Source organism: Cucumis melo, chromosome 3, assembly GCF_025177605.1.
Source record: "Cucumis melo cultivar AY chromosome 3, USDA_Cmelo_AY_1.0, whole genome shotgun sequence".
Taxonomy (NCBI): domain Eukaryota; kingdom Viridiplantae; phylum Streptophyta; class Magnoliopsida; order Cucurbitales; family Cucurbitaceae; genus Cucumis; species Cucumis melo.
The window spans coordinates 11,996,026-12,140,204 of record NC_066859.1 but is presented as its reverse complement, the minus strand read 5'-3'; the positions used below and the strand labels follow the sequence as shown (position 1 = coordinate 12,140,204).

At 33.9% G+C, this 144,179-nt stretch overlaps 4 protein-coding genes across 6 annotated transcripts; 2 read left to right on the top strand and 2 right to left on the bottom strand.

The window, feature by feature from the left end:
* Positions 1-39,122: 39,122 nt before the first annotated feature.
* On the top strand, positions 39,123-43,361 carry LOC103488655 (40S ribosomal protein S15a-2-like). The gene is made up of 4 exons (XM_008447480.2): positions 39,123-39,372; positions 39,473-39,631; positions 41,987-42,147; positions 43,001-43,361. The coding sequence occupies exons 2-4, from the start codon at positions 39,502-39,504 to the stop codon at positions 43,097-43,099; spliced, it is 390 nt and encodes a 129-aa protein (XP_008445702.1). The 5' UTR covers positions 39,123-39,372; positions 39,473-39,501; the 3' UTR covers positions 43,100-43,361.
* Positions 43,362-66,068: 22,707 nt separating this feature from the next.
* On the top strand, positions 66,069-78,848 carry LOC103488656 (biotin synthase, mitochondrial). The gene is made up of 6 exons (XM_008447481.3): positions 66,069-66,757; positions 75,908-76,087; positions 76,633-76,739; positions 77,299-77,504; positions 77,910-78,049; positions 78,225-78,848. The coding sequence occupies exons 1-6, from the start codon at positions 66,539-66,541 to the stop codon at positions 78,522-78,524; spliced, it is 1,152 nt and encodes a 383-aa protein (XP_008445703.1). The 5' UTR covers positions 66,069-66,538; the 3' UTR covers positions 78,525-78,848.
* Positions 78,849-85,530: 6,682 nt separating this feature from the next.
* Positions 85,531-90,482, bottom strand: LOC103488657 (probable protein phosphatase 2C 33). The gene is made up of 7 exons (XM_008447482.3): positions 90,173-90,482; positions 89,396-89,902; positions 88,068-88,427; positions 87,877-87,994; positions 86,870-87,093; positions 86,118-86,315; positions 85,531-86,002 (listed from the first exon to the last, which is right to left on the bottom strand). The coding sequence occupies exons 2-7, from the start codon at positions 89,666-89,668 to the stop codon at positions 85,976-85,978; spliced, it is 1,200 nt and encodes a 399-aa protein (XP_008445704.2). The 5' UTR covers positions 89,669-89,902; positions 90,173-90,482; the 3' UTR covers positions 85,531-85,975.
* Positions 90,483-100,979: 10,497 nt separating this feature from the next.
* LOC103488659 (aspartic proteinase 39) lies at positions 100,980-118,349 on the bottom strand. 3 transcript variants are annotated; one of them, XR_007819579.1, is made up of 11 exons: positions 117,820-118,349; positions 117,603-117,732; positions 117,258-117,505; positions 107,453-107,680; positions 106,398-106,560; positions 106,242-106,315; positions 105,250-105,337; positions 104,439-104,514; positions 103,460-103,531; positions 101,239-101,993; positions 100,980-101,124 (listed from the first exon to the last, which is right to left on the bottom strand). XR_007819579.1 is itself a non-coding variant. In XM_017044642.2 (10 exons), exons 1-10 carry the CDS (start codon positions 118,071-118,073, stop codon positions 101,830-101,832), a joined length of 1,497 nt encoding a protein of 498 aa, XP_016900131.1. In that variant the 5' UTR covers positions 118,074-118,349; the 3' UTR covers positions 100,980-101,829. The 3 variants fall into 3 exon arrangements, 2 of the variants coding, with proteins under 2 accessions (XP_016900131.1, XP_008445707.1); XM_017044642.2 differs by having other exon boundaries at positions 100,980-101,993; XM_008447485.3 differs by lacking the exons at positions 100,980-101,124; positions 101,239-101,993; positions 103,460-103,531 and having other exon boundaries at positions 104,439-104,550.
* Between the last annotated feature and the right edge of the window lie 25,830 nt (positions 118,350-144,179).

Sequence of the window (144,179 nt, the reverse complement as noted above, 5' to 3'; positions counted from 1 at the left end):
ATGGCTTTCCGGCGTCCGACGACCGTGGCGAACGGCAGCTGGGAGGCGTTCGACGACCGGCCTTGCTCCCACGCGGCGAACGACTAACGGTCGAAACGGACTGACTGGCGTTGTGAACCCGAGAGGAGATCGATCGAAACGGACGGTCGCGGCGGCTGTTCCATTTCGGAGACGGAGACGACGACGGAGGAAGAGAGATGAAGGCGGCGTCGCTGTCGGATGTTGAAGAGAATGAGGAAGAAAGAGATGACCTTCGGAAAAATGAAGAAGAAAAAAAAACTCGAGGGGGTGCGGCGGCGGCTTCGCGGAAGATGAAGAAGAAGAAGAGATAAGGGCGGCGCGCGTAGGGTTCTTCCCTTTTTTTCTCAAAATAATAATATATATATATATATATATATATATATATATATATATAAATTAAATAATAATTATTATTATTAATAATAAAATATTAATATTAAATAATTATAATAATAATAAATATTAATATATATATTAAATAAAAATAATAATAATTTATAATAAATATTAGTATTAAATAATTAAAATAATATTAAATAATAATATTAGTATTAATATTAAATAAATAAGAAATAAAAAGTTATTAATATTAAAACTAAAATGATAAAATACCTAATAATAATAATATAATTACTATTATATTATTATTTTATCGTTTTACAAAAATCTTAAATTTCCGAAAATTCACATGATTTACTAAAATTTACCTCGATCTTCGGGGCGTTACAGATTTTCACTAAGAATATAAAACTTCAAACCATGTTTATTGCTTAACTCAAACGAAGGAGCTTCATTTTTCATTTTTATCTCATATATGCATTTTCTCTTTATGTCAAACTCTGTAGGGTCAACTTCTGCAAGGTCATATAATTCAGCTTGTAAATCTTTGTGTGTTATTTCTTTACTGACAACAATACCTTTTAACATGCATCTTTCGTATTTTCTTCACCCCTCATCCCGTGCACCACCATAACACTCCAAAATCTAGGGGTGAAAAAATTGAATCGAACCAAACCAATTTGATTTGGTTTGAGTTGGACCAGTTTGCAACAACAATATTATCAAACCGAACCAAAACGATTCAATTCGATTCGGTTCGGGTCAGGTCAAAATTAACCAACTAGGTTAAAAATTGAAATTAACTTTTGTTTGATTTTGTTCATCTGCTTATTTGTTTGCCGCTCATTCTGCATATTTTGTCTTTAACTCTTTCATTATCTGTTTGTCTTCCATTCTTCAACTCTTCCATGATCCTCCGGCGACGATTCGAGGTTTAAATACAAAACATACCGATTAATCGAATGGCACAGAGTTTCAAGCATCCTTTTCAACATGTTTCCCTCTCCTATTGAACTCGAAATTAGGTACGCAAATCACAGCGGCGGAGGGAGCGATGGAATTGAAATCGGATGAAGGCTTGATTCAACAAAGAATGAACTCGAAACAAGCCACATATTTGTAAAACGAAAACAAAAGGGTCCCTTCCGGGGAGGCCACCATTGAAAGAAAGAGAAGGAACAAAGAAACCATTGAGCCTATTGCTAACGGGAAGATCCATCGCCTTCAAATGCATATAGTAAGTCCTTAATTTGTTCATTTTGCCTTCAAAATCAAATGACCCACAAAGTAATTGCTTCAAAAATGGGGGTTTTGAATTTGTAAAAGGATAAATAAGTTGAAAATTGAGTTGGGTGTTCACCGATTTTTGCTAAAATTGGATTGGAATCAACACGATTTGGGTTCAAAAAAGAAAAACAATGGATTTTAAGTGTTCAATTGAGAAACGAACTGGAACACATTTTTTTATATATAAGAAAAACATACGTTCTATTTCAGTTTCTCTCTCTCTTTCTCTCTTTCTCTCTTTCAGGCTGTCATTTGTCTTTCACTCTTCTCTCTAATCTACCTTCAATGGAAATGTAAGCAAAGATTTGGTCTATTAAAAAATCGTGGAATAGCGTTATATAGCTATCAAATTATTTCACCCTCACATCTTTCTCTTTGTATGTTACTTTCTCATTAAAAAGTACTTTGATTTACCTTTTTACGTTCTGGTTATTCTACATATTGTGACAGAGTTCTTAGATTAAACAATAGCAATAATTATTTTATGATTAGAAAAATTAAGTTTGATCAAGGACTTTTGGCTCAGGTTTGATGATATTCTAGGCATCTTATAAGCCTACTTTTTCAGATTGAGTTTGAACCACTAAAGGTTTTGTTAACAGAGTATACAAGTTATATAGATACCACATCAGTTCCAGGGCATTATGTTTTGTTTTGGAGATGAAGAAAAGACGAGGAAATAATTATGAGAATTTTGAAGAACTTGTTGAAGTAGATTTAATAGAAGAATGTTGCTCAAGAACTCTATGATCAAGGATTTTTAAAAATAATAAAGAAAAGAACCTAACCCGACCCACATTTGGGTCGGGTCGGATTCTCCTGCTTAATAAACCATACATTTCGGGTCAGATCGGTTTTGAAGGAAACATGACCCGACCCGGCCCAATTACACCCATACTAAAATCCGAACATGTGACATCCTTAAACCACCTTAAAATTTTTAGTTCCTACAAAAATTGATTTGAAGTTAATTGACATATCACATAAAAAAGTGTATGACTTATTTGCAAGATTAAAAAAGAATAGCAAAAAACTAAGTAAAACATGTATAGTCGCACCCTAAATAAGTATACGACTAATTCAGCCTTGGGCATTTAAAGTTTGTAAAGCTGCGAGATGTTAGGAGATTGCGAGATGAAAAAAACAATAGCTAGCCCCCTAAATCACATAAGCACACGTATATAATTCATTTGAGATTAAGCATTTAAACTTAAGAATCTGCGAGATGTTTGCAAGATGAAAAAAAAAACAAATAACTTGCTGCCATGCTTTGAAACAACTCTGAAACAACCCTAAATCAACTTGAAACAATTAAAAATTATATTAGGTTTATACATTTAAGATTCAAATGTTTCTCCAAGAGAAGAGGACAAAAAAAAAACTATATATAACACAACACAGTTTGGAGGAAAAAATAACAAAAAACTAAAAAACTAAAAACTTACCAAACATCACGAGAACTTGATTAAAATTAGCTAAATAATCTATGGAATTGGAAGGGAAATTGAGAGAAAGTGAGTTTGAAAGAGGTTAGAGAGATTGAGAGGCTAGAGATCGCAAAGTTAGTTTTGAACGATTTTTTTTCTTTACGTTTTGTTTTTACGTTGAAGAGAATGGAAGGAAAGTAAAATTAATGAAGTGTAATTTAGACAATTCACCCTCAATTTGTCCTAAAAATCAAATTTTCCAAAATCAATCCTAAAATTCTTTTGTCTCTCCAATTTTGGTCTATTTTTGGCAATTTTCCAATATGTTTGTATGTATTTCTTCATAGGATGTCTAAATCATGTAATTATTGAAATTTATTTTTCCTTGCAACAATTTGTTTTCTTTTCTTTTATAGTGCTTAATGTTTGTCATGAACGGCGTCTCTTAGGATCAACTAATTGTAATTTGTGAATTCAAAACTTCAATCACGTAATTTAACAAATACTATCGTGTGTGAGTAATTGTGTAAAGATGTATCAATTCTTTGTATGCTTTTGTATGTTTTAAAATTGCTAAGAAACCCACATAATTTATACATGCTTTCTAAATTTTAAAATACTCTTGATAAGATGAGAAATGAGAGAATGGAGTGAAAAAACGTATTGTAGAATTTAAAAACTTATATTATGATGAAACAATAAATTGTGAAATGAAAAAATATTTTGAATATAACGTACGTTTTCTTTTTCTTTTAACACAAAAACTACTGAAATTTTAAGACAAGTTTGCACCAGCTGCTACAACATCAAGATCTCTCGACCCAACAAACTTCAAAGCCAAAACCAAAAGGGGTAGTCCACAAAACCATATTATATATCAATTCTACCTCTATTTACTAGAGCATTAAGGATATAGTTACACTCCTTAGAAAGAAAACTAAACGTCACACTAGGAAAATCAGAACTAGAGGACATGATATTCTTAACAACTAAATCCACTTTAAAGAAAACATCTAGTTCGTCACATAGCATATTATGCATCATAAGCGGCACGTAAAATAAAACATGACAATCTTCGATCTTCATTCTCCTTATACTTATAAAGTAAAGACACAAGTACAAATGCGACATATTGATAAGGTAGGATACAACGATACATCAATTTTTTTAAAAAAATACTAACACATTTGAATAGACTTTTTTTCTTAGAAAAAAATCTACAATATGGATAAATTTAGCGTAAAGATACTAAGTGCAATTTACTGAATCCACGAAATATCAGTGTCAAATTAATGATAATGAAACAAAATACAATACAAACACGAAAGTGCAATACAAAAATTATTGAAGTATAATAATCAATAGAATGCAATATAAAAGGGACAAAATGATCATAGAAAGAAAAGAAGATTAGAGGAAAGTATGAAGATAAATGAAGATGGTTATATTTTACAAAGACTTTGTGGTCATATTTTTCGTTAAATTATTAAATATATTCAAGAGAGGTTATATTTTATAAGACTTCGGGTTGTCTCAAATATGAGATAACGATCAGATAATTCCTAAGATTTGATTATTTATTTATTTTTCCTTCTTATTTTGGACTAGGGAATGAATTTTAAATAGGTTGTTTCGTTTTTAGTTGGGAATATTGGATAATCAAGTTGCTTATTTTTTTCTTAAAAAAATATTGGTATAAAGATAGATACATCAAATCACGTGTCAAATACGTTGGTATAAAAAGAGATATGTTAAATCACGTGTAAAATACGTCAACATAAAAATAAATATGTTAAATCGTGTGTCTGATATGTATCTGGATCAAAAGTACCAATATTTGATATAAATCGTACAACATAGTCCATTTTAAGGGGTTGTGAGATTTTAGGATTGATCGAGAGAAAATAGACTTTTATGAGTGAAAAGTCCAATTTACCCTTGAATGAAATTTTCCTGTCTTTCACGCAACATACTCAATCTCTTCTTCCACTTGTTATCTTCTTCCTCTAACTTCTCTGTAACATCTTTCAAATTCTCTTTCTCTTGAAAAATTGTTTATTTTAATTATTAAAAAAAAATTCTAAAATAATTTTATATTAATTTTTTAGTCTTACAACATTTTTTTTAAGTTTCCATCAACTTTTTTCCCTTTAATTTCGATTCTTTTCTTAAATATGTCATAAATTTAAACAAGTAATAAGTTAGATTGTTTTTTACTTTTTATAGTTAGATAAGATATATTTTTTTAACTGTATTACATTAATTTATCTAGTTGAATTTGAGAATGATTTGTTGTACAATTCAATTCAGTATAGCTATATTGCCCGTACCTTATATGGTATATGAAAACAAAGACATACAAATATGTCAGTCTCTTAGATTCTGATAGATGATATTAATTTAATTTAATGACATATCTATTAGATTTAGAAATGAATCAATAAAATATATTTTATTTTATTTTATCTATTTAAGTGAAATTAGATAGGTGTGTACACGAACCTTGATTTACTTGCATATTTATTTAAAGATTTGTTAAACTTATTCTTTCAGGGTTTTATGGTTAATTTTCATAAATATAATAAAACACTAAACTATTTAAGGTCTATATAACAAAATCAAAAAATCCATGAAGTCTGCTATTTCTTTTAAATATTCTAGGTTTGTTCTTCCTTTCAATATTCTTTCTTCTCTTCTTCTGCAATTTTCTTTTTCTTTCCATCTTCTTTTCTTCTGCAATTTTTTATTTATATTTTTTAAAAATCGTGATCTTTGTTTTCAATCAATCATAAATCTTGTATTGTTTTTTTTCAAAGTGTTTGGTTCAAGATTGTGTACCAAATAAAAAAGATTTTGGTACACGTTCTTCAACAAAAACTAAATTTCTATCTCTCTTAAGTTCTTTGGAGTGCTACGCGTGTTTAGGAAGCCTTTTAGGTACATATGTATTATCTCGCACGCATCTCGCACATTTCAAACTTTTATTAAGTGTTCCAAAATCGAATTTCTACCTCAAGTCCTATGAAATGCTTTGCATATTTAGGAAGCCTTTTAGATACATATTTATTATCTCGCATTCATGTTGCACATATCTCGCACATTCCAAACTTTTACTACGTGTTTCAAAATTGAATTTCTACCTCTCTTAAGTCTTATAGGGTGCTTTTATGCATGTTTAGGAAGCCTTTTAGGTACATATGTATTATCTTGCACACATCTCTTGTACATATATCGTATAGATCTTGCACATATCTCGCACACATCTCGTACATTTCAAACTTGTGAATCCCAAAGGAAACATATAACTAGTAAATCCTGAAAGAAACACAATAACTGATGAATCCCAAAGGAGACACAACTGTGGAAGGACACATCGCTACAAGTATGAAGCAACTACTAGTAATCCATAACGACATCCACACATCTTAGTCATATCATAAATATTAGTCACATATTTAATCAATGTGTAGAAACACCCTAAATCACATAAAACAAGAATATAATTGATCATTGGGTTAGATATTTGAAGTTTAGAAGTTGCGAGGTGTTTGCAAAATGTTTATGAGATGTTTGTAAGATACAAATAGTGACTAAAAGCTCCTTAAACCATGTGCAAAATCTTCCTAAATCACCAATAATTGGTTTAGGATTAATCATTTGAAGTTTGGAAGTTGCGAGATATTTGTGAGATGTTTGCAAGATAGAAAATAGCACCTAAAAACTCTATAAAACATGTATAAAATCACCTAAAATAAGTATAGAATTGGTTTGAAATAGAGTATTTTCAAGTTTAAAACTCGTGAGATGTTTGCAAGGTAAAAAAAATAATAGCTCCCCTGATGTGTAAAATCACGCTAATTTTTTCATATTAGTTAAGAAATCATAAGCTCAAGTAAAAAAAATCGACTTTAAAGAATTTCTCCATAGAAAAATTCAGTAGCATATAATAGTAAAAAAAAACGAACTAAATTAACATTTACCAAATAACATGACAACTTAATCAAAAGTGGCAAGAAAGGTTAAGAGTAAGTTTAATAAATCATTAAATAAATGAGTAAGTAAATCAAGGTTTGGGTATACACCTATCTAATTTCACATAAACGGATAAAATAAAATAATCATAAATCTAAATGTTTTGTTCTAAAATTTAAACCATAGAGATGAAGCAATATATATATGTGTGTGTATATATATATATAAATGCTGGCATATACAACAAATCATATCCAAAATTCAACTAAATAAGTTAATATAATACAGTTAAAAAAATACATTATCTAACTATAAAAAGTAAACAAACAATCTAACTTATAACTTGTTTAAATTTATGACATGTTTTAAAAAAGAATCGAAAATTAGAGGAAAAAAGTTGATGAAAACTTAAAACAAAAGCGTTGTAAGAGTAGAAAATTAATATAAAATTATTTCAAAAATGTTTTATAATAATTAAAACAAGCAATTTTTCAAGAGAAAGAGTTTAAAAGAGATTAGAGAAAAGTTAGAGGAAGAAGATAAGTAAGTGAGAAAATTTCATTTAATGATAAATTAGACTTTTCATTCTAAAAATGTATTCTCTCTCCATAATCTATTTGCTTAAGAAAAAAGGGAGCAGGGAGCATATTTGGCAATTTGTCAATAAAATTGAATAGCATGCCACGGGAGAAAGAATAAGGACAAAAATAAAAACAAAATGTGTGATTGTAGTAATATAGTTATAGGTGTGAGGCCGTGAGATAGGGGTGGATGACAGTTGGGTGATTTGAAGAATACTCCAACTCATCCATTTTTTTTGAAATTTCGGGTCGGCTGTTTCTTTCCCAACCAATGAATGCCTTTCCCTTCCGTTTTTATTTATCAATACATTTGTTTCAATCTTTCTATCTTCTCTTGTTTTTTTTTTTTTTTTTTTTTTTTTTTTATTTAACACGTTTTTTAATATACATTTTACAAAGTAAATTTGGTATAGATATGAGCTGGGAGAAGGGGGCAATAACATGTTTTTGTTTAATTAAATTGTTTCACTACTAATTAATATAATTAAGTTTAAGTGGAATTAAACTCAAGCCCTTTGGCTTTTAACAAAATTCGTCTAATCAATACCCCATCTTATATTTGTCAATGAAAACCAGGTTTTATTCTTTTAGTATATAAATTACATTAAAATATTCTAATATTCTAATTAAGCTATAGTGGACATAATTGTATGACATTAATTTCCATATCTCATTTGATGTGGATATTTGAACATCCAACCTCACACAAAATATGTCGATTACTATTTATGTTTGCTTTTTTGTTTGATTATTTGCAATATTTGGAACAACAGAAATCAATTTTTTCTTTTCGGAATTGATAATATAAACCTATGTCAGGTACTAATTAAGATTGTGTAGGAAGTTTGGCCATAAGGCATAAACATTAATTATTGGGTTGTTCAAATAATTCATTTAAGAGATTTGTAAGAACAAACAATGGGGCTTGAGTGTTTCTCACAGCAGCTATTTGATGTTCTTTTTTTTCGAGGCTTAAGACATAATTTGGTGGAAAGTGAACAAATACAAATCAATATGTTTCTTTTTACATATTATGGAAAATTTGAGCTATTTTGACTTTGTTCACCCATTTGAGCTGTATTTAAGTTTGGCACATGCTTCGTTCTTATCTTATTTATTGATCATTTCCTTTCTTTTTACTTTAAATTTATTTTCTCTCCTTTTTAAATTCTTAAATAAATTTTAAAAATAAAAATATAAAAATAGTTTTTTAGAAACTATTTTTAGCTTTCAAAATTTTGCCTAGTTTTGAATATATGAGTAAGAAGTAAATAAAAAATTAATAAATTTAAAAGTAGAAGAAGTGTTGCAAGTTTAATTTTCAAAATCTAAGAACCAAAAACTAAGAAATCAAACAATTATCAATCGAGTCTATTAAATCTAATAACTAAACTCAATCACATGTTTGTGAGTGATTTTGAAATAGTTTAACGTAACTTAAAATATATACCTTTTATTTTTTAAATACAGTCAATTTAATTTAAATTTAAGTGGTATACCTAAGTAATTAGGCAAAGAAAAGAGTATAAAGTTTGAAAATATAATTTCAAGAATATTGAATTTAATAAAAATAATTTTGTATTCGTGTTTTTATATATGTATTTAGAAGTAGATTAAAAAATAAGATTCCATCATTTAAGAAAAACTAGTTGAACTTTTCCTTTAATTATTAGGTTGATAATATATTATTATTGTATAACAATGTATGATTATGTTTTATGTTTAAGATTTTGTATTAAGTATTAGCTTATGATATTATATAAGTTTAATAATGTATATATTTTAATTTTAATATAGTTCTTCGATTTTAAAATTTCAAATTCAAAATTTGGATACATAAGAAATAAAATATATATTCGTACTTTTTGAATATGCATTGTCCATTAAACCAATTGGAGCTTAAGTGTGGTAATGAAATTTAATTTTAGAGTATGGACTTTGTTTTGTATAGTCTCACTATCTTCTTTTATTTGCTTAGTGGTTCATGTGTATATAAATTTCACTCTTAGAGGTTATATCTTAGTTTTGAAATTTTCATGTTTTTCCTTTGAGTTTGTCATAAAATTTTAGATGGACAAGTTTAGGTGTTGTTGATTATGGTTCCTAGTGCTTTTGAGTGTTTGAAATAAAATTAATTTAAGAATATGGGCTTATTCTTTAAAAAGAAAAAGAAAAAAAAAAAACAGGTTGCTTTTTATGGATTGGATCCATGCATAGTACTACTACATTCTAAGGTAGGAACAAAATTATTCGATCGAGAGTTACCAACAAACTCTTGTCGATCCGACTTTCATCATGAAATTTCTATGTCGTGGGAGTGATTTACTTACTTTCTGCATTCTCTAATTTTGAACAAGTAGTCTACCTTCACTTTCTCATAGCCTTGTCTATCCTTGACTCTAAAGTCAAACTCCTTCCACAAAAGAATCTATCTAGTTACGATGGATGGTCTTGCCTATCTTTGGGTTTTACATTTTTTTTCTCAAATACATAAATACTTTAAAGCAACATCATTGGTATGAACTACTATCTTGGAACCACACCAATAGAGTCTAAAGTTATCAAATGTGTGAAACAATTAACTAACTCCTTTTCAATAGTACGCAAACAAAACAACAATTCTTTTTAGTAGTAGTATAATTTAAGTGTGCTGGAATTTATGTCCTAAAACTCGTAGTTTATAGATTAAAATTATATTATGTTCAATAAAGTTGTAATTGAGGACTTATTAGTAAAAATTGAATCCAATAAACTAAGGTTCTGAGGCTATTTACTGTAGACTTAAACTTTATGTAGAAACATAAATGTAATGTGGATCAAGTTCAAGTCTATAGCCCAAACGGCCTATAGTAGATAAATAAGGTTGGGCGCCTTATTTTGGGAACACTATAAATGTGGCCCACTTTGTAGTTAATACAAACGGTGTGATCCTGAATTGTTCATGTAGAGACATGAAAATGGTGGTATCCTATCTAAAGAGTTTACATAAGACTAAAACCATGAAATAGTCACTTTTACGTTATTATTAACTGTATTAAACTAACTAGTTATTTTGATTATTTATGACCTAGGTAACTTAATCTTAATCTTAAGTTAACTATGAACTTCTGCTTACACGAAAATATCCTTATTTGTGAGAGCAGCTCAACAACGCAAACCCAATAAGCCTTCCTTTTCTGGAGTAAGACCGAGTGAATAGTTCGAGACATAGGGTGAAAAGATGGAATCCATTCATACCCGCTTTAGGGTTAGTAGATAGGTTGTTTCCTTAAGGACCGAATCTAGGTCTTGAATAAGAGGCCTCAACCTTTCATTGAAACGAGAAGGGTTCAATTTATAGGTTGAACCTAAAATTAATTGTTCAATAGTGGATCAATAAGACATAAGGAGCAAGATGAAATCTCGAGGATAAAATAGTATTTTGAACCAAGGTTACGAACAACCTGTGAAGGATTAACTTACTAATCATGGTTATATCAAATGGACACAAGTATATCTATAGTGAAAGGAGTGCAACTACGGGACTTTAGTGGAATGGCCTTTTAACAAGGTTTATTAGCTCGGCCTAAAAGTGTGAGGCCCTAATCACGTTCTACCTTATGCAATAAGAACACACATGCCAAAGATCTGACTATGCGATAAGACATCTATGCAATGAAGGCTACGCGTGAAACTATTAAGTGTTTAGAGATTACTACACCAGGAAGTACTGGCGACACATTTGTGTAAGAAAGTTGGCAATTGATTTGACTTTGCCATCCTATCAAAATTTAAGATAAGAATGTGGCAATGACACGTGGCATTTTGACATTTGACCCTTTCACCTCCGAGCAAAAGTAATCATTCCAACATGGGAGACTTCACCATAGAAACTTATAAATAGGTAAAGTCCAATCCATTTTGAAGCGGCTTTTACCCTAAGCTACTTAAGAAATATTGGAGAGAATTATCAAGATTTTCAAAAGAATTTCAGAGAGCTTGAATCTAGCAAGGAGTTGCAAGGAAGAGTAAGGAAGTTCTCGGTTAAAGATTTAGGGGAGGAAGCACATTAATTGTGAGTGATTTTTCTTTAAAATTTTTTAAAAATAAAAAAAGATTTCCAATATGTTTACATCCTTAAATATATTTTCATTGAAACCTCGAGATATATGATTTTTATTATGTTTTCCAAATGCATGTGATTTATAAATGCATAAAATTTTGATATGACATTACAAGAAGAAGGGAGTATGTTGACACAGATATGTGTCAACATAATCCATAAATGCGTTAGGAAAGGCTAAGCCAATGCATAAACCGACGTCGACAAGGAAGTCGTGAGAAATCCGTCAGTGTCGCCTCTCCCAATTTGAGAAAGGGACGGTATCGACAAAGCTTACTGCCGACGCACTCTTCACTGACATAGTCAACACGTCAGTAGTATGGAACTACCGACGCAAGTTAATAGCATCACAAATACCTCACTGTCGACATCGCTATGTGCGTCGTCGTCCTCTATTACTCGACGCCGACAGTGCTACAAGATTTAATTTTTTATTAATTAACGTAAAATTATTAAAAAATTAACATAATTCTAACTTTTATTAATTAATTTAAACTTAATAAAAAGTTATTTATATTCTAAATTGAATTAGAATTAAAATAAAATAAAATAAAAATTACTAAAATACCAAATCAAATTTATTACAAATTGAAATGTTAAAAAAGTACATGTTCGTAGTTAATTAATTCAAATATAAATTACACGAATAATACAAAGTAAAAATAAAAACTTAAACATAAGTCAAAGCGACGACGTCAGTTTCTCAACTTCTACACATTATCTCAACATCATTGTAGCTACACATCATAAGGACGTGGGCAGAATATGCAAAGAGGAAAGTCAAACATTATTACGAGTTGTATCGAGAGAAACACAAGGTTGCTTCAAATAGAAAGAACTCTTACGCTGGTGGTTCTAGAAAATTGATTAGGAATAGAGGAGTAGAAAATGACAAGATCGAGAACCAAACAGGTAAGCCATAGAAAGTTTCTCACTTGCATATTACCTAATATTTCTATTTTTGATGCCATGCATGAAGCATCGGGAATATTGCTCTAACACATAATAAATGTTTCAGTTTATCCTGACGTCTCGTGCAAGACATCAAGAACTATGTTTTTATTTCCGACGTCGGTTGAGAACTGTCAAGATTGGCTTGTTTGTTCCTGACATGTCATGAACAACATCAAGAAAAGATGATATTAAAATAATGTTTTTATCGTTTCTCGACGTATGTAACATGGTTTCGGAACTAGAAATTTTTTTCGACGTTGCATCTTTCGACATCGATTTGTGCGTCGAGAACCCTCCGATTTCTTGTAGTGTAAGTTGAAATAATGAAATGATGATCTCTTGTACCCTATGCGATGAGAGATTGTCTCATACTTGCTGTGTGATCTGGAATAGAATATCTCGTACTTGTTATGAGATGCCCTTTGTTTGGTGAGTGATCAGCATTGGAAGACGCGTTATGCTTAATGGAATTAATCAAACTTATTAAATGCGTTGAGACTACTTCACATAGTTGCAACTTGGCAAAAGAGTTTGGTAAATGCTTGAGCTGAGGAAAGAGTACAAAGATATAATTAAATAAGCAGAATGACTTCGCATTGTACTTATAAGATGAATGGTGATTAATGCGTTTCTAGGCGATATGGGCCTTGTGTTTGATATAAAAAGAAAATGACTTTCTATGCGATTTGTAAATGTTTGATGCTAAAATTAGAATTGTGTTAATTGTCTAAGACATTGAAATGAATTGCTTTAAACTCCATATTCTATAATTGAAACACAAAGTTTTTGTATTGCATGGTTTGGCGAAATGATTGTAACATGTCAAGGCAAAAATTGGTTTACTAAAGGTGTTGATAAAAGATCACACTCAGTAGACATTTTCGTCTAACCTTCCCAAATGTTTTTTATTTATCCCCCTCCCCCCTCCCCCTCGTGAGGTAGCAAAGGACATCTAGTGTTGAACTTGTAGCCTTGATTGCCTACTATGTCATTCGGGAACACATCATTTTGGTAGTGGCAACCGTAAACTCGCGTAGCATGTAGACCCTAGGCGAGAAAAGTCTAAATGTTGTATAAGTTTATGTATAGTCCTTTTGAAGGGAACTTTGTAATAAGTGATTGAATGTACTATGTTATCTAAATATCAGTGAAGACTTCTTATTTTATTTTAGTTCATATTCTGCATTTAAGCTTGTTGGTTGAATTTGATCCGCTTACTAGGCGTTCTGTGTGTTATCTCGCGATGACACTTGCGTAGAATGTCTAGGCAGTCACGCCTCCACTTGGGCACATAGAGTAACTTTGGTGCGAGGTGTGACAAAAAAAGTTTAGCTAGTTAATCTCAAATGGTTAGAGTCATTGATCTATAGGTCCATTAGGCTCCCCTACTAACTCATATAGAATAAACTTAAAACAATATAATAGAATAATTCAAATTGTTCGAATTAGGTAAATAGAAAGAAATTGACAAATATCTGTGAGATAACCTCAGTTAGAGATAGGGCTTTACATTTAAATATAATTTAAATATCAATAATATGAGTTTTGATTCATATTCGAAAGCTCGAAATGGATGGAAATGGTCAAATTTGTAAAAGTCAAAATGTTGACTTTTGACTTTGAAAAGTCAAACTTTTATCATCTGTAGATTCAAATTTGATTTGAATTTCAAAAAAATAAATGCAGATTCATGCTCAGGAGGTTGGAATTAGTCTTGATGGACAAAAAGTCAAAAAGTTGACTTTTGACTTTGACTTTAATGATAAAATAACCATTTTGCCATTTAACTAAAGTTAGTGGGAAAATCCAACATTTTGTTAGAAAGTCAGTGATTTTGTTGGATAGTCTCACTAACACTTTGTGGGATAAGTGGCTACATATGATATAAAACCTAACCTACTAAATTCCATTAATGGTTAGTGGAATGTTAGGTGTGAGATTTGATGAACTAATTATATGCAATTTAGTTATTTACACCACAAGAAATCGGGTTTTTCCGATGCATCAACGACGTCGGCATAAAAAACGTTAGGAATAAGGGGCTATCCCGATGCACAAATTAAGACGTCGGGAAATATAGATTTTTCCGACGCCATGTATAGTGCGTCGGGAATACCCCTTATCCCCAACACATCAATTGCGCGTTGAGAAGGTAACATCGGGAAATGTGGGTTTTTTTTGACGTGTTATCCATGGCACCGAGAAAGGCATCGGGAATAAGAGGTATTTCCGATGCTCATTAAACGCGTCAGGAAAAGTGGTGTTTTCTTGACGCCATTTTGAAGATTTCCTGACTTTTTTAGGCTGCGTCGAGAAATCCCCTATATATTTCATTTTGCTGCTATTTTAAACAGAACGAAAACGAAGAAGAAAGAAAAAGTTGAAGAGTTGTCGGCGTTCGTCCGTCCTCGCCGTAGCTGCCCTTCCTCATCGCCGTCCGTCGTCGTCTGCCACCATATAGGTAAGTTTAAAATAAGTTTGCTTTAGGTTTAGGACTTAGTTTAGGGTTTTTTTTAAAAAAAATGTTTTAAAATTTTGTTTTGAATTAGATTTTTGAATTGAAATGTTGTTAGTGTGTAATATTGTTAGTGTAATATTGTTAGTATAATTGAAATTTGAATGGGGGGGGGTTATTGTTGAATTCAAATCAAGGGGGAGTTATGGTTGAATTCAAATGAAGGGTGATTATGGTTGAATTCAAATGAAATTGGGGGGAAGGGGGAGGGGGTTATGGTTGAATTCAAATTTGAAGGATGGTTTATGGTATCCTGTTTGTGTTAAATAACATGGTTGTTGATTTCACTTGACTATCCTGCAGTTATGGTAGCCTTGTTTGTTTTGAATTTGTTTCATGTTTGGATGGTTTGTAAGGCAGCGTTGTTAATAATTAGGTTGTGTTGGCTATCCTGCAGTTATGGTAGCCTTAGTAGTTGAAGGGGTGAGTAGGATGCGAAGATTTTTGAAGTATTTTGAAGTTAATTTTAGTGAAAATTTAAGGGAGTAAGTTATGAATGTGAGAGAGAGACACTAGAAGAAATTCGACCTTTAATGTCGGGTGAAAAAAATGAAAAATGAGCTTTAATGTCGGTTTTCACAAGGCAGATGTTTAATGTCGGTTTTAGACCGACATTAAAGATAGAGCTTTAATGTCGATTTAAAACCGACATTAAACATCATGCTTTTTGAGAACCGGCATTAAAGCTCTTTTTCATTATTTCATTATTTTATTATTTTTTTGTAAAAAATTGGTTATTTTATTATTTTTTTTGTAAAAAATTGAAGCTTTCTCTCTCTTACTTTACACTTTTCTCAAACGCACGATGTAAATACAACGCCTCTTACAATTCCTTCGCAATTCTTCGCAATCTTCTGTCTCTCGACCTCTCCAAATTCCCTTACAAGTCTCTCGTTTTCACCGTTTTTGAATCATTTCTTCAAGAATGTTATGAACAACGCCCTAAAAACCAGGATGCCTCTACTGCTACGAAGAAAGGGTACGACGACGATGGCGATCTCATTATTTGTTAGGTTTGTGTGTTTGTTCCCCGCCTCTTCTCGTTTCCAGTAGCTTGCGATTGCATTTTCTTTTTGCTATTATGTTTTTTTATGAAATTTGAAACTTTGGTGTTATTGGCTCAATTATCAAGCAAGAGGAAGGTGACGATTCAAGATTTTAAAGGGAAGACTTTGGTTTCGATTATGGAGTTATATAGAAATTAGGATGGGAAAGACCTAGCTCTCAATGGCTAAAGGAGATTATGATCCAAATGTTATTTTGCTTGTGTTTATGGGTTTTTGTGTGTTAATATATTACTTACAAAGACTGTAAATTAGGCAAAACTCCTGTCAATTTTTTATGGTGGTTCATGTCTTGACCATTCTCTCTTTTATTGCATTATAGGTCAAAGTTGGTGAGCTTGAGGCAGAACTGGTTTAGATAAATGCAAATAATGAGAAGTTACAGTTTTCCTACAATGAACTTGTGGAGTATAAGCTTATTCTGCAGAAGGTAACCCTTTGTTGTAATGTAGTTCTTATGGATGATCCATGCTACTTTAATAGTTCAGGATTTTAAAAGAAATCAATATGATGCAAAGAGGTTACCTATGATCACCTTTGGGTACTCAATTTGCTCATCCATGGTTTTGCTGCAAGAGGTAAGTTTAATACCAAAAATCCCTTCGAATTTGCACCAATCTATCTATCAGCATTTTGAGCCTCTAAGTCCACTGATATTAATACCAAAAATCCATAAATACCCGTGCATTTGAATCTCTTAGTTTTGGAATTTTTCTCCACCACTTTCGTTCCCCCTTCACATGGTGTTTAGCGTACTTCTTCTTTTGCACTTGAATCTCTTAGTTTTGAGAATTTTTGTTTTCAGGTAGTAAGTAAGCAAACATGGTGTATGCAGCATTGAAGCATTTATGGTATTGATTTGGTTGTACATTTGGCTGTATGTTAAATCAAGAAAATCACAAGCACCAAATAATGTGTAGGAAATTGAAGTTTCAAGTTCAACCTTCAGTCAACTTCTTGGAATTGAAGGTATTACACAAAAAAATTTATCTTACCATGTTTCTCAATTTCTCAATTTGAAAATTTTTAGGCCAAACACCATTATGCGAAGCTAAGGGATCGTGTAGATAGTCAGACGATCGAGTAGAAAGCTAAATGATCTTTGAAGGTTGAAGACTTTGAAGATTCATGAGTGAATGAGAAAGTAAGTTTCTGCAGGTGTCCTTGGTTTGAAATTATTTATATTTTCTTCTGTTACTGATATTTTCCTTAATGGAATTCATGAGTGAATTAGAGCCATCTGAAGTAAACTTTGAAATTAGTTATCAATCCAATTTGGTAATTCTCTCTTTTGTCGTACATGTAGCAGAGTCTTTGATGAATAGGAAATGTTGAAGTTGGATATTCAGCCATTGCTTTGCTCTTGAGTGATTGGTCGTTTATTTTGAACATTTTTTCTTTTTTGGTCCCTTCTCACCTAGAATTTTGAATAATGTGTGATGTGAAAGGACATTTAGTTGGACAAACTGTAAATGAATGATTAATTATTATTAGGTTTGCACTAGACTTGGGGTGGTCGATGGCATAGGTTATTGGATTTGTGGTTGAGTATGGTGGTTTAAAATTAGGAAAATAGTGTAATTGTTCTTTTATGTTCATTTATCAAAATTTGTTATCTATTCAATCACGACACCTCATTCCAATTTTATGAAGTTGCGTGCCAAGTCAACATTCCATCAAAATTGCAAGAACTGGAATCAGTATAGATCGAAGTTTAGGAGCAATGGAACATAGATGAAAATTTGCTCTGTAGATACATAGATACAATTATAAAAGGCACATGAATATGTAACTTAACTTTTTGAATAGTAGTGTCTAAGTTAGTTTTCTCTTCACTGCTTGGTATTCAAACACTATAATTAGATTTTAAAGCATTCTAATTAAAAAGCATTCTCAATATTTACATTTGATTTTTGCCTTAAATATCAGGCTGTACTTTTTCCCTTCAACATATGATATAGTTTTGCATTCCAATGTTGGAGAAACAAGATATGCAATTTATTAAACTATTTACAATAAGCTGTATAAGATCTTTTTTAAACTGTGGGTCTTGATTCTTGATCTGTTCTTAACTTGTATATATTGTTTTATTGATGATTAACTTTGGTGTCCATTCATTATGGCTCTTTGGTGTAAATTTTTCTAACTTTTAACTTGACAAGGCAGATGTGTGTTTTTAAGTGGAACTTTGCTTATTTGTATAAAATGAGGTTTGTGCTATTATAATGTAGGAAGAAAGTTGTATTACGTCAGAGAGAGGTATTTACAACATCAAATGTGTAAGATTTATGATCGTAAACATAAAGAAGGTTAGCTCTAACCATTGAAATATTTAGTGTATTGAAGTTGCTAAGATGCCACATTTATTTTTTCAAAGCTGCCTTGTTAGAATTCTAAAGATTAAATGGTCTATTTTGATATTGTTTGTAGAATGATTGAAGTCATATCGAGTTAAAAGCCAAGCGATTGTGAAGATAGCTAGATGACCATCAAAGATTAAAGACGGAGAAGACGTTGTAGAATGTATAGATTTCTTATTTAAGTCTTGTATTAGCATTTTGTTTTTATGTAATGTTGTAGAATGTATATATAAACACAATGTTAAGGTTTTATTTTTTGTATACAAATGTAAAAGACAAATGTTATAGTTTCTAAAATAATACTAATTTTATTGATTTGTTGGCGTGAGAAAAAAAATTTTATCTACATGGACCTAATGTCAGTCTACAGGAAATGGACAATAATGCAACAATTAAAAAAAAACTTGTAAACATGGACCCAAAAACATGGTTTTAATGTCGGTTTTAAACTGACATTATTGGGGATCTATAATGTCGGTTATAAACCGACATTGTTGGCCTCTTTAATGTCGGTTTTAAACTGACATCAAAGTCCAACTGATATTAAAGGACTTCAATAACACTATCAAAGATGTCGGTTCAAAACCGACATTAAAGAGACCTTTAATGTCGACATTAAAGTCCAACCGACATTAAAGGCCTTTAATAACACTAGCAAAGGCCTTTAATGTCAATTTTAAACCGACATTAAAGGTCAGATTTCTTCTAGTGAGAGAGATATGTATCTCTTTTTAATCAAACCTATTTATGTTTTAAGGACTTAAACGATGGACAAGTGTTGGATGAAACTTAGAAATAAGTTCTTCCTTGAGTATAGACAAGGAGTGACCCCATTTTTAGAATTTGCCAAGTTTCACGTTAATGCCTACGAACAATTAAGGTGTCCATGCAAGAGATGTTTGAATTTAAGTTGGAGCTCATTAGAGGGTGTGGAATGACATCTACTGACTATTGGAATATCCCCCTCTTACACAGAACGGGTGTATCATGGAGAGTCATTAAACTTTAAAGATACATAAAATTTTGAGGAAGGAACTAGTAGTAATCCTTTTAATGAAGGAACTAGTAGTAAGCAATTTAATGAAGAAGATGAAATGTTTGGTATGCTAAATGACTTATAAGCCCCCATTGAACATGAAGAGGAAACAAAGTTATGTCATTTGGAAAATGAAATGCCGATGAATGTTGGGATAAATATAGATGAAGATAGAACAAACAATATATTTCAGGACTTATTGAATGAACCACGTAATGAGTTGTACCTTGGTTGTCCTGAATTTTCGTCGTTAAATTTTTTGGTTAAGTTGATGCATGTGAAGGTTCTAAATGGTTGGAGTAACAAGTCGTTCGACATGTTATTAGAACTCTTAAGAGCAGCGTTTCCAATTTGTAGTAGTACTATCCCTAGTTCATTTTATGAAGCAAAACGAAAACTTCATGACTTGGGCTTGGGATACGAGACTATTCATGCGTGTAAGTATGATTATGTATTGTATTGGAAAGAGTTTATTGATTTGCAACATTGTCCTACATGTGGCGAGGCTAGGTATAAGGTTAATCATAATAGAGGAAAAAAAATTCTGCATAAGGTATTGAGCCACTTTCCATTGGTACCGAGATTACAACGCTTGTTTGTATCACAGGAAGGGTGTGCTGACATGAGATGGCATAGGGATAAACGTGTTGAAATGGATGATGTGTTGAGACATCCAACTGATGTAAAGGGGTGGAAGCACTTTAATTCTGAATATCCTGATTTTTCTTCTGATCCACAGAACGTGCGTTTAGGCTTGGCTTTAGATTAGTTTAACCCATTTGGTCAAATGAGTATGTCGTACAGTATGTGGCCTATTGTGTTACTTCCTTACAATTTTCCACCATGGAAATGCATGAAAGAGACAAATTTCTTTATGTCACTGCTCATACCCAGTCCTAGATCTCCTAATAGGGAAATTGATGTATATCTCCAACCATTGATTGAGGAATTAAAAGAGTTATGGACTTTTGGGGTGCGTACTCTTACAGGTCAGTTCTTTCAGCTATATGCAGCGTTGTTGTGGACAATTAATGATTTTCCGGCGTATGGTGACCTATCAGCGTGGAGAACAAAGGGGTATCAGGCATGTCCTTTATGCATGGGTAATAGATCGTCCTTCGTGATACGAGGTAGAATATCTTTCATGGGACATAAACGCTATCTTCCAGATAACCACGTGTCGTATAGATCTAGGCTACACGATGGAAAGATAGAGTGTAGGGCTCCTCCAGTGGTGATGAGTGGGCATGAAATATTAAAACAACTAGATTAGTTGGAGTTTCCAATTATGAGTAAACATCCTTCAATACAGGATAAGAAAAGAAAGAAAGCTTTTAATTGGCCGAAGAGAAGTATTTTTTCGAACTAGTCGAGACTACTGTTACATCACAAACTTGACGTAATGTACATTGAGAAGAATGTTTGTGACAATTTGGTTGGTACGTTGTTGAACATCGAAGGAAAAACCAAGGATACCATGAATGCTCGGTTGGACCTACAAGATCTGAAGATAAAAAAGAACTTACATCTTGTAAAAGTGGGTAACCGGTTGGTGAAGCCACATGCGAACTACACGTTGACTAGCAGTGAACGAGTAGAGTTTTGCAAGTTTCTGAAATCAGTTAAGTTTCCCGATGGATTTGTTTCCAGTATATCGAGATGTGTGCATGAAAGAGAGGGGAAAATATCAGAACTCAAAACGCATGATTGTCATGTTTTATTACATCGACTGCTACCTATTGGTATTCGAACATTCTTACCAAAAAACGTCTACACTGCTATTACTAAATTATGTAATTTTTTTGTGACTTGTGTGCCAGAACGATAAGAGTAAGTGATTTGGACATATTACAAGCAGATATCATAATTATACTATGTAAGTTGGAAAGAATATTTCCACATGCTTTCTTCAGCGTTATGGTACACCTTGCCGTTCACTTACCATATAAAACGAAGATTACTGGTCCAGTTTCTTACAGTTGGATGTATCAATTGAAAAAAGTCTACGCACGTTAAAACAGTCTGTTAGAAATAAAGCACGTCTTGAGGGGTTAATTGCAAAAATATATGTCATGAATGAATCAAGCATGTTTTGTTCGTGTAACCTAAGTGGTACAGAGACTCGATTCACAAGAGATGAGCGAAATGATGATTCCATTGTAGAGGACGAGATAATTGGTGACTTTGAAATTTTCAAGCAGAAAGTACAACTCTTAGATACGTCGAGTGTTCGTGCTATATCACAGGAAAAGAAACGACTCTTCCATTGGTACATACTAACAATGTAGACGAAATATCAGAGTATCGCAAGTAAGCGTTCCTCATCTTCATAATTCTTAAATATTTATTATACATTGTTTTTACATAAATTAAACTCATCCTCATCCTCATTAGGAAACATTTGAGGCTCCAACATCGACATGCTCAAAATGCTATAAATTTGTATAAAAGACATAAACGGGCATTTCCTGAATGGTTTCGAGCACAGGTATATAACAAGTTTTAGTGTGACATGTAAGCACTAATGTATTTAAGCACGTGGGATGTCTATAATCCTTGTCACATTTATTTTAGATGTTAGAACTGCGTGAGTCTGCAAATCTATTTGATGATTTCTTCTCACTTGCGATGGAACCATCATTTGATGTTTGTTGTTACAATGGATGCATTGTGGGTGGTCTAAGATTTCATACTGTTGAACTTGATTCCCGACGTACTACTCAAAATAGTGGAGGAATGATAATTGATCAAAGCAATGCAAGTGGAAGTGGCGACAATAATTTCTACGGTGTTCTGGACGAAGTGTTGTAAGTACAATATCCGTTGGGAAGAAATGTATGGCTATTTAAGTGTCGGTGGTATGACACCGACGTAAACAAAAGTCAAAGAACACACGTCGCAGTAGGGTACAAATCTCTCAACACGTCCCATTTTTTGTACGCGGAGGAACTTGTTATTCTTGCGACTCAACACATCAAGTTTTTTACATCGATGACCAAAAAAATGGTAGCAATTGGGAAGTTGTGCAAGTCATCCAAAATAAGCGTATATGGGACGTGCCAAAAGTGGAGGATGTTGAGAATGAGCACATTAACATACTATAAATTGTTGTAAGCCATCAAGTGGATGACCACATCGAGGATGACACTCTGTGTAGAATTGAAGTGGATCCCACGATCGTTGAAAGATCGGTTGTTCGTCATGTCACTGACGACTTCATCAACGATGTGGATGAACACTTGTCACATGCAAGCGATGACGATGAATTATAGTGACAAACCACGTACCTACTTTATGTAGTTTATATATTTTGATTCTATGTGTTCGTATTTGCTTATTCAATGTTTGTTTTCTATGTCTATAGACATTATGTCATCGTCATATCCACATCATAATTTTCTGGAGATGGACGCTATATTCATCGAGTTTGAGGACGAGTTAGATAACTTTGCGGGAGGGTCGTCATCGGTGAGCGACAATGTGGGTGAGTACAAGAATTTCTTTCATTTTAACTTACGATTATTTCATGTTTTTTTTCTCTAACATTATATTGAGCAGGTCATCTTCTCAACAACCTGGGACTCTGACTCTTAGGAGACGTATGTAGTCTCGACTCTTAAAGTTGGAGCGCCACGTTGGAGTACATGGGCGCATTTCGATGACGATCACCCCTTGTGTGGAGAAACCTATTTTTCCACACGCCATTTGTTTCAGCCAGACGATAGGCATGTACACGCAAGAGACATTTCCCGTCCACTGCCTTAAGTGGGCAGACGTTGGCAGAGAATACATTAAGGTTGTCAAGGGCGACCTCCAGGTAATTAAGTCCACTACACATTTATGATTTCATTTGAAACATATCTAGTTAACCAATCTACTGTGTTATTTTTGTAATGTGTAGCGGTCTTTTGTGCTTGATTTTAATAATCAAGCAATGAATAGGTTTGTTGAGCATCAAATGCTCACCACCTTTAAAGAGTTTCGGGCCAACTGTCATAGACACTTCAAAAAGTACAGCAACCCCGAAGAGGCTCGTGCCAACCCACCATACATATTGGTTGGACGTCATAAGGATTGACACTTCTTCTACAATAACTACATGAGTCGTGCATTCCAGGTATTTATCATGCTTAATTATGATTTCAATTTTTAATATGTATAAGAAAGAAACAATATAATTGATTTCATGTAGGAGCAATCACGGACGAACAAGGCTGCTAAACAAAAGCAACCTTACAATCATAGCAGTGGGTCAAAGTCGTTTCTACAACGACAGCACGAGCTCGCTGAGAAGAAAGGAGAGTTGATCGATAGTGTAGAGTTATTTCAGGAAACACACGTTCGAGTCGGGATGTTCGTGTCGCAAGCCGTAAAGGATGCGCATGTAAGTTATTGAACCAACACTTATGCCCTTATTAATTATATCCTCTTTTTTTATATATTTTTGCGTTACCTAACTTAGTTTTTAAAAGTGTTGCAAAATCAAATGCTGGAACTCCAGTCCTAACCTACTCCAGAGGGTAGTCAGCCACTCTATAAGGATGAGATATGCGATCAGGTGTTGGGTAAACGACCAGGCTACTCAAAAGGCCTTGGTTGGGGACCTAAGCCCAAGGCCCGTAAGTCAACGAGTGCAAACAGTTCCACGACATCTTGTTCATCGTCCACACAAAAAGAGATTGAATTACAATCTAAACTTAATAAAGCTTTGGAACGGATTGAAGTGCAAGATAGAAATCACGCAACATTAGCTTCACAAGTGGAAAGAATGCAAAAGTTTATAGAAGACTTGACACGGGCACAGCAAGGACCACCCCATGATCCCTAGCTTTGCGATACGTATATATGTCTCCATTATTCTAAAGCTTTTGCAATGATAGTATAGAGTGAACATATAGATATATGTACTAAACTTACTTACTTTTGTATCATTGTAGGACCCAAGGTGTAGAATGATGCGTACGAGCCTCGTTAGGAGACATACGACTTTGTTTGCAATTTTTTGTATTATGACAACATTTTTTGTATTATGAACACTATTAATTATGTTTTTTAAACTTATTAATTATCTTTTTTAAAAAAATTTGTGTTTTTATTTCTTAATTTAATAAATTATATTGAATTTGTTTTAATTTAATCCAAAACATCGGAAAAATATTTGAGCAATCCGAATATTATTATTTTACAAAAATATTTAAGAGGAAAAAAATTTAAAATTACATATTTTAAAAAATATATATAAAAAGGAATTCCCAACGCAACAAAACGTCGGGAATAGGATGCACAAAAACGTCGAGAGAAATCATTCCCGAATTCTCGATGTCGGTGGTTTTGTCGCCAAAACGGCGTCAGGATAAGTATTCTCAACATCGTCAACGACGGGTCGGGAAACACGACATTGGGAGAGGCATTCCCGACACCGTGTTGGTCACGTATCAGGAATGTCTCTCCCGACTCACTTTTTCAGACGTGTGGCCCGACACCGCGAAAAACATCGGCATATCCTTTCTCGACGATTTTTTCACTTTCTCCGACGTTTTTGTGCGTCGGGAGTACCCTCATCTCTTATAGTGTTAAAGGCTATTTTTCAAATGTTTAATGACTTTTAGTAATTTTTTGTGTTGTTGATTTACAAAGACAAACCAATTTTTCCAACTCTTAACCCTAAGTCACACCTCCAATTTCCATCTCTCTCTCTCTCAATTCCTTCATTTATCAAGTTCCACAACCCTGTTCTAAGACTGGAGAATAGTGGGTCAACATTATTGGTGGTCATGGGTTTGTGTTCATGAGGAGATTAGGAGGAATGGAAAGCTTCGAAGGTATGATTCTCTATTACCCTAATTTCACATAATAAGGGTAGATGTTGCATGTTAATTTCTAAATAGTTTAGATGCAATTAAGGTAAAATTGATCTTATTTTTCGCAGAGCATGTCTACCATTTTCCACTGATGTGAGTGTTGGTTTTTTATTGTTCTCTATAATAATTTTATGGATAATTGGTCTATTGTTTAATTATTTAATAAATGTTACTATTCTCATTATTATTCAATTGCATGTTATTGTATAATAATATTCATAAATATGTTATTATATTCTAAATGTCTCTAATTGATTATTATTGTGGGAACAATAGTAAATTAAGATTAGTATGAGTTAAAATTGATAATCATAGAATAATTATATATGTAGAGACATAAATTATAATCACATTTTCTTATTAGAGAATAAGAATTGGACTAACTCTTTTTTACATTATTACATGGACATGTGTCATAAATAATCTCAAATAATTTATTGTTTTGATCCTTAAACCTGAGATTATCATAATGTCAAACATAAAAATTAATCTATTCTAATACAATCGAACGTTATCTCTCACTAAATAATTATAAAGGTTGTACTCGAATATGTTATGAATTATGTAGTGGACAATGATTAATCAAGATGGAATTTATCACTCTTATTATGGAGAGATATCTTTGGGCCTCTCAATTAAGCGTGATTGTAGAATTGCATATCCTTTTTGTAGATATGCCGCGAAAAACGTCGGCATATCCTTTCTCGACGATTTTTTCACTTTCTCCGACGTTTTTGTGCGTCGGGAGTACCCCCATCTCTTATAGTGTTAAAGGCTATTTTTCAAATGTTTAATGACTTTTGGTAATTTTTGTGTTGTTGATTTACAAAGACAAACCAATTTTTCCAACTCTTAACCCTAAGTCATACCTCCAATTTCCATCTCTCTCTCTCTTAATTCCTTCATTTATCGAGTTCCACAACCCTGTTCTAAGACTGGAGAATAGTGCCGTCAACATTATTGGGTCCAATTGCATGCCTATGCTATAAATGAATTAATAAGGGTTGTAACAACCCAACTCTTTATACTAAGTAGAGGTCATTGCTATTAAAAAAAATAAAAACTTTCTTGACAAAATGAGAAAATAACACTAACTTTAACTAAACACCTCAAATACTCATTAAAATTATAAATAAATAAAAGTATCTAAAAAATAAATCTCTAAAAATAAAATTCTAGCTCGGGCCCTATCTAATTTTAAAAGAGAAATAATCAAAGAATACAAAAAAAAAACTGAAATCAAAACTGTAAAGTAAAAGCGGAAGCAAAACATTTCCCTATGGCAAGTCGATGTCACTTCTTGTCATTCGTCAGCTTCTCTCTACCTCTACCTCTACCTTTTCCTAAAAAAATTAAACATAGAAAGAATGAGTATAAACATATACTCAGTAAGGGACCTACTACTAGTCTCGCTAAATGTCTGGTAACTTCCTATTAGGATCCTGTAAAAAAAGTACCCCTAAACTGGTGTGTTTCCATACACACGCAATCTAATAATCCTGTAGGAATATCTCTGGTCTTCGATGAACCCAAAGGAACACCTAGGACAAAACTGGTCTTCAGTGAACCCGAAAGAACACTTAAGACAATCGGGTTGTAAGTGACTGGTGATCATATACATAACATCTCATGATAGACTGGTGATCCCGTCGAACCACACAATCATAAAAAGGTGGTGATCCTGAGGGACACTCATATGGGTACAACCGTAACAGATAAAGTTAACAAAACACCCAATCCGTAGCATGTAGTACATCATAACATCATAAACATGTCATGAATATTAATCATAACACTCTCAATCATGAGATTAATATTTAATGCATCATCATTAACATAAATTAGTCATCATCATCGACATAACTCAGTCATAACTATCAGTCTCAATGTACGTCATCAATACATTATGCATTTTAGCTATATTAATGCATAATAGAGAAATCACATGCAAACTCTTAACTTCAGTACGAGAGTCTAGTAGAAAAATTTCTTACATTGCGATTGGTTTAACTAAAAATATTCCTAACAACAACAGTCAAACTTTCCAAACAAACAAGTACTAAACATAAATGAAACTAAATTAATAAATTTCTCGACTGATTAAAAGCCCAAAATCAAATTAATTCAACTTACCCAAAGTTGAGGTTGAATTCCAATTTAACCGTAATTGAGGAAAAATCAAAGCTCTCAGTTATTCCAATTAGATCTAACCAAGCCTTCATGAAAAAAATATAATCCAACTTAAAGAAAATTCCAACTTAAATCCAAAAATTTAATTATCTAAAGTCAAAAATTAACATCTCATGAGTATTATCCAAAACCTTTTAAAACTTACCAAAACATACTAAAATAGGTGGAAAAGGGATAAAACATTTAGGTTGGCAGCTCGGTTAACGGGAATCAGCTCGAGTGGCTTAGCTTACAACTCGAAATGGGGCACGGCAAGTGGAGAAAGCACATGGCTTGCTCTCAGTTTGGTGGCTGGCATGCGCGGCTTGAACTTGAGGAGATTGACTTGACAAAGACAGATTGACGTGGAGATGACAGAGGAGATGCAACTGATGGTGTGCAGCGGCATTGACGGAGGAAGATGGGGACACACAACAACCGCTTGCGATGACTTTCGTGTTCGCTAATGAAGGGAAAATGATGGGGATGGGCGACAATGGACTAATTGGCTCGGTGGAGAGGTGACTGTGACGACAACGATCGAACAGAGGGGGAGACGATCGGAGCACAACGACGAACAACAGACCTTGATTTATGAAGGTGAAGAAGATGATGAATGGTTGGACACACTTCTCGAAGAATGTATTTAAATAAAAATAAAAATATTATTATTATTATTATTATTTATTTTTGCTTTTTCATTTTTCCTCGATCTTTTCCAAAATAATCTAATCGCACTCTCTCTCTCTTCATTAATACTAATCAATCACATCATTCTTTTCTTTCTTTTTTTTTTCCAAAATAAAAATTAAATATTCTCTCTCTTCAATCACATCATCTAACAATTTAAATCAAAACTTTACAACACAAAAATTCCAAATTTCCAAACTAATTAAATATTCTCCCAAAATATTTAATTAATCCTAATTTCCACAAAATCAAACAAATTCTTAAATTATTTCAAATTAACACCCCAATAAATTCAACATAATTAAAATTTAGACCAAGAAGATTAAATTAAAATTACCTTATTTTGGAGCGTTACAAGGGTATTAATGTCTTTTATAATTTCAATATGCTTATTAATTGAGAAAGCAATTGAATTAGATAAGATGACTTTATTCATGCCTTATATTCAATTATAGATATCATGTGATAAAAGGATTAAAAAAATAATTATATTAGGTTATGTTGGATCACCGACTTAATTTAATATGGGTAGCCATAATGTCTTGCTAAAGATCAATTATAACTTATGGGCCATAAAATGAGTTATGGGCCCATTGCCATATTAAATTAACCTAGCGAGTCGCACACGAAAGAACTGGGTCGAATTGGGCTTTGAACTAGGTAATTAATAAGCCTAATTAGAGAATCAGAAGCTTATTAGGAAACCTATAAATAAGACCTTAAACGTTTTATTTTAGATAAACAGAAAAAGATGAAATTTGTTTGGCACGGAGGGAGCAAAAAGAGGGTCGAAATTCTCACTCTGTAAGGTTCTAACAAACACAAATTCAAGAAGTTGAATTCCCAATTCATGTGTGGATATTATCAAAGAACTCTGTTGATTTCATAGCGTCTTGGTGATATGAATTTGGAGGATCATTCTTATCAGAATAGAGGTCATTCAAATTTGGAGAGTTACCCATATCAACACAGAGGTATGTTTACTCGTGATTTAATTGTTTATGCACCAATTAAATCTAGGGTTAGAGATAAAAAAAAATTTAGGGTTTAGGGTTTAGGGTTTAGGTAATTCATCTGTTTACGTTCTAGGGTTAGAGAAAAAATATTTATGTTAATTTCGCTGGTGTCTAGCCCTAGTTCGTTTTCCTACAGTGAATAGTATCAAGAGTTCTACTTGGATAATAAATGACTCCAAATTATTTTTCTCTACGATGTCCTAAGATTGCTTCTAGGGCAAAGTCACAAGTGTCACACATTACTTCAAATGATTAACTCAATTAGGTGTAGTAGTGTGGTATGTGCAAAGATCAGATTTTCTTTTAACATATTGAATAATAGCAAACATGTTTCATCAAACACAAATTCATATTCTTTTTCTAACAAATTACATATGTGACACCCCTCCCCCCAAAAGACCTACTAGCTTTTCTTACAAGATGCGACGCGACTTGAGCATCCTTGATAGGTCATCCTTAGGATTCTTAAGCTATGCTTAATCGTCTCATGACCTTCCTAAAACTTAACTTAAACTTAACAAAGATCTTTATGTGATAAGAATATATAACACAGAGAAAATAATTAAACCAAACTTTATTAAACTAGAATGCTCATTTTACAACAGCTTTACAACATAAACATAACTACAAGTCTTAAATCTTAATATTAAAGTGTCTTGACAGCCTTCTCACTTATCAACCCCTTCATTCTTCCTTACTTGGCCTTCACGCCTATTTCCTGGAAGATGGAAATTAAAACGTAAGTCTAAAAGACTTAGTGAGGTTTATGAAATCCTTTTCGCAAAATACCTTTTTGTAAACATCATTTCGCCAAACATATCACTTTGCATAAATATATCTTGTCATAACAACATAACATTTTGCATAACGAAATCACATAAAGTCAACATTTCACATATCACACGTTAGTCAAGTCATTCCTTTCGTCAAAAATCTCGAATCATTCTCTACGCAAGGTTTCATCCTCTTGCGTTTAGACTATTGAGATGACTTTTTCATCATCAGAATCTGAGAATATCTTGATTCATTCTTGTTGCTCAGGCTGCTAAACACTTGTCCTTTTCTACATTGGCTAGCTTCACTCCACTATATAGTCCTTTTCTACATGGTTGTCTTTACTCCTTATATGCACATAACAATCAACTCATTTATAAGAAGTAGACTAATGGTTTAAACACCATTTCATAATCATTGAACATGCTTTTAACATAACATAAACTTTTCATGAAAATCTCTTTGAAAACATGCATATTGAAATCATTATTTCAAATCAATAAATACTTTATAAAGAAAGTTGGAAATCATTTAAATACTATAGAGAAAATACTACACTACTTATATATTCAAACTTCAAAGGCTTCTCTTCTTTTTCTTCTTCTCGCGTAGTCTTCACATGGAGGCATTTTGGCACCACTTCAACAGTTAAACTTTTCTCCCAAATTCTTATAATAACCATGACTAATAATTTGTCTGAAGACCCCTATTTATACTAATTTTTAAACAAGCTTAGTATCACGTGGTTAGATCTGAAGCTAACCCAACATGCGGCACTTAGCTAAATAATACGTCTGCGTTAGCCAAGAAAGCCTTTCTAGGAGGTTAGTGCACCAAGCACTAAGGACGAATGTGCAGCGGAAGTATTTGAGATGCTTGATGGGCAAGAGAGAGTTTAGGAGAATAAGGGAGCTAGGCTTAGCACTTCCTTGGAATCATTCACTTTGTTCCAAGAATGTTCAAATACAAATGGGTTACAATGGGTTTAGTCCTTTGCCAAGGTATTGCCATTTGCAAAGGATGAGAAAAGGTTGCGTTGGTTGACTAGGACATGCTAAGTATCAAGGTTGATTACAAATGAGCCCTTTACTCCTATTTATAACCTCTACAACCGACCTAGAGGCTTAAAAGGTCGGTTGAGGACCTATCTAGAACATCCAAGGTGGTTTTTTCCCTTACAATTGACTCTAGAACATTCTGGATCCACCATGACACTTTTGACTGTCATCGCATCCTTCTAAACTGTCATGGAAGCTTTCTGGACTTGTTTGGATGGCGCTAGGCTGGGCGCGTACCGACACGTACCATCTAGGCCTCTTATGTACATTCCAATCCCATCTCGGGTGTTTGTGGGCCTTCTGTTGTCTTCTCGAGCCTGTCCCTCATCATCAAAAGTTCTAAAAGCATCTAGGATCGTCTAGGCTTTGGGGGGACATAGGCGTGCGCACCTATCACGTGTGTGGGTTACGTGTAGTGTGGCCGTAGGTCGAGCGCATAGGTCGTGCACCGTGCGTCAGGGGCACGCATGCTTAGTGGCACGCGTGTTGTGCATCTGCAACCTGTTTAGGTCGTGCAGGCATGGTGCCACGTACGCCTTGCCTGGCGAGCATGGGCGGCATCAGATGGGGGTGTATACATGTCTGCGTGCATACAGAGTGTCATGGACATACTTGTCCAAGGTGTTGTTTGCCTATGGTCGTATGCCCGAATACCCCTAATTCGCTTTATCTTTATGTCTTAAAAGTAGTTTAGTCTATTTCTTTCATTTTCGTGTCACCGAGCCACAGTATGACATTTCAGCTTTTTCATATGCAAGTCTGCCAAGGCCAAAAATCTCAATATGTACTATAAGGGGTACCTGAGTAGTCCAACCCCCCCCCCCCCCGAGCCTTGTCGCACTCTTTGCAAACTAAGTCTTTTCTTTGCAACTGACAGTCTTCAATGCTCTCTTTTATGATGTTTTCAACAATTTATTTTCTCTCTCACATTTTATAAAATCATTTTCCCAAGAATGTGAAGGGAGGCTACATCATATCGCGAGTCTGTCCGCGGATTTCGAGTTTTGAACGATTGACTTGTTGACCGAGCAGAACAAGTGCCGCACAATCGTGTTTAAAGGGTTATGATTGTGACACAGAGCTCGCCTGGCCATGCGCATGTACCCATGTGCATGGGCTATGCTGGACACTGGTGCTAGGCATCAATGGTCATGCCAATAGGCATCTGGGCATTCCATGGAGCCGTGTGTCTTGGGCATGCTTGTCCAAGGTGTTGTTTACCTATGGTCGTATGCCCGAATACCCATAAATCACTTTGTCTTTACGTCTTATAAGTAGTCTAGGCTATTTCTTTTGTTTTCGTGTCGCCGAGCCACAATGTGACATTTCGGCTTTTTCATATACAAGCTTACCAAGGCCAAAAATCTCAATATATACTATAGGGGGTACATGAGTAGTCCGACCCCCGCCCAAGCCTTGTCACACTCTTTGCAAACTAAGCTATTTCCTTGCACTTGATAGTCTTCAATGCTTTCTTTTATGATGTTTTCAATAATTTACTTTCTCTATCCAATTTTATAAAAATATTTTTCCGAGAACGTGGAGGGAGGCTACATCATACCACGAGTTTGTCCATAGATTTCGAATATTAAACGGTTGACTTGTTCACTAAGTAGAACAAGTGCCGCCCAATCGTGTTTGAAAGGTTACGATTGTGACACCGTGCACGTGGGATTGTGCACCTGGGCTGTCCTAGGCATTCGACGTGGCACGCATATGGGGCCTATGAGCTATTCTCGAGAGGCACGCGTCAGTGTCATGGGCGTGTGGTGTGGCCACCTGTGGGCAGTCTTGGGGTCACATTGGGGCTTCTCTGTGCCCATCTTAAGGAGCCATGTGCACATAGCGGTGCAAATTTAAGGATGATTTTGGTGTCGTTTCATGGGATGTGACATTAGTCACCCTTAAGCTCTTGATAAGTCACGAACTCCTACTTCTTAGTGGTACACGTGTAAGCTTAAAAGGTTTAGCTTAACCATACTTAACTTAATATTTATACATGGTCCATTTAGGAAATTCAAGAAATTTCTGAGAAGTTTCTTTGTTTCTTCTCCTAAAGTTCCATCTTGTGAAGAACTCTAATCACCTAACCTTTAAAAAATCTTATCGCATAACCTTTCTCGTGGACTAACCAACCTCTTCTTGTGTAACCACCTAAAACATCTATTTTAGGACACTTAGTCAAATTTTTACTTCTTCTCTTAACCTACGAGTCTTACAACTCTTCCTCTTTTTAGAATTTTCGTCCTCGAAATTTAAACCACAAAACTAACTCAATCTTTAAAAAAAATCCTATTTCCATTACTTTAACTTCTTAGTTACAACTTTATAACTACATGACAAACTCAAACTTAAACTATTACATCATTTTTCTTTTCTTACCTTCTTTTAAATTCTATATCTACGACTCTTTTACCTTTGTCTAAAACTGAACCTCCTCTTGCGGGTGTCTGGACTAAGTGGAACGCCACTCTTGTCTGCATAGGTCTTTTGCTGCCTTTTTTTTATTCACTATGGCATTCACTCATATAATGTCTTATCTCGTCGCACTGGAAACATGTTATGTTCTTTGGCCTACACATTTCTGAATGCCTTTTTCCACATTCATAACATTTTGGTCTTTGATCGTTACTCCAACGCAATCCTTAGCTCGTAGCAGTTTTGATCTTTTTATTCCTCATATTTTCTTTTTCTTCTTCATTGCCTAACTCAGAACTCGGTCTCTTCATTCTTAAACTCTTTTCTACCTGCAAAGTTGCGTCCAGCTGTGTATAGTCACTTCTTATCAAAATGGGTACTACCAGAGTTTAGATATAAATTGCCTACATCGTTCAACCTCGAAGTCAATTAGCGTCATAGCGTACTTAGCTCACTCTGTGAACTTCTTCTCATACTCAGTGACAGAGAGCTTGCCTTGCTTCAGATGGAGAAATTCATCTCTTTTCTCATCTCTGTAAGTTTCACATAAAAACACACAAAAAAAATGAAATGGAATGAAACGAAGGAAAAATAAGAAGAAAAAATAAAAAGAATCTTAGGAAAAATACAAAAAGAGAGAGAGAGAAGGAGATGCATTTGAAGTTAAAGTGATAATTTGAAGGCAACTAAAAGAATAACAATCTACAAGTTATCATTAGCAAAACTTTTTTTTTTTCCAAAAATGGCAAAACAAATAAAAAATACAATAAACATAAATTTGCAAAAACTCAATATACGTAGAATGCCAGCTACTTTCTAACTCTAAATAGACCCTAATTACACTTTAATAATAACTTTATAAAAAAATTACACATACACATCTGTCTAATCAACACATACACATTTGTCTAATCAAAATTCAACAAACCCTTCTTCTTCACTTTCCTTTTCTGATTCTCTATCTTCCACCATCTTTTTTCTAAGTACAGATTCGGGTTACGTTCTATTTTTTTCAATCGAACAAATCTAAAATTACATCTGAAGTAGTACACCCTAATCTCCACCCTCCTTTTTCTACCTTCATCTTGCATTTTGAAGTATCAATCTCATCTTCAACTTCATTATGCATTTTCAAGAATAAGAATAGAAACAAAATATGGTCCCATTTAAGCATGCAAACACTATCTTCATTTTCCATCTTCCATTTTTGATTTTCGAGTCTACAACCTGCAATCTCAAACACTTGGCGTTAGAAGAACAAAAACCTTTACTCGGAAGAACAGAGGTACAAAAGTTGCATCTTCTTTGTCTCTTAAGGAAAATTTTAGTCGATTTTTTTCAAAATCATTTATATTATTTAATTAATAAAATGTAGACAATATTTTTTAGAGATTTTATCTAAAAACACAATATATTAACCTATTTTATTGAGAAAAAAACATAATAGTAAATCCTCTTAAAACCATTTTTCATATAATTAAAAAGGAAGAAAGAGAAGAAAACCGTGACGAATGCAAGAGACAATGATCAATTAAGAGTTACATGAGTGACTGAAAAGGGACTAAAAATCTGAAATAAACAAAACTTTAAGTAGTGAAGAAGAGGTATTCCCTATAAAAAGGGTAATTGTTTCAAATGATCATAGTAACCAGGAACCAAAGTTTGGAGATGATATAGAAGAGAATGAGGAAAAACAAGCCAACGAAGAGATTGACTATGAGTTAAAAATTCAAAGTTCAAAAATAAATTAAGATCTAAAAAGAAAATTAATTTTAATTTCCAAATGATTCAGGGTTGAGATTCAACCAATTGATATTATTTTGAAATAAAAACAAGGGCTGAGATTTAGCCAATAAAAATTTATATTGGTATTTAGAAATTGAAAAAATGAATAAAGTTGTTAAGATCTTCAACCAAATTGTTAAATCCCAAAATATTAGGAAGTTGTTATGATAGGAGTTAGATACATTATTAACACATCAAAATTAATTACAAACTCATAAGCGTATAACACAAATTTAAAGGAATGAAATTCCCAAAGCGGAAGCATATGAATGTCGTGCAAATTGAATTCAATTTGTAAAACCAAAAAATTTAGAGAAAAATTAAACTAAACATGCTAAGGAGGAAAAATGAAACAAAAACTAACATTTGTAGAACCTCCCAAAAACTTCTTGAATCTTCCAAGAACACCACGAAATTTTTCTCATTATTCTCAAGATGAGAATCGACAAAGAGTTGTGGGCTTCTGTGATTCTGGTAAGGGAAAAAAAATAGAGAGATTTCTTCTTCTTTTTTGAAAAGAGAGATCGTCTAAAAAACAGAGAGAGCATAGAGATTCAAGAATCAATTCCGTATATATCTCAACCATTAAGAGAGATGGAGGGAAGTTATCAAATAACTACCTTCCTCTCCGTGCATGTAGAATAACTCCCTTGGGAGTTAATTTACTAATTAAAAATATATTAATTAAAATAAAACAAAATAAATATAAATTTAATCTATATTATATCTCATATAATATAAACTTTATATTATATCATATATAATATAACCAATGGTTTACATCTCTCATACGATCTATAATTTTAATATGAATTGAATTCATATTAATTTTAACTTATAGTATATTTATGAATCTCATTCATATTATTATTATTATTTGAATCATATTCAAATATTAACTTTTCTCATAAAAACTTTCTATGGTAATGTATTAAATACATTATATTAATTGTATCATATACAATTTATTTCCTTTAATCAATTTGAACAATTCAAATTAAATCAAAATAAATTTGATTCTCATTTATTCTTATTGAGCTAACAAGAGGACCTTATGGACCTACAAATTGAAGCTTAAATGACATGGGATTAATTAATTAAACCCTTTAATTAAATTAATTTATAATTAAATTAATCTATATTCATTAATTATTAGTCATTCAACTAAAGACTAATAGTTACACTCTTCTTACTGTAGATATATTTTTGTGTCCATTAGATATAACCAATCAACATTACAATGACCCTTCATAAATTGCTCGTAAGTACAGCTAGGTCAAAAATTACCGTTTTGCCCCTGTAGTTACATCTAACTCCTTAAGTACCACCAATTCCTCTAATAAACAATAATTACAGTCTTACTATAACTAAACTCTTCTCAGGCCAAGAGAGGGTGTGGCGCCACATTGTTCAAGCTTTGGAATCAGCCCTTAAGAGAGCAATTTCTCTACTTACTCTATCTTTAAAGAAGGAGGGAATTCTTTCTTGTGTAGTTGTGTTTCTAGCTCCCCACAAATGAATCCCCAAAATGGTAGGCATATTGAGTCAGCGACATAGGCCACTCTCACCCATGCAAATCAAGGATCGACTTCTAGGCAGGAGTTTACAACTCAATTAAGATTCAGGTCAAGTCACCTATGGTCATCCTGGTAAAATGTAGTCTCAACTAGTAACAGTGTTAATAAGAGAGACTATTTATTTCATGGTTCAGTCTTATATAAACTCTTTGCATAGAGTACCCCCTCTCTAATATCTAGACACGAATGATTAGGATCAAATCATTGTAGCACTTTAGAACAATTGTAACAACTACAAAGCAATTCATATTCATAGTATCACTAGGATAAGGTATCCAGCCTTATCCATCTACTACAGACCATTTAGGTTATCACTTAAGCATGATCCACTTGTTTGTCTCCACATACATGTTTAAGTTACATAAGATAACCTTGTTTGTCTCCATATACATGTTTAGGTTACATGTTGGTATTGTGGGTTAATGCAATTAAATGTCAAATAAAATAAAGCACTTTATTTTATTAGATAACCTTGGATGTTAGTCTGACGACCCAACTTTTTATATTAAGCTAAGGTTATTAAAATATTAAAAGAAAATAAAAACCTTCTTAACCAAAATGGAAAATAACACTAATTTTAAATGAAAACCTCAAATACTCATTAAAATCATAAATAAATAAATAATGTAGAAATAAATCTAAAATAAACTACTAATTCGGGCCCTATCTACTTTTAAAGAAAAATAGTCAAAGAATACCAAAGAACACTAAGATCATAATTGCAAAGTAAAAGCGGAAGCAAAAATTTTCCCTATGACACGTCACGGTCACTTCTTGTCATTCCCGACTTTCATCTACCCTTACCTCTACCTCTACCTCTACCTGAAAGATTAAACATAGAAAGAGTGAGTATAAACATATACTTAGTAAAAGACCTACTACTAGTCTCGTTAGGTGTCTATTAACTTCCCATTAGATTCCTATAAAGAAGTATCACTAAACTAGCATTCCTGAACACACGCAATCTAATGATCCCGTAAGAACATCTCTGGCCTTCGATGAACCCAAAAGAACACCTAGGACAAAACTGGTCTTTGGTGAACTAAAAAAAACACCTAGGACACTCAAGCTATAAGTGACCTTGTTGGAGCACTCATATACATAACATCTCATGAGACAGGTGATCCCGTCGGATCACACAGTCATAAAAAGATGGTGATCCCGAGGGACACTCATGTGGGTACGACTCTAATAGATAAAGTTAACAAAAGACTCTATCCATAGCATGTAGCACATCATAACATCATAAACATGACATGAAAATTAATCATAACGCTCTCAATTATGTGATTAATATTTCATGCATTAACATTAATATAAATCAGTCATCATCCTCAACATAACTCAGTCATAACTATCAGACATCAACATATATCATCAATACATTATGCATTTTAGCTACATTAATGCATAATAGGAAAATGACATGCAAACTCTTAACTTCATTACGAGGGTCTTGTAGGAGAATCTCTTACCTGAAGATTAGCTTAACCAAAAAAGTCCTAACAGCAAGACTCTTAAAAGTTATGGTTCGTGACAGAAAATTAGTTCAGTCGACAAGATAAAGACATATTGATTATTTCATTAAAATTCAAATTTCAAAAATAAAATAATATCTAATTTGAAAACTAATTTTAGTTTACTAATTATTAAGGGTTGAAATTAACCAATTAAGGTTATTTTGAAATAAAATCAAGGGTTGAAATTCAGTCAATAAAAAATAATAATTTAATTATTTTAAAGTTAGTAAAATTTAATAAAATTGTTAAAATCTTCAAACAAGTTTATTAAATTTTACTAATTTAATCCCGAGATATTAGATATTAGGAGGAGGTTTAGGATAGGGGTTGTTATATCTCTAAGAGGTTGAAAATAATTATACACTCATAAATGCATAACACATTAATCACATCGGAGGGACAAAATAAGTACACTATGCAAATGTATTTTATAAAATACAATGCACGTATCATAAGCCATTTGCTAAAAAAAAAAAAAATGATTTTGTTATATTTCAAAATTACCCCTGAAACATTGCTATATCCCAAATTTTATTTGATGCATGAGGTAAATAGAAGTCCAAAGATCCGTCGATAGGTTGGTGTTATATTTGATTTGGGCCAAATAAAGAGCACTCCGTACAATTCTTCCCTCCCTCACAAAACATTGCAACAAAATTATATTCTGGGATTTTTGAAAACTAGCCCTTCAAAAAAAAAGAAAAAAAACCATAATCCCCATAGTACTGAAGTGAACGCTCGAAACTGACTCTTCTGCCGCTTCCTCTCTTCCGCCGATCACTAACTTCTCGAATCGTCCTAGGGCTGACCCAACTATTGCTCCCCCGGTGTTCAAACAGGCCGCAGGTTAAATTACAATCAACTTCCATTCCCAATTTTCCTTTTCCACTTGTCTTGCGTTAGAATTTTCTCGGTAATGTAGATGATAGATGAAATTTGATCTCAGGTTTTGTATATTTTCGTGTACCGTAAGATATGGGAAGGAGGATTTTGAACGACGCATTAAGAGCTATTGTCAATGCTGAGAGGAGGGGAAAATCTATGGTGGAACTGAAACCCATTTCCACTGTCATGGCTTCTTTTCTGAAAGTCATGAAAGATCATGGTAAGACCTGCGTTTCTCTAGCTTTTTGGTTGCTGAACTGACATGGGTTTTTATCTTTCCTTTACGCCGTATTTATTGCTTAGAATTTCTGCTCCGGTGTTTTACTTCATGCCGTCAAGTGATAGATTCATATTGGCATTTCCTTCATGTTGAGATATCCGTGATTACTTTGTATATTTTTCTACGCCTTTGATCTTGTTTTTTTTCCCTGGATTTGGTTGTTTTGTGAATATTCTGTTAATGAATAAACATTTCAATTGCAAAATGATTTCCATATCTCCTTTTGGTAAAAAGCTTAGTTGGTCAACTTGCCTCCACTGCATTTTACTGTGATTGTATTGCTACTTGTTGATATGTAGTTGTTATTGACATGTGATGTAAACCAAATGAGAGAGTTTTATTAATGTTTAGAAGTTGTCAATACGAGATGACAAGCAAAGGCAAACTAATGCTAATCCTAATCCTAATTAATAAAAGAAACTTAATCTTAATCCTAAATAATAAAAGAAACTAATCCTAATCCTAATCCTCATCCTAACCCTAATAAATTAAGCATTTGACCATAATACCCTATTCCTGCTACTTCATTTCTATTCCTCCCAAAGAAAAAAAAAACCTGTCCTCGAGTTTTAAAATGGAAATGAAGGTAAAAATAAAAAAGTAAGTTGGTCGAATGGAGGCTTCTTGGCACATCCAACATCAATAATATCCATTTAGGAGAGTTTTGGACATTTAAAGTTAATTCAAAAAAGGAAAATTGGTGAAAGAATCATGAAAACATCCACTTCACGTTGCTACTTCTTTTTCCTTCATTGGTTCTTGCGTAAATTGCGATCCATCCAGGACTAGTGTAGCCAAATTTCATCTTCATTTCTGTAGAGAATTGTTCTTCATTTTTGCGTTCAAGTAAACAAAAGATACCATCAATAGAGCTTTCGATTGACCTCAAGTGTCGGGTCAATGTCTTTGATGATAGGGCGGTTGTTTGCTCCGCCTCTTTGAAGGGTGTCAAGGGGTCACTGCCGCCTGCCGGTAGGCCTTCTTCCCACCATCAGGTCCAAGTTTCTTGGAGCTTTGATACGAATTTGAAAACCAAATTAGAGAATTTTATTAATGTTTTAAGAGTTGTCAATACAAGAAGACAAGTCTGCTATTTTTAGCAAAAACAAACTAATCCTAATCCTAATTAATAAAAGAAACTTAATCCTAATCCTAAATAATAAAAGAAACTAATCCTAATCCTAATAAACCAAAGAAACTAATTCTAATCCTAATAAATTAAGGATTTGACCATAATACCTTCTTCCTACTACATCAACTAGCCTAGAATGACTGGAAGTTAAAATTTTTGAAAAGCTTTCATTGTGGAGATATAAACCTTTTATACTCCATTCGCTATTTTTTTCATAGCAGAGAAGTTGGTAACTACTATCATCAAATCCAATACGATGAACCTTCCATCAACTTCTGCTCCTAAGGATTCTGAATTGTTTTTTTCTTTTAAAATACCATTACTTTTTACTTGATCAGATGTGTTTCTCCCTGGGCCTAATTGTAGATTTGTTGCTGCTGTGGAATTTGACTTTTAAACCTCTTGTGTGATGTACAATATTCAGAAAATTGAAACAACCTTGGGCCTTACACTCTAGATTATAACTTCATCCAGCTCCTTATTGATTAGAATGCAATCTGGATGGTTTTACTTCTATGTTTACCATGTCGGAGGCTATAATTGAAATGACCTTGCCTATATCTTCAACGCTTCATTGAAGATTTTCCAGTGTGTATAGCTGGAGGCTATAATTGAAATGACCTTGGCTATATTTTCAACGCTTCATTGAAGATTTTACTAGGATCTAACGCAGGGGGCAGGAAGTTTGCTGAATACATCTTCAATTTAACTGATCATCTCATTTTGAATTGAACTTTATCATTAAAAATTATGATTGAATTGCAAGTCATTTGTAGTCCAAAAGTTTGATATCTGCCTATCCTAGGGTACTATTACCGACGTTGGAAACCATTGTAACTCTAATGGAACAGGGAGGGGAAAAATCCAAATATTAGCAATATTGGAAGTTATATAATGTGAACACATTAGTTTGCTGGTTAGTATGTATCCTTTCCATCTGAAATGTTATGAAAATAGGTATACCACTTTCTTTTCCAGACTTTGCTTATTTGTTATTTTGATGTCATTGAGTTGTTCACCATTAATATTGACGGTTGTAATGCTACCGACATTTTCTTAAAAATCAACTGTAAATGTATACGTTATTACTATAAAGTGTTTCATATTAATGATATACTCCGTAAGTTCATTTCATTTATGGAGTCTTCAAATTTTATGTAAAGGATATATCAAGGACTATCAAGTTCACAATCCACAAAGAGTTGGAAGGATAACAGTTGACCTGCAAGGTAGGATCAAGGATTGCAAGGCACTCACCTACAGGCAGGACATCAAGGCAAAGGATATTGAAGCTTACAGATTACGAACACTTCCAACACTTCAGGTGTTTTAACCATAATATTTTGCTTTCAAATCTGAATGGATTCAACAGTCAATCTTTATTATATCTAGTTGTCCTCTTTGGTCATTTGTCTACCCATGTTGAATCAGCTCAACCAATATGGTCAATATGCATACCATTAAGTTAAGATTATAGTCTGGCAAAGACAATGTAGGATCATAATTCAAAATTTAGAGACAAATGATTAAGGCCGCGTTTTTTTTATCCAAAAAAAAAGGTTAATGCCCCGTATTCTTTATTCCAAAAAAAATAAAGGTTAAGGCCCCGTTTGGTGGCCATTTTGTTTTTGTTTTCGTTTGGTAGCCATTTTGTTTTTGTTTTTGTTTTTTAAAGTTAAGCCTATAAAGGGTACTTTCACCCAACTTTTTTCCTTTGTTATCTATGTTTACCAATGGTTTAAAAAACCAAGCCAAATTTTGAAGACAAAAATAAAATTAGCTTTCAAATATTGTTTTTGTTTTTAGAATTTGGCTAAGAATTCAACCATTGTACTTTAGAAATATGCAAATCATTATAAGAAATGGAGAGGAACTAGACTTAATTTTCACAAACAAAAAACAAAATAGTTACCAAACGAGGCCTAATTTTTACTTTTTGAAGTTGAAAGGCTAAATAAACATAACCGTCAAAATTTTATGTCCGCATTCTTAGTTGCTAAGAAACATGGCCCGAGTAGGTCTTGTTTATTTAACCAAATTTCTCACTCTCCAACCTCTCCACTTTGTCTGCAGTGGGGCAATTTTGTGATTTCTATATAGCCTATTCTGACTGGATGAATACTTGGAACTGGTTATTTTGTTTATATTAACCAAATATTTTACTTTCGTCCCTACAGTGGGGTTATGTTGTGATTACTACTCCAGAAGGCATCTTGGATCATGAAGAGGCAATGAAAAGGAATGTTGGGGGTCAGGTTCTTGGATTCTTTCATTAGAGAGCCTCCTTGTTTGGCTGTTCCTTGATTTATGAGTTTTTCTTTTCAAATGTTTCCCATATTGCATTGTGATCTTCTTATGGCTTAGTTTTCTTATTTGTGGCCTTTTGATTTTGTATTATCTAATCAAAATGGTGTATGCATTAGTGTCATAGAAGGCAGGTACTGCTGTCCTCTCTTTGAGTGTTGTTGCTCCCTCCAGGAATATAAGCATAATATCAGTTTTGAACTTTCAGAAAATGAAAAGAAAAACTTTATACAATATCTTGCTAACTTCTTGCAATCCTGATGCCTGTGAATGAGATAGTTGAAAATGAGGCTATTGCTATTCATTAGTAACGAGTCCAATATAACCTATACGGGGCCTTACTTTGCCAATAACTAACATTGGAATAGAGAAGAAAAAAGAGGCAGATATTTCTCAGCTGAAAAGTGGTAATAATATGATTAACATTTAGCAATACCTGGGCTATTTTGTTAGGACTAAAGCAAGCTGCGGATTTATTGCAAGATGATGTTGGTCGAGGGCATGTTTTGTTTACTCTGAAGGTTTGAGTTTGATTTATGTCCCTTTTATAGTTCAGTTGATGAGGTAAAAGTTTCTGTTTACATGGAAAATTTCTAGTAGGGTAACATATTCCAATTATTTACACCATAAATTTGCTTCTAAATATTAGTAAATCCTGTATTATGCATATTCTCTTATTCTCTTATTTTCAAAAGCATGTTGACGCAACACACAATAAATAGTACCGAAAGCAATAAACACGAAACCAAGGCTTACGTGGGAACCTGAGAATCGAGAGAGAAAACCATGATGTTTTTAGTTTTATTATTTTCTGATAATCATACTATAGGTACAAGAGGAAATAAATAGAAAAGTATGAAGAGATAAAAAAAAAGGAAAGAATATTTAGGGTAAATTTTCCCACTGGACTAAGCCCACTAATTCTAACACTCCCCCTCAAGTTGAGGTAAATATCAATGAGACCCAATTTGTTAACACAAAATTCTAAGTTTGGTTTGAGAAGTCCTTCGGTGAGGACATCAGCAACCTATCGGCTCGAAGGGATGTATGGAATGCATATGTTTCCATTGTCAAGTCTTTCTTTGATGAAATGCTGATTAATCTCAAAATGTTTAGTTCTATCATGCTGAATTGGGTTGTTAGCAATACTAATAGCGACTTTATTATCACAAAAGAGCTTCAACGGAGTCTCACATTCCTAATGAAGATCAGACAGGACTTTCTGGAGCCAAATTTTCTCACATATTCTCAAACTCATAGCTCTATATTTGGCCTCAGCACTGCTCTTGGGCACAACACTTTGCTTCTTACTCTTCCAAGTCTCTTCCAAGTTACAAGATTGCCCCAAACAAAGGTACAATAACCAGAGGTAAACTTTCTGTCAACAACAGATTTTGCTCAGTCCGAATCAGTATATGCCTTAATAGTCTTTCTGTTTGTCTTTCTAAACATTAACCTTTACCAGGTATCATTTTTAAGTATCTTAGAATTCTTTTGACAACTTCTATGTGTTCCTCATAGGGAGCCTGCATCAACTGGTTGACAACACTCACAGCAAAAGAAATATCAGGACGAGTATGGAAGTAAATTAATTTACCACAAGGCGCTGATATTGTTCTTTATCAACTGGAACTTGATCATCAGAGTTTCCTAGTTTACAGTTGAATTCAATAGGAGTGTTAGCAGGACGACGTTCCAACATACCTGTCTCGGTTAACAAATCAAGGGTGTATTTTCTCTAAGACACAGAGATGTCTTCTTTAGATCTGGCCACCTCCATTCCTAAATCCTTGATTTCAAATTAATTACCCATTCTCTGCTTAAGTTAATTGATTCCTGCCTGATCATCTCCAGACAAAACGATGTCATCTACCTAAACTATTAGAACTGCAATCTTTCTTGTTTTGAAAACTTTTGTAAATAAAGTATGATTAGAGTGTCCTTGACCCTTAGGACTTGACAAAGGTAGTGAATCTGTCAAACAATGCTTTGGGTGACTGTTTAGACCATATAAGGATTTCTGGAGTTTACAAACCTGTGGCTCATGTAAACCTCCTCTACTAGATCTCCATTCAGAAAATCATTTTTTTAACATCCAGCTGATATAAAGGTCAATCTTTGTTTACAGTAACAGAAAGGACTTTAACAGTATTCAACTTAGCAACAGGAGAAAAAGTTTCTGAATAATCAACACTATAGGTCTAAGTAAATTTTTTTGCAATTAACCTTGCCTTGTGTCTGTTAAGTGTTCCATCTGCTTCATATTTGAGAGTGAACACTCATTTGCATCCCACCGGCTTGTGTCCCTTAGGTAGAGCAAAAATCTCCCAAGTGTTAATTCTTTTCAAGAGCTTTCATCTCTTCCATGACAGCATTCTTCCATTTAGAGCACTCTAAAGCAATGTAAATATTTTTCAGTATTGTGGTAGAGTCAAGGCTAGCAGCAAATGCTCTGAACAGTGGTGAGATATTCTTGTATGACACATAATTAGATATGAAGTGTTTTGTACAGGACTTAGTATCTTTTCTTAGTGCAATAGGAAGATCTAGAGAAGGATCATGCTTGTCAAGTTTCCCTATATGACCCTGTTCAGCTTCATTGTTACGGGTTTCTGTTCTGACCTCAGTCTCATCACCACTGTTCTTTTCTTCCACATTTTCAAGAACCGCAACATCAGACATGTCATTCTCATTCATTGTATTATTAGTACAAGGTTCAATAGGGTTCTCCATACCTTGATCTCGAGGAGGTTTGAAGTCTTGGATTGGAACCGGTGGCTGATTGTAGGGGATTTGACTTCCTTTCTGAGATTCCTCCTGTAATACGCTTTCCAAAGAACTTGGTTTGTGGGTAGGATTATAGGATGAGGATCAATGTCAGACATAGTACTAGAAGTAGTTCGATAAATTCAAAGGTGTTGTTAGACTCTTCACTCACACTCTCCCTCTGAAGATTGCTAATGGAAAAATAGGGTCGGTCCTCACAGAAAGTAACATCCATAGCGACAAAGTATTTCCTGGACGGTGGGTGAAAACATTTATAACCACGTTGGTGAAGGGGATACCCAACAAGCACACAAGCTTGAGCTCGAGGGGTAAATTTGGTCTGATTAGGGTCAAAATTATAGACATAAGCAGTACACCCAAACACACAAAGAGAAACCTCAGAAACAAGACAAGTAGAGGGGTAGAACTCCTTAAGACATTCTAAGGGAGTTTGAAGGTGTAGGATACGAGAAGACATTTTATTGATTAAATGAGCTGTTGTAAGAATAGCATCTCCCCACAGGTATAAAGGAAGGGAAGTGGAAATCATAAGGGAATGGGCTACTTCCAAAAATTGACGGTTTTCGCTCGGCCACTCCATTTTGTTGAAAAGTGTAGGCGCACGAGTTTTGGTGAACAAATCCCCTTGGAGGCTAGAAATTCACTAAGGTTATAGTTTTGGAATTCTCGACCATTATCACTCCAAAGAATAACAATCTTTTATGGAATTATGTTTCAATGGTGTGATAAAAGTTTTGGAAAATAGAGGAAACCTTAGATTTATCGGTGATAAGGTAGACCTAGGTAAGACGGGTATGATCATCAATGAAAGTTATAAACCACCGTTTCCCAGATGAGGTGGTGAGCTTGGAGGGACCTCAACGTCACTATGGATAAGGGTAAACGGTTGTGTGGGTTTATATGGTTATGAAGGAAAAGAAACCTGATGTTTTGCCCGAATGCATACATCACAAGATAACAAGGAGACATCTATTTTAGGAAAGAGATGGGGAAACAAATATTTCATATAAGTAAAGTTCGGGTAACTCAATCGAAAATGCCACAACATAAAGTCATGTTCAGAAGTGTTAAAATAAGAAGACAGTAAACTAGTCATAGAGATACTACTACTGGAGGTATCATCATCAAGGATGTAAAGTCCCCTGCTATTTTGGGTAGTGCTAATTGTCCTCCTCGAACTTAAGTCTTGAAAACAAACAGATTCAGGTAAGAAAGTAGCTTTATAGTGTAGCTCACGGGTGATTTTACTAATAGATAACAAATGGTAAGAAAGTTTAGGCACATGCAAAACATTCTGAAGGGAGAAACCATCAAAGAGAACTATTTGTCCTTTCTCAGCAATTTGGGCTAAAGAGCCATCGACTATCCGGATTTTCTCATTACTGCCACAAGGATATAAGAGACAAAGTGCTCCGAAAAACCTATCAAGTGATCTATGGCCCCTGAGTCCAAAATCCAAGGATTCTTCCCATCAACACTAATAAGACCGAGGGACTGAGACATACCTAACTGAGCAATGGCGCTTAGAGTATGAGAGTTGGTTTTGCCGGTTGGCTAAGAGGTGTTGGCAGTCTCCCTAACATCGATACGCTCTAAGTTTTGTTGCTTGTGGGAGGAACATTTGTTACCTCTTGGGGGCCAACCGTGAAGTTTCCAACTCTGATCCTTGGTATGTCGTTGTTTCTTACAGTGCTCACAAACGAGAATTGGTTTTCCATTATTCTTTTCATTATCATGGGTAAAAGATCAAGCACTAAAGACAGCAGAGTTAGTTATATAATTTGAAGGCACGTTAGGAAGCGAAGTATTGGGTTCTTGGAATACTTCGGTAGATCAATCGATTTAGACTATGCCAAAAGATGCACCAACTTCAAAAGCAGCTCTCCCGTAGGTTTGGTTAATCCTGAGACCACAAACATATGGTTGTCCATAATCGGAGGGTGTTGATGACTCGCTCGCTTCAATCCCCGATCTGTTATGGTGTTGGTCAACAGATCCTATAGAAGAAAGGTTGTTGTAAAGGGTCAACGGACAGATTTGCATTACTGTACAGATTTGATAGTTTTGAAGTTTGTTGTTCGGCGGCGATGGGCGGCGGATGACCGAAAGGGTAAGACAGTTGAACAGGCGATGGCGCGTAGAAGCGAAGGGGATGGGCGGTGAGATTAACGGACAGCGGCGCGTGGGCCCATACGCCTGACAGAGGCGACGCGAGAGGTGGTTTTTGGCCGGATGGTTTTACGGACGACGGCGAGGGTTGGCCCATTGGATAGATCGGCGGCGTCTGAATCCGTTGGAGTAGTTTTTCTAGGGTGGTGTCCACGGCAACAGCGGCAGTAACTTTTGTTTTGGTTTAGGTGTTTCCTAAATTTTTTTTCTAGGGTTTCGTTGTTACTTCTCTTATACGATACCATATTGAAAGCAATAAACATGAAACCAAGACTTGCATGGAAACTCGAGAACTAAAAAAAAAACCACGATGCTTTTAGTTTTATTATTTTCTGATAATCGGGACAAGAGGGAAATAAATTAAAAATATATATATATATATATAAAAAGATAAAAAAAAGGAAAAAATATTTAAAATAAATCTCTTCAATGGGCTGGGCCCTAATTCTAACAAATAGAATAGAAGAGTGGGAATAGGAAAATCTTGCCATTTTCTCTCTATTTTTTTCTTCTTTTATTTTCTTCAATTTGTGTGTGGTTATTGTGCCTTTTACCACTTTGTTTAAGTGATTACATCTTCTTTGTGTCGAATTAGTAAACAGATTGATTGTGTTTACATTTCTATGTTATGCGAATCAAATTTGAATGATTATTATAATACTCTTTTATATTTCTAATTAATTTTATGATGCTCTATCTATTTTTCTGTTTAATATAGCGATTGTAAAGGAAATTGATAAAATCCCACCTTTAAAATTTAAAATTGGTGAGGCCCATTGAAGCAAACGAACATAATTTGGTGGGTTGGTTTACAGAGATGAAAGGTAGAGAAGATTCAAACTTCTCATCTTTTCATTGTTGAATGTGTTGAATTTCTACGATCAATGTTTGTAAGTAGGCTGTTTTTCTTTGTTCATATAAGCATTTGAGATTTTATTTTATATTATTCCACGATGTTGATAATAGTTTGCAAGTGCTGTATCGTTTGTAGGTGTTCGAGGGGAGGAACTTATTGGGATGAAGCGTAGTTATTAATTTTACTCTTTGTTTGACCTAAAAAAATCCATAAATCTACTGATTCTCACGACTTATTAACATCAATCTCATGACTTAGCAACTTTATTATATTGTGGGCTTCATGACTAACTTTACCCCAAGTGTCTTTAAAGAAATGATACAATGATTTTAATAGATAAATAAGATGCGAAATAGTTTTTAATGAAAAAGTGAATACACAGCTATGACCAAATTGAACGACTTGAACTACCTCAATTGATTAAACATATATTATTATACTAGGGGTTAAAAGTCTTGGTTTCCTACCCCTCGTGTTAAACTAAGATAAAGCCTAGACATACTATATTATGATTTTAAAAGAAAAAATGACAATATTTAATATGTTAGTATCAAATCAGTTTGAAATACTGGATGGTTTTGGTTTGTGTAGAGTTCAATAATGTAAGTTACATTAATGGGCGAGAGGTGTGAGCAGTGTGTGTTAAAAAGTTGGGTAAGATATGAAAGTCATTAGTAGCAGTGAGTCTCAATAGCACGAGAGAAAGTTTAACAAGAAACGAAGATATTGTTAACTTATTCTTGTTGACTTTTTTGTATTAAACCTAAATTCTTTTTAACCTCTACTTTAGGTGAATAAGAAATGTTTGTTCATTTGAGATTATACACGAAATGAAAATGAACAGTGATTGAAAAGGGAGGGTTAATGTGTCATCATTGAAGTGGGGGTGATCATTGATCAAGCAGGGATGATTTTGAACAAAAACCACCATCGAAAACCAATCTAGAAACCAACCACCAATCGACCAAATATTGAACTGATCGACCGATCGATTTAGTTTTCTGGCCGGAGGGAAGGAAGTTGATGTACAACGGTGGACGGAGGGAAGTGACAACCGACGACGACAATTAGGTTGTCTGTGGATGAAGACGATGGAAGAAAGGCCAAAGGGCGTGGGGCGGGAGCTACCGAAAGTCTGTTATTTTTTATTTTTCATTTTTTATTCCATTCATTAGCGGCCAAAAAAAAGAAAAAAAACAAAAGTAATGTGGGCGGCGGCCCTGGTCTAGTGGGCTTATGAATTATGTATTTGTAAAAACTTGGTTTGCCAGAATTCATAATTATTAAAGAATATCTATATTACATTTATATATAATATACATGTATATAATATTTTTTAATTTCTGGTCGGTTATGGTTGATTTTTCAAAACTTCTTTCTTAAACCAACTACCGACCATATTTTGCATAAAACCAACCATCGGGTGTCGGTTCGTTCAGTTTCGATTGTTTGGATCGATTTTTTGGGTGTTGATGCTCACTTTTATCATTGAGGTACAATGAATTTTAATTAGGTTGTATATATGAAATTACATAAATTAGCTTTACAACCTTTGGTATTATGATGACTTCACTTTACAATATGAACGATGGCAATGTTTAATTTCTTCTTCTTCAAGATCTTTCAAAATTTCTATAATGATCGAACAAAAGTAGCAGAAGCATCATCTGTTTAAGCATGTGTGAGTGGATATGCAAAATGCATAATCATTCTAATGAACTACGAGAAGGATTATGTTTTAAATCATGATTAACTTGCTATCAGTTATCTCGATGGACAATGACAACACCGACCCATGGAATCATATATTGCCTAATACGATATTGAACAAACCTGAATACAGATAAACTAGGTGTGTTACCTAATATTATAACGAACCCAAATGTGGTAGGAAATATGCCCGGGAGAGTTCCTAATAAATACAGATAAAAGACAATTAGGTTAAGACCCAATTGGACCACTTTGATCCCGAAGGCTAAGGTCGAGGTCGAGCACAGTAATCTCACATGAGTAGTCAATCTGGATTGACCTTCTATTTCCAAACATCCCTAGTGGCTCAAATACAATTCTATGTAAAATTTCTAAATTGAAAAACGAGTAGAATTTTGAGAGGGATAAGGAAGGCCCTTGAACCTCATAAATTGAGCATGAAAAGTTATGTAAACAATGCGGGCGCGTGTCCCGTTCTTTAACCAACCTTTGGCTTATTTAAGCCTAATATTGCCTTGTAAGCAAAAGAGAACCGCTCATATTTTTCATTTTTTTACCCAAATCAATCTCATTTCCACTGTAAATCCTTTTTACAAATTAATAAAATTAATTTCTCAAATTTCGGCCAAGAATGACCGCCTTTCTTTTTCAATGATCTATAAAATACTTGATTGAAAATCTATGCATTAAATTTGTAATTTAGATTTTTTTCACTCATTTTGATATTCTCGTGAAGCTTTAAATTAAGTCTCTAAAGCCAAAGTGAATTTGCGTCTGTATACATTTATATATATTATTGTTGCATATGCATGCATACGTATTTGCACAATAAAAAAAACAGAGTGAGAGAAAAAGAAAAAGAAATTGTAAAATATAATATTTGTTTTAGTTAGATACAAATAGCTACAAGATATCTTTTTCATAAATGACTTGACTATTGTGACAAGTGCACTCAACAATTCTTCACGACGATCTATATCTTTAATGGAACAATTGAAATGAACTAACCATCGTAGAAATTAATTTATATATCCAGAGGCGACCAATACACGAAAAAACTTTTTGAGCAACCAAATGAAAAAGGGAAATATAATGCAACAAAGAACTACCAACCCATACCAAACATGAAGCAAATCCAATAAGTAACTTTGAGCAGTTTTATTCTTACAAACTATTGTCATTCCATCTATATATGCAAATGTTAAGAATACAACGACGATAGTCATGACTACTGTCAACAACCAACAAAAAATCTTGTTTTCCAAAGGAAACCCACTCACGATCAATAAAATCACACCGACTAATGCAAAGAATGATATTGAATTTGATATGAAATAACTTGTGTAGATTTGGAGAGCTTGCATGTCATTATTGTAGTTCCTACATCTTGAATTTCCATATGAGCTGGTCCTTATTTCCATCTACAACTAGTCAATTCTTGGTCTTGTTGCCAAGTCCCTCCGGGAGGATTGATCGCGCCTTGAAACGTCAAGGTTGCCACCAACATCAATGTGCCTTGCACTTCTTGGAGCCAATCCCCTTTGTATTTTAGATTCTTCTTCCAAATTTTCCATTGCCCTTTTCTCTTCTTCTTGGACGTCCATTCTTTTACTTAGTTGAATGTTCACATTTGGAACTGCCAGTACATCTTTCAAGCTCATTTTTTGAATTGTGAGTAAATATTCCAACATTTACGCACACAAATTTTAACTTTTTACGATATCAATCCATATAGTTTGAAGGATTTTAAGATCTTAAACGTTAGAATTTAATTCTCGTAATGGTTTGTACATCTCATAAAATCTTCATAAATAGTCATAATAAATTATTATATAAACTATTTATGAGAAATCTATCAAACCGTCAAATTAGATTTCAACTTTTTCTTAATATCAGTAATCAAATTTGCAATTTAATTAATATTTTGTTTAAATTTTGGTAGGACTTTAATTTTTCATTAAATTAAATAAATTAAGATATTTTATGTTTAATTACCACTATTTTCAAAGAACCATAAACATATGTATGTACGTTTAAATTTTATTTTAATTGAGCTAAATTAATTGTAGGTCATCACTAACAATTTAATTTAATTGGCATCTAAGTGTATACTAGTAACTAGAAATTCATGACTTCGCCGGTTGTTGTAAAAAAACACATAGCTAAAGGTGGCTTTCAATTACGTACCTCGAATCTTTTCAATCTCAGAGACATATCCAAAATGGTATGTCCATTGTAATCAGTTATGTCAAGAAAATCTTCATCATGGTACAAATAAAATATTTCAATCAACAACTTCATGACTTTCAAATGATTATCTTCAACACATAAATGCAAAACAGTTTGACCATTTTTTAGCTTTGTCCACATAGATCTTGGTCTTACAAGAATCAATTCCTTCACCATCTCAACATGCCCACCAATCACTGCATGGTGGAGAGGAATCAAGCCATTAAAATCACGAACCAAGCAAGTACTCATATTTTTTGTGAGCAAAACTCAAACCATCTCCATGTCGCCATTTTGAGAAGCTAAGTGAAGAGGAGTTTGTTGGAGGGCATTGACCATGGGAGCTAGCTAGCTCATCAGGACTATTGTAATTTAAATGTAAAGGATTCTCAATATCATCAGAACAAAAGATCACAACACTTTGAACCATATCTTTGTCCTCTTCAATGAGTTTCCTCAATGTTTGGATGGAGCCAACCTTTGAAGCTTCATAGTGTTTTCGTGTATTTTCTTCGACAACCGGTGAGATCATTATCCTAATTTCATCGCCCTCTTCAGAATTGGAAGACTGTACCATGATTTCTTTATGATTTTCTTCCATATTGGATTTTCTTTAATTAAATAACTGATACCTCAGATCTCTAGCCTAGCTAGGTATCTTTCTCTAAGAAAATCTATGACCAAATCACCCATTTATAGGTCCAGTCCATAAAAACGATGAAACATTCAACAACGTTCAACTCTAAATTTTTAATAATTTTAGGTCATCAGTTCTAGAAGAATAAAGAACTAATCTCTCATTAATTATTCATTTCAAAGTTGAATAATAGGATATTATTATAAGGAGAGTGTCTCCTTCTTATGAACGCGTTGACTTTATAATTATAAATCATTTTTCATAAAGAAGTTGGAGTAAAGACACAAGCCATTTGCAAGAAGCTAATTAGGATGATTTTTTTATAACCCATATAGACCATAGAAATTCATCTAAATTTAGAGTTATGTGGTACGAAACATAACTATGATTCTACCATAAAAGAAAAATGGCCTTTGATCTTCTTCTTCCTCCTTCTTCTCTTTCTTCATTGGAGAAATGGAATAACTGTATAATTTAAATTTTATTACCTAAAGTTTGATTCAAAGATATTCTCATCACATTTGATCTCAAACTTATTAGAATTATATAAAGTGAGACTTCACTTTGTGTTTCACAGTCTTTGCATTGCAAATTCAAGTGATCTACATCTCACATTATATATTCTTTGTCATAACTCCTTTGAAACAAAGAAATTAACAAGAGGGAAGGCAAGAGTGTTAGACCTCAACCTCAAAATTTATTTATCAACGGGGGAAGGATTTGAGAGCTCCTCAATCTCTCCACACTTCTTTATCGAGAATTTTACACCAAAATCATTAAGGAAAAAGATACCCTCCTCTACCATACTAGATACCTAAATAGGCAAATACTAAAGAGAATTTACAAAATATATACTTGGCCCCACTCTAACAAACACATTCCTAAGGGTTCACACAGTTGAAAAATTACTAACTCTCAATCATTCTTTCTTCTTCCCACTTTTTATCTCTACGTGAATACACCTTTATTATGGGAGGTCTATCAATACTCTTCCCCCCCAGTGCCACCTTGTCCTCAAGGTGAAATTCAGAAAATTGTTCTTGAGTAAGAGTGGCTTGTACCCAAGTTGCACTTTCTGGTGTACCATTGCCCCAACGGATCAAGACTTCTAAGATGTCATCCTTTTCTCTCGTTTTGCGAACCCCTAACACTTCTACAGGAGACAATTGTATAGATAAATCAGCAACCAAATCTTATGGAATTGGGAAGAGTGGTCTGTTTGAACCCACTGCCTTGCGAAGAACAAAAACATGAAAAACTGGGTAGATATAAGCGATTCCTTTGGAAGTGCTAAGCGATATGCAACCGAACCAATCTGGTCATAATCATAAAAGAACCAATGAATTTAGAGCCTAATTTGGGGTGCTTAAAACGACTTAGAGAGGACTGTCTGTATGGGCGCAACTTCACATAAACTCAATCATGTACCTTAAACTGCACCTCCCATCGCTTGGCATTGGGTTATTTTTTACCATTCACTATTGTGCTTTCAACAAATTGGCCTTTAATACTTCTAGAATTTTATCTCTTTCCTTCATCAAATGGTCCACTTCCTTTACTAGACTCGATGCCTTCATAATAAGGTAATATAGAGGGGGTTGCGACCATAGAGAGCTTCGAAAGGGGTCATCAATGTGGTTGTATTGACAGTTGCATTATAGCTCAATTCAGCCCATGCTAGCCATTTAGCCAACTATTTGGGTGTGTTCATAGCAAAGCATCGCAAATACGTTTCTATCCCTCGTTAACACCTTTGGTTTGGCCATTTGTTTGGGGATGGTAAGTGGTGCTTCGTCTCAACTGAGTTTCCAATAAATGCAACAACTATTCCCAAAATAAGCTTGTGAAAATACGATGATCACGATTCGATACTATACTTTGGGGGAATCCATGGAAACGAATAATCTCAGGTATAAAAATAGCAGCCCCAACTTTTGCACTAAATGGATGCTTTAGAGGAATGAGATATGCATACTTGGAAAGACGGTCCACAACCACCAATATGACTTTATAACCCTTGAATTAAGGGAGGCCTTCTATAAAGTCCATACTAATATCCTTCCATACACGCCCTAAAATGGGTAACGCTTAAAGGAGACCGGTTGGAGTCAATGACAAATGTTTGGCCTGCTGACAAATCGAGCATTCATTAACATATGTACAAATATGTGCATTCATATCTCACCAATAAACCTCCCTTACTAGGTTCTGATATGTTTTCAATGCGTCATGATGTCCCTTGACTGAACTATTATGAAATTCCACCAATAATAAAGGAATAGTAGGTGAATCCTCCAAAAGAACCAAATGATCGTGATAGCATATAACCACCTCTTGTAGCGGATATCCTCGTCGGGGCATGCTGGCCATTGACTAAAGATAATCGAATACCGTTAAGAGATTCATTCTAAGCCACTTGATCAATTAACCATAGCTTTTATTTTAGTTGGATCCACCCCCATCCCCTCTAAAAAGATAGTTGGATCCACCCCCATCGGGGCATGCTGGCCATTGACTAAAGATCGAATACCGTTAAGAGATTCATTCTAAGCCACTTGATCAATTAACCATAACTTATATTTTAGTTGGATTCACCCTCATTCCCTTTAAAAGATAATGTGGCCAAAGTATTAAATTCTACTTTCCATGAATTTGCATTTTTTAAAAATTCGCCACCAATTTATGAGTTACTAGAGTTTCCAATACCACTACTTGGTACAAATGTTCCTCCAACAACTTGCTGTATATTAAGATGTCATCGAAGAAAACCAAAATGAATTTGGGTAAATACGAATGGAGAATATCATTCATGACTCTTGGAATGTTGCTAAGGCATTCTTCAACCAAACGACATCATGAGGGATTCATAGTGTCCTTCATGGGTTCAAAAAGTTGTCTTATGAACATTGGCAGCCCGCACTTGAAACTAATAATAACTGGACTTTAAATCAAATTTGAAAAATATGGTTGCCCAAAATAATTCATCTAACAATTCATCAACAACGGGAGTCAGATACTTATCTGATATAATGGCAAGGTTTAGTGTTCGGTAATCCACGTAAAATCGCCAACTACCATCCTTCTTCTTAACAAGGAGCACCACACTTGAAAAGGCACTTTTGCTTGACTAAATAATTATGGCTAACAACATTTCCTTAACTAGTTTCTCAATCTTTTCTTTTTAAAATTGGGAATAGCGACAAGGACATACGTTCACCATGCAAGCCCCTAGTTCTAATTCGATAGCATGATCATAATCACGAGACAAGAGAAATTGATTATTAGGTTCAAACACAATGCTAACAGATCGAAGAACTTTCTGAACTTCTGGTTGCAGACTTAGGCAGTCTGCTAAGATATCCCTTGATTCTTCCTCTCCCCATTGTTTGATTGTACTCAGCTCGATCAGTACTCCTTGATCTTCCTTCTCAAAAGGTTTCATCATTGATTTTAGTGACATTTGTGATTTTACTAAACTTATGTTCCCTCGTAGAGATCACCACCAGATCTCCTAATGAGAATTCCATCTTCGACAACTTGTAATCAAATATTACCTTCGCCATCTCCTTCCTTCCTCTCAATCTTCCTTCAAATCACCACAATCATTCCCCACTTTCCGATTTCTCCTCATGCACTTCTTTCCAACTCTTACTAAATCTTCGTCTTCTCCACCGATTGCATTAACGATACCCCTTCGGCCTCACAGGGTTTTTCATCGAAAAATCTTTCACCGCCTTCAAAAGTGCTTAATGAAGAAGATGGTGTTTCCTCATCTGCCATTGGAATTGGTTAGAAGCTTCAAAGCAAACTTCAATACACATAAGTGATTTATTAGAATTAGCAAAGACAGAGAGATGAAGGAAGCTTTTCTATGGAAATTTTGTACTATGGGAATTCTTTGAGGTTGAAAATTCTCAATAGAAACTGCTTACCAAATGTGAGGCAGAGATGGAGGATTTATGGTCAGAAATTTATTTTAGCTAATTATAAAAATAATGTTAAATTAAGAAATTTATTATTATTATTATTTTAATACTATATTTCAAAATAGAATTGTCCGATGAAATGAAGCTTGCCTACTGTAGGATCATTCTGCGCGATAACCCATGATTGTCTGTCTGCTTGAACTGCATGATTCGTTTTTGTTTTTGTTTTCATTGCTTTTTTTTTAATTATTATTTTGCATTATCCTGATGTACGATGTAATTGGCGTCATCATTTAACTAAATTAAAAAAAAAACATTTGTTTCCTATATTTCTTTCGTTTAAATCCTATTATGTTGGTCGTTTTTTTAAATCGATTGTTAAGGATACACAATTTCTCGATATTGCACTTACAACATCAATTTAAAGAAAGTATATGTAATTTCCTTCGCACGTAACGCATCAATTAATTTTTTGGCATGGAAAGCTTGCGTATAAAACGTTCAAAATTGACATCGTATTTATGAAAGCTAATGAAACCTGTTTTTTGATAAAAAAATTCCAAATTTTGGTAAATAAAATACAAATATTTATGTATGGATTTACAATACGAGTTAAAAAAAAATACTTTTGTACGAATTTAGAATTTAAAGAAATAATAATTTTTTTTTGTCATAATCTTTCCCCCAAACAAGGATTATCATAATCCCCTCATAATCCTTCCCACAAACAAAGATTATCATAATCCTCTTACTTATTTCTTCCTCCAAACAAGTATTGTCATAATCTTTTCCTTTTCATAATCCTCCCCCCCCCCCCCCCCCTCCCCATTCCTTTCCTCCACCCAAACGCCCCTAAGAGAGAAAATTTCAGGTTTCTTTCAACTTCATGCATTTAGTGGTGTTTTTTCAGACAAGCTTTTGGTTGGAGACCGATTAGATAGGGTATACTATACGTGCTATTACTTTGGTCCAAAACTAGTTTGGCAATTTTTTGCCCTTAATTATACTTAAGAATCGACTAATTCCATCGTTTTATTCACAATATTTTTTAAATTTATTTGATGTGAATTCTCCTCCACAATTAGATCACATGGCTTTGACTAATAGACTACTTTCTTTCTTTACCAAGGATTTTGAACTTCTTGAAATTCTAAAAAACTTATAATTTATGCTAATGCGATCAAAGTCCTACATCGGTTAGATAAGAAGATGATCTTCGGTATATAAGTGAGAACAATTATCTCTATTGGTATGAGACCTTTTGGTATGATACCAAAAGCAAAGCGATGAAGGCGTATACTCAAAGTGGACAATATCATACCACTGTGGAGATACTTGGGGGGATTTGTTGTTTTAACAATTTATGTTTTAAGAAATATATCCATGTTAAAAATCATCTATGAATAGAAGAAAATAATTACTCTTATCAAGTGAGCTTAGCTTGATTGATCCACACATATCTGTATGTATGTGTTCAAAACGCCTTTGGAGCTCTTTTGAGTTTAACTCATTTGGGAAGATTTTCTTGAACTGCATGCTTTTGAAATAGATATCCTTCGCACAATTGATTGGAGTGACTTATGGAAGTTAGTCCTCTCACCATGCTATTCTTGGAGAGTGACTCTAATCCTATAAAATTTAGATGTCCATATCAAAGATGCCAAAGTCAAGATGCATCTTTGAAGCACATCTTGAGGTATTTTGCAACGTCATTTTGAATGTTGAGCACAAAAATCTTATTTCTGGTCATTGGTACCTTAGCAATCAAATTATGCCATTGGAAGTGCGCTTGTGTTGTCGCATGCTCCAATGCACAACTAACCGCTTTTGGCTTAATTTGCACGTCCAGCTCACCTCATTCTCCTTGTCACTCGACCAAGTCTCCACTTCTTTCAGAAATTCTTTTTACATCTAGAACCTCCAAATTTTAGCTTAAAACTCCAAGTAATATGTTCTGTGTTCCTTAAGAACTAAACACTGCACAATAAAATAACCTTTGGTGCTTTAGCTTTGAAGTTGCACTCCTTCCCCAACTCCTTTTTGTCTAACAACCCTACCTCAACAAATAGACTCACTAATGGTTCTTTTGATCATCCACGAGTAGAAAGGAAGCTCTGATCGTCCAAAGTTAGCTATTTATGGTGAATCATGCATGCCTAAAATTTTACACCTTCTGCTTGCCAAAAATTTAAGCTCTTACATGCCTAGATATCTCGAAACCACTCTATTGAGCGTTACCAGAATGCCTAATGGTCACTTGTTCGCATGACACTCAATGTCAAAACACATGCCCTTCGACTTAGACCATATCGCTTAACCCTTGACAGACACACCACACCGATAACTCTTCAATGCATGGCATACCTCTTGGTTGTATGCTTTATGAGGCATACCTTCACACGTAGCCCTTGCCCGCGTGCCTTGCATTTGTCACATTGTATAACTCACCAAACACACTCTCCTAGCCTAGCCAGACTTGCCAACCTTTACGCCTAGCATGCCTTGTCTTTATAGGTTATTTAGATAATCTTGGCCGCCTAGTGTAACCTCAAAATGCCTAGGTAAAACACTTAAACCAAATTTTCACATTGCTAACCTCTTTTTAGCCACCTATTACCCACACTTAATAAAAAAAAATCCTTCTTCAAAGTTATCTTGACTTCAATAACACATAAACCATGTCACTTGATTAACAACCAACTCTTACTAATATGTTGTGATCACGAGGTATCAAATCAAGACTTATTAGAATGTGAAGCATGTTTACATGAAAAATTAAAACTATGATCAATATTAGACAAAAGAAAATAACAAGAATTTATCAATATTAATTTCTTAACTATGTGTTTAGCACACTTGCAACAAGGTTGAACTCCAATTTATTAGTTTGATCAAGATTAATTGAAAATAGTTCTTTAATAAAAGAAATTAAGGAAACATGCTTCAAGATCTTAATTAATACAATTAATGAAATAAAGACTCTCATGGAAGGAACAATATGCAACTAATTCCCTTAAACTGTTACCTTAGCCAAGCAACTCCATGAAGAATTGTGCCAACAATCGATAAAGAAATAGTAGAACCTTTGAGAAAAATAAAGTTTTTAATGACAATAGAGAGAATCTTGTATAAAGGATTTGATTCTTGAAGTCAAAAATGAAAAAATGAAGTGAATATGTCAAAATGCAAGTGAATATGTCAAATACCTTAACTAGGCTCAAATTCTGGGTTAAAGGTGGACATCTTACGTACAAAAATTCCATTGAACTTGTTTTGACCCATTTTCACTTGTTTTAGCTCCCATTTGAGTGATTTTTATTGCGTTGAACTCATATTGATGTCCATATACATATTCCCAATAAAAATACAAATTTAAAAAGTACATGGTGTATTGGGAAAAAGTTAAATACAAAAAAATTAGTCTATTATAGCCCTAACAACAACAGACTTTTGAAGAGTGCCTTGTGCGATATTCGAGTAGTTTTGTTGAAAGAGCTATAGATTTTTAAGGTAGTTGTTTCTACAAAGAGTTTAAGGTGCTTGTTAGCTCGGTTTTAAGTTAGGTTTTCTTTAATGGCTAAGGTTTTGAGAAGACAGCTAGAAGATAGTCTGCTCTAGAAAAGGCTTGGGAAGTCCAAGTAAGGCTAAGAGGCTGAGCTTTAGTTGAGGTTAGATGGAATCATAATTAAGTAAGACAAACTATGCATTCCGAGTGTCAGACGGTTGAAAGATGTTATCTTCGAGGAAGCTTATAGTTTAGCTTACACTATACATCCATGTAACACCAAGATGTATAAAACTTTTAAAAAGACTTATTGATAACCTAGAATGCAACTAGAGATAGCAGAGTATGTCGATAGATGCCTAATCTGTTAGCACGTTAAGTTGGTTCAACAGAGACCAAAAGGACTTTTTAATCCACTACTAGTGCCAAAGTGGACGTGGGAACATATAGCAATATTTTCTCTTTAAATTACCTTGTTCCTCTAGTGGACATGATAGTATTTAGGTGATTGTTGATATACTCACCAAGGCATCGTGGTTTATATCCATCAAAGTGACATTTAAGCTAAATCAGCTAGCTAAACTTTATGTCGATAGGATAGTGAATCAGTATGGAGTGCTAGTCTCTATAGTTTTAAATAGAGATCCAAGGTTTACTTTTCAGTTTTGGCCTAGTTTGTCGAAAGCTTTAGGGACTAAGTAAGTATTGAAAGGGCACCCTTTGAGGCCTTGTATGACAGACCCTGTAGTACTCAAGTGTGTTGGAACAAAGTGGGGGAACATCAATTTGTCGGTCGAGAGTTAGTTTAAGCTTCATCAGTTAATGTTAAGCTAATCAAAGAGGATCCTACAATAGCTCAAGATAGGCAGAAAAGCTATGCAGACAAGAGACGAAGAGACCTTGAGTTTGTAGTGGGAGATTACTTTTTCTTGAAGTTATCTCCTTGGAAGGGTGTTCTTCATTTTGGTAGAAAACGCTCTAAGCCCTAGATATATTAAACCCTATGTAATAGTGGAACAAGTTGGGCCAACGACTTATAGACTGAATTTACCTTCAAAACTTGCTCATATTCATGTCTTTTTCATGTATCTATGCTAAGGAAGTAAATTCTATATCATTCTCATGTGTTAAAAGTGTAACCAATTGAATTAGATTCATATTAAAATTATAGGTTAAAATTTAATGTGTATATGATACATATTAAAACTATAGGTTATGAGAGAAATTTATATTTGAATATGATTCAAATTTGGATTAAATTAAATATAATATATTAAAATTAAAATTAATTAATTGGAGAATTAATTAATAGTTTAGTTTAATTTGATTTAATTAAATTAATACTATAGGTTATGCGAGAGATATCATTTAAATATGATTTAAATGAAATATTAATTAAATATGATTTAATTAATTATTAACTTAGTTAATTATTTAATTTAATTAATTAATTAATTTAATTTTAAATTAATAGGGAATGTGGGTGGTTTTCCCACGTTCCCATTTTTTCTCTCAACTTCCTACTTCTTTCATCTGAAGAAGTGGGAAATTTCTGTGTAACAAAACAGCAGAATAGTTCTATGATTTGGAGTACGCTCTCATTCTCTCTAGAAGAAGAAAACTCTCTCGCTCTCTAAAAAAAATTCCTTTCTCTAATTTTTGGTTTCCACAAACCAAATCTCAACCCAGAGAATAGAAAAGTGGTGGTGTCCCAATTTGAAGTTTTGTAGATCCAAAGACATCAACATGAGTAAGTTTACTATTCTCTGTATTTCTCTGTAATTTATTTTTAGAAGCATGCTTAGCCTAATAAGTAAACTAGATTTTGACAATGTACTGATATTTTTAGGTTCCAATTAAGATTGGGTAATGATTCTGTAATTCTTCTGTTGTGCAAGGTTTTTCATCCCTTCAATACTTATAACGTGTTTTGAGTTAAAGTATTTAAATTATGCTTGAGTTATAAATGATTTATCAAGCATGAATCTTAAGTTTAAAAAAAGTTTGATGTGATTTATAAATAAGTATGCATGATCTAAGTTTTAAAGCATTCAAGTTGAATACATTCCTTTGAAAATGAGATTTCTTAGCAAAATATTTGAATGTTGAGTTTACGAAAATATCACGTTAAAGATATGTTTAAGTAAGCATGATGCAAGAGTGGCATCAAGTTAAAATGTTCTACTAGCTAAGTACAAGTTAAGCTAAGTTGAGATTTAAGCAACTATACTCAAAAGCAAATCATGATTAAATGCTTTGCTTTTAAATGTTCTGATATTTCTAAGATTGATACTAGATGCATGACTGAGATTTAAGACTAAAACTATGATGATATTAGTGCACCAAAGAGATTATTTCATTGTTGATGTTAAGTGTACTCTATAACAACAATGCTCTCATGAGTGCCGAGTGTACCCTACTATGACAAAGATGATAGGAGTACTAGGTGTGCCTTACTACATGGTAGAGTTATATTTAGAAAAGAAGTCATTGGGGTACTGGCCATACCCTACCACAACGTAGTAATGTCATCCTAGTTAATCCTAAGCCACGAGTTGCTTTGCTATAAATACTTGTCTAGAGAAAGTGTTACGTAAAGATTCCTTTCTAAATGTTTGCATACTTGTTTTAGGAATAAGCACGTTTTGTTTTCAAAAGTCGTCACTTATGGGGCTTTATAACTCACTCTTTAATGTTTTATTTTTCTTACAGGTATAGATGGTAGTTCCAACACCTGACAGAAATATGCTTGCGCTACTAAAAGTTCGATTTAAGATTTTTTAGTATGGCTTATTCCATTTTATGAATGATGGTCTGTAATTATGATTAGTATTGAACTTACATAGTTGTTGTGTCTGTAATAGACTAGTAAGAACTACTTGAGTTAAGGTTATAAAGCTATAGTTTTGTGTTGTTGAGACTCGAATTTCCTTTATGTCTATATAAGACTTGTTTAATTAGATTGTACATTGGTTGAATGCCTTAAAGATGTCATAAAGTTTTATATTTTGAGGTTTTAGATGTTTTCCGTAGTGCGTATGTTTAAGAAGTGATAGTTTTAAGTTCAAGTTAAGTAGGGACATGTATCGTTAGAAGGAGAACGATGTCAGTCAGCTTCATGCCACCATCTCAGATCGAGTGAGAAGGGGCTTTGAGATGAGGTGTGATAATAATGATCTAGTTCTTTCTCCTAAAGTCAAACGTCTTATTCAGAGGTCTAAGAAAAAAAGAATAATTACTTCTTATTTCAAAAAGAAAGCTAAATCATATGTGGTAGTAGGTGGGGTGTGAGGGGTTATAATTGTAGAGCTTGCAATGAACCTTTATGACGTTGAGTCCTTAGAGTAGTAGTTTATATCTTATGTTGCCCATTGTTGCTGATTTTTACTCGTCGGTTAAAGTATTTTAGGATTTTTCATTTTTCATAATTGAAGTTTCCTCCATTGTTTATTGTTATATATCATAATACTTTCCTTCTCAATTTAACTTATTCAAATTATTTAACTGTTAACCACATTTAACTACATTAGTGCCTCACCCCTCTCAAACTACTTGTCTTGTCTTGGCCTTTGTTAGAAAATACTAATTTGAGCGCCAATATCTGTGGCAAGTACCATGTCGATGATTGTTTTCTAGGTAATCTGTTTTTCAAATTACAAATTTACCATATATGATATGTGAAAGTCATATGAGTTTGCTTGGCTAAAATTTGACATCAATATAAATAATGCATTCGACTCGCAAAGCATATGATATCTATACATGCACAATTGAGTTTTGAATCACACCAGAAACAAACAAATGCTTTGACTCATAAAGTATGACTATTAATACTAGATCTTATATGCTTAATTAATGATTTTACAAGCATGGAGCATCTATGATGTAAAATTAACCACATTATGTGTCGTTCAGGGTTAATTTAGAGCAATAAGAGCTAAAGAGAGAAACCACACTTCAAAAGAGCAAAAGTAACTAATGGAGCACAACCGGATTTAGGACATCGTAAACCTAACTCTAGCCACTTTGAGTGAGGATTTATAATTCACTTAACTATACAACTACAACTACTAAAACATCGTAATAGCAGTAAGTTCACGGTCGAACTACAAGAATGCACAAAATTTAATTTTAATTAAGTTCAAATTTACTTAAAGTGATAAATGGGGGATTTGGAATGGAAGGACATATAGATGAAAACATGAAAATAAAATGCAAGAATAAGAAATGAACTTAATTAGGCACATTTTAGTGTAATGGAGGGGAGGAATTCATTGCGTAATGCTCATAGAAGTACTTAAATTGATTAGTGCTCATATGCCTAGCCCAATTGATCGAAGCCTCGACCAATGATTCTAATGGCCTAATTAGCTAAGTATGCTACGTCGAATCCATACCTAACATGCTTCTCTTATCACATTATTATTGAATAAACACCCCATGATGAATGTTTAATTTTCAATTCTAGTTAAGCATTCAATTTGGTTTTTCCCTAGGTCGATAGAAATAATACTCGACGTCGTCAACTATAATGTAACCAAACCATCGCTTCTTGAGAATTGATTGCCAATTTCATGACACATATTAATAATTAATTCTAAATTATCAATATCATTAATCAAATGATTTGTAGACAACTCAAACACATATTAATTAAGAGTATTGGATAAAAGTCATAAAAGAAACAATAATCATATTCTCCCATCAATTGATGTACCAATTCATTAAGTAGAATCCTAGACTTATTTCCCCATAAGCATGGAAGAGATCGATGCTAATTACATACATGAAATAATTAAGAAATAAAGGAATTTACAAAGGGAAGGAAGAAAGTGGAGAAGATGAAGCAGATGCATGGAGAGATCTTCATGTAAACCTGCGATTTTCCTTTCCTATTCTCTTTGTTAATTTCTAACAATTGAAGTAAAGTTTGTTAGGCTCTATTGTAGAAATTCATATTTGAAGTTTATTATAGAAAAGCAAGAGAAAGTGGAAAGGAAAAGAAATTAAGAGAGAAGAAAAAGAAAGAAAAAAAAAGATAAAAAGGGAGTTGGCGAATTTCTCCATTTAGTGCTTTCATTTGTGTGTTTTTAAAGCCCACCGCCTGGCTCAAAATCTAATCTTTTTCCATTCCAAGTTTCAAAGGAAAATCGAGGGGGAGGGGGAGAGAAAAGAAGAAGAAGAAACTTCGTGGATTTTAGGTCGAAGAAATAACACACTAATATTCATGATCTTTGTAGAAAATATAAATACATTACTGTGACGATGGATCTAATTACATTAATAATTTTGATGCGAGTTTAAGTTGGAGCATTATTAGTAGAAATCATTAGGAGGATGTGAGCAAATATCATTCCAACTTTAATTAGTTTTAATTCAAACTATAAATAACGAAAGAAACAAAAGAAGAAATCTAAGTTAGGCGGAGATCACACTGCTGCTGGATTTGGCCGCTGATCTGCCACACACCCACTCTCCTCTCTCCGATCACTCCATTTCGCCGGAAAATTCATCCTTCCACCTTTCCACCGGTCTAAATTCCCCCCTACAATCTCTTCTTCTTCCACCTTCCAACCATAATCAACCACCGAAATGTTATTTGCTCGATCCTTTTTCTGGTCCCACCTCAAACCCTCCGACATTTGCCGCCATTCTCCACGTTTTTCTTCCCTATTTTCCTCTCTTTCAGCTTCTTCCGCAGCGTCAATTGAAGCCGAGAGGCTTCTCAGAGATGGGCCGAGGAATGATTGGACTCGACAACAGATTCGGGACATTTACGACTCTCCCCTTCTTGATCTACTTTTTCATGGCGTTAGTACTCTCTATTTCTCTCTCTTTATGTTTAATGCAGAATTTCTTGTTACTTTTGGTGGGTCGTTGTGCATTTAGAAAGTGAAGCTCTATTCCTTTGAGGTTGCTCGTTATTGTATAGCTTTCATGTTATAGGAGGGAGAACAATGGTGGGTTTTAAAGGTTGAGCTTGGCTATGATAATTATAATTATTAGTGTAATAGCTTTCTAACATCTTAACTACTTCAGGTTTGTTGCTTTTTACTTGACGTTCTCTAAGACATTGGCAGAATCATCTTTGAAATATTTTGGAATATTTGTAATTCTTGAGTCCTTGATTATGTTTCGTTATTTTTTCTCGTTGAATCCAGCTTTAGTCTATCTAACTAGGATGCCTTAAAAAGAGGCTACACATCCAGAATATTGGATTATTATTTCATCCATCTTGCATTTGGAAAGTTGTTGCCTCTCGCGGTATTTCGCCGATATATTTTCATTACCATGGTAGACTCAGGAAATGGATATTTTTCTAAGCCATTTCCTGTAGTTGATGTGAAGGCTTGAAATTAGGTAGAGGGCTTTCTAATATCTCCCATTTACAATTTGTAGATGACACTCTGCTTTAAATTAAGAAAGAGACTAAGCCTTTATTTGCTTTTGACTTGTTGAGAACATTGAGTTGGCCGTTAGTCTGAGGTCATCATGGCTAAACTGTGTTTTTCATCTTTCTGATGTTAACAATAATTTTCCTAAGAGCATTGCAGATTAGAACTGTGGTGGAAATGCCCTTTAAAGGTTGAAGTCTTCTGTCTCTTCTCCTCAATTCTATTACCACTTCTGCTAGAATTAAAAGTAAAACCCTTGCCACATTTTTTTCCCTCAAAATTTTTGTTAGTCTGGTTAAGGGGAAATGTCCTTTAGAGGTTGATTCTAATGTGGTTCTCCATTGAGGCTTCAGCAGTACTGGCCTAAGCATATGCTGGCTCGTCACAGGAAGTGAGCAACGAGCTCCTAGGTTCCAAGCCACTGTACTTTGAGATTATGCTATCAACATGCTCGACCAAGCCAAAAGAATGCACTGATTGATGAATATATATAGAGCCACCCACCCACCCTGCCTCATATTGAAGCTCTTTGACTGGACTTTCTAACAACTGTTGTTCTAACTACCATAACTACCTACTGGGAAGCTTTTATGCTATTCAGGTTGCTTGGGGCTTGGAAACGAGTTATCTCCTCCCTCCTTTTGTATATTATTTTGTTCCTTACGATATTTAGGTTTCCAAATTATTTATGCTAGACCCTCTTACAAAATTCCAAGTGCCTCTTTGTGAAATGAAAAGATAAGGTGTCAGGAATAAAATCCATGAACTGTTAAAGAGTCCAACATATATATTACTCGCTAGGCTCTATTTTACCTAGCTGGAAACCCTTTCTTGGGTTTTTTATCGGCTTGTTTTATTTTATTTTATTTTTTTTACGCACTTGTATTCTTTCATTTTATCTAAATGAAAACAGTTGTTTCATTAAGAAAGGAAAAAAAGCAAAATCCAGCATATATATTAGGCCCTGGATGAGAAGATAAATTCATTTAAATGTCCGTTAGAAGTAACTTCCTTTTTTCTCTTGAACTACTATAGTTGCATCAAAGATAACCACTCCTAGTAAAACTTTTGTGAGAAAAAAAATCTTTTGGAACATAACTTTGAAGCCACCATGCATGTGTAAGACCTCCTATTGTTAATACTTACAAGAGAGGTTATTTCATTTCTATCTTGGGTTGTAAAGGCTGCTATAGCCTAAAGTTTTCCTAGCTCATCGTGAAGGGAGCTGGTATGTTCTTTTTATGGTTGTTTGTTATTTATTATCATCATCATCTTGTGACTTGTTATTATCGTTTTGGCTTATATATATATATATATATATATATATATAAAACAGCAGAGTAATCTCTCTCTTTTAGCCATTAGTTAGTATATTTGGTGTTTTCTTGTTAAGTGTCTTAACAAGTTGGTATCAGAGCCCGGAAACTAGGGGTTATTACGCGTGCCATGGCTCAATGTTTGATGGAAGAAAGAATGGAGGGAACGGAGAAGGAAGTACTGGGACCGAAGGAGATGATGTTAGAAATGAAAAAAATCCATGACCGATTGGCTGAGAAAATGAGAGAGCCATAGTTATAGAAAAAGAGAAGAATCTGGCACTTCCGATAAGTCTGTTATGAAACTCAAAGGAAAGATGGAAGAAATGGATGGTACCAGTGAGAGAAACAATGCAATAGTGGACCGAAGTAAATATAAAAAGCTGGAAATGCCAATGTTCTTAGGGGAAAATCCTGAATCATGGGTTTACCGAGCTGAGCATTTTTTTGAAATCAACAGCCTACTTGAGACAGAGAAAGTAAAGGTAGCTATGATTAGTTTAGGACAAGATGAAGTTGATTGGTATAGGTGGAGTCAAAATAGAAGGAAAATTGAATCTTGGGAGGATCTAAAGGTGAGAATGTTTGAGTTTTATCGAGATTTTAGGCAAAAGAGTTTGGGGGATAGGTTGATCCGCATACAGCAAGATGGAAGATAAAATGACTATGTGAAGAAGTTTGTAACCTATTCAGCCCCTCTGCCACACATGGCAGAAAGTGTCCTTATGGGGGCGTTTGTTATTGGTTTGGAACCTGCTCTTCAGGCTGAAGTTATCGGTCAACATCCTCAGACCTTGGAAGAATGCATGAAGGAAGCACAATTAGTTAATGATCGAAATTTGGCCTTAAAGCTGGCTAAGGCAGAGTTGGGGATTGGAACCGAAGAGTAGTGAGAACTCTGGCAACAAGAATAGAGTGGGAAATGAGAAAGAAGCGCAAAAGAAAATTGAATTTCAGATGAAACAAGTAACAATTCTAATTAAGGGAAGTTACCAAAAGAATGAACCATCCATTAAAAGACTCACGGATGCTGAATTTCGAGCAAGGCTTGACAAGTGTCTTTGCTTTAGATGCAATGAAAAATATTCACATGGTCCCCGTTGCAAAGTCAAAGAGAAAAGGGAATTAATCCTCTTCATCCTTAATGAAGAAGAAAGCACAGAGGAAGAAGGAACCTCCGAAGAAAACATAGAGGGAGTAGTGGAACTAAAAAATTTGGATAATGTAGAAGGATTTGAAATTGAGCTAAACAAATCACGGGATTCTCATCTAAGGGAACCATTAAGCTTAAAGGGGTGCTGAAAGACAAAGAAGTGGTGGTGTTGATTGATAGTGGAGCCACTCACAACTTTATACACCAGGATTTAATAGAGGAGAGAAATCCCAATGGAAAACACTCCTTTTGGAGTCACTATTGGCAATGACACGCGTTGCAAAGGGAAAGGTGTAAGAGAGTGGAGCTTAAGCAGAAGGAGTTGATCATTATGGCAGATTTTTTGGCTGTAGAGCTGGGCAGTGTTTATCTGGTGTTGGGAATGCAGTGGTTAGACTCTACAAGGACTATGTAGGGAGAAGCAAATCATTCTGAAGGGAGACCTTACACTCATCAAGGCTAAATGCTCATCAAAGACCTTGGAGAAAACTTGGGATGAGGAGGACCAAGGGTTTCTTTTGGAACTATAGCACTATGAAATAGAAATAGAAGATGATTATGACGAGGAGCTATGGACTAAGGGAGATGAAGAAGACTTGTCCATGATTAAATCACTATTGAAACAATATAGTGATATTTTTTAGGTACCAAGAGGGCTCCCATCCAAGAGAGTCATTGATCATCGCATATTAACCCTACTTGATTAAAAACCTATTAACGTGAGGCCTTACAAATATGGCCATGCCTAGAAAGAAGGGAGAGAAATTGGTCATGGGGATGCTTCAAGCAGGGGTGATTCGACCTAGTCACAACCCTTATTCCAGCTTGATCCTATTAGTGAAGAAAAATGATGGAGGATGGAGATTCTGTGTAGACTACAAGAAGCTTAACCAGGTGACTAATTTTTATAAGTTCCCTATCCCTGTCATTAAGGAGTTGTTAGACGAATTGCATGGAGCCAAGGTTTTTTTCGAAGCTGGACTAAATCAGGATATCAACAGCGCCGAATGAAGGAAGAGGACATAGAAAAGACTACCTTCAGAACTCATGAAGGCCGTACGAATTCCTTGTCATACCTTTTGGCCTTACCAATGCACCAGCTATCTTCCAATCCCTTATTAATCGAGTATTCAAACCCTTCTTAAGGCATTGTGTGTTAGTCTTTTTTTATGACATATTAGTCTACTGACATTACCGAACATGAAAAGCATTTGGGAATGATTTTTGCTGTCTTAAGAGATAATAGACTCTTTGCCAACAAAAAGAAATGTGTGATAGCACACTCCAAAATTCAGTACTTGGGGCACCAAATTTCCAATAAAGGATGGAAGCAGAGGGTTGAGAGGTTTTCTAGGCCTAACTGGTTACTATAGGAGGTTTGTTAAGGGATATGGAGAGATTGCTGCACCACTAACTAAACTCCTACAAAAGAACTCTTTTAAATGGAGTGAAGAAGCTACTGCAGCTCTTGAACAACTGAAGTTAGCCATGACCACAATCCCTATTTTGGCCTTGCTTGATTGGTCCTCTTACCCTTTATTGTTGAAACTGATGCTTCAGGATTTGGCTTAGGAGATGTCTTATCACAAAATGGCCATCCTTGCTTTCCTTAGTCAGAAACTTTCACCAAGAGCTCAAACTAAATCAACTTGTGAAAGGGAGTTGATGGTTGTGGTCCTTGCAATGCAAAAATGGAGACATTATCTATTGAGTAGGAAGTTTACTATTATTTCAAATCAAAAGGCCTTAAAATTCTTGCCGAAACAGAGAGGTGCAACCACAAATTCAGAAATGGTTGACTAAACTATTGGGCTACAACTTTGAGATACTTTACCAACCAGGGCTCCAAAACAAGGCCGCGGATGCTTTATCCAGAATAGAACAGCCACCTGAATTGAACTCTATGACAACTCAAGGAATTGTTGGTATGGAAGTGGTCTAGAAGAAAGTGGAGAAAGATGAGGAGCTCCCAGAAAATCATTGAGAATTTGAATAAGAATCCCGAGGAGAAGAGCAAGTTTTAGTGAGAAAATGGGAGATTATTATACTAAGGGTAGGGTGGTTCTTTCAAAAACATCTTCCCTCATACCTAATCTGCTCCACACTTTCCATGATTCGATTTTAGGGGGTCACTTAGGATTCCTAAGGACTTATAAAAGAATGAGCGGTGAACTAAACTGGTAGGGCATGAAAACTGATGTAAAAAGGTACATGGAGCAGTGTGATGCTTGCCAAAGAAACAAGTTTGAAGCCACCAAACCAGCAGGAGTTTTGCAGCCTCTTCCCATTCTAGACAAAATCTTAGAAGAATGGACCATGGATTTTATAGAAGGATTACCTTTGGCTGGGGGTGTTAATGTCATCACGATTGTGGTGGACCGGCTTAGTAAGTATGTGATGGAACACCACCTTTTGGTATGAATTTCCTCTTCTATTTAGATTTTGATAAGGAGTACATTCTGGAATTGAGTAACTCAATTCCTTTCTCTCTCTACTGCCTTTCTCTCTTTCAAGAAATTACAGTAAATCTTCTTACAAAATTCTCATATCCTTCCTCCTAAATTCTATTAGTATTTATACTAATCTTGCCAGCCTCTAACTAACTCACATGTGAGTGTTATTACAACTAACATAACAAACTAATGTAACAAACTCCAGCTGGTATAACTAACTTTTCCTTCTGCTGTAAACAAATCTAATTAGGGGTCTATCATTACTCCCCCCTTTCAGATTCACCTTGTCCTCAAGGTGTGTTTACAGCTTTCTTTCCTTTTTTTTTTTTGGTTTGTTATCGACAATTTTAGGGTTTAGTTTTCTTTCCTCTAACCTCCTTTTCTATCCCTTTCTGCCACGTCATCAGCATCACGGCAACATCTCCTTCTTTACGCAACTCTCCCGCTTTTCGTATCGCCTTCTCGGACAACCACTATTTGCCAGCATTTTCTTCCTCCTTCTCATCCACACGACTGCTGCCGTCTTCTTTTTCCATCGAAACCAGTCAACTTCCAGTCTCTTTTTTTTCCATCGAAACCAGTCACTTCCAGCGTCTCCGAACTGCAACTTTTTTTTCACTTGGATCTTCGTTTTGGGTCTCACCGGTAATTCTCGCCGATCTTCCACGATTTCCGATTTGTTTGCTAGAAATCGCCCGCGGCTAAGTTCTTCCCTCACTGATTGGAAAGGAAGTAACAACCTCTGTTTTAATCTCAACCAATCCTTGAATGCATCGTGTTCATCCTTCGACCGAGACCAATCTAATGTGGTTCCATCGGATTTGATTACAACAACGTTTACTCTCTCATAATTGATCAGTTCATATTTTTGGAAATTCCGTTCGATCCAAAAAATAAATGAATTGAACTTCTTGCCGCCAAACCTCTGTAACTCTACCTTCTTGAATTTGTTTTGATCACTTATATCTTCTTCAATTCCTATCTTCTTTGTTTGTTCTTCGCCCACCTCTTCAGTTTCGATTTCCTTCCTTTGTTCTTCGGTCTCGATTCTTTTCATAGGTGTACTTCCTCCTTCAACTATACTCTTCATCACTGGTAGATTCGTTGTGATTCTTTCACTCACTGTTTGTTCACTCACTATCGATTTTTCTTTCACCATGGTTTCAACGCATTGTAACAACAATTGTTGATTTTTTTCAGCTTGAATTCTTAACAGCCGGAGGCTCTTTGTTAAGGATCTCAGATTTTCTTCAATTGCCGGAATTTTGCTTAATTCTTTCTTCATCCCAATCACTTCTTGTTCACAGGCTTCCAGTTTTTCTTCAATTTGCGTTTGCTCCATTGTTGATTTCCTTCCCAAGATTCACCGCTCTGATACCAATTTGATGGAACACCACCTTTTGGTATGAATTTCCTCTTCTATTTAGATTTTGATAAGGGGTACATTCTGGAATTGAGTAACTCAATTCCTTTCTCTCTCTACTGCCTTTCTCTCTTTCAAGAAATTACAGTAAATCTTCTTACAAAATTCTCATATCCTTCCTCCTAAATTCTATTAGTATTTATACTAATCTTGCCAGCCTCTAACTAACTCACATGTGAGTGTTATTACAACTAACATAACAAACTAATGTAACAAACTCCAGCTGGTATAACTAACTTTTCCTTCTGCTGTAAACAAATCTAATTAGGGGTCTATCAGTATGCCTACTTCATTACTCTAAAACATCATTTTTCAGCTAAACATATGGCTGCTGTATTTATTGATAGAATAATTGGGAAGCCTGACATTCCTAAATCGATCATTTCAAACTAAGACAAGATTTTTCTTAGTAATTTCTGGAAAGAGTTGTTTGCAATGATGGAGACAATCCTAAAGAGAAGTACCGCTTTCCATCCTCAAACGGATGGGCAGACCGAAAGAGTGAATAGATGCTTTGAAACATACTTGAGATGTTTTTGCAATGAACAACTGCACAGATGAGATAAATTCATTCCTTGGGCCGAGTTGTGGTACAACACAACTTTCCAGGCTTCTGCAAAAACTACCCTATTCCAAACCGTTTATGGTAGCCCCTCTCCCTCCCCCAAGGAAAGAGACTTGGCTATTAATGCATTGAAGGAAAATTTGTGCCTAGCACATGACAAAATGAAAAAGATGGCTGACCTCAAAAGAAGGGAACTCAAATTCAAGGTGGGAGATGGTGTTAATTTGAAATTGAGGCCCTACAAACAATGCTCCTTGGCTAGAAAGAAATGTGGAAACTTGCACCTAAGTACTATGGTCCTTACAAGATCACAAAAGAGATAGGTAAGGTAGCTTATCACTTGGAATTACCACCTGAAGCTGCCATCCATTATGTGTTTCACATTTCTCAGACGAAGTTGAAGTTAGGAAAACAACAAGGAGTGCAGCATCAACATCCTCTTCTAATAGAAGAGTTCGAGTTGCAACTTTGGCCAGAAACAGTGCCTAATTCGTTGGAGCAAAGAGTTGGGAGCAAATGAGTGGCTTATTAAATGGAAGGGACTGTCCGAGACTGAAGCTACATGGAAATCGGTTTATCAAATGACCCAGCAATTCCCTACCTTTCACCTTGAGGACAAGATGAATTTAGAGCCAAGGGGTATTGTAAGACCTCCTATTGTCAATGTTAGAATTTGTATTTATGGAAAACTTACCATAAATAATTCTTTTCCTTTTTTCTTTGCCTTTGCATTTTATTTAAGTTTCCTCAATTGTATCTTTGAAATTACTAGAAAATAATAAAACAAAACATCATGGTTTTTCTCTCGGTTCTCGGGTTTCCACATAAACCGGTGTGTGTTCTTTGTCTCTACTTTCAATAGTTAATACTTACGAGAGGAGGGGTAAGAAGGTAATTGAATAATCAATTAATGAGGAAAGAATGTTCTGAAAAAGAGACTGCAAGAAGATTGTGCTGAGGAGCCCACTCAGAGGAATTTTAGAAGAGCTATATATAGAACCTTTTAGGTATTTGGTAGCTAGGTTATTTTATTTCTATCTTGAGTTGTAAAGGCTGCTGTAGCCTAAAGTTTTCCAGCTCATCGTGAAGGGAGCTGGTATGTTCTTTTTATGGTTGTTTGTTCTTTATTATCATCATCTTGTGACTTGTTATCGTCATTTTGGCTTATATATATATAAAACAGCAGAGTACTGTCTCTGTTTCAGCCACTAGGTATATTTGGTGTTTTCTTTTTAAGTGTCTTAACAGCATGTCAATGCATAGTTGCATCAATGATCCAAGGGCCTTATACTTTCTACTTAAGTCTTTGAGTATATCCTTGGCCGGTAACATGGTAGGAAATGGTGGTTGTTGCATTCTTGTTCTTTTTTAGTTAAATGCGTACTCATAGTCGTCGCGGGTAGAGGCACCAGGGTTTTCTAATGTTTACTTTGTTTTCCTATAAACTAGCATAATTCCAATTGCTTACTTTGTTTTCCTAACAAATAGTTTATATATTGAAACAGATTCTTTATTTATTTATTTATTTTTCCCATAGTGCAACTTGGCCTCCTTTTTAATCGTCAAGTTCTCAAATGGGTTTCTTTCACTCGAAGCAATAGCTTCATGTTTTTCAACCTATTAATTTTGTTTGCTGTCATATATATACTTCTTCAGGCACAAGTCCATAGGCATGCACACAATTTTCGGGAGGTGCAGCAGTGTACTCTCCTTTCAATCAAAACAGGTGGGTGTAGTGAGGATTGTTCCTATTGTCCTCAATCATCGAGATATGACACTGGCGTGAAAGCTCAAAAACTTATGACCAAGGATGTCGTCCTGGAGGCAGCCAAAAAGGTATCCCTTGTAATTGGGGCAAGTTGTTCTGTACATTCGCGCTGGGATTCATTCTAGAGAGTAACCAATAAATAACGTTATTTATGTCTAAGATAAGGTGGACTTCGTACTGTTGTATGATACAACATCTCTATTGGACCCTGCACCCCATTGTGGGAGGGGGGGGCGGTCACGATGAAGATTTGCATTTACATTTCACTGGAGCATAAAATCAAATGCGCTTCTGATCTATAAAATAGTTACCACTGTCTTCTTCTTATTTTTTTTATTTTTAAACTATTATGAATCTTACATTCTTCTGGGCAGTTAATTTTATTCTTCTCGAGTGAAATCATGGTAGACTTTTAGTAACTTTCGTTGAACTTGTATTGTAGCTTTTATATAAAAAATTATATAACATGTCTATTTCTCAACTTTTAGTCCTCTTTTGTTTATTCACTGCATGCTATCCTGTTTCTTAAAAAGAGGTAGAGAAAATGTTGAAAAGGAATAATTTTTCTGCTCCTTGACCATCATTTAAACCAGGTTTTCACATTTTCTGGCAGGCAAAAGAAGCTGGTAGCACAAGATTTTGTATGGGTGCTGCTTGGAGAGACACAATAGGAAGAAAAACTAATTTCAATCAGATCCTTGACTATGTAAAAGAAATAAGGTAACAAAATTTCACCTTAATAAGAAATAGCAACAACGATAAGAAAACTGAAATAACTAGTAGCTAACTGAATACAGGACAAAAATAATGTTGTATCTTAGTGTGAATGATAGCAGAGCAGAGCACTTAACAAGAATCTGCAACTATTTCAAAAACACTTCCTGTCAATGATTCTAAAGTGCCTAGTGTTGTACCTGTGTTCCCCCCACCCCCTTTCATTTTCTTTACATACTGAGTAAGACATTGCTAGAGTTCCTCCACAACACAGTCTTTTAAGCAAAACCTTTTTCTTTTCTCATTTTTCTCAATCTCTCTTCAAGGCTTGGAGTTCTGTTTTCCTCCCTTTTGGTAATTTATGTGTGTGTGTGTATAAAAGATTTCTGCAATTGTTAAGATTAGCAAGAGTTGACTCTTTAATATTGTCCAATCAAGCTTGTGGTATTCATGATTGAGAAACTGAAACTATGACGAGAATCTATCACACAATTGTAGTTCTTTTGACTTGAGTAATCACTTGTTTATCGATATTCATTCTCAACTCAAAATTGTGATGTATTAGAGAGATGGGGATGGAGGTCTGCTGTACCCTGGGCATGATAGAGAAGCAACAAGCTATTGACCTCAAAAAGGCAGGCCTAACAGCTTATAACCACAATCTAGACACATCAAGGGAATACTACCCAAACATTATTACGACAAGGAGTTATGATGAGCGTTTGAAAACCCTAGAATTTGTTCGTGATGCTGGAATTAATGTCTGCTCTGGTAATTTTGTACATCTTTGATTTTTACTCAGACATGACTTTTGAAAGAGGGGAAAACCGACATAGATTACGTGACTACAAAAGGGCTTCCTAGTTGGCATTTAGCAAATTATTTAGTATTCATAACACGAGAAAAAATAATTTATTCCTGGCTACTCAGCCTGGTCAGAAAGCCAAGAAGCCTACTAAAAGTTACAATTATGTCAGTTTGAGAGGATAATATGCATTTCAGTGTGAAATAGATATGGCATTTAACTTGGTTAGAGGTGTCAATGTCATTTATTAGTGTACCAACTATGGAGGTTTTTTCAACTCCTTTTGGGTACTATTAACAACTTCCTTTGAAAGCTAAGGTTTTATCTCTAATATCTTATAACTTGGTGAAATTCTTAATTTCTGACAATAGGAGGAATAATTGGGCTTGGAGAGGCAGAGGAGGACCGTGTCGGTTTGCTGCATACATTGGCGACACTGCCCACACACCCTGAGAGTGTTCCCATCAACGCGCTGGTTGCAGTGAAGGGAACGCCTCTTCAAGATCAAAAAGTAGCTTCAATTTACTTGAAAAAAATTAACCATTTTGTTTATTGCTCTTGAAGTCTAGCTTTACACACTTGTTCATAGCTGTTGCACATACGTGTTTTGGCATTCCATCTTTATTACTCATGAAAGCTACTGCTTTGGTTTCTACAGTGAATAATTTTCTTACCTTTTTGTTCAGCCTGTTGAAATATGGGAGATGATTCGAATGATCGCTACAGCACGGATTACCATGCCAAAAGCAATGGTAAGGTTGTCAGCAGGTAGAGTGAAGTTCTCTGTGCCGGAGCAGGCGTTGTGCTTCCTTGCAGGAGCAAATTCTATCTTCACTGGGGAGAAACTGCTAACGACGCCAAATAATGATTTCGATGCTGATCAACTCATGTTCAAGATGCTAGGTCTGATTCCAAAAGCTCCCAGTTTTACTGAAGATGCTGAGAAAGCCCCTGAAGAAGAGTCATTACAAGAAGCTGCTTCATAAGCCCAGTGATTCCACTGAAATGAAGACTAATCTGCTCAGTGGATTGTTTCAGAGCTCATGTATCTGTCAACTCTCTTTCAATTTTTATTTCGTTGTATCTCTCAATTTATTGTAGGAAAATTTGGTCAACGGTGTTTTTAATCTATAGATTTGCAGTTAGTATTTATGAGATGTTGCCTCGTTGAACTTGCAAGGAAATAACAGAGAGAGAAATGGAGGCAATGAACTGTTCTTGACATAAAAGTAGTAGAAGTAGAATAGAATCATCATTCTATTGATAAATGTTTGGTAAATCATTATTATATCCATAATACTTTGTTGCTACTTTTTTCCATATAAAATTATGCCCCAAATCAGGGCTAAAAACCAACAATATAAGTAAGAAAAGTAAAAGTGGTCACCTAAACTCAAATCAGAGCTCTCTTATAGGTTAAAATATCGTTAGATTTTTGGGGAATGTGACATAAGGTGTAGGTTTTTATATATTCTTTTTTACTTCACAACATTATGCAATGTGGGGACGAGAAAATTGCCCAAAATGACCCAAAATAATAACAACAAAAGATGTATGATGGATCTTGAAAACAAGTTTGTTTTTTACATCTTCACATGTGAAATACCACTTTTATTCTCAATATTAAATGCTTCTTTTCTTCCCTATTTTCTATCTCTCCTTTGCTCTTCGGACAACCAAAAAACAAAAGTTTGATGCAAATATTACATTTCATTCTTAGTTAACATTTATTCTCAACTATTATTTATTATTGTTGATTTCAAGCAAGTGGCAATAACACGTGACAAGTAATGAAAGATCACTTTCAATTCTTCAAAACATCACATAAAAAAAAAAAAAAAAAATCTAAAGCCTAAACTTTGTAAAGTAATTTTAAAATAAAGATACTCTCCATTTATAAGTATGGTCGGAAAGAACACAAAAAAAAAATGTATGAAAGTAAGTGGTTATTTAGTTAAAACAAAATTGTATCGACAAAAATATGACCAAGACACAATTATTGATAGTTTACACAAAAAAAGTGTGATTGTTGACCTCTGTGGGACTGTTGACCCTGGGTGCACAATCATTGAGTTCTTGCTTTACAACAATGTTGTTTTGTTCGTAACTCTCTCATTGCAATTTCATTTTAGCTAGCTGGTCACTCATTTTCATACGATTTTTTTTTCATTTATCTTTCTAAACATACAGTTTTCATACGATCACTGCAGTGTTTAAACTTATATATAATTTGTTTTTGTAGCATTAAAGTCAAAGGTTGTTTAGGTTTTTATTTCTTCTACAAGTATGGTTGAAAAGAATATAAAACCCATAAGAAAGTGAGTGGGCTTTTAACAGAAGTTGTATATTGATGGAGATATGATGGAAACAAAATTGGAAAGTGATGCACATGAGGTCAGAGGCTGCACACATGATGTCAATGATTGTGCACTTTTCCCATTAACAATAATTTTATTTTGGTCATATTTTTTTCGAAACAACTTCTTTTTAGTCTAATGACCACTTCTTCTTATACATTTGTATTCTTTCAAACTATGCATGTAATCTATAGTATATATAAAAACTTGGATGGGGAGAAATAGAAATTTTTTATGACATTTTTACTCTTTCACTATATCATTTTCTATTATTGCATTGATGGCAATGTTGTCTTTTCACTTTAGTAATTGAAGAATAAATGAGAGGATTTTATAAATACCTTATGTATTTATTAGATTAATTGTAACTAATGAACAACTTATCTCTCAAGAAAACCTAAAGCCCATCCAACTTTTAAAATAAAAATAATCAATAATTTATTTTCCTCTTATAAATTTGTAACTAATGAATAATTTTATAGTTTAAGGAAACTAGAAAGTTTATCCTAACTATTAAATGCAAAAAATTAATAACTAAATCGGTTAACTAATATAATTAATAAAACTTTAGAAATTCTTAAATTGCATAATTAGTTGAGGTTTGGATGGCTATAAGAGTCTCTTTTCTACCTCCCAAGTGTGTAAACAATTTGGATAGCATTAAACTAATCCTAAAGTTTCAAGATAAGCATTTTCTTTTATTTCTCTCTTTTTTTATTTGAGTTGTTTTAAGCTTTTCTAGATGTGTTTGTTTTAAAATTATATCTCTAGAAAATCGTTTACATTTCATCAAAGTTTCAAGTTGATAGTAATATATAAAAATTGCACTTTAGAACATCTTCATTATTTGTCGAGTGTTTAATCAATCTATCTGCCCAAGGCTAAGCTAATTAGATCGAGAGATTTGTGGATTTGATCTAATATGTAAATCCATAAGTATCGGTAAAAGGGAAGCATATTCGAAGGTCCATATAAACAACAATAGAAAATGACCCACTAATAGAAAAATACAACCTTAATTGATAGCTATTTGGTAGTGGTTTATGAAATCCCATCAATTTTCATGCATTTAAGAATACCTATATGTACATATATAAGAGAAAAACTTTGTATTTGCCATTTCCCTTGATTTACATTTGTATTCCATCATCAACTCTCTTTTCTAAAAGTTTATAGAATTTAGCATTGAAAACTAATGTAATATAATTAATTTATTTCTCTTTAATACTTCAAAAGTAAATTATATCAGCGTTGTAAGACCATTTATATTCAATATTATTTTAAATTGTGCTCTTTTTATAAACATTTTTGGACTCCTATGAAAATGAGTGCTGGGTTAGCCAAAAAGAAAGTGTATTGAAGAAGTTATAACCAAAACAAAATTGTGAAGTGAGGGCTCAACAATCATATACCCATGAGGCCAACGATCACACAATTTTTTTTCTAAACCAACGATATATAATTTTGTTTCGATCATATTTGTAAAAGAAATTCAATTTCATTCCAACAATCAAGGTGCCATTTCGGAAAGTTGATTTTATTCTTTTTAACATTACCATCGATACAACTTCATCATTTTTATTCAATTTCTTCATACTTTCTTTCAGATTTTATTCAAAAGAACTTCGTTTTAACTAAATAACCATTCATTTTCTAAATAACCATTCATTTTCTTACTTCTTTTGTGTTTTTTCAATCATACTTATAAATCGAGCAAAATGTTAAAACATCTTTAAATTAAATATTAAATTGACAAAAATTAAAGTAAGAGAAAATACAAAAGTGAGAGTGTTTGACTAAAAATAATATTCCATTACATGTCTCATCCTCGGTATCAATAACATTAAATGATGATTGCAGAATGTTAGTTTACAACAAAATGTTGACAGAGAATCGAATGAATATATGCATTGAATTGAGCTTTCGGGGTGTTTGGGAAAAGAAAGGAAATGACTAAAATAATCTTTTTTCACGTTTGGGGCAAGAAAATAAGGGAGGGGAAACGAATAAGTCTAATCTTTCTTTGTTACTTCTTAATCCTTCTTTCTTCCTAAAAAGTTACTATTATTATTGTTATTGTTTTTAATATTATTTTAAATTAAGAAATTTATTATTATCGTTGTTGTTGTTGTTATTATTATTATTATTTCAATATTATATTTCAAAATAGAGTTGCTCGATGAAATGAAACTCACTTACTGCAGGGTCATTCTGTGCAATAACCCATGATTATCTGTCTGATTGAAGCGCATAATCCGTTTTTGTTATGGTTTTCATTCTTTATTTCTATATATCTTTTTTTCTTTTTTGCATTATCTTGATGAACAATCTAATTAACATTTACTGTTTAACTGCATTTAGAAAAAAAACATTTGTTTCTCGTATTTCATTTTGTTTCAATGATATTATGTTGGTCATCGTTTTTTTAAATTGATTGTTAACAAAACGCAATTTCTTTTTTTCGCACGTAATACATCAATTAATTTTATGGTATGGAAAGCTAGCTTGCGTACAAAATGTTCAAAATTGATATTGTATTTATGAAAGCTAATAAAACATGTTTTCTGATAAAAATTCCAAATTTCGATAAATAAAACACGAATATTTGTGTATCGGAATACGAATTTTTAAAAAAAATACATTTGTACGAATTAAAAAATAACAATGATAATTTTTTTTTAAATCGATTGTTAATGATACGTAATTTTTCAATATTGCCCTTACAATATCAATTTAAAGAAAATAGATGAAATTTCTTTTGCACTTAACGCATCAATTAATTTTATGGCATGGAAAGCTTGCTTACAAAATGTTCAAAATTGACATCCTATTACGATAGCTAATGAAATATGTTTTTCGATAAAAATTCTAAATTTCGGTAAATAAGATACGAATATTTGTATATTAGATTACAATACGAATTTTTTTTTTTAAAAAAAAATACATTTGTATGAATATAAAATAATTATAATAAATTTATTTGCCATAATCCTTCCCACCTATTCCTTTCCCCAAACAAAGATTATCATAATTATTTCCTTTTCTTAATCCTTTCTTCTACTAAACATCCCATATTTTAGGTATGGAAAAGAAGTAAAAAGAGAGATAAGGGTATAGAGGTGGAGAGAAAGATTTAAGAAGGAGAGTAAAAGTGGTATTTGACATGTGATAACCCTAAAAAAGACATATTTTTAAATAATATGAAAAAACATATATATTTGAGTTAAATATATCACATTTCCTTATTTTGTGTTGTAGGTTTTAAAATTTTAAAATTTAGATTGTGAATCATTCATTTCCTGATTTCACGTTTGTTCTTTACCTTTCACTTTACTATCTAAACTTATATCAATGCCTATATTTCAACTACACTATCTATAGTGTTTTATAACTTTGTTTTATTGTACTATTTTATTTTATTTTTTTATAGTTTTTTTCAACGATATTCATCGATTTTCTATGTTGAAATTATTATTATTTTTTTTTTATAGCTTTCTCAAGGAATGACTTTGACTCATTAACACAATAAGCTTCCACCAATATACAACCACCTCTCCCCATAACATAAAAACTTCAATATTGTTTAAATAACTTGGAAGAAAAAATATTGTGTATATAAAAGTACTATTGCATTTTAAAAAAAGTCCAATGATTAATTTTTTTAGTCTAAAAAATATATTAGGAGGTGAGTTCGTTGGACCGACATGCATTACATTTTCTTTCGGAGAAAAATCAAAGTTCTTGAGACAAAGATATTCTATGATGAAATCGTTGAGACACTAGAATTGAAGCTAAGTTACAATACATCAATGTCAAATCTGACTATCTGGAGATGATCAAAGTACTGATATACAAGAGTGAGTAAGTTTGATATACTCAAAGTTAATTATCTGCTTGAATCAAACCCTTTTATTAAAATAATTTTTATTTGTGAATATTTGTGGTTTCTTCCCTTTGTCTGGCTGGATCTCTCTTCTCCCTCTTCACCCTCTCTCTTTCTAATCCCTAGAGGAGAAACTGAAATTGGATGTGGGTTTTGCAAAAATTTTACTTTCTTACTTACTTATATCTCATGATATGTTGTTTTGTAATGTTATTTTAATTTGTTGCTTTAGTTTAGGTTAATTTTCATAAATATAACAAAAACATCAAAATATTTACCGTCCGTATAACAAAATATAAAAATTCATAATTTTTTCATAAATTTCAAGTTGCCTTTGAATAATGCCGACCATTTTTCACTTCTTTTTCTTTTCTTTTTTGCAATTTATTTATCTCTTCTTTATATTATTAATTTATTCATACTATTACTTCTTCTTCATTTTATAATATTATGGATATTTATGTAAATATTTACCTTTTTTTCTTTTGCCAGAATTTCTTTCTTCTTCTTCATTTCTCATATTTTTTTTCTTATTGGTACAAGATCATATCGTTTAAACTAGGTATAGGAGTATAAGATCGTTTAGACTTGCCACGATATTGTTTAGACTGGGTAGAAGAGTACAAGATCGTTTAGACCAGGTAGAAGGGTATAAGATCGTTTAAACTTGCTACGAGATCGTTTAAACTTACTACGAGATCGTTGCTAAGAGATCGTTTAGACTGGATACAAACTCATTTTTTTTACGCGTGTGTAATTGATTAATCATGGAGGTATTTTTGTTATTTCACATTATGGGCTTGTGACATTTTTCCTTTCTTTAAAATTGTTTTATATAATATAAATATTTTCACGATTGCTTTCTCTTTTCTAAAAATCCAAAAAAATTGTGTTTAATTTGATTTATGTTTCCAGGATTTAAAAGGAGACTTACAAGTGGAGCATAATTTCAAATTAAGTAGAGGATAAGCCCCACACATCACACTTTTGGCCATAAATCATACTTTCAAAAAATGGTCATATATACAATTGCATATCTTTTTTTTTTCTTTGAAAGTGGTCTGTTTAAAAAAAAAAAAAAACTTATAATATTAAAAAAGAAAACTTGAAGATGAATTAAATTCAAACTCCAGATCCAAATGATAAAAAAAACATGCTATGGACATCAATATAAGATATTTGAATCATCCACCAATGCTTGAACTCCAAAGAAGAGAAAAGAAAACTCCAAAGATATAAATAAAAGTTAGAGAAAAGAAAAATAATAAAAAAGTGAGGATCACATTATTAAACCACATCTAACCACATACATAATGAATGGCGGATCCTAAACACATTATTGTTAATTACCTATAAACCTCATTAACACTAGTAATCGCAAATTCACACAAAACATTATCTGTATTTTGTCTTTTGCTTTCCCTGATTTTTATTTTTTTTTTTCTAAATCTTAAGCTTTTCAATAAACATATGAAGGAAAATCTAAATTTTAATTGGTTTGAAGTTTAAAAAAGTTCCCGTTCATTTCACCTTTGAACTCTCCTTTCAGTTCTTTTGTTTTTTCATAAAAATTTCCTCCAAACCTTTTCTTAAACCTTCTTCAATCTCCACTACTGAAAAAAAGAAAGTTGTAAGTCAAGGAGATTTCTTCAAAGCAATAACACCACAATGCACATTAAATGTGACCAAAGTTTGTCTCAAGACACAAAATTTTAAAGATATTAAAACAAAAATCCACCAAACTAAGAGAAATTTATAAAAATTTGTATACATTATTATTGAGAGAAGTGAACAATCCATCAAGGTTTCCAAAACATCAACAACTATGTATCGCATATACATCCTGGATCAAGAGGTAAAAAGGTTCAAACCTCCTACCCATAGAACAAAATGAAAAATAAAAATAAAAATCAAGGCTTCCAAATATCTCTTCTATAGAAAGGAGAGAGGACAAAAAGAAAAACCTACAAATGAGGCAAATGACCACCAACAGTATTCTTCCCCAACACTTTATAAACAGATCAAAAAAATATACATGTGTATATATATATATATCAATCAATGATTTAAAGAATGAAAGAGGAAAAATGACCAAAAATAATAAAAACAAACATATTTCTTTATTTCCAAAACTCGCTAGAAGCAGCAATCAGGTTTCGGGAGAGAGAATAGCAACAAAACCAGGTCGAGTGAACTACTAAGTTTCCATGTCATTGGCGAACTCCTGAAACAAGAGGCCGTAGTAAGAATACAGTTGCTCGAAAGGGAAACAAAATCTACAACTTTCATTCCTTAGACATCAGATTAGTTTGGACGTTTAGTTTAGGGAATGCTTCTACCTGCTCCTTAGCTGTTGTTGCAGAACTCTCGTTAGAGTCCAGGTACAGGCAGACTACAGCACAATCATCCACCTTGGCAGTGGGATACTTCAATCTCCATGCTCGAGTAGCTGAATCCACAAGGACACGAGCTGCAGAGGATCTCGGTGACGATGCAACAACTGCTACAACCTCTTCGTTTGAGAGAACATCCCAAACCTGTGAAAGGGAGCATGTAATGAAAAAGGAACCTCTTTGTTTTCAAATAAAACAATCAGCACAAATGAAACGTCTTAGAATGGCAAATCAGGTTCACAATTAGATCTCTTACAAACAGATATTATCACTCCCTGTTTCTTTTTCATTGTACAGTGGAAGTTCCTACTGATCCCCATGGTCAAAAGGAGGAGAGTGCTTCACAGGTCAGTAAAAAGAAATGCAAACTTCCACATTATCGTGTATGTGGTTTCTATTCTTAACGCAAATAGGAGATAAGCAGATATGGCATTTGCTTTGGTGCCTCATTTGGGTTTCTTGCAGTAACATGTTAAGCGATTTTCCTCTTTTTTAAATATCAAACAATAGCTTCTTCTAGTTCCTTAATTCCTCTTGATGAAAATTATTCTCTATTTAAAATATTAAAAGAATGATTAGGATGGAAAAAAGAATTTTATTGTTAGGAAAAAACTAAAACGTGATAATTATGCCAATGATCAATAGAAATTAGTGGATGATCAAACTATGATACTACTTTTAATGGTTAGACATCTTACCCCATCAGTAGCAAGTACCACAAACTCATCTTTCTCAGTAAGATGACGATAAGAAACATCAGGAACTGCTATCACGCCAAAATCTTTCAAACAGAAATCTCCGAAGGCTCTGGCCATAGCAAGCCCAGGAGAATCATTGTTAGGAAGCCAAACCCGAAAAATCTCAGGCTCATTTTGAAGTGCAAAGATTCTTCCTTTGCAAAGTCTGATCCTTTCAGCTTCCCCTTTCAAAGGAAGAGAAAACAAATTTATACACACAAAACCAAATATTACTCTCGCACAAACTCTCTACCTCAGATCCTGAACTATTTTTGCAAACAGACTTTATGATTGCGACACCATTACACCAAAAAGAAAATAATAATAATAATAATAGAAACAATAACATCATAATAAAGAAAAGGAAAGAAATCTACAGGGCAAAAGTTAGTTAGTAAATCATACATCTGCTTTATGATAGTCAACATTTTGCAAACAGGAAGGCTCAAAACATCTCAATGCAGAAGAAGGAAAGAAGTGAGCAAGGAATACGGACATCTATCACACAGCAAAGAAAATCTAAAAGGTTTTCTTGTCGCGGGAGGATTCCATCTTTTCATGAAAATCTAAAAGGTTTTCTTGTCGCGGGAGGATTCCATCTTTTCATGAAAAGGAAATGTTCAAATTCATACCAATTATTAGGCAACAAATCGAACATACTATCTTGCACTTTTATTTAATCACTCAAGAATTAGAGACGGGAATGATTGAAAATTTATTCCATTCAAGCCAACGAGTATCATATATTAACTAAAAAAGAGAAGTGATTTCCTAAAAGATGCTAACAAGTAGCTAACATGAAGCATCAGAAGAAATGTCCGGAGAAAAACTTCTGTATCTTGAAATGTACAAACAAAGCCTAATTATATTTAGGTAAGGAATGCAACATCGTATATACACAGAAATGAGAAGATATAGGGAAAGAAAAACTGATAGTTACTAGGAGAGTGAAGAGAGTAAAGGCATACTAGGATGATTTGGCTTGAGGTCCACAGTCAACTGAACTGCAACAAGAGAATTAGATTTATCTCTGGTCCCTAAAACAGCCCTCGAGTCCCCAACATTTCCAATGATAAGATCCCTACCCTGTTTATCGCAGGAAGTTATTAACTGCAGTTTCAAACAGTAGCAAAAGATGATAATAGTTGCAAATTAGCACCTGTTTCACCAAAGCAACTGATGTCGTACCACTGGTATAGCAATCGATATATGGATGTAGTTTAAGCTCCTTGTCCATCACCTTAAAAGCCTTCAGAAAAGACTCTTTCAGCATGACATAAATGTTGCCCCGATGATCAGGATCACAATGAGAGGTTCCAGAGCCCTTGTTAACCAACGTTGGTGGAGAGACTTGACATCTGGCATCATTTTGCCCTTCCTTTCTGGTAGCATCCAACTCCAACTGAGCATTCAGTTTTAGAGGAAGAGAATCTCTGACTTTTTTTGCAACCATATGGCCAAAGGGACCATGTCCATCAAAGACTCCACAAAATATTGTGTCTTCTTTTGTGACAAAATTCTGAAAAGGAGAAGCTATTATTCAGAGGTAAAATATAAACATATTAAAACAAAATGCAGAAAAGTAAAATTTTACTGAACAGAAGTTCACTTCAAAATTAATCAAAAGGAGCAGATTTGAGAAATATTAAGAGCATTGAAGAATAAAATCTAAAGAGGCAAACATTCACTTTTAAACTGGATCCATTTATTATTTCTTAACCATAATTTATATTTAAAATAATAGCATCAATGTAAAACTTAATATTCGATAATGAAATTAAGTTAATAAAAATATACACTTATACCAACAAGTGCTTAGCTCAACCGAGAACGAAAAGGTTCTAGGTTCAAATGCCCCCACGCTCAACTTGTACGTTAAAAAAATATATACTTGTACACTTATAGATTTAAAGGAAAAGAAATAACATCAACTCCTTCACAGAAAAAAAAATAAATAAAAAAAATAAATAAATAAATAAAAGAAAAGAAAAAGAAAAATAAAAAGAAAAGAAAAGGCGAATACAGCAGTACCACAAATTCAATAACAGTTAAAAGGGGTGGGGCGGAGAAAGAAGAACAAAACATATTCTTCTTCTTCATTCCAAAACCCAAAGTGCATGTCAAAATTAACCATTTTTTAGGACATTCAGAATTAACCATTTAATCATACTCATAAATAAAGAACTTAGAAAGATGATATCTTAATATTAACCTTGACTTTACCTGCTATCATCGTTCAGTGGAAGATATTCAATCAAATAGTACTCTAAGCCACATCTCTAAAGACGAGCCTAAGATAAAATGAGATCAAAGGCCACCTAAAACTAGACACCAGGAAATGATATAAATACTCTATACAAGAGATGGATATTTTAATATGCAAGGAGAAATGATATACTAAACCATCAAAGTTGACAAGCAAAGCAATGGCACCATAATTAAAGTTCACATACTACCAAAATAATTTGAGGGTAAGAAGAATCAAACCTCCCAAACAATCATAGCGTCCTGATTGATGCCTTTCTTGCCTTGCCTAGTAAAGAGCGAAGCATGATCAGTTGTTCCATTCAAAAACATCCGGCCAGGAATTCGATGAAGCGACATCTCTCTTGAAGAATCATTGGAGGGAGAAGAACCCTTTCTCGTAATCTTCCTCTTGGAGTTCCTTCGAGTAATAACGCCATCATCACGAGAAGTAGAAGCAATCTCAGAGTAAGGGATCGTACGCTTGTGGCGGTCCCCAGAGAGGCATGAACCCATTCCGAGGGCCCTAACAACGTTAAGAAAGCACTCCAGACCTACCAAGCACTCAGAACCACGCAACTCCACAGCTGACGCCGTTGTGAACCTTTCAATTCTATGATTGCAATAAATTTCTATTACCAAACCGATAGAAATCCACCACAAACACTTCCGAGATCCTCAAAACAAATCAACGGAACATTTCTCAAGAAAAGAACGCCAGAATGAAAAATCAAGGTCGCCACACGAAACCTGCAGATGAAGCGAATAAGCAATAATTCATCGACGCAATACTTGGATTAAGGAAACTAGAAAAACACAGAGATAATTATTAAATTTCATCCAACGAGCAAAAATGGATCAAAATGGATGGAAGGCGTTGAAATAACAACAGCGATGAAGAGAAACGACAAACCGACCAAAAGCAATGATTAATCACTGAAAATTTCAAAGACGACAGAACGGAATAAAGCGGAAAAAAGAAACCGATTCTACGCTAAGATCATCGAAAGGAGAGTTTACCTGAATGCACATAATGGATTTACTGAAAAGGAGTTGGGGTTTTGAGAAGTAAAAAGGTTGGGATTTCAGGAATTGTTGTTCTTCGTGGAGAAGAACTTCATCGATATTCTTAACCAAATTCTTGTGATTCGATCATTTTCCCCAATCGGATTTGATTTAATAATAATAATAATAATTATTATTATTATTATTATCTCCTCTTTCTCAATTTACCTTATCCAAATTGAATAAAAATAAATTTGGAATTTTCTGTCTTTTTAAAAAAGAAAAAAGGGAAAGGAAATTCCTGTTTTTGAATATTAAAAAGGCTGTGAAACCGATGATGATAAAGGTCACGTGTAATCAGGGATCATTTTAGGGAATGCCAAAAATTCCAATTTTCCTAAAAGGAAATTTCAAATTTAATTAAATCAAAGTATTTTATTTCCAAAATGAGGTGGAGCTTCCTTCCGATGGAAATCCATAATACATTATTATTATTATTATTATTTATCCTCCTCCTATGCTACACCCTACTTCCCAACTTTATTATGTACTTCTTTACTTTCATATCACCTCCAACTTTAAAACCCAGACTTAAATATAAAAACTTCTAGTAATATAATTCTAAGTGAATTTTTTTTTAATTAATTTAAGAATGATTATAAAAAAAAAAATCTAATATTTTAAAATTTTAAATTTAAGTACGAATGAGAAATTTTAGTTATTTAAGTCGTGTCACGTCATCACAGCAAAATTGTGATAATTATAATTTGATTGAGTTTAATTAGGCAGTTAAGTTTTCTCATATTTAACCCAATCAAGCCCCTGATGAAAAATTGGACCATAGAAATAATGATCTCGAGCCCATCAAACAAGTGGGCCCGAGTCCACCAAGCCCAACAGGCCCAAGTAGCGCAAGTAAATGGGCCAAAGCCCAAGCTCAATAGGCAAATTAGTCCAAGCTTAAGCCCAACAAGCAGATGGGCCCAAGCCCACCTAAAGCCCATTAAAATTCTCTATTAATAGAGACTTGGAGATCTTTGGTTGAATGAAGAATTGAAGCTCTAAAGAACTAAAGCTTTGAAGAATTGAAGATTCAAACTTCAAAAAGCTCTTAAGACGTGCAAGTTCTTATCAACATCAAGACCATCATCTTCTGAATGATTGAAGACCATCATCTTCTGAAAGATTGAAGACTTGGAATATCAAACTTTTCTTAAATTCCAGAAGATTGAAGCTCAAATAAACTTACAACCACAACTTCTTAAAGATCGAAAATCAAAAAGTTCTAAATCTTAATTTGTATTTGAAAGAAAACATTAAAGGAGTAAATATTAGAGATTGTATCCACAACACCATATAAATCAATATACAAAACTCAATTCCACGAATCATATTTCTCCAAAAATCTCTTGTGAATAGTTTGGCATGCCCGGTGGGACCGTCTCTACCTTTCATCTCTTTCTCTTTTTAAAGAGCATCTGAAGAATTCATGACATGTAAAGGCAACATTATCAAAGCTCTAATCGACATCAGCACGCGGCTAAATACTCACAGTCGCTTAAGGGAGACTCAATCATATGAGGAAATGCCACTCTTTAACATCGCAAAGAATATTTTGGAACAATTGTCAAAGCCACCAAAAGGTGGAATTATAATCAAAGAAAATCATGTGATTGACGAATATAATTCATCCTCTGGACACTCAAGTGAGGAGACGCCTCACCCAAATATAACGTTAGTTATGGTAATTGATGTCGATACAAGTGAAAATAGAATGGTAGAGTTGAAAAGAAGGTGAACATGCTCATGAAGACAGTTGAAGAAAGGGATTATGAGATTGCATCTCTGAAGAACCACATCGAGAGTCGTGATGCTGCTGAATCGAGTCACACACATATTGCCAAGAATGCTAACAAAGGGAAGTCAGTTATGCAAGAAAGTTCGTCACAAAAATCGACTTCAATTTCATCGTTGTCTGTTAAACAGTTGCAGGAGATGATTGCAAGCTTTATTAAAACTCAATATGGTAGGCCTGCTCAAACTTTCTATTTGTACTCCAAGCCATATACGAAGAGGATCGACAATCTTAAAATGTCAAATGGATATCGGCCTCCCAAGTTCCAATAGTTTGATGGAAATGTAACCCAAAATAACATGTTGCTCACTTCATCGAAACATGTGAAACTGCTGGTACGTGAGGAGATTTATTGGTCGAACAGTTCGTCCGAACCTTAAAAGGAAATGCCTTCGATTGATACACCGATCTTGAACCCGAATCCATTGATAGTTGGAAGCAGGTTGAGAGGGACTTTCTCAACCGCTTCTATAGTACTTGACGTATCGTCAGCATGATGGAACTTACAAACACAAGACAAAAAAAGGGAGAGCCAGTCATTGACTACATCAACCGATGGAGAGCTCTAAGTCTTAACTGTAAGGATCGACTCACCAAATTATCTGCAGTTGAGATGTGCACCCAAAGCATGCATTGGAAAATTCTTTATATTTTGCAGGGAATAAAATCCCACACATTTGAAAAGTTGGCGACTCATGCCCATGATATGGAATTGAGTATCACCAACAGAGAAGCAAAAGATTTCTTGGTTCAAAAAATGAGGAGTAACAAGAATGAAATTGATGACGCTAAAAAGATTGCAAATAGTGTCATAAACGAGTCTATGGTTGTTCATGCAACTCATTTGAAATCCTTCTCTAAAAGAAAATAAACAAAAATAAAAAAAAAAACTTCATGGCGATGAAAAGCGACACCCAACTCTTAGAGAAAGACAAGAAAAAGTTTTATCCATTTTCTGACTCTAATGTTGCATACATGTTAGATAGCTGCTACAGAATCAACTTCTTCAGTTGCCATAATGCAAACAACCATAACAAGCAGAAAAAGTATAAGATCCTAACTACTGCAAGTACTATCGGGTCATTAGTCACCCTATTGAAAAGGTTTCATGTTGAAGAAGGTGAAGTTGGCTCGTGAAAAGAAGATCGAGCTGGATATTGATGATGTAACTCAAACGAATCATGTTGTGGTCGAGATGACTTCAAGTGTTCTACATCAACACAACTTTATGATCAAAGAAAAAGCTTGATTCAATTTAGGACTTTTAAACCTATATTTGTTCGATTCCAATAAAAGATCATGTCGACGCGAACTCCCGAAACAAAGAAGAGCATGATAAAGATGATGGCGAAGGATGGATAGTCGTGACTCGTCGAAAAGGAAGACAACCAAATTCCATCCAAAAAGAGTCTTCATTCCATCAAAAGCATGCAAAAATAAGCATCTCCCATAAAAAGAAGGGAAGAAAGAACAAGAAGATGTGGAAGCCTAAGCCTACCAAAGGAAAAGGCGAGGACTTCCTCCAACCTTGACGATCGATAACTTTGATAGAATTCCTCCCAAGAAGCTTCCCTGAGATCATCTAGAAGAAATATTAGAAGTCACTGCATGTCATGCTGTCAGCGTAGTAGAAGTCGACAATTCGAATGAAATTAAGCAAAGGACTTCTGTCTTTAATCGTATCAAGCCTTCAACTACTCGATTTTCAGTCTTTCAAAGATTGAGTATGACCACAAAAGAAGAAGAAAATCAATGTCCAACGTCTACTTCCACTCGAATTTCAGCTTTCAAAAGGCTAAGTATCTCCACATCAAAGAAAGATCAACCTTTAGCATCTACTTTTGATCGTCTAAAAATGAAAAACGATCAACATCAAAGAGAGATGAAAACTTTGAAGGCAAAACCATTTCATGAAGAAAATGATGATGATAAGATTCACAATTGTGTCCCATCACACATGAAGAGGAAGTCGTTTATTGACATAAATATAGAAAGTTCCTTGACTGTGAAGCCAAGGTTTATTATCTTCACCAATCCTATAAACGAAGGAGATAAACAAATCATCGATCAAAATAAAAGTTGCTAAATATGCAACGCTCCTTATCGCAAGAGCCTAAACTGCATGGTGCTCTTAGTCTACAAGAGATTAAAAGGTGCATGGCAAAAAAAAAAAAATTGAACTATGTTATGACTTGATTCCTATGTTATAAAAAGGGTACGTAGGTAGCTTAAATTTTACTTTAATTTCAGTCGCACGCAAAAAAAAAAAAAAATCTTCATTGTGATCTCATGGTAAAGAATATGTAAACAATAAAAAATGAGATTCAAGAGCAATCACACCAGAATAAAAAAATTTCATCATCGTTCAACAAAAAATCTTGCGTTTACAAAAATTGCAATGAAAAAAGAAAAAAGAATGGGGGCAAAGTGGACAAAGTCAAAGCTTCCTCTTGAAGTTCTTAAATTCTTCACATGTATCTGCCATACTCTTATGAACTGTAATTAGGGTCTCGATGGGTTCTTCGGTGTTAGCAGGATGTTTAATTGTCTACCCTCTTAAGGTAGCTAGCTTCGTCTTCCTCAAGAAACTTCATCGTTGCTTCTTTAAGTTCAAGTTCAAAGGCTTTAAACTTCATCGGTGCAAATGCGGCTTCGTCGCCTTTCCAAAATGTCTATCAGCAACCTCTACTCCTCCCCGATATGTTGCAGGAAAAGATCTTCATCATCTCCCATGTGTTGTAGTTTAGAGGATCATCATCTTCGTCTTCAATACGACCGCAGCCAGAAGAATCATCTGCATCTTCGTCTTCAATTCAATCGCAGCTAAGAGGACCATATTCATCTTCATCTTCAATGCGACCACAACTGAGAGGATCATCTTCATCTTCGCCTTCAATACAATCGTATCGAAAGGATTATCTTTATCTTCATCTTCAATGCGGTTGCAATCGAGAGGATCATCTTCATCTTCGTCTTCAATGCGGCCACAACTAAAAGGATCTTCATCTTCATCTTTAATGTGTTGCAGCTAAGAAGATAATCATCTTCATCTTCATTTTCTCTTATGTGTTGCAGCCGAGAGGATCTTCATTTTCATCTTCTCCCATGTGTTGTAGGCGAGAGGACCATCATCTTCATCTTCAAAGTGTTGCTGCCAAGAGCATCTTCATTTTCTGCCATATGTTGTAGCCAAGAGGATTATCATCATCATTTTCATCTTTAATGTGTTGCAACTAAGATAATCATCATCTTCATCTTTAATGTTTTGCAGCCAAGAAGTTCATCATATTCGTCTTCAATGCGGCTCAGTCGAGACGATCATTATCTTCATCTTCAATGTAGCGTAGTAGAGATGATCATCATCTTCATCTTTAATGCGACGCAGTAGAGGCGGTCGTCATTTTCATCTTCAATGCAGCACAGTAAAGACGGTTATCATCTTTTCATCTTCAATGCAGATTATCATCTTCATCTTAAATGCAGTCGTCATCTTCATCTTCAATGCGACGTAGTAGAGATGATCATCATCTTCATCTTCAATGTTGTAAACCCGAGATTTTCCTAGGATCATTTTCTCTTGTCATCATAGTTGGGATCACTAAGCTAAAAGAAGAAAAAAATGAGAAAAAAAAGGAATTGGAATTGGACAACAAGCCCACCACCGCAAGCCCATTTGTTTTTCCAGCCCAATTTCATTTTTTCCTCCATCATTTTCCATCCAAACTTTCAGAGCATTTTGAGGAGAGAGTGAAGAAAGAAGAAGAAGAAGAATTTCGTGGTTTGAGGTTGAAGAAGATAGGAAAAAGTTCATGCAAAGCTAGCCATTGCAGAAACTGGGTGCAACTGTCAACCTCTAGTTGTTTTGTTCGGTTTGAGCTATCTAGAAGGAACTAAGAGGTGAGGTTTGATTTTCTTGAAAGTTAGTTCATTTTTAAACAAATTTCATGAAGGAAACTTGAGCTGAATAGTATGAGAAGTTAATGGTTTTTGAAATGGAAAACAGAGCACAGGATTTTCGAGCAAACCAAGTGATGTCGGGCTGCATCTTATATATGTTGGGAAGGTTTTCGTGGTTTCCTCTGTGTGGTGTTCCATGTTGAATATTCTATATCTAAGATTGGTATGTTTATCGGGCTTAACGTCCAGTAAGGTCATCAGGAATCGTTCGAGGAGACGATGTCTGTTGGCTTCATGCCGTCTATTGGGCTAAAACAGCAGGTGGTCCGGAAGGGGGTGTGACAAATGTAGTGCAATAGAGGCGATCATCATCTTCATCTTCAATGCGCCGCAACCGAGACGATCATCATCTTCATCTTTAATGCAGTGCAACAGAGGCGGTCATCATTTTCATCTTCAATGTAGCACAGTAAAGGCGGTTATCATCTTCATCTTAAATGTAGATTATCATCTTCATCTTAAATGCGGTCGTCATCTTCACTTCAATGCGACGTAGCAAAGATGATCATCATCTTCATCTTTAATGTAGTGCAGTAGAGGCAATCATCATCTTCATCTTCAATGTAGTGCAGTAGAGGCGATCATCATCTTTATCTTTAATGTAGTGTAGTATAGACGATCATCGTCTTCATCTTCAATGTAGTGCAGTAAAGGCGATCATCATCTTCATCTTCAATGTAGTGCAGTAGAGGCGATCATCATCTTCATCTTCAATGAAGCACGACCGAGACAATCATCATCTTCATCTTCAATGTGGTGCAATCAAGACGATCATCATCTTCATCTTCAATATGGCGCAGTCGAGACGATCATCATCTTCATGGATTATCATTTCCATCTTTAATGGCACAGTCGAGACGATCATCTCCATTTTCAATACGGTTGAAGTCAATAGAATCATCATCTTCATCTTTAATGCATTTTCCATGTGTTGCAACTGATACATTGGTGTAGTCTCACTTCTCCATCTTCAGTTAAGCTTGGTGTGCTCCATCTTCTAATTCGGACATTGGTGTGACATATTTCTTTAATGCTCATTAAAATTATAAATGAATAAATGTATGTAAAAATAAATCTAAAATAAACTTCTAATTCGGACCTTATCTACTTTTAAAGAAAAATAGTCAAAGAATACAAACATGCTAAAATCAAAATGATAACATAAAGGCGGAAGCAAAACGTTTCCCTATGGCAAGTCACGGTCACTTCTTGTCATTCGCCAGCTTCTCTTTACCTCTACCTCTACCTTTGTCTGAAAAATTAAAAATAGAAAAAGTGAGTATAAACATATACTCAGTAAGGGACCTACTACTAGTCCTGCTAGATGTCTGTTAACTTTCTATTAGAGTTCTGTAAAGAAGTACCCCTAAACTAATTCGTTCCGAACACACGCAATCTAATTATCCCGTAGGAACATCTTTGATCTTTGGTGAACCCAAAGAAATACCTAGGATAAAACTAGTCTTCAGTAAACTCGAAAGAACACCTAAGACAAACTGGTCTTTAGTGAACCCGAAGGAACACTTAAGACAATCGAGCTGTAAGTGACCCTATTAGACCACTCATATACATAACATCTCATGAGACTGGTGATCCCGTCGAACCACACAGTCATAAAAAAAAGGTGGTGATCCCAAGGGATACCCATATGGGTACGACTCTAATAGATAAAGTTAACAAAACACCATATCCATAGCATGTAGCACATCATAACATCATAGACATGTCATGAATATTAATCATAACGTTCTTAATCATGAGATTAATATTTCATGCATCAACATTAACATAAATCAGTCATCAACATCAAAATAACTCAATCATACTATCAGTCATCAACATATGTCATCAATACATTATGCATTTTAGCTACATCAATACATAATAGATAAATCACATGCAAATTCTTAACTTCAGTACGAGGGTCTAGTAGGAGAATCTCTTACCTCGAGATTAGCTTAACCAAAAATATTCCTAACAGCAATAATCAAGGTTTCTCACACAATCAAGTTCTAAATATAGACAAAATTAATTTAATAATTTTGTTAAATCGATATCTACCAAAAATTTAATTAGGGTTTCCAACTTACCAGCAAATAGGGTTGAAACCAACTCAATCTTTAAGGCAGAATTTCTCAGGTAACTACTTTCAAGATTCAACTAAAAATCCGTCAAGAAAAAATATTCCAAAATTCAACTTAAATCTCAAAATTAATCTATTTAGTGTCCAAAATTTACCTTTCATGGGTATTATCTAAAACCCATTAAAAACTTACAAAAAATATTCCAAAATAGTTGAAAAGAGGGAAAAAAATGGCTCGGTGGCTTAGAGAAAACGGCTAGGCGGCTCGAAATGGGGCACGATTCGAGAAAGGGTGGCAGCTCGCGTGCTGCTCGAACGTAGAGAACGGCTTGCGTGTGCGCGTGGCTCGAATGGAGGTAACAGCTCGGGCGTCTCGTTCTTTCTATGACTTGGCTCGATGTTTGGTTGTGTGACGAAGAATCGGCTCAGGTTCACGCAGACGATCGGGGACTAGAGTGAACGGCTCGTCGACGGAGCGACGTTGACTTGAACTAAGGGGCAGACGGAGACGTTTCGGTTGAAGAAACTCGACTTGACGGTTGACGATGGAGGAGACGAAAAACAAAGGCTTGGTTGGAAATCTTCGTGAGACGATCGGCTTGCGAAAGGAGAACGGCTCGGGGCTATGGTTGGCTCGCGATTGGCTTCGATGGCAAGAATGGATGGCAGACTAAGCGACGGACATCGGAGAGGGATGATGACGGTGGCTAGGGTTTTTTTGTTGAAGAACAAGATGAAGAAGCTAGGGTTTCTTTGATGAAGGAGATGAATGGTGAACATGTTTTCCAAGGTCTATTTAAGGAAAATAATAATAATAAAATTATTATTATTTTTTCTTTACTCTTTTTACTTATTCTTTTAAAAATAACCAAAACAAACTCTCTCTTCGTTTAATGACCAATCACATCATTCATTTCTTTTTTCTTTTATTTTTTTCCAAAATAAAAATCAAATATTTCTTTTTTCTCAATCACATCCACTTTTATCTTCCCAAAATAATATATTTTCTTAAATAATTATATTATCTTCATAATATAATTAATATAATTATCCTTAACTTTCATAACTTAATTTACTATATAGTCATATATATATATATATATAAATATAATTACATGTAATCTTACCAATTTAAATCAACCAATAACATTCTAACTTAAATCAAATCTTTCAACACCAAAAGTTCCAAATTTCAAATAATTAATTAAATTTTTTTTTTCAAAAATATCTAATTAGTTCTAGTTTTTACAAAATCAAACAATTCCAAACAATATCTCAAATTATCTCCAATTAATACTTCAATAATTCCAACATAACTAAAATTATTTCAAGATAATTAAAATTAAATCTACCTTATATTTTGACGCGTTACATATACATACCCTTTAGGGGAATTGTCAAAAATAGAAAATTTGACAAAATATTTACAACATATAACAAAATTTCAGATTATATCAATATTAAGCATGGATAGACACTGATATGTTTCTATATGTGTCATTGATAGACATTGATAAAAGTCTATCAGTTTCTATCATTAATAGAATCCAAAATTTTACTATACGTACACATATATACATGATCTATAGAAGAGTTTGGGAATTAAGTATAAGCCTAAAAAAAGGATAATTGTAAGCTTTATAGTTTTTGGTAACTAAATTCGAAGTTTACACGACGTTTTGAAGTATAATTCATATGAATATTATCCACAGCATATTGCATATGTACTCAAGCTTCATTTACGACGAATTCAAGTTAAAAACTTTAGTTGTATTAAAGTTGAAGCTAACACAAATTAATTAATTCTAATTAAAGTGTCAATTAATGTAACTATACTTCAAACTAATTTACTTGAAGTTTTAATTGAATGATTTTTCAAAACATTATGAAAGATTGACAATATACACACATATATGTGATTCATTAACAGTGTGTTAGCTACATCCATAAACAAATTAGGGAAAACAAAGATTATTAAATAGAATGTTTTCAGAATATAATACGACGTCATTAGGTTAGCAAGTTTATATATATATATGCACTTTTCTAGACTCTATGATCAAAATCGTAAATAATTACAAATGCACATAATCCAACTGCAAGACTTCGACCATATTGAGTATAGGTTGTTTGTAAAGCCACATGATGAATTTAAAACATTCTAACATTTACCGAGATGAGATGTGAATTATTCTTTGAGCTATGGTACTTCACAATGTAGTTTTTCAAAATTTTATCTTATATTTCGAAGGTGAAAACAAAAAAAGGAGGTTGGTTTTTTACGCTATTTTAAGAAAAATGAAGTCTTTTAAATACTTAAAAGCTACAAGTAATGTTGTGTGTATATATATGTGTTACGTTTAAATTTTAGCTAGAATTATTGATCAAGTAGCATATTAATCAAACTACTTACTAGAGTAATCAAATCTTAGAAACGAGTTATCTTTACTCTTGATCTTAATTTTCATATAGAACAAAAAACTGATGAGTGAAGGTGTTGCTGTTAAAATAGTTTTCAAAACAAATCGAAATATACATTTATAGTTTCTAAAATGAACTACACTATCAATCTTGTATCATATCTAAAGTAAGTGTTTTCTCAAAATTTTTAAGATTTCAAGTGACGCAAACATGGCATATGTACATAAACAAAAGCAAAATCTAGATAATGCTCATACCTGTAGAGCCCACTGATGGCCCTGGAAAGGAAGTGTAGAAGGTAGAAGGATAAATTAGAGAGAAGGAATGCCAAACTATAAGAGACATTTTCTGCAAAATGGATTTAAATTTACGTCTACAAGAGTTTGAGAGTTTAATTTTACCTTTATCATAGTGTTAGGATTTGATACTTACAAGTGAGAGTACAAGCACAATTTTGATATCTTTTAGTTTAAGAATGCAATTGTGGATAAAAAAAAAATTCAAAATATCATAAACAAAGGCTTGACCTTCATTACTAAAATAGACTTCACCATCAAGTAAGTTTTAGAAAATCATTAACAATAAATCTCAACTTTCTTATCTTCAATAATCCTAGTGACGAGAGAAGCATCTTCCACAAGCCTCAACAAACTGTATAAAATAATAATGATGAGAAGAAAGATGGAGAGGGCTATCCCAATACAAAGCTTTTTTCTGTCTTTTGTTTCCTTTTTTTTTTCCCCATAACAAACACAAGAAACTTACTTAGAAGTAAAAGAGCTTTCTATCATCATCAGCAAGGTAAGAGATCCAGTGAGAAAAATCCACGCAGCCGAACGAGCTAAGCCGTCGATCAGCATAAGGGCCAGTCTGTTATATTATATATAGGCAATAGTTTTTCTCTACAAATGAGTATGGCCCAAAAAAAGGGCCAAAACTTGAGAAGTATCAATACCTCAAGAAGTAGAATAAACACTGGCATTTAAGCTTTTTGGGTGCACGAAACTACCTGCCTCTTTTTTTCTACTGTCATAACCTATACTGCTGAGGGTTTGCATATCTTTTTGCAGATATAACCTCCTCAATTTTGCTAAAAGAGGCTTCACTTTACAAATCTAAACACAAACCAATCAGAGAGATGATATGTTTTACGTTTCAGAATCCCCTGGGGAAAGAAACTTCCCAGCAGAAGAAACTCTCTCTCTCTCTCTCTCTCTCTCTCTCTCTCTCTCTCTCTCTCTCCAATTATACACAACTGCTATCAGTTGAACATCTACAGTTAAATTTCAAGAATTTCTTCTGTACTTGATCCTATGAATCTAAAAATATTACCTCCTGGTTTGTTGGTATTCTTTGTTAGCTAAAGCATCTAGAATGAGCTGACCAATGCATCAGCAATATTAGGAATAGAAAAATCACACCCCATTTGGTATTCAATCTTTTGGCTGAAGAAAGGTAATGTGAACCAACTAAATGAACTGTTCCAGTCTGTTCATCTTGCACTTTGATGCTTGAAGAACCTGAATATCAATTTACAACAAATGTGAGATATTGATTGACACAACTGAATTATCGAACATCTCAGAATTGTTTGTTCACTAGAGAACAAAACAACAAATATTATTAAGGTTTAAAATCTTATTTGTATTTGGTTTTTTTGTTTTTAAAAGTTATTTAGGAAAAATACTTTTTTGCCCCCTGGGCTTTCAGTGTACTTTCTTTAGCCTCTAAATTTCAAAATATTATACTTTTACCTCAAAGTTTAGAGTTTGAGTTCTATTTAGTCCTTATATTTCAAAATATGACATTTTTACCCTTGAATTTTGAGTTTGGTCTCCAATTGATCCCTAGGCTTTAATATTTTCCACTTTTACCCTTCAGATTTTGCTAATGCTCACTTTGATCTAATTCAAAATAATTATGAAGCGAAAATTTAAAACAGATGAAAAAGATAGTGAAAACTAACTAATTATAACTTTTTAAATTAATTAATCAGCATTAACACTAAGGACTAAAAATGAGAATTTAGTAAAAAATCAAAGTTAGTGTAAATCATGAAATCAATGGAACAAATTGAAACAAAGGTAAACATGTAACATTTTGAAATCGAAGGACTAAATGGAAATTAAACTCAAAACTAAGCGTAAAAGTGTAACATTTTGAACCTAGAGATCAAATGGAAACTACACTTAAAACCTAGGGACCAAAATAGTAAAATTTTCCAATTATTTACTATATTTTTCATCTATGAATTCTTAGCCAAATTCCAAAAAATCAAAATTAAGTTTTAACAACTATTTTCTTTTTAATTTTTCAAAATGTACTTGGATTTTCAAACTCTCTTAAAAGGAAAACAATAAAACAAAGGAATTATTAGGTGGAACTATAAGCTTAATTTTTTATTTTCCCAAATTGCACTAGCTTCTCACGATTTTTATACCATGGATCCATCTTTCATAAGGTAACAATTGAATTAAATTTTCAAAGTATATATATTTAGTTTTCAAAACCAATCTTGGATTTTCAAAGCAAAGTAAATAACAAAGCAAAGAAACTCGTAGGCCAGAACAGTATTTAGACAAAATCAAAAACCAAATAGTTATCAAATGTCTACGAGGACAAATTTGCCAAGCCACTTCCATTTGAACAAGTATTAGGTTCCAACTTAAAATGGCTATTATGCAAAGTAGAACAAGTATTAAGTTCCAACATAGAGTTTTGAATCTAATGTTGATAAATAATCCTAGAGATATGAGTCCTATGTATAGTAAAATATGCATTGACGTATAGATATTTCTATGTATGCCTGTGCGAATTTTGCAACTGAATTTATCAGAATCTTCCATCATGAGATTATGGTTAAGAAAAGAGGGTGAAAAACCAACACTGAAGTCAAGACAAATTACAGCAAATACTGGAAAAGTAGGGCAGCTAGTGTTGTTCAGAAATAACTTCAAAAACAACGAAATGAAAACTTTGTACTTACAGTTGTATTCGGTCCACCCGATTGTCTGATTTTCAAGATCATATAAAACTAGCTTATTTGAAAGCACTAAATCTGCAAGTAAAAGAGATACAAATGAAGGCCTAGAAGATAGGAAAACAAAAAGAAATTTAAAAAAAGAAAAAAGAGAGAGAACTCGTCCTCCTTTGCTCAATTTAACATTTACGCAAACAAATAAGCAAAGAAAACCATCCACTGTTGAGACGAAGAATTGAAAAACGATTCTCTTGTATGCAAGATATAATACAAAGAATTAAAGATAACTCATAGATGATCACATACTAAATTAACAGCAGCGAAAAGAACGTAAAAAATGAGAATAAAGATCATTAGTTTCTCCTCTTATAGGCCTTTAAGGATGCACCTCTTTTATCTCATATAAAACTGATGGTAGTTGCACTTAATATTATTTCTCGCTGCCATTTTAGTTCCAAGTTCAAATTCATTAGAATTTATTATTTTACTTCTTCCCATTACATGTAACATCTGAGAGGGGCTATCATGCTTTCACGTTTCTCCTGCTGAGAGATTCGGGTAAAACCCAAAAGAACTATAAACTTGGCCGACCTGTGTATAAACTAGTAAGATTTCTTTTTCCTTATATATATAGGCCATGGATCTTCTCCCTTCATTTTAGTAATATTCTTTTTTGAAAAAAAAAAAATGAATTACCCACTCGTTATTCGTAAGTGCAGGAAGGGAAAGAAAAGACTAAGTAATGTCTCCACAATGAGCATGGTATTGAACCAGCACCTAATTTTTTCTTATGGTATGATTTATATCCCATAAAACTTTGAGTGATCGAGCACTCTACATAGCACATTGCCTGCAAATACAGCTCATACAATCGATGGGAAGATAAGGGATTATGGATGCTCTAAAAGTTTGCAACCTTCCTGCCAACAGTAGGCGAGCTAGAATTTTAAGACACTAATATTCACGTGACAATTTTGGAGTTTACCTCCAAAGAGTGTAACGTTCTTCCTATCTCTAGATTGCATCCCACTGTTTTGCCAACCAATACACCACAAGTTCTCCTGTAGAAGTCTATATCAGTAAACCAACTCATCCATCTACTCCAAGCAAAAAAAATAACCCGATTAGAAAATAAAATTTTAGTACATGGGATAAACTCTACAGAGTAGCCATTTGGGTGCAAAAGCATCAAACTCGTCTTTAGCGAACGACATAGCCAAATTGAATGTAAGAAATACATTAGATGTAACAACAATAGCAAACTACAAAACAACAATACTGAAAAATAAAAATGTCTATCTGGTCTAGAAAGCTAGATTGTAAGGAACTGGTCCATCAAGGTTTTTCTTACAAAGACATTCATTTGATTTCAATACCTTTTTTAGTTTAACATGTAGGGTGGGACGCTCAAATCTCTAACCTCTTGGTTGAGGGCACATGTCTTAACCAGTTTACATTGACCATTTGATTATCAATGGTAGAATGTACTCAATTATCAAACATACAAATGATGATTGATAGGGAAATAGCGAAAGCTCACTAGGTAACATGCTCAAAAGTTTCATTTAAATCTCATGAGAGATGTGAACAAGACCACAGATCAATTAATATCAGTGTCAAAAGTCGTAACTGAATTTAAAACGTTAATATGCATTATGAATCTAGGAGTACACTGCACCTATGCAATTGACAAAGGCAGCCATACCAGGATTGTTAGACATTGAAATTTTAAACACCCATCCTTGCATCATATTCAAGGGTTAGTGCACACAGAATCGCAAGTCCAGCGTACTTACATATTGGAATAGATACTCATGAGGATAAACCTTCAACAAGAGTGAGTTCTCGAAATGGAAAATAACTGGAGGAAATCCATCATCGACCCTGTGAACAAAGCAAAAATATAATAAATAAAGCTATTCTAGACCTGAATATACAAGCCAAAAATAATGGATAACATCTGAATCTTTCAGTATCTATCTTAATGAAAGAAAGTGGATATAACATTTTTTCTGACACTAAATAACAGAGTAAAAAATCTTGTAAGGCAAACTTTTCCGGGCAAAATAATCAGAGATATCAGGAGAACAGTGTCAATCCCTCAATTCTTTATACTTGTAAATGAAGGGGCAAGAAGTGTATTTCACAGAGGGAAACATCTGGGGAGCTTATTGGAAGGGAAGGAAACGGTTGAGGGGCCCACTGTGATGCTGGTATAAAGGGAATGTTTTTGATATTGCTGAAGGTAGGTTTTATTTGGTAAAAGCTGCTGAGAGCTTTGGGAGGGGAAGCTGCAAGCCTTCTTGAAGGAGTTGGGTCAAGAGTTCATTACCATCATTGTACCTTTTGTTTCTTCTTTCCATTTGTGAGGTTCTTTGTTTGAATATTAGCTTGTAAGACTCTCGGTTTTCAATCTATTATTTCAGAGTCCTGCCTCTGTTTCTTCCCATTGTTGGGATTTTTTGGGTTTTGGGTTGAAGAGTCTTAACAAACAGTTGCATATGACAAGATTTCCTATTTGATTTATCACTTCAATATGTCAAATAAACAAGTGAACAACAATAGACGATCCATCATTAGACACTGAAATTACAAGTAGAGACCTACCTCGCTGGTTTAGTTTTTAGGTCAAATGGTAACATCACTCTAGGTTTTATTTGAACTTTCTATAAAAAGAATACATGAATTAAGCAAATCCTTTGGTTTGACCTGATTAACACAAGGCAGAATTGCAAAGAAAGAACTTCATATAAATTATAAGAAATAATAAAATTCAGAATGCTCCTACCTCTCTGAGTACTGAAAACATTTATATTCTCCATGAATGGTTTGAACTTCCAAATTGTGTTGCTGAGAGAGTATCTACAAGAACAAAATCAAATGAGATCATTTCACATTTGTAATGAAGTTCTAAAATGGATAGAGCTCTGGCATTCTTTAGTACCTTGGCCACTAATGGCTCGTAAATCAGTTCAGGAAGATATGCCAAGGTTGTACCACTATCAATGATTGTCCCTTTTCTGTCTCCTGCCTCGAATACATCGGCAGAAATATTTAACATGACGTGACCAACTTGTACTCCCGTCATATTGACATTGTAATGCGGCCTAAATTTAATTAATGAATATAAATAAAAGTTAAAATCACGCACATAATAAAGATAAAATAATCATCGTATGATATCAATAGAAGAAGTCACAAGTAGTGCAAAAAGTTCCAGTTTTGAATCATTAATAGTCAATATTCATGTTTTTTAAAATTTAGTTGAAAGCAAAGAAGCACGGGCATGGAACACACTATGGTATGGACATAGCGACAGCATCAAATTCTTAAAAAGTAAGACATGGATACATTGGTAAAACATTTTTTCATAAAATATATGTATTTATATTGTTTTATATAAATAAATTATGTAACTTTTATATAAGAATAAAATATACTTCAGTAAAACTTTAACATACAAACATAAGTCAATTAACAACATTTGAAATCTTTAAAGATAAAAAACGTTTTAGTTGGCTATGACTAAAGGATGAAGATGATCCTTGCTTTAGGATATTGATAAATATATAAGGATTTTCAATCCACCGGGGGGGGGGGGGGGGGGGGGGGGGGAGGAGGAGGAGGAATATATTTTATAGAGATGTTTTATAGCATATCAAACACATGTCCATGTCCAAACGCATCTGTTTGTGTGCTTTGTGAGTTGAAAGCACTCCAAAACCAAAAGTTAATAACAATAAAATACATCTAATCATCAACGATCAACAGTACAAAATAGTTTGGGTTTGCCATAATTAGTTTTTCATAGCTAATATATTTGATCAGAACAAAATATATATCATTTTGCAAAAATTTTGATTTATAAAACTCACTGAGCAAACCAATAAGTTAACGCAAGGACCATAGAAACCAACAAAATTCTACAGATGGGAAAATGATAGAAACCAAATGATTAACAAAAGCAACAATTGAGAGCTAAGAAAGCAAATTACATACTGATTTGGTACCAACGGAGTCATGTTAACTTTTGGCTGCACAACATGTCCCATTGCAAATATACCACCTCCATTTGTTCCATCTAGGCAATGAGCAAACATCTTTTTCACTTTTCTTGAGGAGGCTAGTTGTGAAATAATAGATGAATTTGATTTTCCAAAACCAAGTATGCCATCAAGTGCTTCTTCACCAGATGAGCCTAGATCCCCAGATTGTCTGGCACCACATCTATCAACAGAAATAAATAAACAAGCAAATAAATTTTAGAACAATATGACCAAATAAATTAAATTAAAATTCTCCAAGTGAGATGATTATGAAATTAACAAAACAGGAGAATTAACTAATAGGACCAATGTTGACAAAAACTAAAATATGGTGGCAATTGGCTTCTCTCAGACATTGATTATTTCATGCTCTCACAGACCAATATACGAAAACAACACTTATTCCTTGCTAAAAAAACCAATGACCTTGTACAAGTAGCCAAACTGCTCTGTAAGGAAACTGTCAACTTGCATGGATCAGTGTTTTAAAGAAGCCCTATCTGGTGTGCACCTAGGCTCAAGGCACAGGTCTAACACCTTACCTTGGAAAGGCGAGGCTCACAAAATAAGGCACGCCTCAGGCACGCCCCTTCTGTGAAGCCTTCAAGGCTTAAAGCCCTGGGCCTTGGCGCTTTTTCATTACTTTTAAAAAGTCGTAATATTTATGTGTTTTCCTTCTTTATTAACTAAAAGAATCAATTTACTAAGCCAAAATGCAAAATTTCTTGTGTTTGGGGTCTTTTTTCCATATTTCCATTTCAACTGTCCTTTCTCTTTCTAACGTAATATTTTCATATATAGTGTGCCTAGGCTCCAGAGGACCATTGTGCCTTATTGTGCCCTGAGCATTTAGAAACACCGGCATGGATACAGAATTTGATTACATGGTTGGGATTTGAATTCTCATGCCAGTTTAGGAAAACCTTGTGAGAGAAGTTTTGACACACCGTTGAGATATAGAAAATGTCGTCCTAATCTGATGGTCAAATAGAGGTGATTAAGGAGACATTACGAAATTTAACATGATGGCTTAACATGACGAGCCTAAGAAGTAGGTCTTGTGTCTCCCACAAGTAGAGTTGCAGAGTTAATATTTAATGATATGAACAGATCAAAGAGCAAAACACCTTTCAATGTAGTATCATAAATTCGTTCATTTAACTATACAGCTAATAAATTTCCCTAGCTCTACAAATGGTTTTTTAGATAAGAAACATTTCATTGATAAAATGAAATAGGGGAAGACCCCGAGCACCTAAATGTGAGTACAAAAAGATTTACAACTGTAAACTAAATAAGATGACTAAAGTTCTTAAAAGGGAACCCAATTTTGCACCAGTAAAAAGCAGTAAACAGCACAAGATCAAAAAGAGTCAAAAGAGGAAACTGTATTTTGAAAGAGACGCTTATTACCGTCACCCCAGAAGTCCAGAAGAAAAGGCAACGAATTGCCACCAAACTGTCTTCTAATGCCAATAAAGGGGTGCCCCACCAGAAGAGAGAGTCAAGGATGTCAAAAATATTATTAGAGTAGGCAATCGACCATCCAAAAGTATCCAAAATATTATTTCAGAAATGTGAAGCAAAAGGACAATACATAAACAGATGAACAGGGGACTCTGCATGAGCTTTACACATAATACACCACGATGGAGAGAGAGACATACAATGTTGAAGATGATCGGCAGTATTAATGCCACAATGACTAAGCTCCCAAAACTTAGGACAACAGGAGGGATAAAGAAGCCCATTCATGAATTTCAAAATCATTAAGATTATAACGAAGGCATGAATCCCAAGACTCAGAATCATCAAGGCATGCCATAGCCACCTTAATATGAGGAAAACGAGTTAGTCAAAACAAACGGGGAAAAGCGGCAGAGAGAACACCACAACTAAGACAATGGTCCTAGAAAGAAATAACGGAACCCCATGCCAAGGCAACACTGGGTATGGGAAGCAACAAAATCAATGGTATGACAAATAAACCTCCACAAGGATTTAGCCGACCGACGAACAATAGACGGCCATAAACAAGGAGAGTAATATTTAACCACAATAAGCTTCCTCCAAAACGCATCAGGCTCATGTAAAAATCACCAAATCCATTTGGCCATAAGAGCATAATGTTAGACCCCCAATTGTCCATCAATACCAAAGGAGGAAGAAAGATGGAAATAAAAAGTAATAAGGAAAATAGAAAATACATGGGAGTCATTTGTTAGGAGGACCACCTTGTTTGTTAGAGTTGGTTACTGTAAGGGGGGACCACGAGAAGACTATAAGTAGTTAGAAGAGAGAGAAAGAGGGGCGAATTCATTTTTAGGAAGTAGCAGACGCTGGGATCTAGAGAGAGTTTCGGTGAGGGAGATGAATTACATACTGTAATTCATTTGGTTTCTTTTGTTATTGTAATCAGTAAACGTTTTTCATTCAATAAAGTGATACATACCCTTTGAGGATTTTGTATTGGATTTGAGATCCAATATATTGGTATCAGAACAAAACCTGGGAAAACCAAAGAAAATGGCAAAGAAACATGAAGAACGGTTTGAAGCATTGGAGCAGGAGGTTTCGGAGATGAAGAAGGACTTACAGAAGTTACCGGCGGTAGAAGAAAAGCTATCAACGATCATGAAAATGATAGAACGCTTGAATGTGCAGAATGAAAAGCAACAGCAACAACATCAAGCCTTGATGAAGAACCTAGATCAGTTGAGTACAAAAGCCGAAACACAGCAGCAACGATACCAGGTAGTTATGAAATATATGGATAACGTCGTTAACGAAAAATCAACTACGACTTCCGATTTGGAAGGATCTTCGAGTAAAATGAAAGGAATAGCTAATAGCGATGAATCGAATGAGGAAACAAAAAAAGAAGTGAAAGATGAAGAAGATAAGGCAGCCGAACGAAATAAGTTTAAAAAAGTTGAAATGCTTGTGTTTACGGGAAACGATCCAAATTCCTGGTTATTCAGAGCCGATCGGTATTTTCAAATTCATAAGTTAACCGATGCCGAGAAGATGACTGTTTCGGTTATAAGCTTTGATGGACCGGCACTCGACTGGTTTCGCTCTCAAGAACAACGTAATAAGTTTACCGACTGGTCGAATTTTAAAAAGCAGGTTGTTGGAGAGATTCCGGTCAATCTGTGAGGGATCCTTGTATGGCATATTTTTCGCGATTAAGTAGACCACGACGGTTGAGGAATATTAGAATTTATTTGATCGACTTGTGGCACCATTATTTGACCTGTCCGATAAGGTTTTAGAAGAGACTATTATGAATGGGCTTTTTCTATGGATTTGAGCAGAAGTCGCGTATTCTGAACCAGTGGGCTTGCCGCAAATGATGCGGTTAGCGTTGAAGGCAGAGATCAAGGAGATTGTTAGGAGAGAAGCCAACCTGTACGGTTATTCTGGAGGACAGTATCTGTACAATCCAGCCAATTATAACAAGTCGAATACAGCTACAACGTCGAACGAAGGAAAGAATAATAATTCGGCGCCAATGAGAACGATTACTCTACGGAGCACGGGGAATGGAGAAGCAAAGCGGGAAGGGCCGAGCAAACGATTGTCCGATGCAGAGTTTAAGGCCAAAAGGGAGAAAGGCTTATGCTTCAAATGTGACGAAAGCAAAGTGGGGGAGTTAATGCTGTGGTAGAACTATCCATTAATTCAGTGGTTGGACTGACTAACCCGGGAACCATGAAAGTAAGGGGAAAATTACAAGGAGAAGAGATAGTTGTGTTAATTGACAGTGGAGCAACTCACAATTTCATCTTGGAAAAATTGGTGAATGAAAAGAAGTTGCATACTAAAAAAACTGCCCATTATGAGGTAATCCTGGGGTCTAGGACTGCTATAAAAGGGAAGGGGGTCTATGAAAATGTTGAATTGCTACTGAATGAATGGAAAGTGAAAACAGATTTCTTACCGCTAGAATTAGGAGGGGTGGATGCAATCTTAGGGATGCAATGGTTGTACTATCACCGAGACAGATTGGAGGAATTTGACTATGACTTTTTTCCACGAAGGACAGAAAATTATCATTAAAGGAGATCCGAGTCTGACAAAACCCGAGTTGGGTTGAAGTCAATGATGAAAGCGTGGACAGAAACTGATCAAGGATACTTGGTAGAGTGCAGGGCAATAGAGGTAGGAGTAGTGTTAGTTGAAAAAGAAGAGGAAACAGAGGCCAATGTGATACCTGCTAATGTACAGAATGTGCTGAAGAATTTTAGTGACATTTTTTATTGGCCAGAAACCTTACCCCCAAGGAGGGCAATTGAACATCATATTCATTTGAAAACAGGAACAGACCCAGTGAATGTCAGGCCTTATAGGTATGCTTTTCAATAGAAGGCAGAGATGGAAAAATTGGTTGATGAAATGTTGACATCTGGAATTATACAACCAAGCTCCAGTCCCTACTCCAAGCCCGGTATTACTTGTCAAGAGAAAAGATGGAAGCTGGAGGTTTTGTGTGGACTACCGTGCACTTAACAACGTAACAATACCAAATAAGTTTCTCATTCCTGTTATAGAGGAATTATTTGATGAACTGAACGGTGCAAATTTATTTTCTAAATTGACTTAAAGGTTGGATATCATCAAATAAGAATGCATAGGGAAGATATTCAGAAAACTACATTTAGAACACACGAGGGACACTGAATTTTTAGTGATGCCCTTTGGTTTAACAAATGCGCCAGCTACCTTTCATCTCTTACAAATTCTATTTTTCGATCATATTTGAGGAAATTTGTTTTGGTATTTTTTGATGATATTTTGATTTATAGTCGAGGAATGGAGGAGCATGTATATCATCTAGAGTTGGTGTTTGAGGTATTACGTGAACATAAGCTTTATGATAACACGAAGAAGTGCAGTTTTGCTTTTCAAAGAGTAGAGTATCTTGGCCACATTGTTTCGGGTCAAGGGGTGGAAGCGGATTCGGAGAAAATTAAATCCATTAAACAGTGGCCAGTTCCTTCCAACGTGAGAGAATTACGGGGATTTTTTGGGCTTACCGGATACTATCGAAGGTTTGTGCAGAATTATGGCTCTATTGTTGCCCCACTGACTCAATTATTGAAATTGGGGGCTTTTAGATGGACTGAGGACAGTCAGATAGCGTTTGATAGATTAAAAAAGGCCATGATGACATTGTCAGTTCTGGCATTACCAGATTTTAGTCTTCCGTTTTAAGTGGAAACAGATGCCTCGGGCTATGGTGTGGGAGCAGTATTAATGCAGAATAAAAGGCCGATTGCATTTTTCAGTTACACCTTAGCTTTAAGAGGTCGTGCCAAGCCTGTATATGAGAGAGAATTGATGGCGGTAGTTTTAGAAGTCCAGCATTGGTGCCCATATTTGTTGGGGAGAAGGTTTGTGGTAAAGATCGACCAAAGGTCTCTTAAATTCTTACTTGAACAGCGGGTAATTCAACCACAATATCAGAAATGGATTGCGAAATTGCTAGGATATTCGTTTGAAGTCCTATACAAGCTCGGGTTGGAAAATAAGGCGGCTGATGCCTTGTCCTGAGTACCTTCTGTGGTACAACTTAATCAGCTAACAGTCCCAGCATAATTGACTTAAAGATCATTCCGAAAGAGGTAGAAAAGGATGATTATCTAAAGCAGATTATAAAAAGAATCAAAGAAGGAGAGGAGGTATAGAAATATACATTACAGCATGGTATACTTTATGTATACTTCAATATAAAGGGAGGATAGTTATTGCTAAGAGTTCAACCTTGATTCCCACTATTCTTCATACATACCATGACTCGGTATTTGGGGGTCATTTGGGTTTCTTACGTACGTCTAAAAGATTAACCGGCGAATTATTTTGGCAAGGAATAAAGGAAGATGTACAGAAATATAGTGAAGAATGTACGGTTTGTCAAAGGAATAAATCCCTGTCGTTATCGCCAGCAGGCTTATTGACACCATTGGAAATTCCTAGCAGAATTTGGGATGACATTTCAATGGATTTCATTGAAGGATTACCTAAAGCAGCTGGATTTGAAGTCATCTTAGTGGTAGTGGATCGTTTTAGTAAGTATGGCCATTTTCTAACATTGAAACATCCATTTGATGCCAAGACTGTGGCAGAATTATTTGTGAAGGAGGTGGTTAGATTGCACAGCTTCCCTCAATCGATTGTATCGAATCGGGATAAAATTTTCTTAAGCCACTTTTGGAAGGAACTATTCAGGTTGGCTGGCACAAAATTAGATAGAAGTACAGCATACCATCCTCAAACTGATGGGCAAACTGAGGTGGTTAACCGTTCGGTAGAGGCGTACTTGCGTTGTTTTTGTGGGGAAAGGCCAAAAGAATGGATTAAATGGATCCATTGGGCGGAATACTGGTATAACACAACTTACCAGAGGTCACTTGGTGTTTCTCCGTTCCAAGCTGTGTACGGCAAAACACCTCCACCGTTAGTCTTCTACGGAGATCTAAGCACGACTAACTCCACCCTTGATGATCAGCTTAAGCAAAGGGATATTGCTTTAGGAGCATTGAAAGAACATTTGCGCGTGGCTCAAGACAAAATGAAAACATATGCTGATTTGAAGAGACGACATGTAGAATTTGAGAAAGGAGATATGGTTTACTTGAAATTAAGACCATATAGACAAGTCTCTATGAGGAAAAGAAGAAATGAGAAATTGTCGCCTAAGTATTTTGGGCCGTATAAAGTCCTTAAGAAAATAGGAATTGTTGCCTATAGGCTGGAGTTGTCGCCGAGAGCAACTATTCACCCTGTATTTCATATTTCTCAACTGGAAAAGGGCTTTTGAAGACTATCAAAACCCACAAGAATTGGCTCCTTATATGACAGAAACCCATGAATGGCTAGCTGTTCCTGATGAAGCCTATGGTTACAAAAAAAAAAACGCCATAGGAGAATGGGAGGTATTGATTAGTTGGAAAGGACTACCGCCTCATGAAGCTACGTGGGAGAAATATGATGATTTTCAGCAGTCATTTTCAGATTACCACCTTGAGGACAAGGTGAAACTGGAGGGGGAATGTAATGTTAGACCCCCAATTGTCCATCAATACCAAAGGAGGAAGAAAGATGGATATAAAAAGTAATAAGGAAAATAGAAAATACGAGGGAGTCATTTGTTAGGAGGACCACCTTGTCTGTTAGAGCTGTTTACTGTAAGGGGGCACCACGAGAAGATTATAAGTAGTTAGAAGAGAGAGAAAGGGAGGGGCGAATTCATTTTTGGGAAGTAGCAGACGCTGGGCTCTAAAGAGAGTTTCGATGAGGGAGATGAATTACATACTGTAATTCATTTGGTTTCTTTTGTTATTGTAATCGGTAAACATTTTTCATTCAATAAAGTGATATATACCCTTTGAGGATTTTGTGTTGGATTTGAGGTCCAACACATAATTAAGTTGATGAGCTTTCGTGGTAACATTTTCCACAGCCATTAGTATCTCCTTCATTTTTTTTCTTTCTTTTGAGAGTGGAACAAAAAATTTTTTGGTGAATCAAATTGAAATACCGCCAAAGGTGAGTACAAAAGACAATAGCCATTAATATTCAAACGAGCTCGCAAAGCAAAAAATTGAAGGTTAGTCATCACATCCTCGTGGATAAATGAACATTCTCAAGATTGCCAACAAGGGAAGCGCACTCTTCTCATTAGCATTTCCTAAATAAAGATTCCAAATCCAAATCTAAAGACCCAAATTGAGAAACATGAAACAATACAAAATCGCATATAAAAAGAAAATTCAACAAGAGGAACCAACTTCATAGAGGGCAAATGATACCATTGACATGTAGGTACTTTTACGTCGCTAATGATTCTCCTGAAAGTAGGGACTTGAATCATCCCAAACAAAACATTTAACAAACTAAGACTATAAAAGAAACCTAAAGGAGATAGCTTCCAAGGGTTCTTGGATGTGCATTTCAACTAGCAACTCGAAGTCCAATCAAACAAACGAGGACCTTAATAGCTGAAGATAAGATGAGGTCCACACTTACTTACATAGGGTGTCAAGCTCCAAGGGAAAATGCCAAAGCACTAGCCACCACAACCTCATTGCACATTCTCAAATTACCCATCCCCGAATCCCAAGACAATATACCTTCAGTATCTATTAACGTATGTATGAACTTGTCATATTCACATTTCAATTAACTATGCTTGCTAGCCGTAGGAACCGATCATCACTCAACTAAAACTAGAGATGGTACTTAACTATGGGAAATAACTAATAATACGACTCCAAGGTGCCCATTGCATACCGGAAATCACTTCTGCTAGCATTAGAAACCTATCGGGAAATATTGGTAAAAATAACCAACATTCACATAGTTAAAAGAACCAACCCCCAAAAAATGAAAAAGCACCTTCCAAAATTATCCAATATAACTATCTCTGTCTCTAATATCAGGAAAATCATATATTCGCATAGTTGAAATAATACCACACCCCCACCCAAAAAAAACAATAATGAAATTAACTTCCAAAATGATAAAATGTAACACTCTCCCATCTAAATTTCCTCCTCTAGCGTTGGAAATCAATGAGTCTTCAAAGAAGAACCATCCCCCTCAGGTTTGACCACAAAAAGACACCAATAGCATGAGTATAAGGTTTCTCACTAAAGATAAGAGGGAGGTAACATGTCAGCTGAATATTCATTATAAATGAAGAAATATGAGATTTTTCATCACTCTTTTGCCACATAAAAATCACTGGACAGTCAAATAACCTGTCTAAATGAAGATGAAAGAGGTATTCAATTTCTTGTCAATGCAGTTCCCTAAAAATTTTAGAGTTGGTACCATACCCCAGTAATCCCAAAGGAGAAGCCAACCAAAATAGCAAGGCTGATAGATAAAATAACCCTCCACAGGTACAATAACATTCAAAAAAGGGGAACACCATAAACCAATATGTACCTATTGAAGCATGAATGCTCAAAGGACATCCAAGCGATATGGAAACTCCTGAACAATTTGACCTACCTCGTAGACATATTGTGCTACTCTGTTTCCTCAAAGGATAACGATGACTAAATCAGAACTTTCTGAAATAATCGAGTCTTTAAAGAGGGCTCGCTCCCTCTAGATCTAAACCCTCTAGCACAGAACTTTCATTAGCAGCAATTGAGGACAATTTAGATAAATGACAAATGGAGGGAAAAATCCGTTCTTAGTTCCTCCGGTACATAAATGGCCATAGCAAGTAACCACTGTAAATTTTGGGTACCTTCATCGTTCAATAAATTTTTCTCTAGTCTCCCGTATATTTGTAAATTGACTATTATCAGAACCTCTCATAAGATTCTTTATTTGCACAACTCAAAGCTAGCGGGGAGGGGATGGGTGGGAAGGGAGCTCTACTTATTATTTGGTTGTGTAGATATCAAATTGTGCCTAATTCTCTTTTGCCATTTTTCTTACTGCTACCTAGTACCGCAGCTTGAATGCCATGCCTAGAGCTCAAGCTGTAGGAACAAGCACAGTTTGCACTCTCCTTGAGTCCTTTGGATAGATATTCTACAAATTTGTCGTCTTCTTAAAAACTCCTGTTCAATTAAAGTTTTGCAAGGAACAAAGTTTATGAGGAGATCGATGCATGGCAACCTCTCTATAGTTTCTTCATCTTTCCAGGTTGGGTATTTCCTCCTCGTTCATCATTCCCGTACATTGTGTTGGAGCTACACTAAAGAGTACAGGAAACAAGGATAAGAACGACTCACCCAAACTTGATACTTCCATTGGCAGCTGTAGTTTCAAGGTCACCAGAAACCCGATTATATTGTACGTAGTCCTTGACAAAGTACCCAGCAGTCGAGCTCCCATCACCATATATCTGAAGATATGGGCAGGACATATTAGTCGTGCAGCCTGAAAGTGGACCTCCATTAACCTCCAAGCAAAATTGTTCATCGCAGGAAACCAATTTTCCTGTCGTGGATTCCTCTAAATCGTAAGGAGTGAGTTCCATCTAATGCAAAATGAAAAAAATACCCCAATTAATCCTTTCACATCACCAATCAAAAACAAAAGACAAGATGCTGTGAAAATAAGAAGACATTTAATACCCCAAGAGAGCTTGTCCTCGGACACTCCCTACACTGAATACAATTAACCCACACAATATCGCTCCCTGTATCAACTTGAACATAATAATCCTTTGAAGGAGTCCCAATTCCAATTTTGGCATAGTAAAGCCTGGAAACAAGGTGAACCCTCCAATTAATACCACATCACAATCAACATATAAAATACCAAACTAAATTCAAAAACAATACCACTAACCCGACGGCATCAGGCCGGCCAGAGCCACCGAGAGGAATATCAACACCAGCAAGAAATCGAAGCTGACGACTGATGTCGTGCGCCTTAAGGGTACTAAGAGAACGTTCACGTCCGGCATACTTGTATTTGACGCTGAAGACGCCGTTATCAGCATAGACGCGGCCACCGCCGGTGATGGTGTTGGAAAGTAAGTTAATGATTAGAAAGAGCAATAGAGTCAAAGGGCGTGAAGTACCGATGCCGGCGGTGGCCATGGTTGACGGGTTCTGAAGCTCCAGCGGCTCCAGAAGGGTCTCAACTTCGCCCGAAGGTTTTGAAACTTTAAGTTCCGAGCAGATGAAACGCCATTTTTGCTCTCCAAGGATGGCTGGAAGAAACCAATTGGCTCCTTCTCTTGACTTACCGTTCTTTTTCTTTTTTTCCTTTTCCTTCTCTTCCACTTTAATGTTACTGTTTAAATTTCTCTTAATCTCATTGAAGACTGCAAGATATTGTTGTCTTTCGTTTTTAATTAGAATAGTTTGTGTTTGTGAATATTAGTTCAGTTTGATAAGAAAATAGATAAATATTATAGCAAGAAATAAAAGATAATGAATATCAAATAATAAAAATCATAGTAAATTGGAAGTTTTAAATAATTTATCGTAGTTAATATTTTTTTTAACGGTTATTGTAGTTCTAGATAATGTTTGTACCAAATCGTCTCTTGAAATTGATTTGTACATTGAATGTTTTCACAATTTTAGGAAAAGTACTTATTTTGTAAAATTAAGTTGGGGAATTACCAAAAATATACTAACTTTGAGAGGTTATAGTTTTTTGGAATTATTATAAAAAGTTAGTTTGGCAAAATTGGTATGAAAAGTCTAAAATGCCCTTAAACGAAGTTTTTATTCTTCTTTTTCCCCAAAAAGAAAATAAAAGAGTTTTCAGACATTTTCTCTCATCTTTTTAACTTCTTTTCTTTCAAGTTCTCTTGACATTTCTTAGAATTTTTAGTCACTCTTAAACAAGGTTTTTGCAAGCTTAATATATATTTAGCAAGTTTTTTGTTATTTTTTTCATCTAGCAAACATCCTGAAGGCATCTCGTAACTTCCAAACTTCAAATATCTAATCTCAAATCAACCATATACTTGTTTTATGTGATTTAGAATGATTTTACACTTGTTTTAGGAAGTTTTTAGCAACTATTTTTGTATCGCAAACATCATGCGAACATCTCGCAACTTTCAAATTTTAAATGTCCAATCCTAGATTAATTATATAGTTGTTTTATGTGATTTAGGGTGATTATACACCAGCTTTAGAAAGTTTTTATCTACTGTTTTTGTATATTGCAAACATCTCGTAATTTCCAAACTTTAGATGTTCAATGTCAAATCAATTATATACTTGTATTATGTACTTAAGGGTGATTTTACACCAAATTTAAGAAGTTTTTAGCTACTCTTTTTTATCTCACATACAACCAGCAAACACCTTTCAACTTCCAATTTTTAAATGTCAAATCTCAAATCAATTACTTACTTGTTTTAAGGGAAAATTGGCAAAAGTAGACACTTAGGGTTTTCGTTTTTAAAAATAGCACATTTTTTAAAACTCGTAAAACTCTTTTTCAACTTATCGTTTCTTTTGGGTTTTTCCGATAGACAATTAGACCGAAATTCTACAATTTTTCAAATCTTCCCAAATCTTATTTAATTTTTTTTATCTTTTCAAAAAAATTATTCAAACCTTCCAAAATCTTCAACCAAATCTTAACTAACTTTTGCTACTTATGTCAATCTTCCAAATCTTATTTAATATTTTATTTTTCAAAAAAAAAAATCAAACTTTCACGAATCTTTCACTAAATCTTAACTAATTTTTGCTACTTTCGCCAATTTTCCCAACTATTTATCGTAAATTATCCTTTATCCTTTTTTTAATTCCTTCCTTTTCTTTAATCAATTCAATTATCTTATCGTAGCTTCAAATTGGAACACCGAGAATTTGGAAAAGAGAAAAAGAAGAAAGAATTAGAAGAAACAATACCGTTGATGAGCGGTGAAAAAATTGATTGGGCTCTAGCAAGAAAGAAAGGGAGTGGCGGCGTTTCCTGTAGCTGAGTAATGTGAAAGAAGGTTTTGGGTTGAAAGATCTTTCTAGAAGATAAGAATTAGGAAAATGAAAAATGTACTTACAATAAATAGTTGGGAAAATTGGCAAAAGTAGCAAAAATTAGTTAAATTTTGGTGGAAGATTTGTAAAACTTTGAATAATTTTTTTGAAGAGATAAAAGAAATCAATAGGACTGGAGAAGATTTGAAAAACGGTAAAATCTCGGTCTAATTGTCTATTGAGATGCATCGAGAAAACCCAAAACAACCTATAAGTTGGGAATTTTTAATATTTTAGGAAAATCAGACCGAGATTGATCAAGAAAAATAAGGAGTATTCCCAAAGTGTACTACTTTTATAATGTGAAAAAAAAATGTGTTATTTCTCACGATTTTTCATGTTTTATGTAATTTAGGATGATTTACAATATGTTTGCGATGCTTCTTTGGCTATTTTTTTAATCTCTCAAAAATCTCGCACACATCTCACAAATAATATTTTGCAATGCTCAAATTTGAAAGATCGACCTCCAAATTAATTCTACTTGTTTTAGGTTATTACGGTGATTCATATAACATGTTTGATTGAGTTTCTTTCTTTCGTTCTTTTCGACATTTCTTGTATGGAAGTTAGAGCCTTATTGTGAGATGTTGCAAGATTAAAAAAAAAAACATCCTTCAAACTTTAAGACATCGCTACTCATTCAAGAACACCTACAAATTCATAGAGAGATTAGAAACACCAAAGATACAAAATCCATACTAAAATAACTGATTTGTTGTCCAATATCTTAAAAGTAACAAAAATCAATAAATAATACTCTAAAAACAACAACAAAATCGATAAACATTTTTATTGTTAAAGATATATAACTTTTCTTCCTTAGTCTACTTAAATCAAATATTGGCAATCAAGATCCATTTACAAATTTGAAAATTTTAATTAAAAACCACAAGCTCACAAAAAAAAAAAAAAATAGAAATCAAAGAATAGCTTCTAAACAAATTAGAATTTCCCAAAAAAATCACGAAAGAACAATTAATTATCATGGTTGGAGTTTGACAAAAAATTCTAATTCGTAAGAAAAAGTGTTGCCCACTTCCATCCAAGTTTCTGTTTTGTTGTCGCTATCCAAGTTTGAGTGAAATCAAAACTCAAACGTCTAAAATGCACCACCGTTGCTTTTTAAGTCACCTCCACCATTAATCATGTTGCTATCATTCAATGGAAGCACATTTCATCATTTTGTTGTTGATCAGTAGTCACGCATGAGGGGTTTGTTTTTTCACAATTTGTCGAAGTTGAAAAAGTTACTCTTCTCTTCATAATCTAACAAAGTGACCAACGCTCATGGCCATCGGACAAAATCAGCCCATCCATCAAGTTGTCATCTGCCAAGGAGAAAATGTTGGAGAGGGGAAGAAGGAGAGTAAAAAATGGTGGAGAGGAAAAGTGTAACGACCTAACTCTTTATACTAAGCTGAGGTCATTACTATTAAAATAAATAAAGACTTTCGTAACAAAATGGAAGATAACACAAAACCTTCATTGAAAACCTCAAATAATCATTTATAAATCATAAATAAAAGTATGTAGTGATAAAATCTAGAAATAAAATTCTAATTCGAACCCTATCTAATTTTCAAGAAAAATAATCAAAGAATACAAAAATACTAAAATCAAAACTATAAAGTAAAAGCAGAAGCAACAAAAAAGTTTTCCTATGGTAAGTTGCGGTCACTTCTTGTCATTCGCTAGCTTCCCTCTACCTCTACCTTTGCCCGAAAAGTTAAATATAGAAAGAGCGAGTATAAACATATACTCAATAAGGGACCTACTACTAATCCTGCTAAGTGTTTGTTAACTTCCCATTAAGGTCCTGCAAAGAAGTATCCCTAAACTATCGCGCTCTCGAACACACGCAATCTAATGATCTCGTAAGAACACATCTGGTATTCGGTGAATCCAAAGGAACACCCAGGACAAAAATAGTCTTCGATGAATTTGAAGGAACACCTAAGACAAACTGATATTCAGTGAACTCGAAGGAACACTTAAACAATCGGACTGTAAGTGACCCCATTAAACCACTCATATACATAACATATCATGACAGGCTGGTGGCCCGGTCGAACCACATAGTAACAAAAAGGTGGTGATCCCAAGGAAACACTCACATGGGTACAATTCTAATAGATAAAGTTAACAGAATACCCATCCATAGCATGTAGCACATCATAATATCATAAACATGACATGAATATTAATCGTAACATCCTTAATCATGTCATTAATATATCATGCATCATCATTAATGTAAATCAGTCATCATCATCAACATAATATTAGTCATAAACATAAGGCATCAATACATTATGCATCTTAGCTACATCAATACATAATAGAGAAATTACATGCAAACTCTTAACTTCAGCTCGAAGGTCTAGTAAGAGAATCTCTTACCTCGAGATTAGCTTAACCAAAATTATTCCTAAGAGCAACAGTCAAAGCTTTCCAAACAGACAAATCCTAAACATAAACGAAACTAAATTAATAAATTCCTCATCCAAACATCCAAGTTTTTAACTTAAGTCTTCAACTTACCCCAAGGCTACGGTTGAAATTAGAACAACCTTGAATGTAAACAATTTCTACAAATTAGTCTTTCCAATTACAATTTAGCCAAAAGAACCTAAGGGAAAAAAAAGATCCAACTTTAAGGTAATTCAACTTAATCCAAAAATTAATTTTCTTAAACAAAAAAATTAACATTTTATGGGTATTACCCAAAACGCACTCAAAACTATATGGCTCAAAAAGCAAATGGCTTGAAATAGTTGGCTCGACTTAGATATAAGGGACTGACTCGGGTGTGGAGTCTTGCAGTTTGTGAATGGTTTGAAGGCAGGTAGCAACTCGCTCTCGGCTTGAGTAGAAGGGATTAGCTTGCACGAAAGGAAAAATGGCTTGGACGGCTTGGTGTTTGCACGTACGGCTCAGACAACACGTGCAGCTCGAACTCATGCTTGGTTATCCTCTACAGCTCGAATGGCTTTCGATGACACTTCGAACGGTGGTCGAAAGTGGAGCAACGCGACGACCGAACAGAGATAGTGCTTGACGGAGGAAGATGAAGAAGAACGGAGACAAAAACGAAAATGGAAGACGACGGGGACAAACGACGTTGGATGATTCGGCTCGACAGAAGACGACGGAGAAGAAGAATAGCGTGCGATGGAGATGGATTGATGAAGATAATGGCACCGGTGACTAGGGTTTCCTTTGTGTGGTGAAGAAGATGATGAATAATGATTGGGGCACGCTTCACAAGGGGTCTATTTAAATAAATCATAATGATTGGGGCACGCCCCTTGAAGTTGTCTTATTTTTGGCAATTTCTCAATTAATTTTAATTTTGACAATCTTATGTAAAAGTAATAAATTTATTACTTAAAGAACAAATACCCTTTAATATATCAATAAAAAATAGAGAAATGTTTAGATATAACAAACCGTTAAAATATTTACGACCCGTGTAACAAAACCCATGAAGTTAGCCATTTTTTAAATATTCCAGGTTTGTCATTTCATCTTTTTCTCCTCTTTGTCTTTCTTCTTTTCTTCTTTTTTTTTTTTCCTTTCTTCCCATCTTCATCTATTCCATTGCCTTTCATTATTTTCTTTTTTGTTTCAAGATCGTGTATCAAATTTAAAAGATATATTTTTTTCAAACTTTTATTTGGTTGTTCAAGATCGTGTAATAAATATAAAATACTAGAAAAGAACGTTTGAAAAAAACGTCGTTTAGATTTTGGTAGTCAAATCTAAATGATCGTGTACAAAAAATCCTTATAAAATTATTTAGTTTGGGGTAGCTAAATCTAAACAATCGTATACAAAAAATAAATGATTGTGTATCAAAAGAATCTTACAAACGAATTGTTTAGCCAATCTAAATAATCATGTACCAAATCTTGAAAACAAATCAGCCAAATCTAAACGATCAAATGTAACGATCGTGTAACTAAATCTAAATGATGGATAACCCAATTAAACGATCATGTATAAAATTTAAAAAATAAATCGTAAAGATTTGACTATCTAAATCTAAACGATCGTGTAACTAAATCTAAACGATCTCTGTAACCAAATTAAACGATTGCGTACAGAAAATTTAAAAAATAAATCATTTAGATTTGGCTACCAAAATCTAAACGATTGTGTATAAACAATAGCCAAATATAAACGATCGGGTACCAAATATATTATACACATTGGTGATAGGGCACTTTTGGTATTTTCCAAGGTGGGCCTGTGGCTTTTTTCGTTTTCGAAATTGTTTTATGTGATGTAAATATTTTGCCGTTTTGTTATATTTTTGAAAAGACCCCTAAAAAATGATTAAGAATCTATTACAATTTTAATTGTAAATATTTGAAAGTTGCATAATTTATAATTAAAAGCGGGGTTTTTAAAAAATATAACAAATTGGCAAAATATTTACATTATATAGAACAATTTCAAAAACGGAAAAAGCTCATAGGCCCACAATGGAAAATACCAAACATACCCTAGTTAACACGCGATTAATTGGTCACTCGCACTTGTAATTATTTGGTACACGATCTTGAAGCAAATAACACTTTGAAAAAAAATAATACAAGATTTATGATAAAAACAAAGATTATAATTTTTAATATATATATATATATATATATATATATAAAAGAAAAAATGCAAAAGAAGAGAAGAAAGAATATAGAAAGAAAGGATAAACCTGGAATATTTAAAAAAAATAGCCGATTTGGACTAAATATTTTGGTGTTTTTTTATATTTATGAAAAATTAACCTAATTAAAAATAACTAACTGATATATTTAATATTATGTCAAATTAAATATATTATTATCTTAATTGTAATTAAATAATATAAAAAGTATATTTTTATAAAATACATATTAAAAAATAAAATAAGAAAATAATAATAATAACATAAAACAAAAGTTTGCATGAGGAAAAGAATCGTTAAAAGTTCACCATTTTGCAAGGTAAAACAAATTCGATGGTGGCAAGTAATAAAGATGCTCAGAAAAATGGACAAACCTCATCAAACAAACATGGCCTTCAAATGCCCAAACACATTCCCGCCTAAAAAAACCTCCAACCAAACGGGCCTTAAGGCGTTTCATCCAATTTGGCCTCTAAACTTTAAGGTCATATTTGGTCTATAACCTTTTCAAATTTATTTTCTCATAATTATTGAACTTTTACGAGCACATTTTGATATTTACAAAGTTACTTTTCACTTTACTATATTTTATATGATGTGTTGTGTTACAGGTGATTTTGGATCGAAATAGGAAAATTTTGAGAAGTAGCACACTTTTGGTTTTACAATCCAAAAGTAACACACTTTAAAAAAAAACTCGTAATTTTGTTTTACGCAGTCAATTTCAGCCGACCTCAACACCGAAATTTTATATAAATTTTTAAAAACTATTTCAACGTAATTTCTCGATCCATCTTGATTGAGATCATCACTGAGATTGTGTGTTTTTTTAAAATTTCAAAATAAAGAGTATTCTCAAATGACCAAATACCCTTGAAAACCCAAACATTAGAGATTCTCAAAACCCTCGACTCTGTGCTCATTTTGATCGGGATTAAACAAGTTTGCTTCCAAAAACAAAGACATTTCTATGCTTTTTGCTCCAAGAAATTTCAAGAACTCGAACATTACAAAGTTGCTTCGAACAATACCATAGTTTAGGGCTGGATTTTAGTTTATGTTATAGTGGTTTTTTGTGAAATTTGAGGCGGATTGGAAAATATATAGTTGGTTTTTTTGTTGTAGCTAGATGTAGAACTATATTTCACATTAATGCATATGGTTTTCTTCAATGAATCTCAGCAATTTCATCAATCTAGGCTCGTGTAGATGAATAATATTTGCCGAGATCAATGAAATTGCCGTGAGATTCATTAAAGGAGTTCCGAGATTTGTTGCATTTCACATGCATTTTATGGGGTAATCTCAGGGACAATTTTGCCCAAGATTAGGTCGAGATATGATAATGTGTAGGAATACAAGTTATTGTGGCCTTTTAGGTAGAACAACGAAGGCCTTTTAGGTAGAACAATGGAGTCAAAACGTGAAATTAATGATCAAAACGCGAAGCTTTTAGTGCAAAATTATAATATCAAGAAAATACACCTTACATAAGTCATCATGCTTGATTAACTATGCTTTCAAGTATTTTTCCTTGTAGGTTGGTGTAAAGAAGGAAACCGAGGATCGCTCACATTTACTCAACGATAAGAAACTGTTTTGAATGTTGTAAGGAGAGATGCTAGTACATCATTACACGAGATGATCCGTTAGAAGACAAGAGTGGTAGTTGGAGATGGTGTGACATGAAAACAACTACTTTCGGTGCTTTGCAGAGGATAAAAGTAAAGTGCAACAGAGCATTAAATTCTAGGCGCCCAAGTTATGCCTATAAATACCTCTAACTCCACCATAAACAAAGCAAACAGAGGAGACCATTCCTTAAGGATGATGGTTAAAGGACAAGTTTTAGAGTCCTTAACCATTTGTAGTAATGTTCATTCCTCCACCTCTTCTTCGGTTAATGTCTGAGTGAGATCTTAGAGAGAGAAGCTTCCCCCACCATTTATACTAACTTTTAAAAGAGCCAAGGAATACAAGCCAATGCATTATGCGGCTTTACACATTCTTTTCTTTTCATTTTTGTATTCTATAATGTATTGTATGAATGTTCTTCATCTTATGGTCGAGAGGCCTACAGTATCAATACAATACATTTTTATCCATTGACTTTCTTTTATTTCTTTACTATTCATCTCGTTAATGTGTTATAAGTAGTTTAAATATGTATAATGTGCTAGATAATGGTTCTTTAAGTATAAGAGTTATCGTGTTTAGCCTAAACCTAACTCTTTGCTTAGCCAGAACTCGTCACCAACTGCTCGAGAGAGTAAGTGGTAAAGACCTAGCTAAACATGTTTAGAAAGGAGTTTAGAAACAAACCTTGTTTTACGTTTTGCCTCCAATCATTTATGTCTCAAAAGGAGAACAAGTGTGGTGTTTAGGCACTTAGAGGTTGCTTGCCTTAGATAGAGAGGTAAATGTGAAGCATATAAGTAAAGCATTCTAGATATACATCACTTGATTTATTTTTATCATTTCTATCTCGAAAAGGAGAACAAGTGTGGTGTTTAGGCACCAAGAGGTTGCTCCTCTTAAATGTAAGATGGTCAAGTGATTTGTAACACATCAAGTCGTATCTCGCATTTAAATCGCCTATAATGCAGAGACGTTCCTTCATTCTTCTTAATACAAGTTAGCTCACATCCCATCATCATTCCATTTTATTTCCCTCTATAGAATCCTCTATGTCAATAAGTAGATTAGCATAGTTTTATACTTATACTGTATCTAATTTATACCGCCTGGTTGAGAAGTAAACATTATAACTAAGCTTTGATAGAAATTTCCTGTGTTCGACCTTGGCTTACACAAGAAACTACTCACTTTGCTTACACTTGGACAAGTGTGAGGAAAACTTGTCTCAATGTAGAGTTAAAAGAAGTATCACTATAATAATAAGGAGATCTCCAGACACATAAGGGCGTTAGAATAAATCACAAAAGGCGTCAGGCGAGCCTTTCTTGACACAGATGACGTTGTCGGAAAGCCAGTCGGTAGTAGTACGTCAGGTTAAGCAAGGTTGACAAGCAAACTGGCCGATGTTGGGAAGGACGTTCACTCGATGCCTGCAATGCCGACTTACAATTCACGTTGGCAAAGGGTTTAGCCAGTTAATCTTGAATTGTTGGAGCCTATGATCTATAGGTCCATTAGGTTTTCCTGCTAGCTCATACTTAATTAACTTAGAACAACGTGTTGGAATAATTCAAATTGTTCAAATTAGGTAAAGAGAGAAAAACTGACAAGTATATGTGATATAGTCATCGGTTATAACTTTGAGAAAGAGCTTTATGTTTAAATATGATTTAAATAGAATATGGATACAGGTTCATATTCGAAAGCTCAAAATTGATGGAAATGGTCACATTAACATTTTAGGGATTGCTTAGATTTACCATTCTTTGAATTTGTTGCTATCCTGCAGTTATGATAGCAATTGAGATGTTTTTAGGAGAGATGTTCTGATTTATTATGCAATTTTTCCTAAAATGTAGTGAAATGTAAATATAGGTTTGTTTTCTTGAATGTGGGATGAGAAAATGTAGGATGGTTGTTTTTGCTATGTAAAGTTTGATTATTTAGTATGAAGTAGTTATGTTTTGGTTGTAGAGAAAGGTTCGTGAACATAGGTTTAGATTTGAAGTTTAGATTTGTTTTCTTGGATGTGGGATGAAATGTAGTTTTCTTTTTGTAAGTTATTGTTGTTTTTGTTATTGTTTTGGTTATGTAAAGTTTGATTATTTAGTATGTAATTGTTATTGTTTTAGTTGTAGAGAAAAGTATGTAACTTGTTGTTCTAAGTTTGTTTTTCAAGAAATTAAAGTATGTAAAGTTTTTGTGTGTATATATATATATATATGTAAAGTGTAAATTATACTTAGTTTATTAAATATGTTTCTATTGTTTTCTTTTTATTTGTTTTTCAGGTTCACCTTTCAATGGGGATCACTTCAAGCAAATTAGAAGTTTATGTAGTTTTATGTATTGTTGTAATTTTTGTTATTTTGGACGAATTTACTGTTTTGGCTTATATTAATTGTGTAAGAAACAATTGTAACTTTTGTTGAAACATTAAATGAATTTTAGTATTTTATATTTCTATAGTTTGAATTGAGTTTAGGTACAAACCAAAAGAATGGTGGAAAACCAATACAAATGTAAAATATATATTAAAAAAAAGCTTCTGCCCACGATATTATTTTAAACCGTCGGCATTTCATGGATTTACCAAAGAAATTATAACTATCGGCATAATAAATCGACACTGTCGGCTATAAATGTTGTCGGCAATACAAGGATATGCCGATGACATTCTTACACCGTCGGCGTAATAAATGCCGACGAAATATTTTTTTCGTCGGTGAACACCCCTTTCGCCGACGGTTAATTTCTAGTGTCAGTATAGCTCTATTGGTTCCATTTTGTCGGCGATTCCAGTATTTTCCGACGGTCTCTTTTTTGGCGTCGGCGTAGATTCTTCCGACAAACCTACATTGACAGTTTGTGCCGATGGCTGAAAATCGTTGGCAAAAGAAAAGCCGACGATTTTTTGAAGATATGCCGATGATTTTTGTCATGGGCAAAAGGTGAATTTCTTGTAGTGAAATCTTGGTACAAGATCGTGTATCAAATATATTACACGCATGCAAGTAGCCAATTAATCGCATATTGGCTGGGGCATTTTTTGTATTTTCCGTTGTGGGCCTATGGACTTTTTTCGTTTTTGAAATTAATTTATACGATGTAAATATTTTGACGGTTTGTTATATTTAAAAAAAATCCTTAAAAAAAATGAAGTTATAACACTTATTTCACCTCCAAATTTATTCATTTGTTATCCACACTCTATTAATGATTTAAAAAAGCTAAATTAAAATTTTCATAACTAGAAAAAGGTAAATTTACATAAACATAAGGGAAACTTACATAAATGTAACAAAACACCAAACTATTTAGAGCCCGTATAACAAAGCCCACAAAATTAGTCATTTTCTAAATATTTCAGGTTTGTCCTTCCATCTTTCTTTTGCGATTTGTCTTCTCCTGCTATTTCTTTCATTGTCTTCCTCCTACTATTTCTTTCATCGTCTTCCTAATGCGATTTCGTCTTTCTTCTTTTTTCTGCAATTTCTTTCCATCATCTTTCTTATTTTTCAATTCTTTATTTACGTTGTTTAATTTTTCCATCGTTTTTCTTCTTTTCCTCTTCTTTTTTTTTCACTGCGATTTCTTTCCATCGTCTTTCTTCTTTTCCTTTTTTTTACGTCGTGTACAAAAAATAGCAAAATCTAAAAGTCGTGTATAAATAATCTTGAAAAAAAATCATTTAGATTGGAATAGCCAAATGTAAACTATTGTGTAAAAAAGTAAACAATCATGTAAAAAAGTAAACAATCGTGTAAAAAAAATAAAAGATCGTGTAGAAAAAAAATCATTTAGATTGGAGTAGCCAAATGTAAACGATCATTTAAAAAAAAACTAAATGATCGTGTAAAAGAATAAAAGATTGTGTATAAAGAATCTTAAAAAAAAAATCATTTGGATTGGAGTAGCCAAATGTAAACGATTGTATAAAAAAAGTAAACGATCGTGTACCAAAAGAATTAAAAAAATCGTGTAACAAATTAAAAAAAATCGTTTAGATTTGGGTCCCTAAATCTAAATGATCAAATATAAACGATCGTGTAACCAAATTTAAACGTAACCAAATTAAACGATCGTGTCACAAAATTATACGATGAAATTGAAAAAATAAATTGTTGTCATATCTAAACGATCGTGTATAAATTGTAGTAATATCTAAACGATTGCGTATCAATCAATAACCAAATCTAAACGATCGCAAATATATTACGCGCGCGTTATTGACGGCGTGGTTGACGGGACATGTTTGGTATTTTACACGGTGGGCCTCTGGACTTTTTCTGTTTTTGAAATTGTTCTATAGAGTGTAAATATTTTGCCGCTTTTTTATATTTTTGAAAATATTCCTAAATATAACAAAAATGTTAAATATTTAGGGCTCATGTAATAATTTAAGAAAAACCCATGTAACCAATTACTTTTTCATAAATTTCATATTTTCCCTTATTAGATTTTGATTGTTGCTTGACAATTTTTCAGTCCTTTTTCTTCTTCTTCTTTACGATTTGTTATTCTCTTCTTTATATTATTAATTTCTTCATACTATTACTTCTGCTTATTCATATTTCCACTTATTGTTTGTAATTTCTTTATTCCCTTTCAGAATTTCTTCATTCTTTTTCATCTCTCATCTTTTTTTTTTCCTTGGTACAAGATCTAAACGATATTTGTAGAAGATCTAAACGATCGTATATCAATATCTAAACGATTAATTGTGTATCCCAAATAGACAAAGATAGATCACTATCACTAATAGATCATTTAGCTTTAGTACAAGATCGTTTAGACTGGGTACAAAATCGTTTAAACTGGATACAAAATCGTTTAGACTAAGGATACAAGATCGTTTAGCTTGGTACAAGGTCATTTAGAATGGATACAAGAGTATAAGATCGTTTAGACTTTACAAAATCGTTTTTCACACGTGTGATCGATTAGTTGTAGGGATGTTTCTGTTATTTCACGTTGTGAGCTTGTAGGCATTTTTCTTTTTCAAAATTGTTCTATACAGTGTAAATATTTTGACGTGTTGTTCTATTTTTTTTAAAATCCTTAAAAGATACCTTTCAAAATATTGTTTTTAAATTTGATCCAAAAACCAACCATTATATTTAACTAATAAATTATAACAGTAAGAAGTGAATGGAAATAGTTTAATTTGTTTAGCAAAAGCTGATAAATGTTAAATTTGAATTCCAAACAGAGTCCATTACATCGGCATCGACTTCTTTTCCTATCATATCACCAGTTCCAGAGAGATTGAAAGCCATCCCCTTCCTCGGCGGCGTTTGTTACAGAATTCACAAATCTTGCCTCCTCGTAAATGGCATCGATTTAGACCTACAATTAGCCAATTAGACGAACAATTTTTCTAATTCCTTAACATTTCCAACTGAAATTGCGCAATGCAAATCCAACATCAGCCTTTAGACTCTTAGCAGAATCTGTGGCATGATCTTGCGGATGCTTGTGCTTTGGGGCCAAAGGACATAAATTGCTTTGGATTCTCTCTGTTTTGTTCTGATTTTCTCGTTTTTCGTTTTACTAAGTTGATTTGGGTTTTCTTGTAAAAAGAAAAAATGTGATTTCCATTCCTGAGGCTTCTTCGTCTGATGTTCGTATTGTGGAGGGGGGTTTGGTTCAACTCAATGGTCAATGGCAATAGATGTCCGAGGTGTCAAGAAGGGTCATGGAGACCATCAGGAATTCTATTTTAACAATAAGTTTGAAGTTTAATTTTGATCCTTAAATGTCTACTCTAATTTTAACAATCATATAAATGGAGGGCTTAATTTTTATAATTGCAATCAATACTGTATTTTAACTGTGTCACCCTTGTTTGATATTTTGTAAATAGGGCAAAAACCACAAATCTTGGTTTGCAATCTCTTACGAATATGAAATTAGTTTCTTTTTACTTAAGAAAGATAAAAGATCTTTCTTATTTTAGGGATTTTTTTTTTTAACAAAAGATAAAAGATATTTCTTATCTTTAGTGATCTTTTCTAAATATCTTTTATTTTTCAAAAAGATTTGTTCTGTGCTTCTCCAGGAAGAAAATTCAAATCTACCGATCATCTAAGAGGTTACCTTCTTAGATATTATATGAAGATTGTTTGATATTTTGATAGATGATTCAAGTGTATCTATGATAAGAGATCTAAAGAAGACTAAATAATTTGATTTAGGGTCAATTACTTCAAGGGGAGCTTGATTATCTTCATTAGATTCAAATACAATTCAGGGGAGCCTGATTATTTTTAGTTTCTGTTTATAACTAAAAATAGTACTAGATCTAGGGGGAGCGTCTTCTAGATGATTAAAGTGCTATACTCTCATTTAAATCTCAATAAAATTTGCTTATATGAGTTATAAAAGCTCTTTAGACGTAGATAGGTTCACCGAAATAGGTTAACAAAGCTTTATGAGTTCTCTGCGTTATTTATTTTTTTGCTCCTCCAACTATTTCTTTAGCTGTCAACTAAAGTAACAGCTATGGGAATATTATCTTATTTTCAACACAATTATTTTTTTGTTCCATTTTAGCCATAAACAATCATTTGATAGAAAAAGAAAGCAACGAACGACAAACAAATGTTGGGTCAAAAGAGGTAAGTGACGAGGAGGTAGAATAGTGAGTGGCGGGAGTTGATGTGGAGTAGTGCTAGGTATAGGTTAGAAAATAACAAAGTTGTTGGGGGAAAGAAAGATAAAGAAAGAGAGAAAAATGGAGAACGACGGCTGATTACCGTTGTCGATCAAATTTTTAGTGGTCAACGAAGTTAATCGATAGGGAGGTGGAGCAATGGCTAGTGGCAAATGGTGTGGAGGACTACTGGTGTGGAAGAGTGAGAGTTGGGGAAGGGTTTGTTGCTGCAAAGAAAAAGAACTCTGTTGTCTTTTTTTGCTAATCTAAGTATCATTATAAAATATATATCAAGAATTATCAAGTGTATAAATGGGTATTAAGTGTGTATCATGTGGAAGTGAATCAAGAGGTGTCAAATTTATATCAATAGTGTTTGAAGGCGTATAAGTGTGTACTAAGTATATCAAATGTACTCATTCATTTTTACATTTCTTGTTTTAAACCGTGGATTGGATTTGTATTTGCTATTTTTGCAAAACTAAAGGGTTTGAAATACAAACTTAATTTTAGTAGCTTGTTTTGTCCATTTTGTAACTAACCCTTGATAAAGTAAGTTCTTAAAAGGATTCTAAAATTTTATTCGGTGATAAGAGGATAAATAAATTCCTTTTTCCACCATAATCCTCAAAATTGTAAAATTATTAGGAGAAAAAGATCATATGATTTAATTTTAAACCTAAGGTTAAACTTTGAATTTTTTTCGACAAATTTAAAATTGAAAAAAATGAAAAGCTAAAAGTTCCATATTTATTTTATCTCATATCTCAAATAGAGTTTAAGTTGAAGCTTTAGTTACTTAATGTGGAGCTATAATTATGTATTTACATGAAGTTGACCTTTTCCTGCTACAATTTGGATGAGATGGATAATGTTTCCTAATCTTACCTATATTAGTATAAAATCTAGTTCACTTAATGATTACTTGTCCTTGACTCAAATTTCGCCAGGTTCAACTTCAATCATAACATAAGTATTCCAAACAATACCTTGTTAAGATTATGTCTATAAATTGTTAATTAACTAACTAATAATTAAACCATACAAAAAAAAAAAAAAAAAAATCTAAATAAACAAACATTTAAAATCATGATAAAGAGAATTCTCAAATCCTTCAATATTAAACTACTCAAATCCAAACCACAATATTTAACAAATAAAATCCTAAACAAAAATTGTCAGGGGTGTTTGCAAAAATCCAAAACATTTTATGATAATAGGGTCCATATCATTATATTTTCTAAATTGCAAAATTAGCAAAGTTAAAAGCGGATAGTCCTCTTATATATCTAATTACTTGTCATATTCGTCATATTTTCAATATGCAAAAAAATGTGTTATGAGATGTTTTTTCTAAATTTTTTTGTCATCTAATGCAATTTTCCAAACTATTATTGTTGTAACAACCACAATCGAACAGTAATTTAGCAGAAAATGTAATGACAATAGAAGAACCAAAGTTTCAGAACAAATATAATGTAACGGGAATGAAAATTAGAAAGTAGAAGCTACGAACAAAACCTGCAAAACAAAAGCTCGTAAAAGAAGACTAAGTCGTGAATCATGCTCAAGTTAAGATATTTCGCGTCTCTACCTAGTGCGCAAGCAGTTTTAAAATTGTCATGGCATCCCCAAGATAAAATAGTTCAAATCTCATTTTTCTAGATCAGATCTGCATCGAAAGCCAATCGAAATATTAAAACCTTTTTTATTGTGCTCAAAAAATGAAGAAAAAAAAGTGCTCCAAAAGACAGAATGTGATGCTCAAAAAATGGAGAAATAATAAAAAAAACAGAGTCACTACAAGAAACTGCATTTTTAGTGGCGCACACAAAACGTCATTAAAATGCAAAAAACGACACAGAGTCATTCGTCACTAGGACTATCGTTGTTTCCGCATAGCTAAAAGTTTTAGCGATGCAACAATTAAGCACCGCAAAAGATATACTTTTAGTGACATTTATGTGTTACTAAATACTTACTTTAGTGACAAATAATGTTTTTGATAAAGGTTAATTTGTGACCATTACAAACATCTTTTCCAATGTATTGAACTGTGCCACTAAAAATCCCTATAGTTTTTTTTAAAAAAAACCAATGCTTTTCCAACGTTATTGAAGGCGCCAGTAAAAGTATTTTATTACATAAAAAATAATATCCAATTTATTCTATAAACCTGTTATAACATGTCAAATATAATAATCTTAAGAACTATCACTAGGCAACCAACTTTATCACAAGAAATATATGTTAAGAAACTTCAATAATTTCATAAATAGTTCAAGCAATGTCAACCTAAATTATAAGTATGAAGTTACATCAACAATGGATGTGCAAAGTTAGTTCCAAAGTTATGACTATAAAGTTATATCAAGAAGTTACATTTGTGCAAAAGTATTTTGCATAACAAAAAATTCCTACAAGTCTTGGAATCATGAAATGATCTTTCCTAACAAAATTATAAGATCCGAACCAAAAACTCTTTTCATATTCATCTAAAGTCAACATCAAAATCTTGTATAGAAAACCATTTGTGCATCAAATTCGAAATGTGTAAGATAACAGAATAAATAAGTAAAACATGTTAGCAAAAAAACGAAACTTAGGCACTTTAAATATGACACTACTCAAATGGATAAAACTCGAACATTCTAAAACAATGAGAAAGAGGGAGGAGGGGACATATCTAAAGTGGAAGCAACAAACTCCATAATGAGGAAATGGGGCATGTCTATATCAAAAGTAACAAATCCAATAGGATTGAACTCAATAAACGAAACTTAGCACTTCAAAGCATAATGACACTACTTAAATGGATGAAACTCAAACATTCTAAAACAATAAGTGGGAGAGGAGGGGCATGCCTACATCAAGTACCAAAATCATAATGACACTCCATAACATTCTAATCACAAGTACCAAAATCATCACAAGAACGAATCTATGACTACCACAACTGCAGGATAGTCATATCAATTCACAATATACTATGTTTGTTATATTATTCTAATTTGACACTTTATATCAAACTAATTAAGTTGAAATAATGAGGGGGGAGGGGCATGTCTTATAGAATTCAATTGATTTATAATATCTTATCCAGATAAAATATTCGAAGTTGGTCACATGTCTTGTTTTCCATCATGTTGCCTACTTTTACGTCATGCATATGCTAAAGGTAGATATCGACAAAGTCCCAGATAACAAATTTTGCTCCTTAGTCCCATTGAGCTTGTATCAACATTGCAAACCGAACATGCTTTATAACCATTTGTTCTCCAACCAGATAAATCACCTTAAGCTAGAAAATCATTTATTGTCCACAATAATGCAACGCGAAGTTGGAACAAAAAAGCATTGAAACTATCGTACGTTTAAATATCATCCACCCACAACTCATTTAACTCATCTATCAGTGGTTGTAAGTAAATATCAATTTCTTTACTAGAAGACCTTGGACCAGGGAATGAGTAAAGATAGAAAAGTGAATTATGTTTCATACACTTCTAAGGTGGCAAGTTGTATGGAATGAGTATATTGGTCACATGCTGTATGATGTGCACATGTTTCCAAATGGATTAAACCCATAAGAAGAAAGTGTTAATCTGACATTTCGAGCATCTGAAGCAAAACACGGATATTGGTTATCAAAATGTTTCCAACCCTTAGCATCAGTAGGATGTCGAAGTATGCCTTCACTTTCACACCTCTTATCTTTGTGCCACCTTATATCCTCTGCGTGGTATGTTTTAAAAGAAATAATCTTTGCAACCTTGCCTTTAGTAGAAAATATCTTAACACCTTATGTGGAATTTATTTCCCCTTTCTATCATTCAACCTATATCTAGACTCTCCATAATGCAGACATTTATCAAGTGATGCATAATTTTTCAAAAATAAAGCACAATCAAATTTACACACATGAAATGGTTCATATCTCATCACTAGGTCATGTAGTCTTTTATTAGGAGGTAGGTAGCTTCACACCATCCAGAAAGGCTTCATTTAATAATTCAAGCAACATATCAAAGGATTTGTCACTCCAACGATTAAGCACCTTAATGTACATAAGTTTCACTATAAAAAAAATAAATGAAGTGAACTTTAGACATCCCAGATATAACTCCTCTTCTACTTCAGGAAACATTCCACTTATTCTATTGGACTCATCTTGCTCATTTGATTCTCTTGTAGTTTCTTTAAACATTGGCCCATGTAGATCATGAATCATCTCTAGCATCTCATCATTTATAGTATCTCCAACTCCAATTTTTTCTGTAAGATTTACATTATCTTCTCTACATTCTCTTAAATTGGAAAATGTTGCATCTAGAAACATTGAATTAGATCTCAAAAATGGAAAAAGATCAACAGTATCTTCATGGATCGTCCATCGCTTATAAGTCGGAGACATACCATATTTACACAAATGACGTTCTACGACATCTAATCTATTTCAATTCATGTTCACACAATTTGAAAAAGTACATGGTCGAGTATCATGATCTACAAGATCGTTTATTAGGGCTTTTCAAAACCATCTTATCATAAACTATTTGATCGTGTATCATGAACTACAGATCATGTATATAAACTACACAAAATCGAGTATCATCATCTACACGATCGTTTACTAGGGATTTTTTGAAACCATCATTTATCATGAACTAATAATCGTGTATCATTTCCTACATGATCAGGTATTGTGATCGTTTAAAAGAAGAATTACACGGGTGTGAGTGGTTGATATTGATACTACTTACATGATCGTGTATCATTTATTACACGATCGCGTATCAAGATCATTTAGAAGAAGAATTTCATGTACACGTGTGGCCGATTAATCGCGTGTTGATTGGGACATTTTTTGTAATTTCCATTGTAGGTCTGTGGGCTTTTTCCATATTTAAAATTATTCTATACAATGTAAATATTTTTTCAATTTATTATACTTTTGAAAAAACCTCAATATGAAACCTATCATCTAATCTCAAACACCTTAATTCAAAATAATAAAAAGAAAAATCTAGATACAATCATTGTTTATATTGTTGGAACGCCTTGAAGGAATATCGCCTAGACAGAATGTCTAGACAGAATGTGTGCTTTCTCATCTAGTGTATTAGTATCTCGCATGAACAGTACGCCTTCTCCAGTCAATTCGCCTACTAGTCAAATCGCCTAATGATTAACTCGTCTAGTCAAGTCACTTGGTCAAAACGGCAATTGCCAAACAGAAATAAAGTATAAAAGGTTGAGTCATAGATCGCACTTTCTTTAAGACGTTTCATGGCTTTCTTCTTTTTGTGCAAACAAATTTGTATTGCTCTGTCGTCTCTAAGATAAAATAGCATGTTTCGTCAATCAGAAATGGATATTGATAAAAAAACCAACACTTAAATAGACACTTGCTTAGAAAACAAGAAACAAAAAGTTGGCTGATAAAGAGGTAGAATACGGAGACAGTTTTGAGAGAATTTGAGAGGTGGAAAATCTTTTATTGTTGTGAAATGTGAAGGGAGATAGGATGTATATATAGTGGATGGGGAGAGAGGCTCCAACGGTCACATATTTAATGACATTAACAATCGTCCAACAGTTACGGTTTGTAATAAACTCAATGGTTGGAAACATTTTTAATATAAAAAATGGTTTTTGAAAATTTAAAATAATTTTTTAGCAAAAATATAATATATTATTATTTTATTCCTTGCGTTGCTCGACTGACCGACCAACGGCGACGACACGCATGGAGATATTAGCAAACCTATTTTTTCCTATTTCCTCCCTCCTTCCAAAACTTAGGTGCCCCTTGGGGCCCAAACCATTGATGAATGTATAGGTTTATAAAGGAGATTTCCACATTGCTAAGATAACATTGTGGGAATGCATGTTTAGAATAAAATAATAATAAATGTTTGCTTACTCAAATTTTTCATTTAATAATCCCCCACTTAAAAAAGTTTGACTGACACAGTCCCCCACTTGAAAATTTTAAAACATTTTCATTGAGCAGTGTCTATCTATGTAATATTGTGTTTAAGTAAATGTATCTGATTACTTGAACCTTCACGTAGTGACAATGATTTAGAACCTTTAAGAAGATTGCACGCACAACATTATTCCAGTGAAGTTCTAAATAGCCAGTGGTTTAAGGCCTTGCACATATATCTCAGTTTAGTGGACACTCTAGACAATTTGCTTAGAATTCTATAGGAAGCAACCCTCACTTCCACATCCTCTAAGGTGAATCTATCAAGAGTATTCCTGTAGCTAAGTACCCTAGTTGATATCAAGTATAGAATTTATTAAGAACCAAGTTCAACCTTTTCATACGCTTCAGGATGTCGTGCTAATTACTCAATCATCAGAATGAAACTCTCTAATTAGTTTAGCACGTTTCTCTTCATATCACTTGTGATAAGTTATTACCCATTGAACTTGTTTCTTAGGATCTCTAGTCTTTTAAGTTTGGTTTACCTCACAAGTAATTTAGCTTTTTGTAGGCTTGAGTCCAATTCTTTTTAAGGTTTTAAAAACCTTCTCTTTAGTTAGTCCTTTCATCAAATGATCAGCCAAGTTGTCATCAGACCGTATATAGTCCATTATCACTACACCAGTAGTGAGAAATTCTCTAATGGTATTATGTTTATGACGTATCTGTTGTATCTTACCATTGTAATAACCGTGCTGAATTTTTGCGATAGTTGTAGTAATATTGCAATGGATTAGTATGATTGGTACCGATCTTTCCCAAGTGGGAATCTCTGATAACAAGCTTCGAAACCAACTTGCTTCTTCACTAGCAGTAGCTAGTGCTATCATTTCTGACTCCATCATTGAAGGGCTAAAATGGTATGTTTCTTGGATTTCCAAGAAACAACTCCTTCTGCTGTATTAAAAATATAGTCATTTGTAGCCTTTGAGTCATCTGAGAGGGAGTTCCAATTAGTATTGTTGTATCCTTTTAGTACAATAGGAAACTTTTGATAATGTAATCCAAGGTTTTAGGTTTTCTTAAGATATCTCATTACTCTTTCTACAGTATTCCAGTGTTCTAGACTAGGTCTGCTAGTAAATCTATATAGTAACCCTACAACATAAGTTATGTCTGATTTATTGCAGTCAGCAGCATATCTCAAACTTCCTATAATGCTCGCATACGCGAATTGATTAACATTGTCGCTGGTGTTTTTGAACAATTTAACACTAGAATCATAGGGTGTACAGATTGGTTTGCTTCCAAAATAGTTGTACTTCTTTAGAATCTTCTCTATGTAATGAGATTGATCTAAAAAAGTTCCATTTTCAGTTCTAGTAATTTTGATGCCTAGGATTACATTAGCATCTCATAAGTCTTTCATGTTAAAATTTGTACTCAGCATTGATTTTACATTATTTATGACATGCAGGTTGGATCCAAAGATTAACATGTCATCTACATATAAGCATATGATGGTGCATAACCTATCTTCAGTCTTATTGTAGATACATTTGTCACTCTTATTTTCTTTGAATCCTTTAGACATGATTTGGTCGTCAAACTTCTCATGTCATTGCGTAGGAGCTTGTTTTAGACCATAGAGGGATTTATCTAATTTACAAACTTTAGATTCTTGACCATGAACTATGAAATTTTCAGGTTGTTCCATATAGATCTCTTCTAAATCACCGTTTAGGAAGGTAGTCTTAACATCCATCTGATGTATTAAGAGATTGTTCAAAAGAGTTATAAAAATCAACACTCTAATTGAGGTGATTCTAATACAAAGAAATCTATGTTTTCCCTTTGTCTAAAACCTTTTATTACTAGTCTAGCCTTATACTTATCTATTGATACATCAGGTCTGAGTTTCTTCCTCAAAACCCATTTACAGGCTATTGCTTTGTAGCCAGAGGTAGGTTAACTAGGTGCCAAGTCCTGTTAGATTCAAGAGAGTCCATTTTATCATTCATAGCTTCTTGCCATAAGTTGGCATCTACTGAGGATAAGACTTCTGTTAAATCTTTCAGATCTTCTACATTGTACATTTTGAAGTTTTCTCCAAAGTCTTTTATGGTTTTCGCTCTCTTTCTTCTTCTAGGTTCATGATATACTTCCTTATCTTGGGTTTGAATCCTAACTGAATTAGGTAGACTGTTTGAACTTGAGCCCTCAATAGTTTGACTATTTAGGCCCCCACCTATTTCTAGAGTTAAATGAAAATCTATCTTTCGAAAAAGTCTATATCGTTTGATTCTATGATTACCTTATGTAAGTCATAGAACCTATAGGTTTTACTATTTTCAGCGTATCCTATAAAGGTACATTCATAAGCTCTATAGCTAGTTTTCTTCTTTTAGGATCAGGAATAAAGACACATTCATAAGTTATGAGATAAGATAGGTTTGGTGTTTTATTCTTAAGGACTTCGTATGGTGAAGTTTTACTGTTTGATTTAGGAATCCTATTAAGGACATAATTAACAGTCTTTATTATTTCACCCCCACCAAGATGGTGCTGCACCTGAATCAAACAAGATAGCAACTACCAACTCAGTTAGATTTCTATTCTTCCTTTCAGCATTTCCATTCATTTCAGGAGAATAAGGTGCAATTTTTTTGTGTATAATTTCTTTTGAGTTATAAATCTCATTAAAGACAATTGAATCATATTCATTTCCTCTATCACTATGAAGTCTCTTAATTCTTTTATTCAACTGATTATTTGTTTCAGTTATAAATATCTTAAACATGTTAAAGACATCACTTTTATTTTTAAGCAGATAAATAAAAGTAAAGTCGAAATAGTCATCTATAAATGTTATAAAATATCTTTTACTATTCTTAGATAACATGCCATCAAATTCACATAAATCAGAATGAATTAATTCTAGAGGTTCAGTTACCCAAGTCACATATTTATAAGAAGTTTTAGTTATCTTAAATTGACTACAATATGCACATTTTTCAAATTCATGCAAAGATAACTTAGGAAATAAGATTTAACCTACTCATGTTACTAATTAGTCTTTTATTAACATGACAGAGTCCAGCATGTCAAATATTAAAAGTAGACAACATGTAAGCATAAGACACTTTCTTATTCATTTCCAAATTTAACTTAAACATGTCATCAGTTGCACAAGCCTTTCCCACAAATATATTATTTTTGGTTAAGGTAAAAAAATCTGATCCTATTGTTTGAGTGAAGCCCGCTTTATTGAGGAGATATCCTGAGACCAGATCCTTTCGAATTTCAAGAGTGTGTAGAAGTTCTTTCAGGACAAGCGTCTTGTCAGATGTGAATTTCAGTTCTACTTCTCCAATGCCAACCACTTTAGTTCTGTGATGATCCCCTAGAAGGATGTTCTTCCTTAGTTTCATTATATTTTCCAAATAAACTAAGGTCATGACAGACATGATGTGATGCATCAATGTCTAGCCACCAACCTTCAACCCTTCAATCACATTTACTTTTGTGAATATAGCTAATAAATCTTCTGAAGGGATGAAAACCCTTTACAGCGGAATAATTACAGAAAACTCAATTTTAATTGGAACCTTAAAAATACCAATACATTGGCAAAAAATTACAAAAACAATTTTTTTATGGTTAAACATGCTTTGAATAAAAATACAGAGAAAACTTACGCTCGTTGACGACTCTGAATCTACCAATCACCAATTTGGACACCACCACTGGGAAACCTTCCTATTCTTTGATTGAGATGGTTTGTGGAAACCAAAAATTGGAATAAGGGAATGGAGAGAATTTTTTTTTCAAGAGAATAGAGAGTCTTCTTCTTCCTAGAACTCACCCGTTGTGATTGTTACGCAAAGAATTCTCACTTCTTCAGACGGAAGAAATGGGAAGTTGGAGATAATAAATGGGAAGTGGGAAAACCACCCACATTCCCTATTAACTTAATAACAATTATTAAATTAATATATATATTAAATTAATTAATTAATTTAATTAAATAATTAATTAAATCATATTTAATTAATATTTTCATTTAAATCATATTTAAATGAATATCTCTCGTATAACCTATAGTTTTAATTTAATTAATTTAATTAAAATCAAATTTAATTAAATCAGATTAATCTAAACTATTAATTAATTCTCCAATTAATTAATTTCTAAATTAAATATATTATATTTAATTTAATCCATAATTTGAATCATATTCAAATATAAATTTCTCTCATAACCTAAAGTTTTAATATGTATCATATACATATTAAATTTTAACTTATAGTTTTAATATGAATCTAATTCAAATTAAACTAATATTTGAACTTATTCAAATATTTTATTCTCTCGTAATTTAATTTTGAATCATATCCAAAATTAAATTTATATAATAAAGTCTAATAAACTTTATATTATAATGTATCAATATACATTATATTAATTCCCAAAGTAAATTTGAACATTTCAAATTACAACCAATGTAAATAAATCTCATTACTCTTTATGAGTTAGGAAGGAGACCCAATGGACCTACAGATCATAAGCTACAACAATATGAGATTAATTAGCTAAACTTATTAACTACATTAATCAATATTCGTTAACTGTGTGTACACTCCACTAAAGACTCACAGCTGAACTCTTCTCACTGTAGATATATTTTTGTGTCCACGGATATAGACCAATATCAGTAAGTTAATCCTTCACAAGTGTTCGTAACACCAGCTGGGTCAAATTACCGTTTTACCCCTGGGTTACCTCTAGTCCTTAAATACCAGTGCTCCTCTAATGAACAACCTGTTTATGGTCCAACCACTAAGCAGAAAACCCTCTCGTGCCATAGAGAGGGTAGGACCCTTTGTTCAAGTTCTGGAGACACCATTTAAGGGAACACTTATCTACTTACCCTAAAGGTGGGAAGGAGTGAATCTATCTTGTGTGATTATGTTCCCAGCTCCCCACTCGATCTTGTCCCCAAAATGATAAGCATATTGGGTTGGAAATTTGGCCACTCTCACCTGTACAAATCAAAGGACAATCCCCCACAAATAAGAGTTCATAATACACTCAGGATCAAGACTAAGTCACCTAGGTCATCCTAATGAAATAGAAATCCAACTAGTTAACGGAGTTACATCTAGTGATTACTATTTCGTGGTCCAGTCTTATGCAAACTCATTGCATAGGATACCCTCACTCGCATGTCACATACATGAACACATTGGATCAATGTATTTGTATCAAATACAAAGTGAGACGTATCCATAGTGTTAACAG

Excerpts from the sequence above, each read along its gene's own strand:
- LOC103488655 (XM_008447480.2), top strand. The coding sequence starts at position 39,502 with ATGGGAAGGAGGATTTTGAACGACGCATTAAGAGCTATTGTCAATGCT. Across the intron at positions 39,632-41,986 it reads GAAAGTCATGAAAGATCATG|GATATATCAAGGACTATCAA; the intron begins GTAAGACCTGCG and ends TTTTATGTAAAG. Across the intron at positions 42,148-43,000 it reads GAACACTTCCAACACTTCAG|TGGGGTTATGTTGTGATTAC; the intron begins GTGTTTTAACCA and ends TCGTCCCTACAG.
- LOC103488656 (XM_008447481.3), top strand. The coding sequence starts at position 66,539 with ATGTTATTTGCTCGATCCTTTTTCTGGTCCCACCTCAAACCCTCCGAC. Across the intron at positions 76,740-77,298 it reads GACTATGTAAAAGAAATAAG|AGAGATGGGGATGGAGGTCT; the intron begins GTAACAAAATTT and ends GTGATGTATTAG. Across the intron at positions 78,050-78,224 it reads CGCCTCTTCAAGATCAAAAA|CCTGTTGAAATATGGGAGAT; the intron begins GTAGCTTCAATT and ends CTTTTTGTTCAG.
- LOC103488657 (XM_008447482.3), bottom strand. The coding sequence starts at position 89,668 with ATGGGTTCATGCCTCTCTGGGGACCGCCACAAGCGTACGATCCCTTAC. Across the intron at positions 87,995-88,067 it reads CAGTTGCTTTGGTGAAACAG|GGTAGGGATCTTATCATTGG; the intron begins GTGCTAATTTGC and ends TGCGATAAACAG. Across the intron at positions 86,003-86,117 it reads CAACAACAGCTAAGGAGCAG|GAGTTCGCCAATGACATGGA; the intron begins GTAGAAGCATTC and ends CTCTTGTTTCAG.
- LOC103488659 (XM_017044642.2), bottom strand. The coding sequence starts at position 118,073 with ATGGCCACCGCCGGCATCGGTACTTCACGCCCTTTGACTCTATTGCTC. Across the intron at positions 117,506-117,602 it reads CGAGGACAAGCTCTCTTGGG|ATGGAACTCACTCCTTACGA; the intron begins GTATTAAATGTC and ends ATTTTGCATTAG. Across the intron at positions 103,532-104,438 it reads GAACGTTACACTCTTTGGAG|ATTTAGTGCTTTCAAATAAG; the intron begins GTAAACTCCAAA and ends TTTTACTTGCAG.